Here is a 144,179-nt window from a genome sequence, read left to right as displayed (position 1 = left end):
CTGACCACCCGATCCCGTTAGTCGCCTTTTACGACAAGCATAGTCGCGTTTTACGGCAAGCATGGGTTGCTGAAGACCTATTCTACCCCGGATCTTCACGGGTCTCGAACAAAGGGATGGCGTGTGGTTAGTTTCATACAACGCTGGTAGCTCTACCTAAGACTAAGTCCTACTCCTAAAGTTAACCTTTGAGAGGTTAACATGACATGAAAGAATAGCAAATACGTGGTAATATTTACTCTCTTGCATGTCAATTTTCCAAATGATCTTTGTTTTGTGGAACATGACAACTAAATTCATATGAAATATAAGCCTGAAGATTGGGGATCAACGCCATCAATTGGTACGGTTCCAAACCCTGTTCAATAAGTCTTTGGTTCATTCCATTGCGTTCCGCTCCATTCCGCTGTGAAACTACTATTCAAAGTGACCTTTTACACCTTACACTGTAACTTTAGGAAATAAAAAAGCTATACTGTTTGTTTGTTTATCTATGCGTTGTTTAACGCCGCACTCAGCAATAATCTTGCTATATGACGGCGGTCTGTAAATAATCGAGTCTGGACCAGACAATCAAGTGATTAACATCATGAGCATCGATCTTCGCAATTGGGATACGATGACATGCTTCAAGCAAGTCAGCGAGCCTGACCACCCGATCCCGTTAGTCGCCTCTTACGACAAGCATAGTCGCCTTTGCGGCAAGCAGGGGTTGCTGAAGACCTATCCTACCCCGTACTTATTGTACTTTAAAGGATAGCTTAATTGTTCGCATTTTGACCACAGACTCAAATCAAATTACATGAACAAAGTAACACAAACGGACGCTGTAGTCTTTCTTTGTTGTTGTTTAAAAAGCAATATTCAAGCTATGGCAGCTACCTGTAAATATTTGAATCTGGACAACAAAATTCATTGATCGATATAGTGAGCAACGATCCACGCTGTCGTGGTTCGAAGCCACGCAAACAACAAGTCACTGAGCCTCAACACGGTCAATTAAGTCGCCACTGACACCCGGCGAAGGTTGCTGGGGATAATTCTTACCGGAATCCCCAGGGGAATGTTTCGATGGAATATGTCCTTAAATATTCTATATACACTGACACACATTGCTAACGTTATGGCATCTTCGATAACACAATATGTATGCACGCTGTGGTTTTATTGTTGAAGTATGTTTTTTCAGAATCCGTATTCAATAATTACCTTTTATTTGAAAGGAGCAATGACACTCTCTTAATTTCCAACATAAGGATGTCTGGTGCTACTGAGGTAAACATCTCCATATCGACCAGTTTTATAGCCACGGACAACGCCCCTTTCATGGTTCCTGTTGCAAAGAAGAGCATGTTTTTTGTTTAACGCCTCACTCCAGCTACATTTGTATATGGCGGTGACCATGTAAACAATCGAGTCTGGACAAGACAACCCAGTGATTTACATTATAAGCAACCTCGTCCCTTGCCGTCAGGGTAGGATGAGTGATCAACCAAGTCACCGAGCCTGACCCCCTGATCCATTTACTCGCCTCTTACGACAAGCATATGTTGCTGGGGACCAACCCGGAATGTTGGAAATCGATGTTTTAAAAGGTTGAAACCCACTCTGTAAAATCGTACATTCTAACAATATTTTGAGTATGCTGGAAAAAGAAATGAAGATTTTACCTTTAAGCCCCCAATTAGGGTTTCTGGAGGATCGCTGTGGGCTGTGGGCTGTGGGCTGTGGGATGGGTGCTGTATGCTGGGGGCTGTGGGCTGTGGGCTGTGGGATTGGTGCTGTATGCTTGGGGCTGGGGGCTGGGGGTTGACGGCTGTGGGCTGGTGGCTGTAGGCTGTGGGCTGTGGGCTGTGGGCTGTGGGCTGTGGGATGGGTGCTGTATGCTGGGGGCAGTGGGTTGTGGGCTGTGGGCTGTGGGATGGGTGCTGTATGCTGGGGGCTTTTGGGTTGTGGGCTTGGGGCTGGGGGCTGGGGGCTGGGGGCTGGGGGCTTGGGGCTGGGGCTGCATGCTGTATGCTGGAGGCTTGGGGCTGGGATTTTATCGGAACAAAATACATTGGGACAGAAAATTCTTGACTATCAAATGCTCGGCACCTTATGTACGATGTACTCTTTAAAAGTTATATGTCCGCGGTCTGTAAATAACCAAGTCTGGACCACACAATCCAGTGATAGACATCATGAACATCAATCCACGCAATTGGGATACGATGACATGCATCAACCAAGTCGGCGAGCCTGACCATCCGGTCCCATTAGTCGCCTTTTACGGCAAGCACTGGTTGCTGAAGACCTATTCTACCCCGGATCTTCACGGGTCCTCTTCAAAAGGTATGGCTTTAGTACGCATATATAAAAGTCAATTTGCAATATGTGACCCAAATATATGGAACCGATTTTCGCATCACTGTCATTGTTACGATTAAATGTCAACTTATTTTTAGTCCCGGCCATTTGCTGTGTATATGCTGTATATATGCTTATAACGAACAACGGTTATAACGAACTTAACTTAGTGGTCCCTTTGAGTTCGTTATGACTGTAGTTTACTGTATATGAAACCAAACGAACGTGTTTGGCATTCATATCTAGATGTGCTTACTACCTTGGAACACTTGTCCGTAAGTGCCTCTACCGATGTCGTCCATGACGACGAGGGACGCAGGTTTGATGTCCAGGTCCCTGGCCCCCACTGTTTGTTTAGGCGGTGAAAGACATTCTTGTAGACGGCAACACATGGATCCGTCACTTTCTGAAACCATATGTATTTACAATATCATTTGAGCAACATATTTTGGTAAACGTTGGTCTATTCCTTTCTTTTGGCGCATAAAAGAAGACCCGTGGAGATCCGGGGTAGAATGGGTCTTCGGCAACCCATGCTTGCAGTAAAAGGCGACTATGCTTGTCGTAAAAGGCGACTAACGGGATCGGGTGGTCAGGCTCGCTGACTTGGTTGATGCATGTCATCGCATCCCAATTGCGTGGATCGATGCTCAAAACGTCAATCACTGGATTGTGTGGTCCAGACTCGATTATTTAGAGACCGCCGTCATATAGCTAGAATATTGCTGAGTGCGGCGTTAAACAATAAAGAAACAAAACAAACAAAGCATGAAAGAACGTGATAAGAAATTAATCGAAATGTATCCTCTATAGATCTTTATTGATTGCGTGTAAAATCAGAGAACTATTCATTTTCGGCCGATAATCTCCACGGAACAGTGGGTTTAAAAAGGAAGACGTTGATTACTTTGTATCACTCGCTACCAGCATTATAGATGCTATAACCACCCAACACATCACTTCTCAATGTAGAGAGACCAGCAGTTTAGTCGCCACAAAACCCCAACACTGCTGCTGTCTTGGTTTACTGTATTTTGGTAACCCCGGATAATTCCAGGTAAAACATGCGCCGCCGATTACCTGTGTAATAATCCAGGAGCTGGGTGACGGACTTGAACGTTTTCTGCGGAGAAATGAACAGGGACTTGTCTCTGCCCTCTCGGATCTTATACCTCTTCACCACAGTCTCATCCCTTACTGCATCTGTGTGGCGGACGTCCAGGACGTACCCACCTGCCAAAATAAACATCCAGATCGTACACAGCTGCCAAAATAAACATCCAGGACGTACACAGCTGCCATAATAATCATCAAGAACGTACACAGCTGCCAAAATAATCATCAAGAACGTACACAGCTGTCACAATAATCATCCAGATCGCACACAGTAAACATCCAACTGCCAATATAATCATCCAGATCGTACAAAGCTGCAGAAATAAATATCAAGATTGTACACAGCTGACTAAATAAACATCCTGATCGTACACAGCTGCCAAAATAAACACCCAGATCGTACACAGCTGCCACAATAATCATTCAGATCGTACACAGCTGCCAAAATAAACATCCAGATCGTACACAGCTGCCAAAATAAACACCCAGATCGTACACAGTTGCCAAAATAAACACCCAGATCGTACACAGCTGATTAAATAAACATCCAGATCGCACACAGCTGCCAAAATAAACATCCAGATCGTACACAGCTGCCAAAATAAACATCCAGATCGTACACAGCTGACTAAATAAACATCCTGATCGTACACAGCTGCCACAATAATCATCCAGATTGTACACAGCTGCCACAATAAACATCCAGATCGTACACAGCTGCCAAAATAAATATCCAGATCGTACACAGCTGCCGAAATAAACATCCAGATCGTACACAGCTGCCACAGTAATCATCCAGATCGTACACAGCTGCCAAAATAAACATCCAGATCGTACACAGCTGACGAAATAAACATCCACATCGTACACAGCTGCCGAAATAAACATCCAGATCGTACGCAACTGCAAAATAAACATCCTGATCGTACACAGCTGCCGAAATAAACATCCAGATCGTACACAGCTGTCAAAATAAACATCCAGATCGTACACAGCTGACGAAATAAACATCCACATCGTACACAGCTGCCACAATAAACATCCAGATCGTACGCAACTGCAAAATAAACATCCTGATCGTACACAGCTGCCGAAATAAACATCCAGATCGTACACAGCTGCCACAATAAACACCAAGATCGTACACAGCTGCCAAAATAAACACCAAGATCGCACACAGCTGCGAAAATAAACATCCAGATCGTACACAGCTGACTAAATAATAACCAAGATCGTACACAGCTGCCGAAATAAACACCAAGATCGTACACAGCTGCCAAAATAAACATCCTGATCGTACACAGCTGCCGAAATAAACATCCATATCGTACACAGCTGCCAAAATAAACATCCGGATCTTACACAGCTGCCATAATAATCATCAAGAACATACACAGCTGTCACAATAATCATCCAGATCGTACACGGTAAACATCCAACTGCCAATATAATCATCCAGATCGTACAAAGCTGCCGAAATAAACATCAAGATTGTACACAGCTGACTAAATAAACATCCTGATCGTACACAGCTGCCAAAATAAACATCCAGATCGTACACAGCTGCCACAATAATCATTCAGATCGTACACAGCTGCCCAAATTCACATCCAGATCGTACACAGCTGCCGAAATAAACACCCACATCGTACACAGCTGATTAAATAAACATCCAGATCGCACACAGCTGCCAAATTAAACATCCAGATCGTACACAGCTGCCAAAATAAACATCCAGATCGTACACAGCTGACTAAATAAACATCCTGATCGTTCACAGCTGCCACAATAATCATCCAGATTGTACACAGCTGCCACAATAAACATCCAGATCGTACACAGCTGCCAAAATAAACATCCAAATCGTACACAGCTGCCGAAATAAACATCCAGATCGTACACAGCTGCCAAAATAAACACCCAGATCGTACACAGCTGCCACAATAATTATCCAGATCGTACACAGCTGCCAAAATGAACATCTCGATCGTACACAGCTGCCGAAATAAACATCCAGATCGTACACAGCTGTCAAAATAAACATCCAGATCGTACACAGCTGACGAAATAAACATCCAGATCGTACACAGCTGCCGAAATGAACATCCAGATCGTACACAGCTGACTTAATAAATATCCAGATCGTACACAGCTGATTAAATAAACATCCAGATCGTACACAGCTGCCGAAATAAACATCCAGATCGTACACAACTGACTAAATAAACATCCTGATCGTACACAGCTGCCGACATAAACATCCAGATCGTACACAGCTGCCACAATAAACACCAAGATCGTACACAGCTGCCAAAATAAACTCCAAGATCGTACACAGCTGCGAAAAAAAACATCCAGATCGTACACAGCTGCCAAAATAAACACCCAGATCGTACACAGCTGCTGAAATAAACACCAAGATCGTACACAGCTGCCAAAATAAACATCCTGATCGTACACAGCTGCCAAAATAAACATCCGGATCCTACACAGCTGCCATAATAATCATCAAGAACGTACACAGCTGTCACAATAATCATCCAGATCGTACACGGTAAACATCCAACTGCCAATATAATCATCCTGATCGTACAAAGCTGACTAAATAAACATCAAGATTGTACACAGCTGACTAAATAAACATCTAGATCGTACACAGCTGCCACAATAAACACCCAGATCGTACACAGCTGCCGAAATAAACATCAAGATCGTACACAGCAGCCAAGTTAAATACACAGAACGTACTCAGCTGCAAAATAAATACCCAGAACGTAGTCAGCTACGAAATAAATATCCAGAACGCACAAAGCTGCCAAAATAAACATCCAGATCGTACACAGCTGACTAAATAAACATCCTGATCGTACACAGCTGCCACAATAATCATCCAGATCGTACACAGCTGCCACAATAAACATCCAGATCGTACACAGCTGCCACAATAAACATCCGGATCGTACACAGCTGCCAAAATAATCATCAAGAACGTACACAGCTGTCACAATAATCATCCAGATCGTACACAGTGAACATCCAACTGACAATATAATCATCCTGATCGTACAAAGCTGACAAAATAAACATCAAGATTGTACACAGCTGATTAAATAAACATCCAGATCGTACACAGCTGCCACAATAAACACCCAGATCGTACACAGCTGCCAAAATAAACATCCTGATCGTACACAGCTGCCGAAATAAACATCAAGATCGTACACAGCAGCCAAATCAAATACACAAAACGTACTCAGCTACAAAATAAATACCCAAAACGTACTCAGCTGCGAAATAAATATCCAGAACGTACTCAGCTGCAAAATAAAAACCCAGAACGTACTCAGCTGCGAAATAAATATCCAGAACGTACTCAGCTGTGAAATAAATTCCCAGAACGTACTCAGCTGCGAAATAAATATCCAGAACGTACTCAGCGGCGAAATAAATATCCAGAACGTACCCAGCTACAAAAATAAACATCGAGGACGAACCAATCTTCCAAAATAAAATACACAGAACGTGCGCAGCCGGCAAAATAAACACCCAGAACATATATTCCAGATTATGTCACCCCAAGGTCTACAGATCCCTGATCACGTCACCCCAAGGCCTATAGATGCCAGATTACATCACCCCAAGGTCTACAGATGCCAGATTACGTCACCCCAAGGTCTACAGATACCAGGTTACATCACCCCAAGGTCTGCAGATCCCTGATCACGTCAACCCAAGGCCTATAGATGCCAGATTACATGACCCAAGGGCCTACAGATCCCTGATCACGTCACCCCAAGGCCTACAGATGCCAGATAACGTCACCCCAAGGCCTATAGATGCCAGATTACATCACCCCAAGGTCTACAGATGCCAGATCACGTCACTCCATGGTCTACATATGCCAGATTACGTCACCCTAAGGTCTACAGATGCCAGATTACGTCACCCCAAGGTCTACAGATGCCAGGTTACGTCACCCCAAGGTCTACAGATACCAGATCACGCCATGTGAAACGAGAGGTGGAATCTGATTGGTCCAAAGGAGAGGCATAGAAGGGACATAACTCGTAATAGCCACTGGTGGCGCTACGATCGAGCCAAGGAATTCCAGCCTGGTTCGGGAAGGGTTGAAACTGGACTGGAGTCAGATAACGCTCTTGTCTCGTAGAGATGCTTGAAGAGATGACACAATAAACACTGAAAATGTCAGAACATCGAGAACATCCTCAGCGAATAAACACCAAGAATGCACTCTGGTGACGACATGAACAGCGGGAGTGTCCAGATAACATTATGGGCAGCGTAAGGGCAAGTTCACAGGAACTTATATCAACAATCAAAGTATATTGTATATTATCTCCTTAGCCAGAGCTTGTCTGCCCTATGTGAAGTTCCGCTCCACTGAGATACTAATACCACGTGAATTATTAATTAAAGCATTGGAAATAATACTAATACTCTCCGCATTGTATTTTGTTTGTTGTTTAACGCCGCACGCAGCAATATTCAAGCTATATGACGGCGGTCTGTAAGTAATCAAGCCTGGACCAGACAATCCAGTGATTGACAACATGAGCATCGATCCACGCAATTGGGATCGATGATATACATCAACCAAGTCAGCAAGCCTGACCATCCGATTCCCTTAGTCGCCTCTTACGACAAGCATTGTCGCCTTTTACGGCAAGTATGGGTTGTTTAAGATCTATTCTACCCTGGATCTTCATAATTTGCTAAATAATATTATGCATCTTCTTACTTGACGCCTGTTTGATGATGTATGTTCCGTCCGATACACCCTCACTCAGCAACAGTCGTTCTCGTTCCAGCTTCCCCTTCGTCCTGTAGTAGCTACAAAGACAAAGTCTATGGAGATAACTCTCCATCTTCCATCTTCCCATCACGGATCCGATAGTCCCTCGCGTCTTCCTATTAAGTCAGTTTAACCCTGCGTGGCGTGGTCAAGGATGTCTGTGGTCCATAATCTTACAGTTATGTCTCCTTTCTTAATAGTGAGTGAGTATGGTTTCACGCCGCTTTTAGCTATATTCCAGTTATTTCACGGCAGGGGACACCAGAAATGGGCTTCACACATTGTACCCATATGTGGAATCGAACCCGGGTCTTCGGTGTGACTAGGGAACGCTTTAACCGTTAGGCTACCCCACCGCCTCTTTATTTCGTTATGACATACTTAATGTAATAATAATAATTAAAAATAACATATCTGTAATTATGAGTGAGAGAGTTGGGTTTTACATGGAATTTAGCGATATCACGACCGAGGGCACCAGAAATTGGCTTCACACATTGTACGATCGAATCCGGGCCTTCAACGTGACGTGCGAACGCTTTATCCATGAGGCAATTTGTAAACGTAAAAGTATAGTCAGTAAAATGATATATAAACAAATGGGAGAGAGAAGGGTCAGTTTCCTTCCGCAAGGAATCACTAACCATTTCAATCTATACAGTTTCGACCCGTGAAGATCCGAGGTAGAATAGGTCTTCAGCAACCTATGCTTGTAAAAGGCGACTATGCTTGTCGTAAGAGGTGTTATCGGGATCGGGTGGTCAGGCTCGCTGACTTGGTTGATGCATGTCATCGATCCTAACTGCGTGGATCGATGCTCATGATATTAATCACTGGATTGTCTGGTCCAGACGCGATTATTTACGGATCGCCGTAGTATAGCTGGAATATTGCTGAGTGCAGCGTTAACAACAAACCAACTATACAGTTTCATGGGATTATAAGCTGGTAGGAATGTTATCACTGTCTTATCAACAATAACATTACAATTGATAACCTAACGTTCGTTCAAAAGGTGGCACATACGGGCATGTATCTAACAGGAGGGGGGGGGGGGGGGGGGGGGGGGGGCATGTAGTGCTAAAACATGTATGGTTAAGTAGACTGTGTAATTCACAGATTGTAGACTGCTTGACAGTCAACTAATATTTGGGTCTCCGTTTCGGAGAACACCAACTCCTTCGAACCAAACATTGGCCTTGTGATATTGTCACGTGGCTTAGCAGATCTGAATTCATGTGTCTTTACCTTGGCACGGAATCCTCAGAGACGTAGTCACGTGGTACGAAGCCTCGATCTCGCCTATTGGAATGTGTCGCCAAAAGCCAATCATCTCGATCCCTGGAAAATATATTTCACTTAGAATTGAAATAGGAAGATATCAACATCAATCATATGAATATGATATGTATGTGTCAAGTTTCACATTCAGTATTGTTCTACCTGTAGGTTTTGTATGTTGTTAAAACATGGGAATACAAGTGTAAAATGTCCGAGTCCCGTAATGGGATTCGAACCACGGGCCTTCTGATCCGAGGTCGGACGCCTTGTCCACATGACCAAAGAGGTTAACCCCGTCAACAGATAGCACGTCCCGGGTCGCATAGTAGGGCACTGAGGCTTATTTTGCTCAAATGTAATATGAACGTGCTCAGGCCCACGTTGGGCGCCAATGTATGGTACCCGACGGGCGCCAATTGAGCGGCCATAAAATTGCCGAGTCCCGTGATGGGATTCGAACCACGGACCTTCTGATCCGAGGTCGGACGCTTTGTCCTCATGACCAAAGAGGTTAACCTCGTCAACATGCTGACAAGGTAAGGATGTGATCTGTCGGACGACTCCACGCCCTGCTACACAAGCAAGACCTACCGCAAAGAGCGGACGTGGTAGAAGTGATCCCCCTTCTTGAAGGCCAAGTCGCATTCATGATAGCCTTCGAAGTTGAATAGTGCTGTACAGTCTTTAATCTCTGAAATGATATGTAATTGCGCTTTCGGACTCAAAATGTTTTTCATAAAATGGAGAAACAGTTTACATGATCGCACACGATAGTTTAATGTATTGGTTTAATAGATTGCTTTGTGAGAAGTTCAGCAAAGAACAAAGATGTTTTCAGACACATGCAGTATTTTTGTATAGGCCTGGAGTAATTAAGGATTAACATAAAAGCAATGTCCCGCATGTATACCTAATCTCACGCATACCAAAGCCGTTTCACATATGTAACGAGATTCTAACGAGGGGTGAAAGAAACTATACCTCTCAGTTCATTTTATCATATGTTTGATTTTCAATTGAAAATATCTTAAGTTAGCGATATTATATCCAAAACATGAACTGTACTAGCATTGAGTCAGCACTCAAAGTATACTTCTAAATGTTAATTTAAAAAACCCATATATTTTGATCTCAAACTTTTAAAAATTTAAAAAAGACAATTCGCATAATACACAGCTGTTGATGGGTATTAGACATCTTGTCTTTGAAAACCAATCAATTTGATTTTTTCGGCTCAAATATACAACATTTCAACGTGGTTGCAACTTCATTTCTTACCCCTATCTTCAATGAACCAATATATTTTAAGCACAATTACCAAGACACAGATTATATTTTACAACCTGTTGCAGGGATGAGTGATGGTAAAATAGACATAATCAAATTTAACAACATTTCTCAATTTTCAATTACATAACAAATTCGGCATACTGCCCCTCTTTTGTACATATATTACATATACTACTGCTATATCACAAATGTATACAAGATTATACATATATAATATAATAATTTTTCATATCACATATGTAAACACGATTTAATACATACCTTAGCTGTACAATATATATTATCGGTATACTAGGACGTATACTAGTACGTTCGAACCGGGGTAGAATAGGTCTTCAGCAACCCATGCTTGTCGTAAAAGGCGACTATGCTTGTCTTAAGAGGCGACTAACGGGATCGGGTGGTCAGGCTCGCTGATATGAGTGATGCATGTCATCGTATCCCCATTGCGTAGATCGATATTTATGATGGAAATCACCTGATTTTCTGGTCCAGACTTGATTATTTACAGACCGTCGTCATATAGCTGGAATATTGCTGAGAGCGGCTTTAAACAACAAACAAACATAAACTAGTACGTTCCATACCATCGCCAATGTTGGGTTCAAGACTTCTGCGAGCTGCCTCCAGATCATGAGCTGAGGAACATTCCGAAGTAGGGTTCGATTTGACCTTTGACTTCCCTTTCTTTCTTGTAATTTTGTTGCCCATGATTCCTTTTACCTGAGATGTATGATACATGTTGATATGACATTACTGTTATATACAAGAACGTTTACAAAGATATTCGTGGAGATCCGGGGTAGAATAGGTCCTCAGCAACCCATGCTTGCTGTAAAAGGTGACTATGCTTGTCGTAAGAGGCGACTAACGGGATCAGGTGGTCAGGCTCGCTGACTTGATTGATGCATGTCATCGTACCCCAATTGCGTGGATCGATGCTCATGATGTCAATCACTGGATTGTCTGGTCCAGACTCGATTATTTACAGACCGCCGTCAAATAGCTGGACTAGTGCTGAGTGCGGCGTTAAACAACAAACAAACAAAGATATTTGATAGGATCACCGGAATATATAGATGATAGGTGAACGTATCCTGCTCCACGATATTTTTCACATATATATGTCAAGATGAAACACTTATCTCTACATCTTTGACGATAATTATAAATTGTGGATTTCAACTCGATATATTCCTATGCAATATTATTAAAATGCGACGCTTCAATCCAAAAGGTCAACCCAGTAGGTCAACCCTGAAGGTCAACCGAGTAGGTCAACCCAGTTGGTCAACCCTGAAGGTCAACCCAGTAGGTCAACCCTGAAGGTCAACCCAGTAGGTCAACCCAGTAGGTCAACCCTGAAGGTCAACCGAGTAGGTCAACCCAGTAGGTCAACCCTGAAGGTCAACCGAGTAGGTCAACCCAGTTGGTCAACCCTGAAGGTCAACCGAGTAGGTCAACCCAGTAGGTCAACCGAGTAGGTCAACCCCGAAGGTCAACCCTGAAGGTCAACCCAGTAGGTCAACCCAGTTGGTCAACCAAGTCTTAATTTTTACTACAGCTTCAAAATACGACTCAGAAATATATGAATTATTAATACTGTATCTGTTGGGCGTTTTTACGGTAACGATGTACAAACCTTCTGGTTTTCAACACCAGTTAAAGCAACCATGCCTTATGTCGGCACAATATATCTACAGGGAACAATGTAAGCCTGTGAAGAGTGGGATATAAGTGCAGGATTGAAATGAGAGACGGACATGTCCTCGAACATGATGCAGATATATTCACCACCATCGTCATGTTTTAGCCTTCAGTTCCTATCACCTAGATTGCGTACAATAAGCCAGACCCGAGAGCAAGCCAATCGCTGTTTGAATGATTATATAAGATAAGTACGCGTTAATCACAAAGAACAATGAAGAACGAAGCGTGTTTTTTTTCACGATAAAACACTGTTCTTTCATTACGTCATTTATGGAGATTTAACCCAAATTTAAAATGGACTAGTCCGACATTTCCGGTTCGGATTCAGTTAAGGAAGTCATCATTATTAAAATATGTAAAAATATTTTAAAAGCTTGTACATTTTATCAACATCCTTGAAGAGGCTGTACATAATGTTGACATCTCATATAAGAAATAAACGACCCGTGGTCGTTGTGTATCGTACAATAAAACACCGGGTGATTAAACCACGAGGAGCGCAGCAGTGTTTCATTGTTCGATAAAGAAGCACCACGATTCGTTTATTTCTTATATGTAAACGCGTGACTTTAAAGATGGCCCCGTTCTTTTCCATCATTGAACAATATATGTCAGTGAGATGACACTGTTCGTTACAACATGGCGTGTTCTATTACATGTACTCACCCTGCCTGACCCAGTCGCTATGTACAGCTACGAGGAAGGCTACTGCTGGCGTTCGTCCTGTGACCGGAACTGCCGTTATCTGACAGGGCAAACACCACGCTAGGCGCATGCGGTAACACTTAGGACCTCCGGTTAATATTACACTTACTTGTCAGATGGTCTGTTGTGTTGCAACTTCAGGCCTCATTAGTATATACAATACAAGTCATTAAGTTTTTATTTATAGAACATGTATATCAACCTCAGCTCTCATGAAGATGATGTATTGTTAAGTGTGTGATATATATGGTAACATCATTGGTAACACTATGCTATCTCGTTTTGATTTACTTTTCAGTACATACATTAGGTGAGGTGAAATGGGGTTTAACGTCGCGTAACGACGTGTGTGTGCGCGCGTGCGTGCGTGCGTGCGTGCGTGCGTGCGTGCGTGCGTGCGTTTGTGTCTGATTGTACTAGCCCAGGCGAGTGTCGATTTTATAGTGTTAGCCCACTAAGATACCACGGTGCAGTTTAATATGAATACCACACAGAAACGCAGAATACTGACTCCGAGGCGATCAGTCCCGGTTTTTAACCCCTTATATATCGAGCTTCAGGCAGGGTAACAACAAGTACCATGCTCTCGATTGATTCTGTGCCATCGTACCCCAACGACGTGAGATATTGCTCATGATATCAACAACTCGTTTGCCTGGTCCAAACTCGATTATTAAATTACGCCGTGGTATAGCTGGAATATTGATGACTGATGTCTGTAACAACAAAAAGCCTCCTTACTCTACTCAATATTACTTATTACAGGAACTAATAGGTATTATAAGGGAATTGGCAAGTTTCGTTTAAATTTGTATTTTAGAATAAGTTAATATTTTTATTTATCATAATTAACCTCCGATTTATTTCCAGTATTCAATATTGTTTATCATGAGTTATTTCCCGAGAACAAGAACCCAGTGTCAGTAGCTTACTCGTTTTGAGGACCAGATTGAACAATGGAGAGTTACGCCCCTTAGCCGTATCAGGATCTGGTTGTCGTGGTTTTGAGTCACATCTGTTAGGGTCCTTGATCTGCCAAGGTGGCACACATCTGTGACATACGTCATTATACTTCCCCCCATCATTATGCTAGTGCCCGTAATATGAGCAACATTAAATACAGCACCACTCACTCACTCTCTCTCACTCTCAACAGCGGCCATATTGGATTCTACTATTGGCTTCAGTTTCTCTTTAAGTATCTAGACAGTTTGATTTCTGCAACCGTTCCCAACAGTAAATCTGCATGATTCATGGTGTATGAATATGTGGTATTGGACTTTCCGTGTTCTTGGTAACGTTATGTGGCAATAGATAGTGTTGCAGGTAGTAATGAGGGGCGGTCGGGTAGCCTAGAGACTTAAACATTCGCTCGTCACGCCGAAGATCTGGGTTCGATTCCCAACATGGATACAATGTGTGAAGCCCATTTCTGGTGTCCCCCGCCGTGGTATTGCTGGAATATTGCTAAAGGCGGCGTAAAACCGTACTCACTCACTCACTCACCCACTGTTAGTAGCAGCAAATGAATTAAGTGGTCGTACAATACCTCCACTGGGAGTGTGCTTTAGTAAATTAGGATTACTTCATTTTCGTTGTTATTCGAAAGTTTTGGAATGGGAAATTTCTAAAAAGCATAGAAGGCCTGGAGGATTCGAGGCCTTACCGACCTGACATGCGTCTTATATACTTGCCCAGCGCGGATGGGATACCAATCTAACAAGAGTTTGCCACTAACGTGGCTATATCCCCCGCCCCTGTTGCAGAATTTATGACATAATCAAATCTAAACAAACCTCACATTTTTTTAACCGAGTTGGAATTTGTAATGGAGTTTGGAACCTAAGTCCATCTTGTTGCCATGGAAACGTAAAAAATATAAATTTCCAAAATTTCTAAATAGCAAAAGGCACCAGTTCAGCATGTACCTGACATACCTGCAAAGTATCATGAAAAAATACTGAGCGGTTTATGAGTTATGCTCAGAAAACGAACCCTACCCTCACAGAACCTAAGTCCACCTTGTTGCCATGGAAACGTACAAAATAAAAATTTCTAAAATTTCTAAATAGCAAAAGGCATCAGTTCAGCATGAACTTGACAGACCTGCAAAGTTTCATGAAAACATATTGAACGGTTTCTGAGTTATGCTCCGGAAACGAAACGTGACGGACTGACGGACGGAGCCCGTTTCTATATCCCCCGCCAACTTTGTTTTGACAAATTCTGGATATTCGTGAGTGCCCTTTGTTCATTGCTTCTGTCACTTATTCAGTCCATTGCATTGCCTTGTTTGTGATTGCAACCCTGAAACTGTGTTATCATAATAATCTGTTAATTTGTTGGCCTGGTTATTTGAAGCCAATTTCTGGTGTCGCCCGCCGTGACATTGCTGAAATATTGCTAAAAGTGGCGTCAAATCCATTCTTACTCACCCGCTCACTGATTCCACAATTTAGTTCTGTACGAATAGATTGATTTATTAACCTGCGTGCCCAAACGTTTGATATAGTGAGTGAGTGAGTGGGCTGGGTTTAACACCGCTTTTTACAGTATTCCAGTTATATCGCGGCGTGTCAGCTTAATGTGGGAGGAAAGCCTGAAGTGATGCAGGGCTCAGACTATTTCCACTTCGGTGAAGCCCATGAGCACGGGTATGGTGCTGACAAACCTAGAAACATAATCGGGGCGAACCGGGATTCGAACCCACAATCATAGCTTTCTGGCGTGCCCAAGGGACGCAACTCTGCACAGTGCATCGCGGCGCCTTATACGACTGTGCCACTCACACACACAAATGTCAGGCTAAGACATCCACTTATTGGAACTGTGTTTCAAAAGGTTCTCGTATTTGTCTTACAGTTTGTCCTTGTTCCTGCAATATCTATGTTATAAACTGTTCAACTCATAAGCTAATGCAGCGAATCAGTCTATTTCGCACCAGGAAAAGACAGAGACAGGTCCGGAAATGCTCTTTAGTTCCTGAAACAAGATATATGTGTTCAGTTTTCCTAAACCGGAAGTGACAGAATCCGAGTAGGGACGTCACCAACAGTGCGAGGGCCATGAGGATTTCTTGCTTTTCGCCCCTTCACGGTGTATGCGGTGCATGCGGTGCATGCGGTGTATGCGGTGTCTGAAATGGGACAGACGTTGTTTTGATGCATCAATACTGGAAAGTTTTTGTAAGACGTACGTATTTCAATAATAATATTATTATTGCAAAAACTACAAATTCCCATGGGAGATTGCTTGCTTGCTTGCTTGATTTGTTTGGCAATAAATATTGTATTTTGTATATTCTAACTGTATTTATAATGACCAGCTGACAGCAATTTGTGAATGCGATCATAGAATGACAAGTTCTGCTTGGCTTTGGTGATGCTCCCATGGCAACTCGTATACTGTTGTGTGGAGACCTAGATATACAGAGACCTCCCTAGGTCTTTTGTTTATACTTAAAACTTGACTTCGTCGCTACCCTTCCGGTATGAGTGAACGCCACTATTGTGTCGTCATTTCCGCAAATATGGCTACCTTCCAGTCTCTTCCATGGACAGTACCTTCTGCAACGCCCCCTGGGCCTATATAAGAGCAAGCCGAGGAAGACTCGAGACCTTCCTTCCACGACCTGACATCGGGGACAAGATAGCTATTGGAAAAGACATATTTTTCTGCCTGTTTCCGGCACTTCCTAGTTTCAAGTGGGACCTCGTGCCTCATCCAATCTATTCAAATTGTTTGATAGGCATTACTTAGAAGTTGACGGATGACAAGGTAGACACAATTTAATGGATAATAACTTCTTTAATACTGTGAAAAGCGACGTTTCGGTATAGATCCTACCCGTGAAGATTCCGGGGTAGAATAGGTCTTCAGCAACCCATGCTTGCCGTAAAAGGTGACTATGCTTGTCGTAAAAGGCGACTAACGGGATCGGGTGGTCAGGCTCGCTGACTTGGTTGAAACATGTCATTGATCCCAATTGCGTGGGTCGATGCTCATGATATCAATCACTGGATTGTCTGGTCCAGACTCGATTATTTACAGAGCGCCGTCATATAGCTGGAATATTGCTGAGTGCGGCGTTAAACAACAAACCAACCAACCAACCTTCCACGACCTGACATCTGGGACAAGATAGCTATTGAAAAAGACATGTTTCTGTCTGTTTCCGGCACTTCCTAGTTTCAAGTGGGACCTCGTGCCTCATCCAGTCTATTCAAGTGTGACAATTACTGGACATTCGTGCGTGCACTTAGTGACGAGGATTTATTATTGTACATTACTGCTGTCTGATATGTTTTGACCAGTGTATCATGTATCTCACCCATTGGCCTTACATGGTTGTAATCTTTATCCTGTGTATTTCAATAAATTTGTCAATCGTTCATTGATCTTGTGTAGTTATTTACTGATTTCACAATCTAGTTCTGTAAGTTCCTATTTCTGGGTTAAACTTCGAGTTTCAATTTGGGCATCAAAACGTAACAATGTAGAATGTGGTTGTTGAGTGCATTGAGAAATATGACTCGCATGACAAAGGGGAAACAATTAAAACAGAATTAATTGAGAACAACTTATTTGAACCTATTACTCAACTGCTCATCGAAAAACTGTCAAACATGACAAAGGTCAGTACCACCAGTTGCCAGTTATAGCTATGTACTTCGGAAGCCACATTTGATTCAAGATTGTAAGTTTGTATTTTAGTTTTTTTAGGGTACATATCCATACCAACCAACCAACCAACTCAAGTATGTGATCCCTCCTTTCGGTGAAAACTTTAGTTAAGAATAATCAGAATACGCCAACTTAATTTACTGATGGAGAACAGAGCATACTCTTACATAAAAATAATATTTCTCTGTAAATGAGAAGATGGAGAATTACTTTTGCGTTAAAAAACATATTAATTAATGTGTATTTGTTCGCCGTACAGAAATGTACGAATAGCCCCCTTCTCTGCCCTCACAGTGTTGTGGCAAAGTGAGTGAGATTGAATGAGTTGTGTTTAACGTCGCTTTTAACAGTATTCCAGTTATGTCACGGCGTGTCAGCTTTATGTGGGAGGAAAGCCCGAAGTGATGCAGGTCTCAGACGTTTACCACTTCGGTGAAACCCACGAGCACGGATATGGTGCTGACAAACCTAGAAACATAACCGGGGCGAATCGGGATTCGAACCCACAATCAAAGGTTTCTGGCGTGTCCAAGGGACGCAACTCTGCACAGCGATTCGCGTCGCCTTAGACGTCTGGGTCACCCGTGCCTCCGTTGTGGCAAAGCTCTTCTGCAGTGGGTGTATAATTTTGAAAACATGAAATTATCCTTGACCTCTGTGGTCTGTATTTGCGATCTGTGTTAGCTCAAATAGACAGTGTTTTATGTATGTACCCTGTGAATATCTAATAAACACTAAAATTATGGACTGATATGACTAACAATATAAACAAAATACTTACTTAACTTTGTTCTTTTCATTGGTTTGGCAGCTGTCTTGGAATAAGCTTTCTAACCGCTTAAAACTGAAAAGAGTAACTGTTAACTGGTTTAAAACACGTGTTTGTGTAGCTCCGATCCTCCGTAGCCTACAGAGGAGCTGAACGATGCTGTGATCCATATTTTATTGACGCTTCTATTGACACAATGATAAGAAGCATCAATAAATATGTGGATCATCCCTGGTAAATTACTGTCGGAAATGCTAGAAAAATGCTTTTTGACCGTTAAAACATGATAGACTTTTGCTATTGAAATATCGAGTAACTGCCGATCTACCTACCTGCGGTGTCAAGTATTTCAGTCACAAGGTGTCCCCTCGTCAATTTTACAGGAGAAAAAAACGAACAAAAACCGCAAGTTGATTTGGTTGATGCATGTCATCGATCCCAATTGCGTTGGTTGGTGCTCATGATGTCAATCACTGGATTGTCTGGTCCAGACTTGATTACTTACAGACCGCCGTCATATAGCTGGACTAGCGTGGAGTGCGGCATAAACAACAAACAAACAAATATATTTGATAGGATCAATAAAGAATAGAGAGATGTTAGGTGAACGTTCCCTGCTCCACATTGTTTTTCACATATATATGTCAAGATGAAACACTTCTCTCTACATTTTTGACGATAATTGTGAATTGTGGATTTCAACTTGACATATTCCTATTCTATATTATTAAAATGCGACGTTTCAATCCAAAAGGCCATCCCAGTAGGTCAACCATGTCCCATATCCCAATTGCGTGGACTATGCTCATGATGTCAATCACTGGATTGTCTGGCCCAGACTCGATTATTTACAGACCGCTGGAATATTGCTGAGTGCGGCGTTAAACAACAAAAATCGCATCACATCATACCAACAAGTCTGCTGTATGATAAATGAAACAGATGGTAGTGATCGTCTCTAAAATAAAAGCGGAACGTAAAAGGATGTAAGACAGCTTTAATAAGGGGTGATTAGGCGTCGAGGGTACAAGCTCTATGAGCAGAAGGTACTCCCGACTTGTAGTATTCGGGAGGAAATTATAGACACAATTAATGTTTCAGGACTACATTCATTATTGGTCTCCATTAGATTGGATTTCGATACATTGCACGAGGCGATGACCAAGCAGTTTTCAGGGGAAAATATCAAGATCATTTACCTTGATAAAACCTGGACGAATAAGAATCATTCAGACTACATGTGACTACCTTCAGATGGACGAAAAACAACCATGGAACCATAAGGTAAAGGCCATCGTGTCATTGTTTTCCACGCCGGGACCCTTGATCTGGGGCTTATTGGTGGACATGAGCTAGTTTTCAAGGCGTAAGGGAAAACTGGTGATTACCACTAGGATCTGAATAGTGATGTGTGCATTGACATGGTTGGAACGCCAGCTACTGCCTAATCTATACTACCCCAGAGTCACTGTCACCGCCCGGGAACCAGATACTGTCGCGCCAACCATGAGTAGACATTATTCCACTTACTTTCTCATGCAAATTGTGTGAGTGGCGGATGTTACCAATCTCATTAAATCTCATTCTTAATCTCATTCGCTACCGCTAACCAAAGATCTCAGGACATCCCATTACCGGTCACGCCAGAACGACCTTTCGCGAATTTTGATCGACCAATGAAATGACTGACAAGAAACCGACATTGGCCTATCAGAAGGCAGCTTTCTCGAGCTTTACCACACAAGTTTCAAACTAGCGACTACGCTTCGAAACATATTTTGGCGTATTCTCGATTAAAATTTTTAAAACTGATAAGAAGAACATTCTGCAATGGCTTATAGATGTCCTAGATTGTATGGATATAATCATAAAACCCGTAACTGTCGTCCGGAATACCCTGTGTTAATTATATCGTTGTTGCATGATTAGAAAACACATTCCGACTGTCACTTTCATGATCTGGTAAGCGACGCTCTGATTGGTTGGATGAAAGGTCGTTCTGACGTGACCCGTAATGTGATGTCCTCAGATCTTTGTTTAGCGAAAGCGAAAACTAAGATCTGATTTTAATGAGATTGTGGTGTTACCAGTTGAGCAGGACACACTTATCGTTTTCGCGAACACCTGGTGTCATCACTGCTTTTTAGTGATCCATTCATGTAAATTTCACCTCCAGTTTGCCTTTTACTTCGCAATAAGCACCCAGTCACCTCTCCAGTTCTGCACCCTTCATGGACTCCGTGAACTTCGGTATGCACGGTGGGGAAGCTGGTTAATGGTTACTATTAATTGCATGAAGACGTATTGTCAAGTGTTGAATATAGGTTTTTTTTAAATATGGAGTTGAATTCTTGATACTTGTTAGCTTTCATTGCATGGTCATTGTCGGAGAGATACACACACAAGTGCAGCGTCGTCTCTTTAATACTTTCAAGTGAATTACATTAGCTATATTTTTTCGGAAGGTCTTTCCCTGACAGTTATTTGTTACTATTACTTCCAATTAAAGAATAAATAATAGATTGTAATAAATAGAAGATTGTCACTTGAAAAAAGTTGGCAATTTCACTCGTGGGTGCGTCGCTAATGTAAATGTCAAGTGACGAGATTTAATGAAGTTTATGTTCATGAAATTAAAAATATCCTCTATTTAGTATGTTGTTAACCATTTGAAAATTGTAATCGACTGTTCACTCGACTTTATGCATTTATGTATGGCAAGCCATCATCATTGTTAATCTAAACGACTGACTAAATTGATTTGAACAATGTTTTATGAAACACTGGTATTCATTTAATACATAACATTTATAAGTATATAGATTAGATGACATGGCAACAGCTTACTTAAATGTCCATTCTTGCAAGGAATTTTTATTATTACCTTTAATTAATAAATATCTTTCAATACTTATTTTCTTGCGCATAAGATTTAATAGAGCTTTCATTTTAGGGTTCAATTTGTGTATTACATTTTGACGTATGAATGAAGTATATATATATCCAATTTAAAGGTTTGGATAAGTGATTAATTAGGGGAAGGCGCTGTTTATCGCCTATACAGTATGCAGAAAGTATAAGGTGAGTGTTTTTATCCTGCAAAGGGGGAGCGTTATGATCTTCAGGGGAGTGATTTGGTACTAGTATGAAATCAGTCTTACGTTACCCGAGGAGTGACCTGATCGTCCTACACCGGTATACCTCAGCATACGACAATGATATTATGATTTTTAGACTCAGATATATGAAAGAATCACATGTAATGTAACTGCATGTACTACTACCTGGAAATACAGGTCATTCATTCATTCATTCATTCATTCATTCATTCATGTTAATCTCGTGACCTCAAAACGTTGATATTTTCACTCGTGGCTGCTCGAGCCATTGACGATATCACTTTTGTCGGGGCAGTCGATGAGATAACCATGGATTTTAACCCGAAAACGAAAACTACCTCCTATAAACGAATGAAACTATTATCGTTTTTTCTAATGTGATTAACATGTTTTGTTGTCGTTAAACGCGAACATCAGAAGCACACTGTCAGCTGCAAACAATATGTACAATCTAGCCAGTTGACTGGCAACTGAACAGTAGAAACATTTTGCGGAATAGAAAACATTTATCAATTCTGTTGAAAAATGTAGAGAAATGTATTATTTTTTCAAAACACAACTATATGTACGTTTCCTAAAGCTTCAACTGAATCTTATATACCATCTAATAAAGGAGAGCAAGGAGAGAGATAATGATTTTAAGGAAATATTATGTCATCATAAGCAAAACACGCATGCTAAAGTTCATATTCCTACATGGGCGATCTTTTTCAATTGATCTTCCCTTCTCTAATCCCCTTGGTGCGCTGCTCCGGTCGGTTCAATTTTAAACTGATGTATGCGCGATATGAGCGGCACGTGCTACTATCACACCTCTAGACTGTTAACTAGTGTAGGCCTCACCTCTATCGTTCACGCTGGTGTATGGACAGTATATCTATTAGGGATGAACACGACTGCTTATATTGTACAGTTAGACACTTGGTAGTCGTTCGAAGCGATTGGTTGGTTTGTTGTTTTACGCCGAACTCAGCAATATTCAAGCTATATGACGGCGGTCTGTAAGTTATCGAGTCTGGACCAGACAATCCAGTGATTGACAACATGAACATCGATCCACGTAACTGGGATACGATGACATGCATCAACCAAGTCAGCGAGCCTGACCACCCGATCCCGCCAGTCGCTTCTTACGACAAGCATAGTCGCCTCTTACGGCAAGCATGTGTTGCTGAAGACCTATTCTAACCCAGATCTTCACGGGCTATGAAAATTAAAGTAACATTTAAAATCAGTTGTTTTATTCTGAACGTTATTTCTTGTTCAGTGATTAGTAAAGGCAAGGATGTACAATAACTCAAGATGTCATTTGTTACATATATTAAAAAAAGACATTTTACCCTTTGAAACAAAAAGATCGACCTTTTGGCAACACAGAGAGGAACATGTTTACAGATCCAAAAATGTCTTTTGAGATAAATTTTAAGAGCATTTAAGCACATTTTGAACAAAATGTGACTGAGTAATAGCCATACATAGTTTCTTCGCCCCATGATTCCGGGTTAAAATAGGTCTTCAGCAGCCCATGCTTGCCGCTAAAGGTGACTATGCTTGTCGTAAAATGCGACTAACGGGATCGGGTGGTCAGGCTCGCTGACTTGGTTGATACACGTCATCGATCCAAATTGCGTGGATCGATGCTCATGATATCAATCACTGGATTGTCTGGTCCAGTCTTATTTACAGACCGGCGTCATATAGCTGGAATATTGCTGAGTGTGGCTTTAAACAACAAACCAACCAACCAACATAGTTTCTTCAATGTGGCTGGCGGGGAGGCCTCATCAAAAGTTCGTATGCGAACAACTTGAACAAATGAAAGAGTCGTCATTGGTGAGAACAGACATGTGAAATTTAAGCTTCACTGGTCCAGTGGTTGCTTGGGAGATGGTGTTTGTTGTGCGAGGAAATATATTTTAAGAGAATTTAGTAGCATCTAAAGTGTAAAGGTAAAAAATTCCAAATTTAAAATATCGCGAAAAACGGAACATACGTGCTTTGCTATGCATCTTAAGTTTGAACTGCGTGTATCAATTATTTGGTCAATATCAATTCGTACTCATTTCTATCAATTAGTGAGTGAACGCATGAAGGATCTTTTGTCGTTCTTTTATACATGTTATATAATTTGAAGGGTTGATAATCAGCATAGGTTCTGAATCATGTTACGAACAATATGCTCCTACTCATGGATATCTTTCGCAAGGTGAACGGGGGCAAACATCTCAGTCTAAGCCAGTTGAAAACAAATAAACCTATTATTGATTCAAAGCATATTCACACAACCTCCCTAGGAATGTGATGAAACTTTGCAGGAGTCCAGTAAATGAACCGTGATAGTTGATTTCTCTTTTGATGTAGAGAACGACTCCGTTCTCAAAGCTATACACTTAAAGGCAAATCCCTTTCCATGATAATCTCTGCTGAAGCCATTGTACGATTCCGACTGTATCCTAATAATGTGTTAAACATTTGCTATCAGATAGGGATGATACCAGGTTTTCGCAAAAAGATGAACGTGTGCTGTCCCACAAGCGCTTAATAGAAAGAGCATGCTCGACTGTATCTCACAAGTTGGAGCTTTTTGAATATTGCTTTACATAAAGAGTGGACAATTGGAAAGGTGAAGTCAGTACTTACTGCTGAATTGGAGGCAATTCATCATGCACTCTAATGCATAGTTGAACTACCGGAAGCAAAGGCAGACGATCAGATTCGCTAAGTGCACCCTAAGCCATGAGCGGAAGAAACACTCGCTAAGTCCACCCTAAGCCTTGAGCGGAAGAAACACTCGCTAAGTGCACCCTAAGCCATGAGCAGAAGAAACACTCGCTAAGTGCACCCTAAGCCATGAGCGGAAGGAACACTCGCTAAGTGCACCCTAAGCCATGAGCGGAAGAAACACTCGCTAAGTGTACCCTAAGCCATGAGCGGAAGAAACACTCGCTAAGTGCACCTTAAGCCATGAGCGGAAGAAACGCTCGCTAAGTGCACCCTAAGCCATGAGCGGAAGAAACACTCGCTAAGTACACCCTAAGCCATGAGCGGAAGAAACACAAACTCCAGGCCAAACAAAGTCAATACTATTCCATACGAATATACAAGACTATCTAACCAAGAGCTACAGGTGGAGATATGTTGGATCCTGGCTCACATAGCTATTCATGGAAATGAAAGAGCAGACACACCGGCGAAATTAGCTCCAGATAAAGCAGAAATACAGCCTATTCCCTTTAGTAAACTAGAGATAAAAAGCAAAATCAAAGACTCCATATCCCAAAGATGTCAAGCCCAGTGGGACGAAAGTAAGATCGACAGATGGCTTTAAAAAAAGTCAACCCAAGATCCACCAAGAGCCATACTAATATTCAAATGAAAGAAAATTTGAAATAGCCATCTTACACCTCAGACTCGGTCACAAAAAGAACCATGACACTATCTGTTGTAGTTTTCTACAGCCAAAAGATGCCATAGCGAAGGCCAAACTAACTCTATTTCTGACAGCTGCTCGAACGAATATTAACAGAGCAGCCAAAGATAAAAATGAAATTTATCAATATACGAAAATAGAAATCATATCAATGCAAAAACAGAACTTTTATGAACACTAAAACTCGAAATAAATATGTTCACCCTACTCACACACATGAGTCCCAAAGAGGGACAGGTCAGCCGAGATTGCTAAGGCAGACTGTCTTACGTCGGAATGACGTCCTTCGTTCGGGAGAAAGTCGCATTCGAAGAACCAATCGTAGGTTTGTCACATCTGATTGCAGATCGTAAGAAAATAAATACTGTGTAATATACATATAGTTTGTTTCAATTGTAATTTTGAACCTTGATAATATTCTCTTTTCAACAGGAAGTGAGCCAAGAACAGCCTTTGACAGAAAGAGTTCCGGAAGATATGATTAGTCTCGCTCTCTCATTCATCTAATGAATTGTTTTTGTGTGCGATTGGTATTGATAGGTTATTGTGTTGGTATTTATAGAATATTTATTTCTCCTTTTGACAGTTGAAGTATCACACGAATCGTCCTCCTTTCAACTCACCCAAAGACGTTTTACGGACCCTGTTCCAGCAGTGAGTCAGATATTTCGATTGTAACGGAATTTCATTGTCAGGTACCCACTTGCACCAGGGGGTGATGCACATCGTGGAAGACAACTCTGATGTAACAAGGAGATGCAGATAGCATCAGCCTCCCACGACCAGACAACATATGGTAAGGCAAGCCAACAGGGTAAGGCAGAACATGCGTCCATAAGATCCCGATAAGCTTGATTTTGAGGTAAGCTATGACTATTTTCTATACGTTTAAAAGTTGACATTATATACCAGCATGGTATGTTGCATCTTTGTTTTCATTTTCTTTTTATTGGGTGGGGGCTTAATTGAAATACCAGACTTTCTGCTTTAACCGCTAATAGGTAAGCGTGTGTTTTCCATAACTGGACCCTCAAAATAGGCCTCTGTGTCAAACTGGGTGATCAAATATATGGAAGTAGCACTTGAAGCCCAAGATTGCTGCTTGAATCTATATTCACTACAGTTGTTCGAATATTGAATTGTTCTTCTGTTAATGATACATCTCTTTTTATCATCACAATCCCATACATCCATGACCTTGATGAGTTACAGTCGTCATTTACAGTGAGTAATGGATTCAGGAATGACACAAACATTATTAACAGACCGTGTGTTGTTGTTTTAAAAACAATGTTTATTACAAACAACGACCAATTTCTACATGCATACAGTGCCAATCCTTCAAAAGCCCTGCAATAGTAAGTGAGAAAGTTCTGAATAATAATTTGAAAAAGAGAAATATACACAAGCTCTTTGGATGGGTTTGGATACATGTGTTATCAGTGTCTGCAGGTCATAATGCTTAAAACATGACAAATTACACCAACGTGACCAATGGTAGAAAGTTTTTAAGAGTGAATAAATGTGTGTAGGGACTGGGTTAAACAAACCCGCTTTGTCACGGCGAGGTTGACGTGGGGCAGGTCTTTGCCATATAACCCTGAGGTGGTACCGATGAGCAAGGCATGCTCTTTTATGTGTAAACGTGTGAGGGGTTTAACACCTAGATTATTAAGTATTTCCGTTATTTTTGACAAAAACCTTAAGGTAAATGTTTACATTAATCGTTTTCTCAAGAAAAGAAAGTTAACGCGTATGTGATATTTACTTTCATTCATCAAAATGGTGCAACAAAGAAAGCAAAAGAACAGGTCAGAACAAAATGACGGTCAAAATGTGTGTGGGGGTGAGGGTGGTAAGGTGTCAGTTGTGTCAGCCACGACCAACTGAAGCACAACGGTACAACATTAGTATGAAGCAGTAGGCTGTAGCACAGTGATTTAATATACCCCAGGGTACCTCTCTAGTCCTATCGGCACCAACACAGTGCCAAGTGAGTGAGCCAGGTCAGGCCGCCCTGTGATGTAACGGCTGTCCAGGATTGCTTCATATGGCTACGTCATGTGTGGTAAAGGGTTACAAAAGGTTTCTCTACAACAGTAGCAATTCCTTGATTGCGATACACATGTACGACAGGCTCGTGCTGAACCACAGACACTGCAATAGATTGCACATGCACTACAGACCAGTGCACTAATTCCCCAACGTGTGGTCCATATTCTGAAACAATTTATGTTTAATAACTCATTTGAATATAGTTTTGGATATAAAAGTGTGTTGATGATCGGATAATGTTCACGTGAACAAGCTTACTGATGGAGTAAGCATATACTCCAAAACGTTGTGTTCCTCATAATAAAGAAGTTGACATCCGTATATTCTCTTCCTCATGTGTATCACTTCTTAATGCCTTTCAAAGACCTGATCTCATATCGTTCAGTAACAGTCAAATAGCCATTTCCCTTCCACTGATTTACCCACTGAACTAGCAACAAAAGAGACCAGAGACACCACCTCATCTGTTTCATGTTTAGATCCACTCACCGTTTCGCGAACACCTGGTGTCATCACTATTTGATAGCATTTCATTAGTACATACTATGATGTGGTAGGAATCGTACGCTGGGCAGTGATAGAGATTCTTATATTGGAAATGATTTTTGTCACGTTTGATGATTATTGAGATGTTTTTGTCGTTTCTAACTAAAAATGCTTGTTCTGACATTTCATCTGAAGCTCATATCAACTAAGATTATTGATGGTTTTGCCCTTGAAGTTAAAGAAGTGATCATCCAGTACATTTAATCTTAATTCTATGACTGTACATATGCTGGACCCATTGGTCACCATACATTTGTTTTGAATCTTGTAATAGACGCCCAATCATTTCACACTGTTCTCTTATGATTGAAACAATTGGTAAAACTGGAACCGAAAAATGTGCTTTGTGATAAGAGATCTAGAATTTAAGCTTGCGTTATCATTTCCGAAACGAAGCTGTGGTGGCAAACGGGTCCAGTTTGGAGATTTGATAACGTATAGAATTTTGGATACAGGTGTAGGAATAGGCCGTGCAACAAAGAGCGACAACAACCTATCGCAACGACATTGATCAGTACTTGAATATATGACCTTGATCAACTTAGTGTTTGCATTTTGCCATTTCACGAACACAGTAATACAAAAATGTGTAGATAAGAACTGTGAAAGTTTCAGGTAATTTTTCTGAAAACTCCTAAGGCCTGAGCAAAGTCACAAGGTCTACATTCATCTCTCAAATCAGAGAAAGTGTTTAGATATGTTTATAAGATACACATAAGAACACAAGCATTTATATCGTCCATATAATGTCTATAGGTATGTTGAATACCATGTTTCTCCATGACTTATTGAACATCTATTCATATACATATGGCCTGTATAACTTCATTGAACATATTAATAATCACAATCATATAAATAACATCGTTTGAGATTTTAATTTGATGTTGGATTGTATAAGTTCCAAATCTGACAAAATTCGGTAGTCACACGCCTCTCCTGCCCAGATCATACACATAACATATGGACACATATCGAAAAGAAGTAGGACAAACAGCCCTTTAACAAATTGTGCCGAAGTCCCAGTCAACTGCCGAGGAAGAAGCGGAAGTTTCCTGACCACTTCCTGTCTGACATTCTCCAGTCAGTCTGTTGAAGTTGAAGAACAGACAGTTGTGGAGTCTGTAACAGTTGATGCTGCACTCCACGAGACTTGAGGCATTACCACGTAGCATGGTGATAGAGGAGTCATCCAGTTTGTGGCCTTCTTTCACTTGTAACTTATTCCTCAAGCATCCACCTGTAATTATCAATTCGTATACAAATTTGTATATCTAATGACTCATTGTGCCATTCAGCACACTTCCAGCTCAGTCATGGAAATATGTTCACCAGGACATTCTGAACCAGTTTCTGAAGAACACTGATCGATGACACTCAAGCAGCCAGAAGCGTCCCATCCGGTGATACAAGTAGTATAAACAGCCACACCCTAGTTAATAGTATCCTTTATAGTTACCTAAATGTCACTGTGGTCAAACCTTTTTTTAGAATAACATTTATTTCTTCTTTTTTCATTGTCCCGATTTTGACAGTGAAATAAAATACATTTCGATTTTTGTAAAAGAAACATTTCGTCCTGTCTTAAGGGAAGTTTAAATTTCCCAGAGTGCCATTAATAAATGTCTCACCTATATTCTGTCCAAACACTTGCATCTCACACATCATCATGTGAGTAGAGGAGGAAACTTTTATATATCTGGCCATGACCTCCTGTTCACAAGGCACAGTCTTTGATGGACCTGAGAAATTGCCGAGTTGGTTGACGCAGACTTTCGGGGATGACAGAGGACAGAGTGTAGGATGCAGATCAAAGCCGACGATTTTAAAAAGATCTGGGCGACCTAAAACATCATATGATTCATACAACGGAGTGTTATCTAGAGCAAATAGTTTCATACGAATTCCTCCCTATGCGTCCAACTAATGTTTGGTCGTTATCTGATCAACTGACCAAAAGTATGCCCCATACAATTCCTTATTTTGAGTTGTACCATATGTTCCGATGCTTTTATAGGTGAAAATGGCCTTACCGTTGCGTGTCTTTGTGAGTGGTGACCTATTATCATGGTATCAGCATTATTTGATAGCAATTCATAAACACAGCCAGACAGATATATTTGTACGAAGGCCAATTGACCCATTGTCCATTGTAAATACATTATATATTTTTGTCTAAGAGTTACCTGATTCATACTTCTTTTTTTTAGAACACCTACATTAGAATGTTTAAAAGTTAATCATTGTATCATAATGATAACTGACAGAGTCTTTCTAAACAAAAATAATGAAGATTAACTGTTTATGGGATATACATTTCCCGCCGACTTGCAAAAGGAGGACAATTATATATTACATGAACTTCATCCTCAATTACATGACAGTGTTTACATAAGACGGCATCATCCGCAATATTGGCAAAACCCCTATGAAAAAGTTCAATACCAAGAGTATTTTGTCCATATCTAATTCACATGATCACCGAATAGTCGGAATTGTAAATGGACTTCTTATTTCAGAAGAGATTTCTTAAGATTATTGAAATGCTTTATTGCTTATATTTACTTTCATTTGCAAAAAATATTATTTATTTTTGCCCCCATTAATCCTTTCCGAAGACAAGTTGTACTAATTCCATGGAAGCTAAACTGTAATGTTTGCTAATCTTCCCAACTTACCCAGGAAATCTGTTCTCCTGAAAACAGTGATCCTCGAAATATTGTACACAAGAAGAAGATCCACCATCCACCAGTTGTTGCCAGCACGTGTGTGCATACACCGGTCAGTATGGTAGTTTCCTCCTGTTACACCATCAACAGCATAGGACGAGACAGCATTGTTGTGCGTGCTGGACTGAATGGTTGGTTTGCCTTGAGCTATATTTGTCTCAACGGGCACTGTAAAACATAGAATATATTTCGAGATACGTATATGACAATGTTTCGATTCAGTTTCTATGGAGGAACATGCGATGTGGTTAACTTACATTGGTTGCTTGGTTGGATGTTAAACGCCACACTCAGCAATATTCCAGCTATATGAAGGCGGTCTGTAAAACATCGACTCTGGGCCAGACAATCCAGTCATTGCTATCATGAGCATAGATCTACGCAGTTGGGATCGATGACATGCAAGTCATCCAAGTCAGCGAGCCTGACCACCCGACAAGCATAGTCACCTTTTACGACAAGCATGGGTTGCTGAAGACCTATTCTACCCCGGAATCTTCACGGGTCTGGTGAACTTACAATATGGCTCCCGATAGTGCGTACGCATGTGAGTAACCGCATTTTACAAATATAGTGTCATTCCCTGGGATATCAATGAATGAATAAATTTCTGGATAAGTATCATCTTTTTCTCAATTTCAAATCCTAAACAGCCCTGTGGCATTAGGATTGGTGATTTGGATTTATCATCAGTCATATATGAAGCATAATAAATATTCATCAGCAAGAACAGCTTCGATTCTTATACTATTTTAGTTTGAGAGGCATGGCAAAGACCCATGATAAGGTGATAGGTGTCTCCGAACCTATTTAGGATACATACTTAATGTGAGTTTGAAGATGAAAGAGCGGATCACAGTGGCAAAAACTGTATGTACTGCCATCTATTGACCTGACTTTTGCATTGTCCCTCTTGAAGAAATTCTTTATATTATATATTTGCTTAGTTACCCGCAATGTCAGTTTAATACCGCTGTATTTCTAGGGTTAAACAAGCTAAATCTTTGTGATCTGTCCTTCCCAATTTCGTTTTCAAGCAGTGATAATCATGCCATACTGTTACACGTAATCTTAAACTGCAACTCAGCCACTCGCTTGATAGCTTCACAGGTGTTAGCTGATCTTAACTAAATATAAAGCACAAATACAACCCACAAGACCTGTTGCCTGTGTTGCAGTTTCTTTACTTTTTTTTTCTTTACTGACAAGCAGCAGACTCTCTGCACTTGTACAGAACGTACGTTATTCAAAATTAACATACCTTTTTAAATTAGTTAAAATAAATTCAGTAAATGCGCCATCGTGTAACTTGATTTTCTGGTCCAACACTTATGAACTTATGAACAATATGTTCAGTAACGTATGGAGAAGCATACAGACATGTAGAAAATCACTCGACTGTCTGGTTTGTATACAAGTTGCCGTTGTATGGCAGTGCGAGTATTCCCGTGCGACTCCATGCAACAAACTTACTTTTTTTATGGAGATTCTAAGAGTGGTGGATGGAGATGATTCGGTACGGTATCTTTGTCAAGCAAGTGTGATTAATGAACTTGGTACATACACTATATGCTTGATACATTGCTGAGTACAACGTTAAACAACAAACAAACATATTATCCTGTGGTCTCATTACTGTATATCCTCCATTGTACTGTATATCATCCAAGAGTGAATAATAAACTTGGAACAGAATATATATATAAGATTGAACACAGTTTTAATAGGGTTGCGCTTTCAACTCGTACCACGTACGAGTCTCATCAGGCCATAACTGCATAACATGCTTCTAAATGTTCACTGAGTGGAATCGTGTGTTTGAAAGAAGAGTGAATCTTCACCGTTCACAAATAAAGCAGCCACACAACCGCACGATTCCACTGAGTGGACATTTAGAAGCATGTGGAAACGGCAACTTTTTAGTTTTCCCGCTATATCAGCTAAATTTTGATCATGAACCTACATTCTACCATGAATTTGGAATTTACTCGATTCTGATTGGTCAATCAGAGGCTATTAAATCACAATAAACCCCCTCTGATTGAAACAGCTGGTTTGACGACCGCATCACCGGGGAAGCTGATATTCACAGAATAGTACTTTTTTCAGTCATTGTCGGTAGGCATATTTAAATAATTATATCTACAATTACAGGTTACAAAATGCACAGGTGCGGTTACTACACTATTTAAAGGATGTGTGGCAATGCATTTCGTGCAGAAAACACGATAGAAATCTACAAAGGGAATGTATTTACGTTTTGGAGAGATCAGAGAGCTTGGAATTTTGGCGTTTTTCTATATACGACTGTGACGTCATAGATTTTGCGTCACAATGAGCGATATGACGTCATAATGGTGACGCGCGATGTAGAGCGACAGCCTTGCAAAGCTTGCTTTGTTTTCTTTACGGATGCCCACCTCATGTTAGCTTACCAAGTTGCCGTGCTTATATGCTTTCAATGCCTGTCATATGTTCGAGTGAAGTATTACGGTGTAAACAAACTGCTTGAGTATACACGGCGCCATATTTTGTTCGATGATTCCGTAATTCAGATCGATATCCCTCTCAAAACACTGGATTCAACCCATGCCGCTTCACTCAGTATATTTGCTAACACCAAAGAGTTCGCGTTTTATTTAGTCATGGTAGAATGGAGATAAACATACTGTGTTTTCAATGTAGATTTAACCCCGCTAAATTAAATTTGTAACCGAATGCGCAGCGTGAGGTTTCAAATGTTAGATTTAGCGCGGTTAAATCTACAGGTAACCTAGCTCTACATTGAAAACACAGTATGTTTATCTCCTAATTGTTGCAAAAAGAGCAACATTTCATTCATAAATACGCGCCTAAGTTAAATGAAAAGGCGTAAGTTATTTTTCCATTGTCACCTTGGTATCGTGACGTCATAGTTTTCCTAAATGTTATGACGTCACGTAACTATATGTTACTACTTCATGTCCGTTATTCAGATATGGCCTGATGAGACTCGTACGTAGTGGAGGATATATCATCTCCGCAATATGGTTGGATAGGTTGGTTGGTTGGTTTTGTTGTTTAAGGCTGTACTTAGCAATATTCCAGCTATATGGCGGCGCCCTGTAAATAATCGAGTCTGGACCAGACACCCCAATGATTTTTAACCCTCTTGGTGCCACGGGACCATATATGGTACCTCACTTTTCACACCCGCATAGTGCCAGGGGACCATATATGGTCCCGAGAAAATGCCCTTTTTAAACTGTGAATTTTGATATTTAACACTGAGTGCACACAGTCAAAACTATAACCATCATCACCCCAATCATCTTAGCTTTAACATCGTGTAACTCATACTTTATACAATGCTACGGATTGCGAAATATGGCGAGATTAGTAAAGTGGCTACCGCTCTTCTCGGCCTTTTTCTGCCATGTTTGAACACCAAGCGAATGACGGCAAATTTTGATAATGCACCCATGTCACATACACGTAAATATTTTCAGACAAAATCCTTGTTCATAAGAAATAAATATGACCTGAGTGGTCAGAAAGACATATTTTTCCCAACTGTATACTTATTCACGTAAATGCAATTCTGTTCACTCCTTTATGAACAAGTTTATTTACACGTTTTGTATATTTTTATCGACTATCGGTAATGGCGGAATGGTCGGTAGACATGAGAAAACGACAGTGTATATTTCCATTACATTTATGACGTTCATTGAATGAATTTATAACCATCATCACCCTAATCATCTCAACGTTAATATCGTGTAACTCATATGTTATGCAGTGCTACGGATTGCGAAATATGGCGAGATTAGTAATGTGGTTACCGCTCTTTTTCTACCATGTTGAACTTCATGCGAATGAAGGCAATTTTTTATTATGCACCCATGTCACATACACGTAACTATTATTATATCTGACAGCCAGTTTGAAAAAGAAATCTGATCGGACTGGTCAGAAAGATTTACTAGTCCTCACCGTACAGGTATTTGCGTAAGAGTACTAACGTTTAGTCGGCCACGGAAGTTTTTTGTTCAAGTATTGCATATGTTTATCGACTGTGTGTCATGGCGATTTAGCACGGCGCTACATACCAACCGACAGTGCAGATTGTCTTTTTGTTTATGATGCTGATTTACAGAAAATATTCAAATCAAAGATATGGAAAGATAGCTAAAATCGTTAATATTAAGTTGGTATAGTGTATATTTATGGGCAGGAGGTTCATGATCAAAACGTAAACATTGAATGGCCAAGCCCGAAGTGATCGACAGGGCACGTTCGCATCACATCTGTGCCGCGATTTCTTGTTTACCGGTTGTCCTACACACTCGCCCGTTCAGACAAATAACTGCTACCTTTTTCATATGAAATGACCAAGTGTCATGTTTGATTGCTCAAACTACCTGACTGTGTGAGTGACTTGCCCTAACTGTTTCACATTTTGTCGCAAATGGAGATTTCAAAAGTGTGGCCACAACATCTAACGTGAGTCGACGCCATATTGTAAACAAATAGGCTATTGTGTCAAGGTCGGTTCCACATGCGGTAGCTCGGCCCCCGTTTCTGTCGATGGTACACGCAATACAAACATAATGCAACTAATGAAAACATCAACATAACTTCTACAATAATGACATCAATACCTTTTTGTATTTGGATTAAACGCTTATGGATTCGCTGTGCTGTTAAGTTCGATTTCGATTTGTTTTTCCTTTCATTGAAACTGTGATAATGGCGCTGTGATTGGTTTGCTGAAATAGTATTTTCCATGAGTCTAATGTACATGGTACATGCTGTGATTATAGAAGATAATCGATAACTAATTGTGTATGCATATATATCATCAAATACACATCACTAATCTCTTCAGAAAATGGAATATATTATAGCTCGTTTTCAAACTTTCTGCCATGGATATTAAATATTAAATTTACAAATTATTTATGTACACTGTACTCTCGATTAACGTATGATGATCTATTGCAAGTGTTCAACTCCTATTTGATATGTCATCTGAAATGTCAGCAATGAGTAAAATTAATTGTATTTCGTTACAATCTGCAATTTTATTCATAGGCTAATAGACGGTCGGTGATTTCCCGCCGCTGTGAATTTGTCGTCTGGACAGGTGCGCATGATTTGACCTCGCGTGTTGTGACGTGGATGACGTCACATGAAACAGCTAATCTAATGTTGTGGTAGTATAATGGATACACGTGGTTTCATTTTCCAAATAACAATATTCTCTTTGACTGAACTAGAAAGCATATCTAGTACATCACGATTGGAAAATGTCTACGGCGACCGACGAGTGAATGAGACCGCTTATCATTTGACTAACAGTGTTAGAATATTTGGCGCAGTTTTCTAATTTTGGTATGTTGACATGTGCTTTTCATATCTGTTTGAAGGCTTGATATTCCAAAAATATAAAGTGCATTTAGTTGAGAGTGAGAAAGCTGTCAAAATGGATCCAATATTAAACAACCTAGATTTTTAATATTTTAGCTTCCTCTATTGGAATCTCGAAAGGTTCAATGTATAACATAAACAGTAAAAGTGATTACATTTACTCACAATATATAGATAATCAATTTCTGAAAGACAAAAAGTTTTCAGTGTAAATGTGATTTCTTTTTGATGTTTTATATAGTTCTATTTATGTCTTTTTTCACTTTGCATTATCTAAATTACCAAATACTTCGACCAGTGACATAGTAGTAATTAGATTCTACTTTGTTTTGTATCCTAAGTTTGAAATAGATTTTTTTTAAAATAAATATTTGTCTAAGAGCAAAATCAATGCATTCTTGTGGGTTTTTTTTCACCATTTTAATGTGTATGTCTTCCCTCCAAGCTGTAGTTTCGCTAGGCCAAAATTAAGAAAAAAAAGGAAAGACATAATAAACCATTTTTATAAAAGATTTTGCTGGTTACATTTTCGAAGTTCAATACCAAGAATATATTTTTCCTTTTATGACAAATAATTCCATTACTTTCATTGACCTACGATCATTATCTATTTCAAACTTTTCCTTTAGTGGAATGGGATGGAATGGGAAACTAGTGGAATAAACTATCACGTATGTCCTTAAATGTACATGTACATACCTAGCTAGGTGTAAATACACTTCTAAAGTCGTATTTATAAATCAAATGAATAAATGAAAGAAAAAGTGGTATTTTATGGACTGGCCATACAAGTATATTTTGAGCAAAGGTCTAAGTTAGGCAGCCAAGTGCGAAATACGAGCTGATACGAGGATGAATGTTTTCTGGTGGTCATTGTGAAACAATGACATTTGGCGCCCGAGTTGCGAGTGATCGAAAATAGGTTTGTTGAATAGATTTGCTGCCCATAAAAACGTTTCAACAATTTTGATTAATCTACATGTACTTACTCTTGGGTGGTATTACGTTAGTAAAATCTTGTTAATTATTAAGAAATGATAATGATGCCCGATATTGAGCGATGTCAATTTGAGTATTGTTAGGGCTGTTTAGCGATCTTTCACATTTTGTCCTTTGAAAATGTACGATGTCAATTACCCCGAAGTTGTTTTTATCACTAATAAAAGAGCACGGTCATTGAAACATACATGGACGTAACCGGGATTTCTTCAAGATATACATTCCAAACTGTCATTCGTTTTGTGACATAATCTTTGAAACAGTCTGCGTATGAATTAATCACGACCACTTTCGTCAATTTTGTTTTGACGTCAAAAACACGCACAATTTCATCGTGATTTTTTATCGGTAAATATAATTTAATTCTCAGTGAATGTGTACTTCAACATAAATATCATATGTCTATCACTGTTCGGACATGTACTTGCCAATGATATGAATTATTGGTCATTTAGATTTCAAAACAAGGGCGCTTACTTGACTTTGCTTGCCATATTCAGGTGCGTCCATATTACGATTAATGTGGAAAAGTAGGAAACTTATAATACCAGCACTTTTATCGATGGCTGGGCAGTGCATAGATCTTTTGGATTTGGTGACTTTAGATGCTGTTGGAAAGACTATAAACTCGAGTTGCATGTTATACAATTTGGTTACACTGTGTGAAGAAATAAAGACGTTGCAACACTTTTGATACAATGTAAACGTTTTTGTAACCACGACGTCAGCACAGTGCGGCACTAAGCGGTTTGCAGGCTGACTGACGTGCAGGCACCATGAGGGTTAATGTCATGAGCATCGATCCACGCAATTGGGATACGATTACATGAATCAATCAAGTCAGCGAGCCTGACGACCCCGATTCCGTTAGTCGCCTCTTACGACAAACAGAGTCGCCTTTTCCAAAAACAGGATAATAATAAGGATACATCATGTTGCTACAGTATTATCCTTAACGGGATAATAAGGATAATACTGTAACAACATGATGGACAGAGAACACCTGAGGATCCAATTAAACAGGATTTGAATACACAGGTGGGTGATTATTGCTTAATGAGTTGAAATAAAGAAGTTGTTATCCATAAATTGAGTCTACTTTGTCATCCGTCAACGAAATGCTAATCAAACAATACAGATATAAGAAGCCAAACTATCAATGTTTGACTTGATAACCCTGTATGCAATTAAATCCAAACGTGTTGAGTATAACAGGAACCTTTGGTCCGTAACATCATTCAAAGACTTAACACCTCAATGGTAATTATGTTACACTAATGATGGAAAAGATTACCCATAACAAGGAGAATGTTACTTTTTTATGTTGCTTGGGCAAAATCTCCGCCATAGCATGACGGCAGCAACAATGTTCTATTCTTTTAACAAAGGTTGTGTGTTTACGTTTCTATTTTGGGTGTAGTTAATTAGCTTGTGATCAGGTTCGTCTTCATTAAAATGATATGATTCAAGTGTTACATTGGTGTTTGAAGACATGAAAGATCTTATGGATTACAACATTGCTTCTTTATCCATAAAAAAGTTCACGTTAGCATGTTTTTTTCTGTATGTCAATCAAATATGAATTGTCAATGCAAGAATAACCAGTCAAGATTATCTGCCGAAACAGATTATATTGGGCGTAAAATCCAAAATACTGATGCAATTATATCAAAGGATCACTGACAATAATTTATTAGTGATGATACACGCTGTTAGCGACAAGGATACACATGCCTGTTCTACTGGTAGCACCTGCCATTGACACAGGTTTAACAAGAGGACAAAGTCATCGATATCCCCCAAATCCCAAATTATCAAAAGGTACCAGTTCAACACCAGACCCATTTATGTGCCAAGTTTGGTGAAGAAATATTGTACGGTTCCAAACTCTGCCCCTGAAGTGGGACCTACTGTCATTTCCAGCCAAAGTCAAAGTTGCTGCAATTGAAACTGGAAATTATATTTTGTACAACCAAACTACCAAAAGGCACCGTTTCCAGCGTCAAAGTTGCTGCCTACGGTACCGCTGAAGGGCCATGAATTGGAGCAAAAAGTATTTACATATAGTGCGCCCGAGATACTAAAGTGTGCGCACGATGTAGTATCATGTTCACACGCAATACCATACCGTGCGCACGAAATGAACTGACATTATTGGGACAAATACATTATATCGTGCGTACAAAGTATTTTACCGTGTACACGCTTTAACAATGCCTCGTATTCTGCTAATGCTAGACATAAAGTTACGTTACAAGTAGTCCTTGTAAGTGGCTGGCAAAGTCTACGTAAAAGTTTGTCGCCCAGTGCGTCGCCGTGTTGCTGTCTACAAACTCCACTTAAACACTTCTTGTCGTAAGATGCGACAAATGGGATCGGGTGGTCAGGCTCGCTGACTTGGTTGATGCATGTCATCGTATGCCAATTGCGTGGATTGATGCTCACGATATCAATCACAGGATTGTTTGGTCCTGACACGATAATTTACAGCCCCCTTCATATTGCTGGAGTGTTGCTGAGTGCAGCGTTAAACAACAAACAAACAAAGCACCGCTAAGACGCTATTATAGAGGGTTTTTGGTTCGCGATCGGAATATGTTTTCGCCAATGCATACATGAACTGATGGTCGTCAGGCTGTGATTATGAATAAATGTTATCTGCATACATTGTGTACATTTCCTGTTAATTGTCAAATCTGAAGACCAACAACACTACATACTTGCATTGGCGTCATGTCCAAAAGGAAATGCCATGCTTCAAGTGGGTAAAACAGATATTGCTCTATACTCATTAATTAAAAGGAATAAGCGCATTGGTCACAGCGGGTAAGAGGTGTATATACCAACGGAAAAAAACGTAACTGTGCTTCATATAACGTCAATAAGATGCAAAAGAGTAGATGATTTTTTGTGTTGATGTGAACCTACATGAAAATACTCATGAAAAATGTCTAGCAATGAAAGTAAGTGATTTATGTGGCAAGAACATTTCCGAAAAAATAAAGCTCCCAAACTCAACCTTGTAACAGTCATGAAGCACGTGTCCTCGTACATCACGTGCAAGGGATGGTATGCCAGATTTGCCTCGGTTGTGAGAAGACGTATATTGTCTTATTAAAAGCAAACGCCCAAAGATACTTTACTAAACTGATTTAATCCTTGGCTCGCAGATGTTGATGATGCATGTCATCGTATCCCAATTGCGAGGTGTGCGGGCTCAGCCAATGTCAGCGCTTACAGATTATGGATGGTTGCTAAGCCTCGGTTCCACACAGCTTAAGGGGCGGTCGGGTAGCCTAGTGGTGAAAGCGTTCGCTCGTCACGCCGAAGACCCGGGTTCGATTCCCGACATGGCTACAATTTCTGATGTCCCCAGCCGTGATATTGCTGGAATATTGCTAAAAGCGGCGTAAAACCATACTCACTCACTCCACATAGCTTATAAATACATTCCATGCTTAAAGCACCATAGAGACGTCACAACCCCTGTCACAGGAAGTGACAGTTCCTATACAAACATGTAATTCTTTCATATACTTTACATGACCTCATTTGCCAATGTATCAAAATAATACCAAAATATAACCCATTCATACACTGTATAGGCAGTGAGAACATGTTGGTTGAAGTGATCTCAAAATGTTCTCTCACAGGGTAAAGTCATTCACAAAAGTACGGGTTTTATCTATCTCATGAAGAGGAGGGACTAATTTCCACGTTTCGGGCAATCACTGATCATTAAGCTTACCAAATCCAACTAAAATAGGAGAAGCTACAACTGTAAACATGTTTTAATTTGATAAATGACATTCCCCAGATTCCTCCTCGAAGTGAACAAGAAGGAAAATAAATAAATCTTGCACCTTACTGATACCATCAAATTCCACTTACAGATATGTTACTTTAGGTCAGTTCAATACCATCTGTTTTAATTTGTCTTGACTGATATGTCATTTGAGGGTCTAATCTATCGGGGTCTAAACTGATGGTTTACGGGTTGTGGTGTTTGACATTTGGTTCCTTCTGTCTTAAGCTGTCTGGACACGGTTTGTCAATGTTACACACTGAACAGACATTTGCGCTTAAATAAATCAGAACTTAAATCTCAAATATTTATTGATTCATTAGTTATGATTAGGAACAGTGAACCTTCACAGCACCGGAAGTAGTCACGTGACCTTAGTCAGTAAAATGATTGGTTCAGACTTATCGTTTGCGTTAGGTAGCAGATTATCATTGTTACTGTTAGGGATTATTCCTTTTGGATTATACCTTGGGTATTGCATTTTTATGCTCAATCAGGGCTAAATTGTGTGTTGCATCTGTTGTTGTCTTGGCACCTACTTGGAATACCATGTATTTTACTCACTGTTTATCGTCATCATGCTACTGCCAACACCACTGGAAATGTGTCAAGGTATGAACATATTGGAAATTCTGACCACTCTAAAACTAATGAATTCTCAAGTGGAAAATATCAAGAGTACCTCTGTACCATGTGAGCTAGTGTGTGCATTATTATTATTATTGAAATGTAGAACTTTAAAACCTTAATGGTATTTGTTTCTTGTGAATGTATGAACATTTATTACCTACGAGGGCAAGCATATCGAGGTTAATAAAAATAATATGTGCCCTAGGATCAAATCACGTCATGAGACAACAGTGTTTTGTTTCTGTCATCCGGACGGCATTGCTGACGTCATTCGAATCATATTGTGACCTGAGGTCGGAATGACGTCACACCAGAAACGACGTCATAGCTGAAGACGTCATTCGACAAATTGTGGTTCAGCTGCTGTTGCGACATGCTGCCCTTGTAGGTAAACACTAAAATTCGTCTCTGTGTGTAGACATCATCTTCTAAGTATAACAATATATCAGTGTTCATGTCATACTATGTTTAGACACTCGTGTCGTGAACGCCCTAATCATACATTTTATAAACATTATCACTCAGGTGAAAAAGCATTAATATTTAGTCAATACATTTCGTCACATGGAACACCAATAAAACAAAGTGTTGTTTTAGAAAATCCTCTGTCTGTCCAGTTGACAGAGACTAGATAGTTATCCTGTCGTCTGCAGGCAAACTATCTTTGATGTATGTAGGTCGCACTTGAGAAAGAGGCTTGTTTTTTACGGGAAAAGATATCAATTACACAATTGAAGCTAAACTCGCACATTGGTAGGTCGATGCCAATGATGTTGTTCACTGGATTTTCTGGTCCAGCCTCGATTATTTAAGACCGCTGTAATATAGCTGGAATTTTGCGGAGTGCAGCGTTAAGCAACAAACCATCCATGAACATAGAGGTTACGTTGGAGCTTTATAAAACCTCTAATTTCTGAGTAACGTTACATATTCAACTTGAGCGCAAAAACATAGCCTATACTTACCTGTTACCTCCAAGGCTTCCAAAAGGAAACACACGATGGTGTACAGTAGGTTTGTCAAGGATGTCATGTCTGCGTTGATTCTGCGTTGTCGCTGATCTGGGAGCACCTCCTCATTAGGGACAGATATCAAATGTTCGGTCGATCACTTTGTTACACTTCTTTCAGCAGATACCTTATATAGAATAGAATAATTCAGAAAGTTGTAAGCTGTGTGATGAAAGCACTTACGTTCAGAATAGTAAATAGGGCATTTGCTATTAGAATGGATGCTTTTTATCACCAATCAATGGTAGGACTGACCCGTGAAGTAACCTATTCATGTCATAATACGTGGCCAAATGGATCGGTGTGTGACACTCGATGGTTTGGCTGATTGTGCGTCATCGTACCCGAGTCACTGAGTCACTGACTACCTGTTCCATCACAATCAAAGTAGGTTGCTGGGGACCAATGCTATAAGCGGAATACCCATTGGTTATGACATAGTATATAAGTAGCAAGCTTATAAGAAAAACAGCAGAGACACGAACGCTCATAAATGCCCCATTAACAGATGTTACAGGAGGCTGAACTCCAACTTAGGGCCCAGGGACATTGGAGAAGACCGCATGTGAGGGTCTGTCTGACATATTCCTACAACCATGTTGTAGTTCAAAAACACTACGGTGGCGTATGTTGAAGCATTCGATGGTGCACTTTAAGATTGGAGGCAGTACCGCGGGAGGGAGGAGCTATCTAACTTGTGAACATTGCGTACATGGACGTCTTTCCCCGGGCATTAAGGAATGAATGAGTTTGGTATATCGCCGACTTGAACAGTTTCAAAGCTAGCCTGTTTAATCGAAATGGTGCAGGTCTTACACTTTTACTGCTTTTGTAAATTTGACCGTTTGTTGTTGAACGCCATACTCAAGCTAAATGACGTTGGTCTGAAAATATTCAAGTCAGTGGTTGCCATAATGATCACCCATCCACGCTATAGGGATACGATCACATGCAATCAACCAATTCAACGAGACTGGCCACCTGATCCATTAGGTACAAGGTCACTTTGGTGACCTCGCTGCCCTCGAATATTTGAGCAGAGGTACGACGAACATGGTGACCTCGAATAATTCAGTAGAGCTATGACGTACCAGAATATGACATTGATAACACAAATGGTATTGGGAGTTGGACTTTTGTAAAACACAACTGAGCATTATTTAGCAATCTTTCAATTACGAACCACATTAATTCAAACTCTGGTGCATACGGTCTCTGTAAACAAAGTAAACGTCATGGACATTTTTCTTGGGCAGATGATGAAAGCGTTCGCTAGTCACGTCGAAGACCCTGGTTCGATTCCCCACATGGAACACACACCGTGATATTGCGGCAATGTGCGGGCGTGACTCACGATAACAAATCCAACTTAGAAAAGCTTCCGTAATGATGATAATGAATATTTGTAACTCACCATGTATTGGAGACCATGTGATTATATAAAATATACTCTTCAAAAAAAGAAACTTAACAAAGATGTAAAACCACTTTTTGCCAAATAATTACATTAAATGAGAACCAAATAAGTCAAACAGAAAGATGATGTGTCTATAATTCGCGAAAACGCATGCAAAGCATATAAACGTAGCGTTTGGGGATAAAAAACGTGCAGCACAGTATCCTGCATTTAGGCATGCTGAATGGGTATAAAAATCCACATCAACGGCTGTTCATACAGTCCTTATAACGGCAGTAGAGGCGGTGACAGAATTCCAAGACTGAATGCAGCTCAACGGAACAACGCCATTGGGAGATTACAAGCTGGAGCAACTCAGCAAGAAGTGGCCAGGCACTTTGGCTTATCCTGACAGACAATCTCCGCACTGTGGACCCGATACAACAACACCAACAGAGTTGACGACAGACCAAGGTCAGGAAGACCAAGGGTGACAACCTAAGCACAAGATCGATACATCCGGCTGCGACACCCCCGAGACCGCACTACCACAGCCACGTCTACAACCACACAGATCCCTGGGGTACGCAGAATATCAGATCAAACGGTACGCAACAGACTGAGGGAGGCTGGACTTTTTGTACGAAGACCTGTTCGACGTCATGTATTGATCCCACGTCATCTGGCGGACCGTCTGCTTTGGTGCCAACAGAGGGTTAGATGGGCACGTGCAAGGTGGAGAAATGTACTGTTTACTGACGAGTCCCGTTTCCTACATACACGTGCTGATGGGCGCGCACGTGTCTACAGACGTCGGGGTGAACGTTACGCCCCCAACTGTGTGCAGCAGGTTGTCCCATCAAGTCCATGGTGTGGGCCGGAATTCATCACGGTGGTAGGACGCCTCTCGTACATGTGGCAGGTGCGCGTTACAGAGACTTGATCCTACAGCCTTACGTCTTTCCTCACGTCAACGTTCATGGCGGACAGTTCAATCAGGACAACGCTCCACCGCATATTGCACGTGTTTGTCAGGACTTCTTACAGCACAACAACATCCAGACATTACCTTGGCCAGCCCGGTCACCAGATTTGTCCCCGATTGAGCGTCTGTGGGACGAGTTGAAACGACGCGTTCGCAGAAGGAATCCACCGCCCGAAACACTTCCGGCGCTTCTTGATGCACTTCAGCATGAATGACAGCACATCCAACAGCGTGTTATTGACAACTTGATTGCATCTATGGGTCGTCGGTGTCAAGCGGTGATTGATGCACGTGGTGGGCACAACCGGTACTGACATTTTCTGTACCCCTGAGACATTAACTGTATCGTTCACGTGTGTCTGTCTAGGTGACACGATTAATGTTTTGAACATTGTGTACATTGATCTTCAAACAATGTCTCAATTATGGTTTCTGTGTCCTATTTTGAAACAACCGCATTACATTACATTTTGAAAGTCAGTGTCAAGTTTCTTTTTTTGAAGAGTATATATTAGCTTGAATGAAATTCTTATTGTTTACTTTAAAAAAATCAAATTACAAAGCATTTCTGACCGAGTGTCTTGTTTAGGTGATTGACTTGCATTTGCATGCGTTTGTGACAGGTTTCTATTTGTCCACTACATACATTCCGTTTCTGCTGCCTGACCAACGTCTGTAGCTCACAGATCATCATGCTGACAAGGAAGAAAACATCATGGGGATGTACGACCTCTTGTTCACACGCCAATTGTTGGAGGACCGTTGAAAGCTGTTAATACGGATCTCATGGGACGCTGTTGAACAGTACAGTGGAGAAGCGGAAAGATCCTTCAAATGCAAGAAATAACACGGTAACGAAACGTCATAGATAATTAATTTGAGTCTGGTAAAACGCAATACCGTGATTATCGCATGGATGCCTCAGAAATGCAATTCAAAATAACCGCACCCAATCCATCTCGTTAATTTCTGCTTCTGACAACAATGACACTGATTGGCATTGTTGATCGATGCTAACGTCATTAAAACAGTTCAATGTGTTACACGATGCCTATCTACACTCCTTCATGAACACTCTTGTAAGAAGTGAGTTTTGTTAGAAATGAAAACTTACAAACAAGAATTAATTTAATAGCATGATCTAATCTATTAGATCGTAACAAAATGGATTGTTCGAAACAGTGGCATGAAGAACAATAAAAATAACTTAATAAAGGCAACAGAATGTAATTGTATTGAACCTATTGAACCTATTTAACTACGCGAATTATTAATTTGGTTCTTATGAGTGGGTACAATCATTGTCTTTGACGTCGTGTGTATTTGGTAGCGATGGTTCCCGAGTTCACGAGAATGAACTTCGTAATTGTATTTGTGTGGATAACCAACCCTTGATGCAAAGATTTAGCTGTGTTAGATTAATTTAGATTTAGATTTAGATTAATTGTTTAGACATGATCACAGGTTTCTCCATCAGTTGGCACATTATAATATACCACGAGAATGAGTGGGTGCGTGATTGCGGACGTATGTAACAAAGTATTGTGTATCGAATTACTCATCGTATATTATACTGATACATTCTCAAATGTGGAGCAAATAAAATCGACAAAATCCTTTCCATATACACATAGAAGGCAGAGTCGATTGTACTATTCCAACTACATCACGAGCATGTGTTTATGAATCATATGTCTATTCTATGAAACAACTTTTACAATTGATGCAAGAAGCACGTAAAGATTAAGGAAACATTAAGACATTAAAGTGTAATTAAAGGTAGCAATATTTTCCGAAGACGGACAAAAACGTACTTGAAAGTAAGGTCACACACACTGGACATTTTACAAGCAGCATATACTCAAACTTTCAAGTAAAAATACAGGAGCTTGATTTTGGAGTAAGGAGCAAGGAGTACTTGCTACATTTGAACATATTCATAATATCATTAACTGTATGTAACTCATCAATACCATCAGGCAATTATTCTCCGGATTTTGAAACTGTATTGATGTCCACCATTGATCAGGTGTTTACAGTGTTCCAGTCAACCGCCGTGGTAAAGCTGGAATATTGATGACAGCAGGGAAAACCAAGCTGAACAAATTAGGCAATATCAAGCAACTATATAATGGCGACCAGTAAATAATCAAGTCTGCATCAGGTAAACCTGACTGAAAAGGTCAAACACAAATGCCCGTAGCATGACCTCTACAATACTGAAAACAAACGTATTTCACCTTGGCTGACATAACTTGTTTCCAATAAAGCCCACCGCAGCGGTAGTGATTAGTAAGTATATACACGATACCGAACGACTCAATGAATAGATTTTTATTATGCCATGAAGCAAACACCTTGAAAACAACACGACAATTAAGTCATCAGAAGATAATAAATACACACTAAAACAAAAGTCCAGAAAATAACCAGTCTCAATGTTATGTGGAAAGATTCCATTGAGCGTAAAAGGGAATTATGTCTGAAAAACATAAATGTCACCAGGTTTTCACGAAGATCGTACGCATGTCCTGCCCTACCGGTAGCACCCGCCACTCAATCACACAATTTGCACAAAAAAGTGTCTTAGTGTTGCCTGACGCAGCACTGAAGGATTCATTGATGCGACGACGATCTGTAAACAAACTGAACAATCGAGTAATCAATAATTTCTATATGTCTGTATGTTTCCATAAGTATTAAAACACATATGTCCTTAATTGAACATGATAACAATCACTTTCATATAGATAACTCTGATTAATGTGTTTGGGATTTCACATTTAGACGTGTGATGTCTAGTTAGAGATGTTCCAAATCTGAGAAAGTTCCGTTGTCACAGGCCTCTCCTGCCCAAAACATACATATTAAATAAGGACACAGTTTACATCTATGAAACGTATCCACCAGAGACAGGACAAACAGACCTTTAACAAATTGTGCAGAAGTCCCAATCAGTGGCCGAAGAAGAAGCGGAAGTTTCCTGACCACTTCCTGTCTGACATTCTCCAGTCACTCTGTTGTAGTTGAAGAACAGACAGCTGTCGTGTCTGTAACAGTTGATGCTGCACTCCACACGACTTGAAGCATCACCGCGTAGCATGGTGATAGAGGAGTCATCCAGTTTGTGGCCTTCTTGCACTTGTACCTTATTCCTCAAGCATCCACCTGTAATTATCAATTCGTATACAAACATGTGTATCTAATGACACAGCTTTTGATTTAGTGTTATTTAACGTCAGTCAGCAACATTCCAGCTCAGTATTCAAAATAATTTAACCAAGACCTTACACATCAGTATGCTGATCGGGTACGATGACGACATCGTCCCACCCGTTCCATAACTTAGCATGAGGAAATTTGGACTTATACTCCTTTTCTGTTCAAGTGATACATGTAGTGTTAACGGCTACCAACAGTTAAAAGCTGCCGATATGCTGCAGTGGTCGAATCCCACACTGACTACCATTTATTCTGACGATGCTGTTTTTCATATCTCGATCACGTGTCATTGTGTCAAGAACATTCGATAATTTAACTTTTCCTTCATCACCTGATTCGGTCTTCATTACGGTTAGGGAAGTTGGAACACCCATTAATAAATAAATGCCTCACCTACGCCCTGTCCAAACACTTGTATCTCACACACGGTCATGTAGGTAGTTGAGGAAACTCTCACATATCTGGCCATGACCTCTTGTTCACACGCCACAATCTTGGATGGACCTGTGAAACTGCCGAGCTGGTTGACGCAGACTTTCGGGGAGGATGCAGGACAAAGTGTAGGATGTTGAGCAAATCCCTCTATCTTAGCTTGCTCTGCATGACCTGGAACATAACATGGCAATCCTGCATATGCCGCAATCATTCTCTCACAGCTATGGTAGATGTGCATATGTCATTTGCTGATATTACCAAGGTCACTCTAATTCAAGCAAGTGAACATTTGTTTCTTTTCCTTGTTGTTGTCAATGCCACATCCGACAATATTTCTGCTACATGACGGTCTAGACGGTAGGTACCAAATGAAGTCTCACCCGGATAGTCTGTTCTCCTGAACACATTGACGGTTGATATATTGTAGACATGAAGCAGGTCCACCATCCACCAGACGTTGCCCCCTTGTGTAAGCATACAGTGGTCAGTATAGAAGTTCCCCCCTGTTCTTCCGTCCACAGCATAGGAAGAGTTGCCGCCTGGGTACGTGCTAGACTGAATGGTTGGTTTACCCAAAGCTACATTTGTCACAATACGTGCTGAAATAAAGTAGAAAGTTCGACCAATCCTTATATCGTTATAACAAAATATGTTTCAGAGAAAGATTACGTTGTAAGTAATTTCAAACGCTGGAACGTATTTCTTTCTTCACATTTATGTTATTGAATATTGTATATCTGTCGTCGTCGTCGTCGTCGTCGTCGTCGTCGTAGTAGTAGTAGTAGTAGTAGTAGTAGTAGTAGTAGTAGGTGAGGTGAAATGGGGTTTAACGTCGCGTCAAAGATTATTGCACTTATATAGCGACGTGCATGCACGTGTGTAGCAGTAGTAGTAGTAGTAGTAGTAGTAGTAGTTTGTTCGTTTGTTTGTTCGATGTCGAGTTACGCCTCTTGCATCACCTTTGTGTTGCTGTAATCTATGATGCCCTATCCAGCTGACACACCATGAGTTGAGCGAAGTACTAATAAATGTTAAACGCAAGACATATATCATGTTGTATATAAACACGCAATGTGCGAATTCATAAGAACATCAAACATGAACCAAAGATGCTAAAGATTGAAAAGAAAGGTTTTAAACCAATACTATGCTCTATATTTAGGTAGTTTTGAATTTTATATCAGGATGTCAGGAGTCAACTTCATGTTGGAGAAAACACTACCTTTTTGCAAATATCTGTCATTTAACATTTTTTGAGAAATAAGTAATCAATGTTGATTTGACCTTGAATAAGAGCCTGGTGGAATGTAGGGAATGGAAAGATGGAGAAATGACTTAACTTATCTGTTGGATATGCTCCAGGAAGGAAACATACGATACTATACAGCATACATGTCAAAGGCGCCATACCACAGCTACGCTGATACTGATCAAGCATCTGAGTGAACATGATTTAATTGCCAATGAAGACCAAGACAGAAATAACTGATGATTAAATATGTAATATTTATGTGGATATGGATTTAACAGGATGAGGGATCACATTGTTATTTACCATCTTAATGGAGGTCGGGACTGTATGAAGGCGAAACTCATATTGGATGATATTCATTAAACTATACATTGTGCTCACAGTGAAATCTTGATAATGTGATAGTGAAACTAATTCATGAAACTGTAAGACATACTATAAGACTGGGACATAGTTAGTGGTTTTTAATGCCCGGAGGCAATTTCACGACTCCCTTAGACATAATACTTAGTATGTACACGCCAATACCGTGTGTACGTGTGTGATCTTTTGTTTGTATGCGTGTGTGTGATCACAAATGTGTGTGTGCGTGCTTACGTACGTACGTGCGTGCGTGCTTCCGTGATCTTGTTTGTCTATGTGTGTGTTGGGTGTGGGGGATGTCAAATGGATTTGCCCAAATGGAATTTTCTTTTAACATCAAACATTTAATCAGACGACACCTTTGGCTCCTCTTGTAGATGTTGTCTAACTGTAGATATTTTCCACTCACAATCACATCTCTGTCTGTGCCAATCTCGCCGACAAGCAATAGCCACGTTTTTAACACTGCATTTTAGATTATGATAAGTAAATAAGACCATAAGCATGAAAGCCGTGATCAGAAGCTTGGAACAAATTTGAATTAAATTTGAACCAACATTCAGTGGCTCCTGGCACTCTTAACGTCGAGTATCGACACCTTTCACCATTGGGCGATCAGTGGCCTTTTAAACATGGGTGAGGAAACCAGCTATGCTTAGTTTGGGTGATTATGATTATTTGCTCACTTCCAAATAGGTAACATTGCAACCAGGAATTCCAAGAGCTCGTGGAACTAGGAAGAGAAAAACAGATGCATGTGTATGTAAAAACATAATTACTGGAACGTAGGATTTCACTATAACTTCGCATCATGTGAACATTTCCTAACATTTGAATATTTTTAAGTTGTAGCTTTACATCTGAGCTCTTAAATACATACACTCTTCTGTATAGATTCTCTGTATTTCATGCTTCTAGGTTTGTCAGCACCATACCCATGCTCGTGGGTTTCACCGAAGTGGTAAACGTCTGAGACCTGCATCACTTCAGGCTTTTCTCCCACATTCAGCTGACACGCCGCGATATAACTGGAATAATGTTGAAAGCGGCGTTAAACCCAACTCACTCACTCACTCTGTATATCATTTAATGCAAGTGAAATCAAATAACTGTGTCCCTGTGTCCATATGCTATCCGGGGACCAACAGGGACAGCGTTGACCTCGTCGTTATTTGGTTTCTCTTGCATGAAAAATAAGATAGTATTTATAGTTAATCGGGGCATCCGTGCAGAAGAGTGTACGTATTTACGAACGCAGCAATGAAATCCTGTTCACTCAAATGCTAGGTAAGTAATAGCGTGGCTGTGGTAAGGCGTCTCTGACATGTATGTTGTATAGCATCTTATGTTTCCGTCCCAGATGTTTCCACATCCCACATTTTCCTTGGCTCTTTTTCATGGTCAAATCAGCATTGATTGCTAATTTCACAAAAATGTGAAATGACTGAGATCTGCAAAAAGGTAGTGTTATCTCCAGCATGAAGTTGACACAACTTGATATAAACTCAACCAAGTCAATGAGCATGATCATCCAAATATTTGCTTTTTACAGCAAGCATTGGTTGCTGAAGACCTGGATCGGGGGCACTGGTGGCCCAGTCGTCTTAGGCGCCACGATTCCCTGTGCAGAGTTGCGTCCCTCGGGCACGCCAGAAACCTATGATTGTGGGTTCGAATTCCGGCATCAGATATTGCCCACAATATGAACTACATGTTTGTCTGGTCCAGGCTGTCATGTAGCAGGAATATTGTCGAGTGCGGCATTAACATAAGGAAAAGAAACAAGCGTTCGCTTGCTTGTATTAGAGTGACCTTGATATCAGCAAATGACATAGACCTTAGCTGTGAGAGAGTTTTTGCGGCAGACATGTAGGTCAATTCCAGGTCGTGCAGAGCAAGTTAAGATAGAGGGCTTTGTTCAGCATCCCACACTTTGTCCTGCATACCCCCAAAAATCTGCGACCAGTTTCACAGATCCATCCAAGACTGTGGCGTGTGGACAGGTAGTCATGGCCAGATATGTGAGATTGTCTTCACTATCTACACTACTGCCTAGAAGTTCATTCCCCTTACACCCACGAGCAACGCGTTACGCAACACGTGTGCACCCCGTTGGTCACTCGTGTGGAACCCGTCCGCCACGCGTGTGATACCCGTGTGCAACGCGTGACACACTCATTACAGGGGGAACAAACTTTTGACCAAAGGTTGGTTGGTTGGTTGATTTGTTGTTTAATGCCGCACTCAGCATTATTACAGCTATATGACGGCGGTCTGTATATAATCTAGTCTGGACCAGACAATCCAGTAATTGATATCATGAGCATCGATCCACGCAATTGGGATCGATGGCATGCATCAACCAAGTCAGCGAGCCTGCGACTATTGCGAAAAAAACATTAATTATGACCTTGCTAGTTTTCAGCTGGCTCATATCTACACTTTAGGTGCCAGTTTGCACAAGAATTGGGAAATTGTAAATCCTTTCTGGAAAGATACCCTTATAGCCTGGAGTGACTTTATGCATTCATATGACTTTGAAGACTTAGAAAAAGCAGAAATTGCTTCCCAACCCATATGGTTAAACCATTATTTTAGAGAACCAGTATTAATTTTTAATGACTGGTTTAAAAAAGCTATAGTTACGATAAAAGACTTGTATGATGAAAACGGATGGATCCCTTTCCCACGTTTACAACAACTTTATGATCTTAAAGGAACTTTTCTCGACTATAACCGTATGTTTTTTAATATTCCAAGAAGTTGGAGACAAAATATTGATAAAAATCTGCATTCCTCTTGTAATCTCACAGTATCTCCTTGGATTTATGATCTTACACGTTCTATTAAAGGAACAAAAGTGTTTAATAATAAACTGATAGGGAATTCTCTCCCTCTCCCTAAATCTTGTTCGAAATGGGAAAATCAGCTGGGATGTTCTTTTCCATGGAATCAAATATGCAGTGTATATTGCCATGGGTTAAGGGACACAAAACTCAGGGATTTCCAGTTTAGATTTATTCATAAAGTAATATTTACTAAACGTGAGTTATTAAGAATGAAACTTATTAATAACGATGAGTGTTCTTTGTGTCATACTCACAAAGAAAATGTTTTTCATGTTTATATTGAATGTCATGTTGTTAAGAATTTCTGGTCAGATTTCTGTATTTACTTGACTCATATCTTGCATAGAAAAATCCTTATAACTGACAACGAGCTCCTCTGTGGTACCTCTGATGTATTAATTAACCATTTGATTGTAGCTGCTAAAAGATTTATCTTTGTCCAGTGTATTAAGATTGAAAAGGTTGACTTTGTTGCTTTTAAGAACACAATAAGAAGTATCTATGACGTTGAATATCATATTGCACGTAGAAATAACGACTTCTCTGCCTTTAATAGAAAATGGGCTTTGTTTACTCAAACTGTAAAATAACTTATTCACTTGATGTTTGCAACATAATTTGATGTACCATAAATACCGCATCTTCTTAATTGTATAAATAAATATGCCTTCATCCGTACCATGATGTGGATTATGCCTTAGGCCTCCTCTGTACCATATCCTTTTGAGAAGTACCTGTATTCATATAGCTGTATTGCTTTCCGAGTGCATATGTATCCTGTGTATATGACTGAATAAAAATTTATAAAAGAAAAAAGTCAGCGAGCCTGACCACCCGATCCCGTTAGTTGCCTTTTACGACAAGCATAGTCACCTTTTACGGCAAGCATGGGTTGCTGAAGACCTATTCTACCCCGGAATCTTCACGGGTCCTTTGACCAAAGGAGGACCCGTGTTAAGCTGAACAAGGAGATATATTTTTTTTATTTCCTGACGAAAAATGTTAACACACATTTAATTATATGTACTTGCAATTGCTGATGTCTCGTTTTTAGATGTGATTTTGTTGGACAATATGAGTACTTTTGTGGCTTCTACATGATGTTTTCGATATTGTCAAGAGAATACATGATCCTGGTAAATGTTATTGCTATTCAAATGCTTTTTGTGATTTGACATTTAACGTCTGTAGTATGACTTTCAGTGATCATGTTTATTAGGTTTGGCAGAGCGTTGTTTTTATTGGACCCTAATTACTTTATGATGGTTTGATCTCTTTTTCTCAGCTCCAAAGCCGTGACGCTGGGAATGGGCAGCATTTAATTAATGAGAGTAGGTTATATCATGGAGGATACACTCGATGGAGAGGGTTCTACTAATTACCGTACCACAGAAAGATACCTGTAGACGTGAGCGCGGGGTTATATGATGGTCGTTGCATAATGGATGCCAGGAGGGCTAAACATTGAGTGTTGTTTTCACGGGTTTGTTGAATATAATCCCAGCGCTACAGTCAATATGTCTTCTTCTTCATCCTGGATACATCATTTTGGCATTTACAATATATATTTTTCAACTTACATTAATGGTTTACTAGTCATGTCTATTAGAGTATTTGTCAATGGTATTGAGCTACCAAGCAATAATTGTAATTTGTGGTGACATGTCAAATTAAAACATGAAGTCTCATTTAAAACATGAAGTAATTACTATAGTAAATAATGATATTCAAATCGCATTAAAATACAATGATACCGATGTAACCATAAAGTCTGTATTCCACATTCAGAGCCAGGAGGGAAAATTATTAAACAAAGTTAAGAAGCTTGCCCTTACTTATATGTAGAGACATTATCTGAATATGACTATATATGTAAATGTTACGATACTGTACCTATCTTCACGAATTATTAAATAATGGGCATAAGGTTCATGGAGACGAAAGCTATAGATACAATACCATATTCGATTTCTTAGATGCTAAAGTACATTATTTGATAATAAATTCAGTTATTGATATCTAAAAACCGATTTGCTGTATTAATAAACATTTCATGATAAAAAACTAATTAAATTTGAGATATGAATTCATTCTTTGGTATCCATAAATGTATTATTGATATCAAATAATGAATAAATAGTAAAAAGACGCCCTATGTATTGTTCCATGTGGATTGTATTAAGTAACGCGAATGCATCACGGTTATAGTGTTAATTGCTAGTCTTTTTTCTGCAACATCATTTCTTTCATCTTGTGAAAAACTGTTTAAAAAATGGCAACTTATAATTAACCAAGGTAATAATACTTACCCGACCTGCGTTTATTTATCTCTCTGTCATTATTATCGTTAACATGTGTCTACTTTTAAGTGATTATATTTATGCCATACATCGTCCTGATTAAGGAATGACACATCATCTTAAGATATATGCACTCCATATACATGCAGCACAACGGGACTTTGACTCTATAGCACAGAAAACCGTTACCCCGAATTACTGTGTTACGGTTCACCTATTGTTTGCAGACGTGTCAATCAGACAAATAAGTCAGGTGTGACAGTTATCAAAATCTCACCGGTTATGAGGGAGGTCGGGTAGCCTCGTGGTTAAAGCGTTCGCTCGTCACGCCGAAGACCCGCGTTCGATTCCCGATATGGGTACAATGTGTGAAGCCCATTTCTGGTGTCCCCCGCCGTGATATTGCTGGAATATTGCTAAAAGCGGCGTAAACCCAAACTCACTCACCGGTTATGAAGATTTGATACATGCCGGCTGACAATCTTGATGGGTCAGTGATTAAGACAACAGATCAATACACACGCTTCCTATTTACTTAAGTGAACTTGGAAAGTGGTGATCAATTTTGATGTTCATATTATTATAATCTGTCAAACTGTACATAAATGTGTGTGTTAAATCATAAAATTCAAAGGGACTGTTCCCTACACCCATCAATATCTTAATGCATGAACAAAGTTTATTGTATGGATAATATAAAGATCTCACTGGGTATATGTTTTGCATGCATGACAGATTAAGCGAGAAAGGAAATATTTTCCTGAACGTTTCCAATAACTAGTGGAGGAAATTGGAAATGGCTGAACCTGTAGATAGCATCAATTCCGTGATAGATTTGACAGATCTCAGAAAGTAACTTTCAACAGGCTCATCACCTTGTGACCATGTTAACGTTTTTTCTTAACAGTTGAAAAAAAGGGAAGAAAGTTAAAGTAAACTGCATTGCAAAATGACAGAAGAAATTAATAGTCAATGTTTTTATCATTAAAATCTCTGTTCAGTAAACAACAGTTGTTATTGAAGTACTTTCAAGAGGAACCCCAAACCTTCCCTTACTTTGTTATGATATATAGTATGTCAAAGTGAAAACAAAAAGTCGTTAACGTGCAACAAAACATTATCCATGGACTTGTTCATTTGCTTATTGTTGATATGTCTGTATGTCGAGGCTGACGAGCCATCCCTAAAACATTGTCGCATTAAATTGTCTTTACAATATATCTCGAAATTACTTTCTAATAACGCGAATCCAGCATATGACTGTGTTTTTAATCCCCTTAACGAAAATCTCTGCAATAAAAAATCATCTCTTATCCCACCACTTGGAATAAGAATACAATCTCATATTTCTGCTGCTAAAATAAATCTTGAAAATACAGCCCCCACTCAGCTTTTGTCTTCTCCACCATGACAGTTAGTGAAACCAGAGGTGGACCTCACCTTAACTAAACTAAAGAAATCTGAAACAAACCAGCTGATTTATCAACAACAATATACTGAATTAAGTAACTCATATGATAATTACAAATCAATCTTTACATATGGATCTAAGGATGGTGAAGCTGTTGCCAGCGCCACTGTCACTGGATCCAGGACTACCTCATCCAGATTACCTGATAATTGTTCTATTTTTACAGCTGAAGCCAATGCCATTCTAGTAGCTCTCAAACGTATCAGTAAACAGTCAAAATATCAGAAGTTTATCATTTTTTCTGATTCTCTTTCGTGCCTGCAGGCTATTCATAACATGTCATATAAACATCCACTTTTAATCGAAATAATTGAATTGTTTAATGCTCTTGCTACTGGACAATACGACATCGTTTTTTGTTGGTTACCCAGCCATGTTGGAATAACTGGTAACACAATGGCTGATGCAGCTGCAAAAGCAGCGCTCAACAAATCTGTGACACCATTCAAGGTATACTAATGAATATATATTGAAAGGTGAGGATCCTCCATTCTGTATCCCTTGTGATGAAAGAATCACAGTCAAGCATGTACTGCTTGACTGTATTGATTTTTCTATCACAAGGGATAAATATTTCAGTGCAACATCAATTATGGATCTTTTTAACAATGTTGCGCCTCATTTAAAAGAAATTGAACTGTTTGATAAATTTTGAATATGTGTACATAGTTCATATTTTACAGTATCAGTAGTGTTTAACTTGTAAATGAGATTGTTAGAGGCTATATCCTCAAAGGGGGTTAAAGTACTGTAAAATAAATTTCCCACGAGAGTGTATGTATGACCACATCATTCGAAGTAAGTTTATTCCTACAACCGTTTTAGTCGTAGCATACTTGTTTGTTTTAATTTGGCTAAACTTGATGATACTTGCCAGCGGCTAAGGGATGGAGTAAATCCTGCTGGGGAACCGTGCAGGTAGCAGAAGTATTGTAAGTCCCCACAGTTCCTCGTATGGTGGCCTACCTTTAATTGCTGGCGATCCCTAGCCCCGTTTTTATACTGTATTGTTATTTATGTTGATATCTTTTTTATGGTTCAATACTAGTTTTAAAATCTACATCTGTGATAATCTATTTCTTTTATTGTCCTTTGACGACAGGTTTTATAATAACATTGTATGTATTATTACTGTCTAACTTGATTTAGTCACGATATGGCTGAAATATTGCCGATGTGACTATAAATATTCACTCACTCACTCACTATTGTTGATATACATGTGTTAAGATTAATTAAAACATATACTATATCAACTATACATTTCTTCCGTGTGTAAAACATGCATATTTGCTCCCCAGGTCTCATAATGCTTTATATGAAATCAAAATCGTGTGTATAATTAACCTCTTCTCTCATGCCAGTGACTGATTTCAAACCGCATGTCTTCGTGTTACACAGTCAGTGTCGCAACTCTCGTGTATCTACTTTAATGTTTCGCCCTCGCGATCCAACGTTATAACATTTCAGGTCATAGAAGATGGTGCGTTCTGGACATATTATCTTTCAGCTCCATAGTGTGTACTATCTTAAAATTGACTTTATTAGTCTTCGGATGTTACGCCTAGTACACACAAACAGGACCGTTCCGCCAATATAAGGAATGTAGCAGGCAGTGGATCTGCCACTTGGCTGACTTACTGTTTGTAATATCCGTTTTCATTTAGCAAATGGAGATAGTAACAAAAAATTACGATATACAACGAATATTTGCCCAACTATCACAAAACCATTCGACGCTGACACCGCATCAAACCCCGCGGTGGACTGGACACAGTTATGTGCGCATCGATTACATAACCCCTACCGACACGGTGGGGATGGTGGTTCAAAGTGAAACTGACAACCCTGTTTGTTGTCTAATAAATGCTTGGTGGCGCCGTTGATCTTGCCTCTAACCATGCATGTAGTAGGAGTAAACGATGATCAGGATGGCCTGGAAATAAACAATATTATTTCTTTTTGAATATCAAGGAACCAATACATCGGTCACAGGGTTTCGTTATGTACTAGAAACTAGAACGGTTCATATCTACGAAAATGTATATGCGTCAGTTTGGTTTATCAACACACAACGCTTATTCACGCTTGGTGTGTCAGACTGAAATAGAACATTATGATAGCGTCAGCAGGGATAATAGAGCTTATAAGACACAACTTTATTTGCTTTTCTGCCCGTGGCATATGAAATACATGTTTAAGTTACATAGGCAGCAGGTTAGATTGTTTACGGCAATACAGATCAAATTTTGTGTTCAATGAAAGAAAACGTTGATACATCTTTAACAACCTTATCTTTATACTATTAAACAAACGGTGGGCTTAAAAGGCAGTTTCGCTCATTGTCATAACATCAAGGTAAAACATCATATCTCTCTCTGACATCCACGAGCATAGTTGCTGTCAAACATAAGAACATAATAAGGGCGGCCAGTTTTGACTTGTCGTGTGCCTTAAAGTGAGTTTAAACATGTCAAAAGCGATTGACCCTACAATTTTGGGTCATTTACTCCAATAACTGTCAATCGTCTTAAAAAGCACCATAACTTTGCTTACATAACGACTCCCTGTCTCTGTGTCTTAATTTGTCAATTGGTAACTGCGGTCCAAATTTTTCAACTTGTTCATCTATTGTTGCAAACTTGACTTAGCTCAACGGGTTGCACACGCGCTGTACATCCGTTGCACACGCGTGTTCAACGGGTGCTCAACCCGTGTGCAACCCGTTGAGCACCCGTGTCACATCCATGTTACGCGCGTTCTCTACGCGTGTTAGGGGATAGAACTTTTAGGCAGTAGTGTTCATCACCGTTTGTGAGATACAAGTGTTTGGTCAGAACGTAGGTAAGGCATTTATTCACAAGTAGATGATCCAACTCTCCAGTCATGAAGACCAAACCAAAGGACTTTTTTCTAACTGTGAACACATATCTTTTGATGTGGATAATTTGATCATGATGTCAAGACATGTACCCAAAACATTAAGTGCTTACATTGCAAAGGCGACCACATGGCATCTTCAACTGACTGTTGTGTGTGAAAATATGAGCCCACTGTGCAAAAGATTAAATGTGAGAAAAGATTCAGTTACTCTGATGCTAGAAAAGAAGCTTGTTTACTTCAACTTGTGAACGCCACAAGCCCATCCTATTCTTCTGGCGTAGAGAAGGTGACTGCATCAATTCTTTGTCAAACGTAACTAACTTGGATAACAACAGAACACCCAAAGCCACTTTCTGAAGTAGAACCTACTGCAAAAGCAATTCCAATTTACCTCATACGTCACTGAAGCAAGGAGAAACAGCTTCAGCACAAACAGAGCCATATATCGATCAAACATAATTATATGATAATGATACATTAAGATCTAAAAAGGAAATTGCTAATAAGCTGGCGGAAACGATTGGCACCAATTCATCATCTGCCAACTATGATCCCAAATTCCAAAAGTTTTAAAATTTGTAGTGAAAGAAAACTCTGAATTTTCACTCTGATAATGAACCATTTTCCAAGTGAGGCTTTGATCAAGGCTCATGATACAACATCAGGGCCAGATCATATTCATTTGCAGCTATTGGAGGATCTTCTGGAATCTTCTCTTTTAGCCCTGTAATTTATATTTAACAATATTTGGGAACCGGGTAATTTTACTCCGTCCTAACATGAAGCTACTATCATTCCTAGCCTTAAACCAGGTAAGGATCAAACACATCCTTCTAATTATCGTCCAATAGCATTAACTAAAGGTGTCTGCAAAACTATGGAACGAATGATCAATTGCCACCTTGTATGGTACCTAGAATCAAATAATCTGATAACGGATATTCAATCTGGTTTTAGACATCAAAGGAGCACTATTGTTCATCTCGTGAGATTGGAATCATTTGTCCTCAATGGTTATATTTATATGTTGTATCAATCTTTCTTTACTTGGAGAAAGCCTATGGTATACGTACGACATGGAAGCATGGTATTATGAAAGATCTGCACAACATGGGCCTTCGTGGCCTCATGCCTGATTTCATTGCACGATTTTCAAAAGACAGGAAGTTTAAAGTCAGAGTGGGATCCACATTGTCCGATGTATATGATCAGGAAATGGGAGTCCTTCAATGTTACTCTTTTTAGTGTTAAAATAAATAGCCTTGCAAAGGTTTTGACTGAAAATATTGATGGGTCATTGTTTGTAGATGATTTTAATATAGTCTTCAAAAAAAGAAAAGCAAAGCCAGATTTAAATTTGTGTGAAAAATACATTTATACGAGGACCCATAAAAGGTTTTGAGCCAAATTGTTGTGGAGAGAACACTTGGTGATTGTAGTCATCTCAGTTATCGGTACATAGGAAAAGTCCAAGGTGAAGGTCAGGTACCATCAATAATGCGTATGTTCCCCCATTTGATAGCAGCCTGACATCTCCTGCCCATGGAAGAGACGAGTATGCGAATCACATCCTGGGGAATGATAGCCCATTCAGCCTGCAACAAAAAAGCCAACTACTGCAACGTCTGGGCTTGTGGTTGACGTCGGCGTAGCCGTCTATCCAATCCATCCCACAGGTGCTCTGTTGGGTTCAAAACCGGGGATCTGGAGGGCCAGGGGAGAACATCAACAGGCTCTTGTGATCCGTGCTTTTTGCGGTCGAGCATTGTCCTGCTTGAATACACCCAGGACGTCTTGCTCGTAGACCTGCTGCTCTTAAACGATTTCGTAGGTCTGGTCGGAGATTCTGCGCAGTCCGGGTATTTGGGATGTGGTTGGGGTGGCTGTGGTCGTCCTTTCACGTAGGTGGTGCAATCCTGGGCGGGTGTGTTCCTCTTGGTCGTCCCGACCTTGGCCGATCACGTATGGACCAATGCAGTTGAAACCGACCCCATAGCCTTGTGATGGTGCTGGGCACAACATTGAAAACACTGGCTACAGATGATCGGGATTCCCCTGCCTGCAAGCGGCCTATGACGTTGTTTCTTTGCACTTCTGTTAATTTTGGCATGTTGCTGAACTGTCACTGTTTGATTGACGCAGATGCCAGGCAATCCAAAACCCTGCACTTTAATATCGTTCAATATGCTGTTGCACGTTTAGAACGTGCAGCTCCATGGGACGTTTGTTAATGCACTGGGTGCGTTTTTCCGAATTGTACATGTTTCCCGACAAATGGTTTGCGAATCCTTTTTGTGATCATTTTGATCCGGGAAATTTGTCACTGACACTATCACACATTAAACCACTTCATGTACGCTTATTTTGCTTTTATGGCAAAACATATCCGTTTTGCATTGTTGAAAGACATTTACAACTTTGCCTGAACAAAATTTACATGTGGCCATTGGAAAATGGTTTTTAATTTTTCCAAAGCCAAACATTGTTGTGTTCATTTTTGCAATAAACGCAAAATACATCATGAGCGAGTGTTATTCTTATACTAATTCCAATCCGAGTGGACCAAATTTTAAGGAATAACCTATGACAATAACTTATCTTTCATTCATCATATTAAAAATCTCAAAGTTAAATGCTTAAAAACTCTTGATATACTTACCAATTACTAAATGGGTTGGACACCAACAAATTCTATTGCATCTCTATAGGACATTGATTCCATCTAAACTTCATTATGGCTGTTTTATTTATGGTTCAGCCATCGTCCATTGTACAATCAAGCAGTTAACACCATTTACCATTAAGGTCTTAGATTGTGTCTGGGTGCATTTCGAACTTCCCCTGTTGAAAGTTTATATGTTGAGACTGATGAGCCTTGTCTTGATATCAAAGGATAAAACTGGCACTGCAATACGTTACAAAAGTCCATTTCAATCCATCCAATCCAGCATCTAAATTCATTTCAGACTTTGTATGCTAAGAAACCTAGCTCAATTCCTACACTTGGTATCCGTATTCACAACATATAACAGACGCAAATCCAACTATTTCTTCAATTGCAACTTATAAACTACCTGAAGTGCTACTGTGCCAGTCAATACAGCCTGACGTCAATTTGGAAGTAACGAAATTGAAAAAGGTAGATACTAACTACTTATCATATCATTAAGCCTTCCTGGTTATTTAACAACAATATACAGGGCATACAAGCATATACACTATTTACCATTAGCCATGCAACTTATTTAACGTTCAAAGGAGAGCAGTTTTATTATTTTTTCTGATAGTTTATCCTGCTTACAATCAACAACCGCAAAACTGACCATGCCTTTTAAAAGTTGAAATTTTGCAATATCATTTGAATTTCTCTGTGGCTAACAATGACATCATCTTTTGCTAGCTTCCCGGTCATGATGGCATCAAAAGAAATTCTAAAGCAGATGCTGCAGCTACAGCTGCTCTTGGGAAATATGTATTGGTGCTTTTCCATACACTGACCTAAAAACATGTTATTTGCCATTATGTTGGAAACATGTGACAGTAAATTAAGGTGGAATAAACAAGTATTAAATAACCTTCATGCCATACAGCCCTTGATTGGAAATCATGCCCTTACTGGATTAAGACGTCAGGATGAAGTTGTAATCCGAAGGTGTCGTATTGGACACAGTCATTATCATTTGACTCATTCCTTTTTATTGAAGGGAGAGGATCCCCTCAATGTATTCCTTGCCATAGTCCTTTGACTATCAAGCACCTTTGGATGAAATGGATTTTGCACTTATTCGGCAACGTTTTTATACATTTCAAACTATTTCAGAACTTTTCAATACCGTTTCTACCCCCTTAGTTTTAGCCTATTTGAAAGAAATTAAACTGTGTGAAATGATATAGATTTTAAATTTCGAATGTCAGTTTTTGAAAATTACTATGATAATGGACTCAAGTTTTAGCGATCTTGTTATCATTTTTATACAATGCTCATGTCTAAAGGAAACTGATTTTGTTTTTCTAGCCACGAATAGCTGGAATATTGCAGATGCAGCTATCAGCTACATGTACTCACTCATTCACTTAGTGATAGAGATCTTGAAATGGCGTCATTTCCGAAAAGACGCTATGATTGCAAACAGGTCGATAATGGAGATTTGATACAATGTAGAATTTAGGATGTAGTTATAGTAATGACAACTGATTATGGAGAACGTCATCAAGGAGTACTTCGGTGCTTACTTGCAACATTTGAACATATTCCAAATATCAATTATTATGAGAGTTTTGAAACTGTATCGATGTCCACCATTGATCCAGTGTTTACCGCATAAAAGTCAACTGCTGGGATATAGCTGGAATATTGATGACAGCAGGGCAAGAAGAAGCGGAACAAACAAGGCAATATCTGGCAACTATATAATGACAAGCAGTAAATATTCAAGTCTGGGTGAGTGAGTGAGTGAGTGAGTTAGTTAAAATTTAAAGTCACAGCGGCATTATTTCAGCCATATCGTGACTTGAGCAAGTTATGTATTTATATAATATATTAAGACCTGTCGTCGAAGGAGAGTACAACAACTAGCAAAATATCACATATTATAATTGTAAAACTAGTTATAGAATAATAAAATAATCAGATTATAACAGACGACACAATAAAAAAAGGGGCTGTAGATCGCCAGCAACCAAAATTAGGCCACCATACTAGGGACCATGGGGACTTACGGTACTTCTGCTACCTACATGGTACCCCAGCAGGATTTACACCATCCCTCTGGCCACTGGCGATGATCAGAAAGATTAACCAAAGAGGTAAAATCAACAAAAATACTACGATTAAAATCACAGAGAAATGAAATGATACGTTGAAGGATACCGGACTTACGTACCTTCCCAGGGGGACAATTGTTTTACGATACTTCAACCCCCTGTGAAGATACAGCCACTAACAATCTCAGTTATGATTTCATTACACCAAATTAAAAATCATTTACTTTATACTGTACATATTATAATCAAAATTTATCTATTAATTCTATTTCTTATAAAAAACCGATGATTAAAGGAGCACTGATTTGATTAAAAAGATCCTTTATGGATGTAATTTTGAAATATTTATCCCTTGTGATGGAAAAATCAATGCAGTCAAGCATGCTTGACCGTGATTCTCTCATCACAAGGGATACAAAATGGAGGATCTTCACCTTTCAACAAATATTCGTTATCAGGTAAATCTGACCAAAGGGGTCAAAGACACATGCTCTCACAACATGACCTTTACAATACTGAAAGCAAAGTTATATCACCTTAGCTGACGTAACTTGTTCTCAATGAATACCATCGCAGCGGCAGTGATCAGTAAGTAAATACATGGTACTCGACAGGTAAAAAATCAGAGATACCAAATACACAATAAATCATAAACTCCATCGAAACAGATTTCATTGGGCGTAAAAGTGAAACAATGTATGTATAAAATGACATGAATAGATAACTGAAAATCAGAAAGGACACCAGGTTTTGGCGAAGAGGGTATGCATGTCCGATATCCTGCCCTACCGGTAGAACCCGCCACTCACTCACACAATTTGCACAAAAATTATGTGTTTTAGTGTTGCCTGATGCAGCAAAGCAACATTCCTTAATGCGACGGGGGCCTGTAAAACAGACCAGACAATCGAGTGACAAATTATTTTTTGCATCTCTGTATGTTTCTCTTTTGGTTATTGATTATACGCTCTGGACCCGTGATGATCCGTCGTAGAATAAGTCTTCATCAATCCATGCTTGGCATTAAAGGCGACTATGCTTGTCTTAAGAGGCGACTAACGGGATCGGGTGGTCAGGCTCGTTGACTTGGTTGATGCATGTCATCGATCCCAATTGCGATGATCGATGCTCATGATGTCATTCACTGGATTGTCTGGTGCAGACTCGATTATTTAAAAACCGCTGTCATACAGCTGGAATATTGCTGAGTGCGGCGTTAAACAACAAATAAACAAACAAAAAACAAAGATAGCTCTGATTTATGTGTTTCGGATTTCACATGTGATGTCACGGTAGATATGTCTCAAATCTGTGAAAGTTCCGTAGTCACAGGCCTCTCCTGCCCAGAACATACATTTTAAATAAGGACACAGTTTACATCTATGAAACGTATCCACCAGAGACAGGACAAACAACCCTCTAACAAATTGTGCAGAAGTCCCAGTCAGTGGCCGAGGAAGAATCGGAAGTTTCCTGGCCACTTCCTGTCTGACATTCTCCAGTCACTCTGTTGTAGTTGAAGAACAGACAGTTGTTGAGTCTGTAACAGTTGATGCTGCACTCCACACGACTTGAAGCATCACCACGTTGCATGGTGATAGAGGAGTTATCCAGTTTGTGGCCTTCTTTCACTTGCACCTTATTCCTCAAGCATCCACCTGTAATTATCAATTCGTATACAAACATGTATGTCTAATGACCCAGGGGCGGTCGGGTAGCCTAGTGGTTAAAGCGTTCGCTCGTCACGCTGAAGACCCAGGTTCGATTCCCGACATGGGTACAATGTGTAAAGCCCATTTCTGGTGGCCCCCGACATGATATTGCTGGAATATTGCTAAATGCGGCTTAAAACCATACTCACTCACTCACTCACTCACTCACTCTAATGACCCAGCTGGTGATACAGTGTTATTAAACGTCAGTCACCAACATTTCAGCTCAGTTTTAAGCATAAGTAAACCAGGTCCTTGCACATCCGTCACAAGTATACTGATCGGGAACGGTGACATCGTTCCATATCTTAGCATGAGGTGTTCTGGACTTACGCTCCTTTTCTGTTCAAACGATTCATGTAGAGTTAACAGACATCCACAGTTAAAAGCTAGCGAAATGCTTTATAGTGGTCGAATCCCATACTACCATTCAATCTGATGATGACGTTTTTCATTGTCTCGACCAGGGATCATTGTAAGAACATTCTAAACTGCAACTTTCTAATAGAAACAAAACATTGGGTTCGGTCTACAGAACTGTTAGGAAAGTTGAAACATCAGAGAGCACCATCCATAAATATATGCCTCACCTACGCCCTGTCCAAACACTTGTATCTCACACATGGCCGTGTAGGTAGTGGATGAAACTCTCACATATCTGGCCATGACCTCTTGTTCGCACGCCACAGTCTTGGATGGACCTGTGAAACTGCCGAGCTGGTTGAAGCAAACTTTCGGGGAGGATGCAGGACAAAGTGTAGGATGTTGAACAAAGCCCTCGGTCTTAACTTGCTCTGCACGACCTGGAACATAATATGACCATCCTGCATGTGCCGCAATGACTCTCTCACATCTAAGATCAATGTGCACAATATGCAATTTGCTGATATTGTCAAGGTCACTCTAATTCATGTCAGCGAACGTTTGCTGTGTTAATGCCGCATTCGACAACATTCTTGCTACATGACGGTCTAGACCAGACAAACATTTGGTTAATATTATGGGCAACATCCAATACTGCCGGGGCCTAGCAATTGTGTTGCTTCTTAATTACGATTAGCTTGGGTTACAGGAGCATCAATTAGTGCCTGATGTAGTTATTGTTTTCTACCCGTGAAGATTCGAGTTAGAATAGGTCTTCAGCAACCCATTATTCCTGTTAATAGCAAGATGCAACTAACGAGATTGGGTGGTCAGTCTCGCTGCCTTGGTTGATGCATGTCATCGTATCAAAATTGCGTAGATCAATGCCCATGACATCCATCGCTGGAATGCCTGTCCACATTCAATTATTTACAGACCGCTATCATATGGTTGGAGACTTGCTGAATGCTGCGTTGAACAACAAACTTTCTGCTCATTTCAAAACGAAAGTGACTTTATTTTTGCGCAGCGTTTTGCCCTATTCCAACCTGTATACCCTTTCATGGAAACTAACCTAGTTCTTCTAGATGAGAAGACAGGGCTTTGAATGGTTGTATCACCGATCCTACATTCCTGTTAAATGTAGGTTCCAAATGAAGTCTCACCCGGAAGGTCTGTTCTCCTGAATACAGTGACTGTTGAAATATTGTAGATATGAAGCAGATCCACCAACCACCAAGTGTTGCTATCACGTGTATGCATACAGCGGTCAGTATAGAAGTTCCCCCCTGTTCTTCCGTCCACGGCATAGGATGAGTTGCCGCCTGGGTACGTGCTAGACTGAATAGTAGGTTTACCCAAAGCTACATTTGTCTCAATAGGTGCTGAAATAAAGTAGAAAGTTCGACCAATCCTTATATCATTACAGCAAAAATGTTTTAGAGAAAGATTAAGTCGAAGTACTTTCTAAGCTGAGTATTTATTTCTATTCACATGTTTATCATTGTGAAAAAGAGGTTCGAAGGTTGTATTTCAGTCGTCGTCATCGTAGTCGTCATCGTCGTCGTCTTAGTAGTAGTTAGTGTGTTTGAGTAGGAGTTAAAGTAGTTTTGTGCAAGAATGGGTAACTAAACTGTCACTTTGTGCCCTCGTTGTCATCGTGTACTTGTCACAGCGTTACGTCCGTTCGTTAACCCATGTGTATCACCTTTGTAAAACTGTGATCTATCATGCTCTCTTCAGCTGACACACCATGGGTGGAACGGATTGTTATGAAATGCGGTGAAAAACTTCAAGTCACTTGTCTGTTTCGAACTGACAAAGCCACACAAGTAACACAAGACATATTTCATGTTGTATATAAACATGCAATGTTTTTAGGAACATCAAACATGAACCAAAGATGCTAAAGATTATAACAATAGTTTTAAACTAATAATATACTCAATATACATCTCCAGTATTTGTTTCAAAAATTCATTTCAGGTGTAGTTTTGGAGTTTATATCACAATATGTCAACTTCATGTTGGAGAAAACCCTACCTTTTTGCAGATCTCGGTCATCTCATATATTTGTGAAATAACCAATCACTGCTGATTTGACCATGAAAAAGAGCCGGGGGAATCTGGGATATGGAAACATGAAACATGACTTAACTTACCTGTTTGATATGCTCCAGGAAGGAAACATGCGATGCTATACAGCATACATGTCAGAGACGCCATACCACAGCCACGCTGATACTGATCTAGCACTTGGGTGTCCGTCATTACATTGCCATTGAAGACCAAGACAGAAATAACTAATGATGCAATATGGCTATCAACGCACAACCGAGTAACTGGATGAGTGATCACGATGTTATTTACCATCTTAATGGCGGTAGTCACTTAATCAAGGATGAAATGCCAAAATCGTATTGGATGATAATCAATAAACTATACAGTGTACATTCATTAAAATCTGGACAATGTGATAGTGAAACTAATCCATGAAACTGATGCGAAAAAAAAATATATTATGAGACTGGGAACAGTGTTCGTGGATTTAAGATGCCATTTCTCGACTCACTGAGATCTTCCTGGTCACATAACGCATAACAGCAAGTTACAATGACATAATACTTTGTATGTTCACGCCAATACTGTGTCTAGATGTTTGTTTGTGTGCTTGTGTGTGTTTGTGAGTGTGCGTGCGTGCTTGCGTGCGTCTGTGATCGTGTTTGTCTATGTGTGTCTTGGGGGTGGGGAATGTTGGATCGAATTGCGGAATAGAATTTTCTTCTCATTGAACATTCAATCAGATGTTTACCATGACACCTTTTACTAGTCTTGTAGATATTGGCCACTCATAATCATATATCTACCGGTGACAATCTCGCCGACAAGCAATAGCCACGTCTTTAACACTGCATGATGGATGACGTAAGTTAATACGACTATATGCATGGAACCCGTGATCCAAAGCTTGGAACTGATATGCAACCGATCATCGTCTTGGCATATTTTGAATTCGAACCCATGTTCAGTGGCTCCTAGCACATCCAGTATCGGCACCTTTCACCATTGGGTCATTAGTACCTTTTTAAACATGGGTAAAGATAACAGCTATGCTCAGTTTGTGTAGTTATGATTATTTGCTTATTCTTCCAAATGGGTAACATTGCAACCAGGAATTCCAAGAGCTTGTGGAACTAGGAAGAGAAAAGCACATGCATGTGTATGTAAAAACATAATTACTGGAACGTACGTTTTCACTATAACTTCACATCATGTAAACATTTACTGAAATTTGAATATGTTTAAGTTGTAGCTTTACATCTGACACTCTTCAACACGGATTCCCTGATTAATTATCTATACAATATTTCATTTCATGCAAGAGAAACCAAATAACTGTGTCCTTATGTCCATATGCTATCCGGGGTCCCAAGAGGGACACGGCGTTGACTCGCAGCTATTTGGTTTCTCTTGCATTAAATGTAACATAGTATTGATAGTTAATCGGGGGATCCGTGCAGAAGAGTGTAAATATTTAAATGCTCGGTTGTGCATTGATATCCATAGCACAAAAGTTATTGCATCATTAGTTATTTCTGTCTTGGACTTCATTGGCAATGAAATCATGTTCACTCAAATGCTAGATCATTAACAGCATTTCCATATCGTGGTGATGCCGCTTCTTCCTCCGCAGCTGCCTGGAACTTCTGCTTGTTAAAAGTTTTTTTGTCCTGTCTCTGCTGGATTCGTTTCATAGATGAAAACTGTGTCTATTTTAAATATGTATGTTCTGGGCAGGAGAGGCTTGTTATTACGGAACTCTCTCAGATTTGGAACATATCAAACTCGACATCACATATCTGAATGTGAAATCTCGAACACCTAAATCAGAGTCATCTAAATAATTGTGATTGTCATGTTCAACGAATTCATGTAGGCCACTGTTTTTTAACAATATGTTCAATAACATATGGAGAAATATACATAAAGGCATTATTGATTACTCGATTGAATACTGCTGTGCTGCGTCAGGCAACACACAAACACTTACTTTCTTGTGCAAATTGTATGAGTGAGTTGTGGGTTCTACCAGGGGGGCATGCGCACAACATGCGTACCATCTTCGCGAAAACCTGGTGTTTTTATCGATTTGCAGTGATGTTTTCATATCATTTTAAACATATTTCCCTTTTACACCCGATGGAATCTGTTTCGGCAGAAAATCCAGACTTAATTATTAAATGGTCGTCATTATACAGTTGCTAGATATTGCCTTATTTGTTCCGCTTGTTTTGCCCTGCTGTCATCAATATTTCACCTTTACCGCAGCGGCTGACTGGAACACTGTAAACCCCTGATCAATGGTGGACATCAATAGAGTTGGTAGTGATGAGTTACATAAACTTAATGACATAATCCATAATCAGTTGTCATACCTGGAGCATGGCAAGTTACACAAATATCTTGGGAAGCAGTGTAGCGGCGATATTGAAGTCATTGTTATCGGTATGGTCGTTATGATTTATAGACCATTTATATCCATCCAGGAGATGAAACCTCCTTCTGATTGTTTACCTGCCAACATTTCAGATCAGTGAAAAAACTACTTTATATGAACTTTATTAATTTACTGCTATAACGTCATCGTAAATTCTACATTGTATCAAATTTTCATTCTGGACCTGTTTGCCACCATGGCATCGTTTTGGAAATGACTCCATTTCAAGATCTCTCATTACTAAGCACAGAATTCTCACGTTTACGAGCTTCTAATGACTCTGATCAATGGTGGGCATCAATACAGCTTCAAAATCCTGAGAATAATTGCCTGATGGTATTGATGAGATACATACAGTTAAAGATATTGGGAATATGTTCAAATGTAGCAAGTACTCCTTGGTGACGTTCTCCATAATCAGTTGTCATGCCAAGAGCATGACAAGTTACACTAATATCTCGGGAAGCAGTGAAGCGGTGTCATTGAAGTCACTGTAATCGTTTTGGTCTTAATGACTTATAGAATAGATGCCATCAGGATACTGTTAACCCTCCCACATTTCACATCAGTGGTGTGCCAAATGAAAAACTGCTTGATATCATCACTATATATAAACTATAACTTCATCCCTAAATTCTACGTTGTATCAAATCTCCATTCTGGACCTGTTTGCCATCATAGTATCGTTTCGGAAATAACGTTATTTCTTAATCTCTTATCACGAAGCACAGAATTATTCACGTTTACGAGCTTTACTCTTATGACTCTCTGTGGGAATCGTGTGTCGTCATTTTCAGTGACCTGTCCATGTATCTTTACCGCTATTTGCCTTTTAAAGCCAATGGATCATGTTTCGGCAGATAATCGAGACGGAATATTCTCTAACGTTGACGTTCTATATTTGTTCAAAGCTGCGCTAAGCATTATTCCTGATTTATGAAGACGGCCTGTGACCAGTCAATCCAGTGACTGATATAAGGAAAGAGTCACCCTGTCGGAGTACTCTGACATGCAATCAACCAAGTCAATTCCCACCGGACGGACGTATGCTATCCGGGGTCCCAACAGGGACAAAGCGTTGACTTCGTAGTTATTTGGTTCATGTTGCATGAAATGTAAGTTATTATAGTTAAAATCGTGGATTTTGTGCCAAAGATTGTACTTGTGACTAATTTATGCCTTTAGATACGATTACAAATATAACCTATGCTTGAACTATGTGTAAAAGCATGACTAAGCTGTCTTATGATAGTAGTATAATCATCATGGTAGATTATCAGTTATTACAAGAATTTAGATTGAAAACCCCTAAACTTGATTTATGCCTCTTTCTTAGAACAGATTTGTGTTATAAACATGACGTCAGATTATTATCAGGTTGTAAGGAAATGGTTCTTCATCAGAAGCCTATGATGGCATAATTTATTTTGGGTAACCAGTACCTACCTGCCATATGCATTTAACGCATGCGCAGACATACTGTATTAAAACAGGAATGCGAAAACATTTGTTCATCTTATCTATTGGATTCGTTTGCTTCAGGTGAGGAATCAATACATAGATACACATTCCCCTTGTCCCACAAATCATATAGATCATGTTGTATGTTTTTATGTATGTATCAACACACAGTAAGTCTGGAATTTAAGTTTTAGAAGCCAGCAAGCCCGTCATCGGCAAAACGTCTGTTCGTTGCCGCCATAGTTGTCAGTTGTAGATCGATGTTTCCGAAAATGTTGTTATAGCATGCTAGTTTAGACATGAGATGGAGAAGAAATAGTTCTTTGATAGTTTTCGCATTGAATACAGTGTCGTTGATTCCTTAGTACAAATGAATTGTGTCAGAATGGTAATTTAGCGGGCTATGTAAGTGTTTTAGCGGAACGCGGAGTGAGTCTATGTAGGGAATTACGTCCCTTGGCTGTCGGCCACAGCGGAAGTAAACAAACTCGACGTCCCGATCAATGTAGTTGGTTGGTTGGTTGGTTTGTTGTTTAACGCCGCACTCAGCAATATTCCAGCTATATGACAGCGGTCTGTAAATTATCGAGTGTGGACCAGACAATCCAGTGATTAATATCATGAGCATCGATCCACGCAATTGGGATCGATGACATGCATCAACCAAGTAAGCGAGCCTGACCACCCGATCCCGTTAGTCGCCTGTTATGACACACATAGTCACCTTTTACGGCAAGCATGGGTTGCTGAAGACCTATTCTACCCCGGAATCTTCACGGGTCCCTTTCAATGTAAGTTAACTGAAGGTTAAGACTTGATCAATAGCAACTACTAAGTGTATAATTCCTACAATTTATGCCTAACTATGGTACAATTAGTTTGATCAGGATATTCTTGTAGAGTTATGCGTTTTGCATTATGAAGTGAATAAGAAAGTTTTCCCACCTTTACGCACATGAAAGTATTTATTTATCCAATGTTGACAAATATGTTTGTGCAGTAGTCTCTTTGTAAATACATGTACATGTATAAGGGCTACAGCATCGTTAGAGAATAATTGTGAGGTTAAGAAATAATTATCTTTGCACAGGAATAACAGTTGCATTCCAATTAAGGGGAGATAATTCTGTGTTGTCTCTAAACAATCAGCTGTCAGTTGAAGATGTTCTTTCAGTTTGTGTTCAAACAAGCACAGGGTTCTGTATCTTGTGTATGATAGTGTTATTTGATATCAAGTTTGATAAAACATTTTGAGAATTTGTATGCATTTTATCATGTAAAGGGGGATAACTCATCAGTGATTATTGTTAGTTGTCAGACATGGAGTTCAGTCAAGGATAGCCATTTATTGGTGCAGTTTTATGGAAATGACATGCATCAACCAAGTCAGCAAGCCTGACCATCTTGGTTGATATTTCCAGGAAATTAGTTGTCCATTCCAGTTGTGAATTATTATTTAGATGGTCTTGCCAGTTCTGATAGGTACTAGTAACAACACTATGATGTATTAAGTACTGTATCATGTGCTCATGAGAAGTATTGTTTATATTGTTCAGAAGTATTATGAGTTAAAGTCCAAAGTACCACATAAGTTAACATGATTCCAGCATACCAGTCCTTGATGATGTCAGATGGAAGTCCTGTCCAACTGTTTGTAGAAATTGTTGATATAAGCGTTTGATTATGTAAAACGCATGCGCAGACATACTGTATTAAAACAGGAATGTGAAAACATTTGTTCATCTTATCTATTGGATTCGTTTGCTTCAGGGGAATCAGTGGTTGGAAGGGAAGGGGGGGGTCCTTGCGGCAGGGGGCACCTGATGGCATCAAACCTGTTACATATGAGGTTATTTTTATGCACCGATGATCAGTCACGGTGTTTTGTTGACTGTGTGCTATCACACAGGTAAGTTATACGATGATAACAAAAAAAGGACACCGTTAACCGACAGCATGGAACAGTGTTTAAGTAATAACCTCTTATTTAGATGGTCCAGTTTTTTTGGATGGCCATGATATCTACAGCATACTCTTAATGGGAAAATGTGTTCGCCACAATGAATTTTTAACATGGTGGTACAAGATTCCGAAACCACTTTGGGGTGGTATAACCCAAATGGGTATTATAGCGCCTAGATTCACATTCACATACATTTAACTAATTCCACACTTTAGTTCAGCTGTTCCTATATATATACAATGTATTTCGAGATCGATGTAGCCATGGATGGGGACAGTCTCATCTCATTGTGGCATCAGTCTTCTGATCCTCATGTAGAAGGTCCTGTATTTTTACTGGAAATTTTGAGTATATGCTGCTTGTAAAATGTCCAGTGTGTGTGACCTTACTTTCAAGTACGTTTGTGTCCGTCATTAGAAAATATTGCTACCTTTAGTTACACTTAAATATCTTAATGTTTCCGTAATCTTTACATGCTTCTTGCATAAATTGTAACGGTTGTTTCGTAAAATAGACATATGATTCATAAACACATGCTCGTGATGTAGTTGCTTTGGCAGAGATTTCGTGTGAATATGGAAAGGGTTTTGTCGATATTTTCTCCACATTTGAGAATGTATCAGTACAATATACGACGAGTAATTCGATACACAATTCATTGTCACATACGCCTGCAAACACGCACCCACTCATTCTCGTGGTATATTATAATGTGCCAACTGAAGGAGAAACCTGTGATCACCTCTGAACAATTAATGACCTAAATCTTTGCATCAAGGGTTATCGACACAAATACAATTACGAAGTTGCTCTCCTGATCCTTGGGAACCATCGCTACCAAATACACACGACGTCAAAGACAATAATTGTACCCACTCACAAGAACCAAATTAATAATTCGTGTAGTTAAATAGGTTCAATACAATTACATTCTGAAGAGGTCGTGCATCCCCATGATGTTTTCTCCCCTGTCACCATGATGATCACTGAGCTACAGACGTTGGTCAGGCAGTAGGAACGGAATGTATGTAGTGGACTAAAAGAAACCTGTCAGAAGCGCATGCAAATGCAAGTCAATCGTTCACCTAAACACGAAACCCGGTCAGAAATGCTTTGTAATTTGATTTATTTAAAGTAAACAATAAGAATTTCATTCAGCTATGTTATTTTTACATAATCACTTGGTCTCCAATACATGGCGAGTTGTAAATAGTCATTATCATCATTACAGAAGCTTTTCAAAGTTGGTTTTGGTTTCGTGAGTCACGCCCGCATATTGCCGCCACATCACAATGTGTGTTCCATGTGGAGAATCAAGCCAGGGTCTTTGTCGTGCCTAGCGAATGCTTTCATCATCTGCCCTAGAATAATGGCCATGACGTACACTTTGTTCACAGAATCCCTATGCATCAGAGTTTGAATTAATTTTTGAACTACAACAATGTGCCAGGAGTGTGCCAGACAGACCCTCACTTTCTGACGTCCCCGGGCCCCCTAAGTTAATGTGTCATTACAAAGTGATATTTCGGTTAGCATTGGTCCACAGCTGTGTTGATCATAAGGGGAGACATAATGATTCAGATAGTCAGGCTCAGGGAATCGCATGATAGCATCCTACGATGACGCACAGTCAGCCAAGCCATCGACATCCACTATCCACATTGGCCGCATCTCCTGGCATGAATATCTTCCATCACGGCTCTTCAAGGGAGTATTTAATCACATAATGTGAATATCTACGGAAGCTATTTATTTCGTCACCAAAATACCAAATACCCTCAAACAGTTCATTGTTTGCAAATAATCGTATTCAAAACACTCATATCTCAAATGCACCACACACATACTGAAAAATGAGTGTAACATAACAATTCAGAAATACAAAAAACGTATTGCTTCCAAAATTAATGTTGCTCACTCAGGGAGAAATTTCAGATGCGAAACTTATTCCTCTGCTAATTATTTTAGGGTTCATTTGGTCCGAAGGAAGGATCGGTCCTACTATTGATTGATGATAAAATGCATCCATTCGAATAGTATGGATCTGTTTACTTCTGTGAACGTAACTGCTTTCCTCACGTAGCGAACCTCCTATTTATTCTATATTTTTTCTACAGAAACAGAGAGTGTGTGAATTAAAATGTAATGTCGCATCGGCATTATTTCAGCCATATAGCGATCAGAAACAAATACATCTGCTGAAACATATATAAGGTATCGGTCCTAATGAGGTGCTCCCAGATTAGTGACAACGCAGAATCGACGCAGACATGACATCCTTGACAAACCTGCTGTATACCATCGTGTGTTTCCACCTTTCCTCCTTGGAGGTAACAGGTACGCAATAGGCTACGTTTTAGCTCTTAAGTTGAATATGTAACGTTACTCAGAAATTAGAGGTTTTATAAAGCTTCAACGTAACCTCTATGCTGATGGATGGTTTGTTGCTTAACGCCGCACTCCGCAATATTCCAGCTATATTACAGCGGTCTTAAGTAATCAAGGCTGGACCAGAAAATCCAGTGAACAACATCATTCGCATCGACCTACCAGTGTGCGAGTTTAGCCTCAATTTTGTTATTGATAGATTTTCCCGTAAAGAATAAGCCTCTTTCTCAAGTGCGACCTACATGCATCAAAGAGAGCTTGCTAATAGACGACAAACTACACCTATATTTGTTTTATGATTGTTCCATGTGACGAAATGTATTTACTGAATAGTAATGTGGGTTTTTTTCTTCTGAGTGATATGGTTTATTAATTTCATGATCAGGACCATCTTTGGTAAATTTTCCAATCGTAGCTACCTGACAGGGTCTGCATGGGCTAGCGCAATGAAAAGAGTGAGTGAGTTGGATTTAACGCCGATTTTAACAGAACTCCAGTTATACCTTGACAGATTTCCAGTTGTGTCATTTGGAAGTCATGATGACGATAAACAGTGAGTATGGTATTACAAGTAGGTGTCAAGACAATAGCAGTTGGAACACACAATTTATCCCTGATTGAGCATAAGGTAGAATCCAAATGGAATAATCCACAAAAGTACCAATGACATTCTGCTACATTTTGAGCCAATAGTTTACTGATAGAGGCCACGTGACTAAAAATCTTGACTACTTCCGATGCTGTGAAGGGTTACTATTCCTAATCATAACTAACAAACCAATAAATATTTGAGATTTGAGATGTATGTTCAGTGTGATAACATTGCCAAACTGTTTCCATACAGCTTAAGACGGAAGGAACCAAATGTCACACCCCTAAACCTGTAAATCATCTATTTAGACCCCCACACATTAGACCCTCAATGACATATCAGTCAAGACAAATTGAAACAAATGGTGTTGAACTCACCTAAAGTAACATATCTGTTAGTGGAATGTGATGCTATCAGTAAGGTGCCAGAATTATTTATTTTCCTGGACATTCTGTGTGGGACTTCTTGGTCACTTCGAGGGGGAATCTTGGGATGTCATTTATCCAAATAAAACATGTTTACAGTTGTAGCTCCACCTATTTTCAGATGGATTTAGGAAGCTGAATTATCAATGATTGCAGGAAACGTGGTAATTAGTCCCTCCTCTTCATGAGACATATGAAACCCGTACTTTTGTGAATGACTTTTACCCTATAAGAGAACATTTTGATGTCACGTGACTTCAACAAACATGTTTTCAATCTATACAGTGTATGGATGGGTTTTATGTTGGTATTATGTTCATACATTGACATATGTGGACATGTGAAATATATGAATGCATAACATGTTTGTATAGGAATTGTAATGAAAAGAGGTAGGATACAGCCCAGAATTTGTGGCTTCCTGTGACAGGGATTGTGACGTCTCTATGGGGCTTACTTTTAGCATGGAATATATTTATATGTTGTGTGGAATCGAGGCTTAGTGTCCATCTGTAAGCGCTAACATTGGCTGAGCTCGCACACCAGGCAATAGGGATACAATGACAGACTTCAACCAAATATGCGAGCCAAGGATTAAATGAGATTAATGAAGCGTCTTTGAGCGTTTGTTTTTAATAAAACAATATGCGTCACAACCGAGGCAAATCTGGCATACCAACCCTTTCACGTGCTGTACGTGCTTCATGACTGTTATAAGGTTGCATTTGGGAGCTTCATTTTTTTCGGAAATGTTCTTGCCACATAAATCACCTACTTTCATTGACAGACATTGGAGTATTTTCATGGTTTTACATTAGCACAAAATATCCTCTACTCGTTTGCATGTTATTGACCTCTATATGGAGCTTTTGTTGAGTTTGTAGACAACAATGTACGGCGACGCACTGGGCGACAAACTTTAAAGTAGACTTTGCCAGCCACTTACAAGGACTACATGTAACGTAACTTTATGTGTAGCATGAGCAGAATACAATTGAGGTCGAGGCATTGTTATCGTGCTTGCACACTTTGTGCACGGTAAAATACTTTGTACACATGATATAATGCATTTGTCCCAATGATGTCAGTTCATTTTGTGCGCACGGTATGGTATTGCGTTTGAACATGATACTACATCGTGCGCACACGTATCTCGGGGGCACGATATGTAAATACTTTTTGCTCCTATTCATGGCCCTTCAGCGCTTCCGAAGGCAACAGCTTTGACAGGCGGGAAATGGCGCTTTTTGGTACAAAATATGATTTCCAGTTTCAATTGCTGCAACTTTGACTTTGGCTGGAAATGGCAATAGTTCTGGAGCAGAGTTTGAAACCGCACAATATATCTTCACCAGACCTCGCAATCAGATAGATGTAGTGGTAAACTGTGTCTTTTTGATAGCTTTGGATTTTCCCAACAGATATATTTCGCGTTTTGACGCCAACATCTTTGACTTAGGCTGGAAATGGCGGTATGCCTTGAAGTGTACAATACTTCTTCACCAAACTTGACATGCACTGGTAATGAACTGGTGCCTTTTCATAGTTTGGGATTTTTCAAAAATAAAATAAAAATTACCAGTTTCAATCTTTGTCCTCTTGTACTTGTGTCAATGGCAGGTGCTACCCGTAGAACAGGCATGCTTACAACTTGTCGCTAACATCTTTTGTCATCACTGATTGTCAGTGATCCTTTCATATAATTTCATCAGTATTTTGGATTTGACGTCCAATATAATCTGTTTCGGCAGATAATCTTGACTGGTTATTCTCTTGCAGTGACAATTCATATTTGATAGACATTCAGAAAAAAACATGCTCACGTGAACTTTTTATGGATAAGAAGCAATGTTGTAATCAAACCTTACACCAATGTAACACTTGAATCATATCCTTTTAATGAAGACGAACATGATCACATACTACACCCACAATAGTTACGTAGTCTGCCCACCTTGTTTAAGAATATAATATGAAAAGAATATAACATTGTTGTTACCGTCGATATATGGCGGAGATTTTGCAACATTCACATTCTCCATATTATCAGCAATTGTTCCCATCATTAGTCAAACATGATCACGACTGACATGTTAAGTCTTTGAATGATGTTAGGGATCGAAGGTTTCCGTTATACTCTGACAAGTTTGGATTTAATTGCATTCAGGTTTACGTAAAAGGTGATTATGCTTGTCGCAAAAGACGACCAACAGGATCGGGTGGTCAGGCTCGCTGACTTCGTTGATGCATGTCATCGATCCCGATGCTCATGATATCAATCACTGGATTGTCTGGTCCAGACTCGATTATCTTCAGACCGCTGTCATATAGCTGGAATGTTGCTGAGTGCTGCGTTAAACAACAAACCAACCAACCGAATCTAAAGGCAAACTTGGATAGTTTGGCTTCTTATATCAGTATTGTTTGGAGGGGATGACAAAGTGGACACAATTTATGAACAACAACTGCCTTATTTTAACTCATTCAGCAATAATCAACCACCAATGGATTTTAATCCTGTTTGATTCGCTTCCTGTCTCATTGCTTTCCTCATCATGTGTTGTCTGTCCATCCTGGTATCCTGGTCATCCTGGTAATCTTATTCCCAGCTGAAGTAAATATAAAACCTCAATGCCAGACACTAACCAGTTTCGATTATCCACCAAAACGGGATGACATTGGGCGTATAAAGTAAAAGAAGGGGTAAGAATTAAAGGAATGAAACACTGAAAATCATTGACACCAGGTGGTCGCGAAAAGGGTAAGCATGACCTGCTGTATCGGTGAGTACCCGCCACTCTCAGAATCTTCATACAAATAACGTTTAGTTTTTTTGCTTGGCGTCACACGGCAGTACTCGCACTGCCATCCAACGTCGGCTTGTAAACAAACCAGACAATCAAGTGATTCACCAGAAAACCCAGTGACACGATTTAAACTAAACTTTAAACTAGACTTTTTTTAAAACTAAAACGATATGTTAATATTGAATAACGAACGCTCAGTACAAGTGCAGAGAGTCTGCGGCTTGTCAGGAAAGAAAAATATTTAAGAACTGCAACACAGGCAACAGGTCTTGTGGATTGTATTTGTGCTTTATATTTAGTTACGATCAGCTAACACCTGTGAAGCTATCAAGCGAGTGGCTGAGTTGCAGTTTAAGGTTACGTGTAACAGTGTGGCATGCATATCACTGCTTGAAAACGAAATTGGGAAGGACGGATCACAAAGATTTAGTTTTTTAATCCTAGAAATACAACGGTATTAAACTGACATTGTGGTTAACTAAGCAAATATATAATATAAAGAATTTATTCAATAGGGACAATGGAAACGTCAGGTCAAGAGATGACTGCAATTAAAGGTTTTGCCACGGTGATTCGTCCTTTCATCTTTAATGTATGTGTCCTAAATAGATTTTGAAACAGTTAGATATGGAGACACCTATCACTAGTATCATGGGTCTTGGCCATGCCTTTAAAACTGAAATAGTATTTAAATCGAAGCTGTTCCAGCTGATGAATATTGATTGTGCTTAATATATGACGGATGATCTATCCAAATCACCATTCCAAATGGCACAGGGCTTTTTAGAATTTGGGATTGAAGAAAAAGGTGATACTTATCCAAAAACGTATTCATTTATTGATATCCCAGCGAATGACAATATATTTGTAAAACAATACGGTTAGTCACATACGTTAGCACTATCGGAAGCCATATTGAAACTTTTCATTGTCATGTACGTTTTATTTCGAAATATATTCTATGTTTTACAGTGCCCGTTGAGACAAATATAGCTCAAGGCAAACCAACCATTCAGTCCAGCACGCATCACAATGCTGTCTCGTCCTATGCTGTTGATGGTGTAACAGGAGGAAACTTCCATACTGACCGTTGTATGCACACACGTGCTGGCAACGATTGGTGGATGGTGGATCTTCTTCATGTGTACAATATTTCGAGGATCACTGTTTTCAAGAGAACAGACGTCCTGGGTAAGTTGGGAAGATTGGCATACATTACAGTCTAGCTTCCTTGAATTAGTACAACTTATCTCCAGAAAGGTTGAATGGGTGGCAAAGATAAATAATATTTTGTGCATATAAAAGTTAATATAAGCAATAAAACATTTCCATAATTTTAAGAAATCTCGTCTGAAAGAAGAAGTCCATTTACGATTCCGACTATTCCGTGATCGTGTGAATTAGAAATGGACAAAATACTCTTGGTATTGAACTTTTTCGTAGGGTGTTGCCAATATTGAGGATGATGCCGTCTTATGTAAACACTGTCTTGTAATTGAGGATGATATTCATGTAGTATATAACTGTCCTCCTTATGCAAGTCGGCGGGAAATGTTTATCTCAAAGACAGTTAATCTTCATTATTTTTGTTTAGAAAGACCCTGTCAGTTATCCAACAATGATACAATGATTAACTTTCCAAAATTTTAATGTAAGCGTTCTCAAACAAGAGTCGTCAGAAAGATGACATATCCCCCCGGCAGCTTGTCTGTAAAGTAACCACAAGTAAAATGTTCAATTCTGTATGTAATGAGTCAAGAGTTGAATGTTCTTGAAGAAACATACATTGTTTACCCACAAAAGATCCACCATGGTCGCATCCATATGAAATGGAAAGTAAAACAAGTGTGTTTCTCTCTGTGTTTTTTTTTAATGCAAACAAAGGACAAATTACAAGACACAATAACTTTGGTTTGTTTGTTGTTTAACGCAGCAATATTTCAGCTATATGACGGCGGTCTGTAAATAATCGAATCTGGACCAGACAATCCAGTGATTGATATGATGAGCATCGATCTACGCAATTGGGACCGATGACATGTATCAACCAAGTCAGTGAGCCTGACCACCCGATCCCGTTAGTCGCCTTTTACGGCAAGCATAGTCACCTTTTACGGCAAGCATGGGTTGCTGAAGACCTATTCTACCCCGGAATCTTCTCGGGTACACATTAACTAAACAAGCTTATAGTCAATGAAGTCATCTATATCCCCCGCCCATTTTAACACGTTATGGTCCCCCGCCCATTTAAACACGTTGTGGTCCCAACCCAGGTAACTTACCCAACATTTCTCTTGGCCCATGTCAAAATAGCTGCAATTGAAATTCTAAAATAAACATTTCTAAAACTCCTTAATATCAAATGGCACCAGTTCAATATATACCTTATGTATAGACATGCAATGTTTGGCAAGGAAATATTTAACAGTTTATTTGTTATACTCAATCAGTGAATCCAACCTATATTAGAACTTAATTCCAACTTTATGCCATGGAAACGAAAAAAATATGAAAATATAAAATTCCTAAATAGCAAAAGGCACCAGTTCAGTACACCACCCTTATAGAACCCAAGTCCAACTTGTTGCCATGTAAACGTACAAAATAAAAATTTCTTAAATTCCTAAATAGCAAAAGGCACCAGTTCAGCAAGAGTCTGATAGACATGCAAAGTTTTGTAAGGAAGTTTTGAATAGGTTTTGAGTTATGCTCCGGAAACGAACTCTACCCTACAGAACCTAAGTCCAACTTGTTGCCATGGAAACGTAAAAAATAAAATAAATAAAAATTACTAAATAGCAAAAGGCACCAGTTCAGTATGTGCCTGGTAGATATGCAAAGTTTTGTAAGAAAGTATTTAACGGTTTTCGAGTTACGCTCCGGAAATGAACACCACCCTTATAGAAGCTAAGTCCAACTTGTTGCCATGGAAACATAAAAAATTCTAAAATTCCTAAATAGCAAAAGGCACAACTTCACCGCTTGTGTAATATAAATGCAAAGGTTGATGAAGAAATTTTTAACAGTTTCGGATTTCTGCTCCGGAAACAAAAATCAGTCACAAAGTTAGCCTATGTCCAGCATGCTTTCAAGAAAATTGGAAAACAAAATTGGAAAAATTCCAAAATAGCAAAAGGCACAACCACACCATTTAAGTGATATAAATGCCGAATTTGATGAAGAAATATTCAACTGTTTAACTGTTTAACTGTTGCCCATAGCTATATCCCCCCGCATTATGTGCCATTAATGTATTCACAATGTAAAATTGGTCAATTGGCCTTTATACAAATATATCTGTCTGTCTGTATGTGTTTATGGACCCGTGAAGATTCCGGGGTAGAATAGGTCTACATCAACCCATACTTGGCGTAAAAGGCGACTATGCTTGTAGTAAAAGGCGACTAACGGGATCGGGTGGTCAGGCTCTCTGACTTGGTTGATGCATGTCATCGTACCCCAATTGCGTGAATCGATGCTCATGATGTCAATCACTGGATTGTCTGGTCCAGACTCTTTTATTGTACAGACCACCGTCATATATAGCTGGACTATTGCTGACTGCGGCGTTAAACAACAAACAAACAAGCATGTGTTTATGAATTGCTATCAAATAATGCTGATACCATGATACTAGGTCACCCCTAACAAACACACGCAACGGTAAGGCTATTTTCACCTATAATAGCATGGGAACATATGGTAGCACTCAAAATAGGGAATTGCATCGGACATACAATTACTTTTGGTCACAGGTCAGTATTCAGATAACGACCTACAATCGGGAGGAATTCAGGTGAAACTATGTGCTCTAGATACACTCCGTAGTATTGCTGTATGATTGATATGGTGTTTTAGGTCGCACAGATCTTTTTAAAATCGTCGGCTTTGATCTGCATCCTACACTCTGTCCTCTATCATCCCCGAAAGTCTGCGTCAACCAACTCGGCAATTTCACAGGTCAATCCAAGACTGTGCCTTGTGAACAGGAGGTCATTGCCAGATATGTAAAAGTTTCCTCCTCTGCTAACATGATGATGTGTGAGATGCAGGTGTTTGGACAGAAAATAGGTGAGGCATATATTAATGGCACTCTGGGATATTTAAACTTCCCTTGAGACAGGACGAAATGTTTCTTTCACAAAATCGAAAAGTATTTTATTTCACTGTCAGGATCGTGACAATGAAAAAATGTAATATCAGAATAAATGTTATTCTTAAAAACGGTTTGACCACAGTGAAATTTAGGTAACTATTAATGATACTATTACCTGGGGTGTAGCTGTTTATACTACTTGTATCACATCAACGTTAACTAACAAGTAACATAAGTCGCAATAGAATAATGCTAAGATTGGGACCGGATGGGACGCTTCTGGCTGCATGAGTGTCATCGGTCAGTGTTCTTCAGAAACTGGTTCAGAATGTCCTGGTGAACATATTTCCATGACTGAGCCGGAAGTTTGCTGAATGGCACAATGAGTCATTAGATACACAAGTTTGTATACGAATTGATAATTACAGGTGGATGCTTGAGGAATAAGGTACAGGTGAAAGAAGGCCACAAACTGGATGACTCCTCTATCACCATGTTACGTGGTAATGCCTCAAGTCTCGTGGAGTGCAGCATCAACTGTTACAGACTCCACAACTGTCTGTTCTTCAACTTCAACAGACTGACTGGAGAATGTCAGACAGGAAGTGGACAGGAAACTTCCGCTTCTTCCTCGGCAGCTGGCTGGGACTTCGGCACATTTTGTTAAAGGGCTGTTTATCCTGTCTCTGCTGAATATGTTTCATATATGCCAACTGTGTATATATTTAATATGTTTTTATCTAGTCAGGATAGGCCTGTGACTACGGAATTTTGTCAGGTTTGGGACTTACTTAATCCAACATCACAAGCCTAAATGTGAAATCTCAAACATATAGATGTTATTTCTATGATTGTGTTAATATGCTCAATGACGTTATGCAAGCCATATGTTTATGAACAGATGTTGAATAAGTCATGGGGAAACATAGTATTCAATATACAGTGAGTGAGTGAGTGCGTTTATGTTTTACGTCACATTGGCAATATTTCAGCCCATCGTTTTAAATATACAGATCTGTATAATTTCTCTATATTGACGAAATATATGCTTGTGTTCTTATGTGTACCTTGTAAACATATCTAAACACTTTCACTGATTTGAAAGATGAATGTAGACTTTGTGACTTTGCTGAGGCCTTAGGATGTTTCAGAAAAATAAGCGGGAACTTTCACAGCTCGTATCTACACATTTTTGTATTACGGTGTTCGTGTAATGGCAAAATAAAATTACTAAACCTATCACGGTCGTGGATTCAAGTACTGATAAATATTGCTGCGATGGGTTGTTCGTTTCACGGCCTATTCCTACACCTGTATCCAAAATTCTATACGTTATCAAATCTCAAAACTGGACCCGTTTGCCACCACAGCTTCGTTTCGGAAATGATGACGCCGGACTCAATTCAAGATCTCTTATCACAAAGCACATTTTTCGGTTCCAGTCGATTTGTATGTTTATCTCTGAATATGTGGCCGTCACTGAATATCATTTATATACCAGAAGCTTGTTCACGTGAATATTATCTGATCATCAATACACCTTTATATGTAAATCTATATATAAATGAGATTAAAAAATAAGTGTTTCAAAGTATGGCTACGCGTTAACTTTGTTTTCTTGAGAAAACGATTAATGTAAACATTTACCTCAAAGCTTTTGTGAAAAAAACCCCGGAAATACTTAATAATCCAGGTGATAAACTCCTCACACGTTTATACATAAAGCACCATACCTTGCTCGTCGGTTCAACCTAAGAGCTAAATGGCAAAGAGCTGCTCGAACATTCCTCGCACATCAACCTCACCGTGACACAAGTGGGTTTGTTTAAACCACCACCTCACACATTTACTTACTCTAATATACCTGCTACCATTGGTCACGTTGGTGTAATGTATCATGTTTATATCTTTGTGTCCTGCAGCCTTGAATAATACATTTATCTAAACCGATTCAAACAGCTTGTGTATATTTGTCTTTTTCAAATTATTGTTTAAAACAACTATAATTCACTGACTATTGCAAAGGCTTTCGAAGGATTGACACTAAAGGGTTGTTTTGCCTGTCTCTGGTAGATACGTTTCATAGATGTCAATTGTGTCAATATTTCATATGTATGTTCTGGGCAGGATAAGCCTGTGATAAATCTTTTTCACAGATTTGGGACATATCTGGCTCGACATCACACGTCTGAATGTGAACTCAAGCATATACATCAGAGTTGTCTATATAATTATGATAGTTATTATGTTCAATGACGGTATGTAGGCAATCGGTTTCAGAACAATATGTTCATTAAATAATGGACAAACATACAGACATATAGAAATTATTGATCACTCGATTGTAAGCTTTGTTTACAGACTGTCGTCGCATCAAGGAATCTTGCAGTAGTGCTGCGTCAGGCAACACACATACACTTACTTTCTGTGCAAATTGTGTGAGTGAGTGGCGGGTTCTACCGGGAGGGCAGGAAATGCTTTCCATTTTCGGGAAAACCTGGTGACATTTATGTTTTTGAGACATATTTCGCTTTTACGCTCAATGGAATCTTTTCAGCAGAAAATCAAGACAGGTTATTTTCTGGACTTTTTGTTTTATTGTGTATTTATTATCTTCTGATAACTTAATTGTCATGTTGTTTTCCAGGTATTTGTTTAATGGCATAATAAAAATCTATTACTCAATGAGCTGTTTGTCGTATTTACTTATATTGCCTTATTTGTACTGCTTGTTTTGCCCTGCTGTCATCAATATTCCAGCTTTACCACGGGGGTTGACTAGAACCCTTTAAAGACCTGATCAATGGTGGACATCAATACAGTTTCAAAATCGTAAGAATAATTGCCTGATGGTATTGATGAGTTACATACAGTTAAAGATATTGGGGATATGTTCAACTGTAGCAATTACTCCTTGATGACGTTCTCCATAATCTGTTGTCATGCCAAAAGCATAACAAGTTACACTAATATCTCGGGAAGCAGTGTAGCGGTGATATTGAAGTCACTGTAATCGTTTTGGTCTTAATGACATAGAATAGACGCCATCTGGGATATTGTTAACCTGCCCACATTTCACGTCAGTGGTGTGACAAATAAAAAACTGCTTGGTATCATCACTATATATTATTACTATAACTACATCCTAAATTCTACATTGTTTCAAATCTCCATTCTGGAACTGTTTGCCATCATAGCATCACTTCAGAAATGTCATTTCTTAATCTTTTATCACAAAGCACAGAACTATTCACGTTTACGAGCTTTACTCTTATGACTCTCTGTTGGAATCGCGTGTCGTCATTTTCAGTGACCGATCCATATATGTTTAATCCCTATTTTGCCTTTTAAAGCCAATGGATCATGTTTCGGCACATAATCAAGACAGAACATTCTCAAGCGATGACGTTCTCTATTTGTTCAAAGCTGCACTAAGCATTACTCCTGCTTTAAGAAGACGGCCTGTGACCAGTCAATCCAGTGACTGATATAAGGAAAGATTCACTCCGTCAGAGTACACTGACATGCAATCAACCAAGTCAATTCCCACCGGACGGACGTGTGCTACAAAGTGTTGACTTCGTAGTTATTTGGTTCATGTTGCATGAAATGTTAGTTATTATAGTTAAAACCGTGGATTTCGTGCCAAAGATTGTACTTGTGACTAATTTGTGCCATAAGAGAACCTATGCTTGTACTACAAGGTTAATTTTATGCATCGATAGTCAGTCACAGTGATTTTGTTGACTGTGTGCCATCACACAGGTAACTTACACAATAATAACAAAAAAGGACAACTGACAGCATGGAACAGTGTTTAAGTAATAACCACAGATTTAGATGGTCCAGTATTTTTAGATGTCCATGAAATCTAAAGCATACCTTTAATGGGAAAATGTGTTCGCCACAATGAATTTTTAACAAGGTAGTACAAGATTACGAAACCTCTTTGGGGTGGTATAACCCCAATGGGTATTATAATCCCCAGATGCACATTCACATACATTTAACTAATTCCACACTTTAGTACTGCTGCACCTACATATATAATGTGGTTCGAGATCGATGTAGCCATGGATGGGGACAGTTTCCTCTCATTGAGTCATCAGTCTTCTGATCCTCATGTGGAAGATCCTGTATTTTTACTGGAAATTTCCAGTGTGTGTGACCTTACTTTCAAGTACGTTTCTGTCCATCTTCAGAAAATATTGTTACCTTTAGTTACACTTAAATATCTTAATGTTTCCTTAATCTTTTGGCATAAATTGCAAAGGTTGTTTCGTAAAATAGACATATGATTCATAAACACATGCTCGTGATATAGTTGAATCGTGCAATCGACTCTGCTTTTGGCAGAAATTTCGTGTGAATATGGAAAGCGTTTTGTCGATATTTGCTCCTCATTTGAGAATGTATCAGTACATTATACGACGAGTAATTCACAACACAATACAATGTTACATACGCACGCAAACACGCACCCACTATTATATACTGGTATATTATAATGTGCCAACCTGGTAGGGAAACTTGTGATCACGTATGAACAATTAATGAGTTAAAATGTTTGCATCAGGGGTTATCCACACAAATACAATTACTAAGTTGCTCCTCGTGATCTCGGGAACCATTGCTACGAAATACACACGACGTCAAAGACAATGATTTGACCCACTCACAAGAACCAAATTAATAATTCGTGTAGTTAAATAGGTTCAATACAATTACATTCTGCTGCCTTTACTAAGTTATCTTTATTGTTCTTCATGCCATTGTTTCGAAGAATCCACTTTGTTACAATCTAATCGATTAGACCATGCTATTAAAATATTTCTTGTTTGTACAGTTTTCATTTGGCATTGCATTTTGTAGGCATCCATGCGATAAACAGTATGCGATAAATTTGTCCAGATACCACAAGTAAAGTGTGCTTTACGTGTTGCTGCAGTTCCCCTGCCCTATAAATTATGAAATTCAAGTTTCGGACACGTGGTTGCATTTTGCTCCTGTGTGAGATTCCCCTTCCCATAGAGGTTGAAAATCAGCCATGGTGAGGAGAAAGTTAACGCTGAAAGATTGCAATTGATAGGCATGAAAAATGCTGGCATATCATGCAGGGCCATTGCAAGACATATGGGTCGTCATCACAGTGTTATCACTCGTTTGATTTTTCAAACATGGTCAAACCAATGATGCCAATGACAGGCATAGGTCTGGTATGCCAAGAAAGACCTCTAACAGAGAGGATAGACGTCTTTTCAGGATAGTCAGACGAAATCCATTTGCCACTTCAACAGATTTAAGACTGCAGTGGATTACCCATCAGAGACTCTCGACCATGACCGTAAGGCGTAGCCTCAGAGCGGCTGGTTATAACGCCAGAAGACCAGTAAAACGTCCTCAACTGACTGAGAGGCACACGCAGAATCGTCTCATATGGTGTCGTGCCCGTAGTCGATGGAACTTGGCCAACTGGAGAAGGATCCATTGGTCTGACGAGTGTCGAATGCTGCTACGAACTGTTGATGGTCGAATACGTGTTTGGAGGCAACGTAACACTCGTATTGCACCAAGGAACATCCAGAAGACCTTAGCATGTGGCGGGGGGTCTGTCATGATATGGGGTTGTGTTTCCTTCGGCCACAAACTTCCGCTGGTTACAATTCGTGGAAAACTGAATGGCCAACAATACCAGGATGCCGTTCTTCGTCCAGTGGTAGTCCCTCATTTTGACAAACATCCTCTTCAGACAAGACCTGTTTACATGGACGACAGTGCTAGACCACACAGATCTCTGGCAGTTTTGGCTTATTTGTGTCAAGAAGCTATTGCCACTGTTCCTTGGCCGGCCTGTAGTCTGGATCTTAATCCGATTGAGCATCTCTGGGACATTCTTGGCCAGAAGATCAGACATCGTGATCCCCCAGTTCAAAATCTCACTGGACTTGAAGCCGCACTTCATGAAGAATGGATCCGTTTGCCTCAGCTATGGTCAATGTCCATGGATCATACACACGTTTCTGACGTTTCTGTCTTGCAATAGACTCTGCACTCCCTAGGGTGTCTATGTGACACCTGATATGGTCTGCTGATATCATGAGTTACATGACAAAAAAACTTTTTCAATGTTTTCTAATCCTTCAATTTCTGGTCTTTCGGTAAAATTCCTTTCTGCTCATATTCTTTTGGAACACAAGATAAACTTGCATTGGGACAACTTTTGCATCACATGAGGTTTACATATACGGCTTATAACAATCGTACATCTCGTTATAATAGTCATCATTAAGTGCCAAAAGTAACTGCTCACAAATATGGTGGGTGGCGCTTAACTTTTGTGCATGTGTATATGATGTTTCGATACCCTGTCACTTCTTGCATTCGAAGGATCTGTCCGCCTACCACTGTGCTGTTCAACAGCGTCCCATGAGATTTGTATTAACAGCTTTAAACGGTCCTTCCAACAATGGGCGTGTGAACAAGAGGTCGTGCATCCCCATGATGTTTTCTCCCGTCACCATGATGATCAGTGAGCTACAGTAGGAACGGAATGTATGTAGTGGACAAATAGAAACCTGTCAGAAGCGCATGCAAATGCAAGTCAATCGTTCACCTAAACACGACACTCGGGTCAGAAATGCTTTGTAATTTGATTTATTTATAGTAAACAATAAGAATTTCATTCAGCTATTTTATTTTACATAATCACTTGGTCTCCAATACATGGTGAGTTGTAAATAGTCATTATCATCATTACAGAAGCTTTTCAAAGTTGGTTTTGGATAAGTGAGTCACGCCCGCATATTGCCACCATATCACAATGTGTATTCCATGTGGAGAATCCAGCCAGGGTCTTTGTCGTGACTAGCGAACACTTTCATCATCTGCACAAGAAAAATTGCCATGACGTACACTTTGTTTACAGAAACCCTATGCAGCAGAGTTTGAATTAATATGGTTCATAATTGAAAGATTGCCCAATAATGCTTAGTTGTGTTTTACAAAAGTCCCACTCCCAATACCACGTGTGTTATCAATGTCATATTACATGTACGTCATAGCTCCACTGAATTATTGGAGGTCACCATGTTCGTCATACCTCTACTCATATATTCGAGATCACAGAAGTGACCTTGGACCTAATGGATCAGGTGGCCAGTTTCGTTGAATTGGTTGATTGCATGAGATTGTTATCCCTATAGCGTGGATCGATGACGATTATGTCAACCACTGACTTGAATATTTACAGGCCAACGTCTTATAGATTGAGTACAGCGTTCAAAAAGAAACTATCAAACTTACAAAAGCAGTAAAATTCGGGTAAACTGACTAGCCTTGAAACTGTTCAAATCGGTGATAAATCAAACTCGTTCATTCCATAATGCCTGATCATGAGGAAGAACGTGCAGGTTCGCAATGTTCACAAGTTAGATAGCTCCTGCCTCCCGTGGTACTGCCTCCAGTCTTTATAGAGTGCTACTACAACAATGTGCCAGGAGCGTGCCAGACAGACCCTCACTTTCTAACGTCCCCGGGCCCCCTTAGTTAATGTGTATTAATGAGCGTTCGGGTCTGTGCTGTTTTTCTTATAGGCTCGCTTCCATTGGTCAAGAGGATGTACTTTGTCAGAACAAAGTGATATTTTGGTTAGCATTGGTCCACAGCTGTGTTGATCGTAAGGGGAGACATAATGGATCAGATAGTCAGGCTCAGTGAATCGCTTGATTGCATCCTACACCGTCAGGTACGATGACGCACAATCAGCCAAGCCATCGACATCGCATTCCACTATCTGATCCATTTGGCCACGTCTCACGGCATGTTTATCTTCCACCACGGGTCTTCAAGGGAGTATTAAATCAGAAAATGTGAATATCTAGCTATTTATTTCGTCACCAAAATATCAAATACCTTCTGACAGTTCATTATTTGCAAAACAATCATATTAAAAACATTAATATATCAAATGCACCACACACATACTGAAAAATGAGTGTAACATAACAATTCAGAAATACAAAAAACGTATTGCTTAAAAAATCACTGTTGCTCAATCGGCGTGAAATTTCAGAAGTGTCATGCAATACTTATTCCTCTGCTAATTATTTTAGAGTTTGTTTCGGTCCAAAGGAAGGATCGGTTCTACTATTGATTGATGATAAAAAGCATCCATTCTAATAGTATGGATCTGTTTACAACTCTTAACGTAATTGCTTTCCTCACATAGCTTACATCCTGATTATTCTATATTTTTCTACAGAAACAGAGAGTGTGTGGATTAAAATTTGCCGTCGCATTATTTCAGCCATATAGCGATCAGAAACAAATACATCTGCTGAATGAGGTGCTCCCAGATCAGTGACAACGCAGAATCGACGCAGACATGACATCCTTGACAAACCTGCTGTATACCATCGTGTGTTTCCACCTTTCCTCCTTGGAGGTAACAGGTACGCAATAGGCTATGTCTTTGCTCTCAAGTTGAATATGTAACGTTACTCAGAAATTAGAGGTTTTATAAAGCCTCAACGTAACCTCTATGTTGATGGATGGTTTGTTGCTTAACGCCGCACTCCGCAATATTACAGCGGTCTTAGATAATAGGGGTGACTATTGAGGCATTTTTGACTATTGCGATACTATTGCGATAGTTAAAACAACTATTGCGATACTATTGCAGTACTATTGCGGTACTATTGTTTTCACTTTTCACTTGCAATTATAGCAGGCTTTAGCAGCATATATTTCAGCATTTTGACTGACACCATCAAAATAATTATAACTTTCTGATACTATTTGTAAAGAAAACAAGAAATGAAAAGAAAACAAGTTCAAATTGACCCCTCAAAAACATTTTAATACAACTATCTGGGTGCCGTCTTGTCAAGTGGTCGGTCAGATTAGTAGTATTTCCTGAATACTTTAGAATTATCCGACAGATTCTACAACTTTCTTTTTGCTAATAGACGACAAATTCACTCTCTAGTCTCTGCCAACTGGATAGACAGACGTCTTTTCACTACACTGTTATATTTGTTTTATTATTGTTCCATGGTACGAAATATATTCACTGAATAGTAATGGATTTTTTTCTTCTGAGTGATATGGTTTATTAATGTCATGATTAGGACCATCTTTGGTAAATTTTCCAATCGTAGTTACCTGACAGGGTCTGCATGGGCTAGCACAATGAAAAGAGTGAGTGAGTTAGGTTTGACGCCGATTTTAACAGTACTCCAGTTATACCTTGACAAATTTCCAGTTGTGTCATTTGGAAGTCGCATGATGACGATAAACACCGAGTTTGGTATTCCAAGTAGGTGCCAAGACAATAGCACTTGGAACACACAGTTTATCCCTGATTGAGCATACGGTAGATTCCAAATGGAATAATCCACAAAAGTAGCAATGACATTCTGCTACAGTTTGAGCCAATAGTTTACTGATAGAGGCCACGTGACTAAAACTCTTGACTACTTCCGATGCTGTGAAGGGTTCCTATTCCTAATCATAACTAACAAACCAATAAAGATTTGAGATGTATGCTCAGTGTGATAACATTGCCAAACTGTGTCCATACAGCTTAAGACAGAAGGAACCAAATGTCACACCCCTAAACCTGTAAATCATCTATTTAGACCCCCACACATTAGACCCTCAATGACATATCAGTCAAGACAAATTGAAACAAATGGTGTTGAACTGACCTAAAGTAACACATCTGTTAGTGGAATGTGATGCTATCAGTAAGGTGCCAGAATTATTTATTTTCCTGGACATTCTGTGTGGGACTTCTTGGTCACTTCGAGGGGGAATCTTGGGATGTCATTTATCCAAATAAAACATGTTTACAGTTGTAGCTCCACCTATTTTCAGATGGATTTAGGAAGCTGAATTATCAATGATTGCAGGAAACGTGGTAATTAGTCCCTCCTCTTCATGAGACATATGAAACCCGTACTTTTGTGAATGACTTTTACCCTATAAGAGAACATTTTGATGTCACGTGACTTCAACAAACATGTTTTCAATCTATACAGTGTATGGATGGGTTTTATGTTGGTATTATGTTCATACATTGACATATGTGGACATGTGAAATATATGAATGCATAACATGTTTGTATAGGAATTGTAATAAAAAGAGGTAGGATACAGCCCAGGATTTGTCACTTCCTGTGACAGGGATTGTGACGTCTCTATGGGGCTTACTTTTAGCATGGAATATATTTATATGTTGTGTGGAATCGAGGCTTAGTGTCCATCTGTAAGCGCTAACATTGGCTGAGCTCGCACACCAGGCAATAGGGATACAATGACATACATCAACCAAATATGCGAGCCAAGGATTAAATGAGATTAATGAAGCGTCTTTGAGCGTTTGCTTTTAATAAAACAATATGCGTCACAACCGAGGCAAATCTGGCATACCAACCCTTGCACGTGCTGTACGTGCTTCATGATTGTTATAAGGTTGCATTTGGGAGCTTCATTTTTTTCGGAAATGTTCTTGCCACTTAAATCACCTACTTTCATTGACAGACATTGGAGTATTTTCATGGTTTTACATTAGCACAAAATATCCTCTACTCGTTTGCATGTTATTGACCTCTATATGGAGCTTTTGTTGAGTTTTAGACAACAATGTACGGCGACGCACTGGGCGACAAACTTTAAAGTAGACTTTGCCAGCCACTTACAAGGACTACATGTAACGTAACTTTATGTGTAGCATGAGCAGAATACAATTGAGGTCGAAGCATTGTTATCGTGCTTGCACACTTTGTGCACGGTAAAATACTTTGTACACATGATATAATGCATTTGTCCCAATGATGTCAGTTCATTTTGTGCGCACGGTATGGTATTGCGTTTGAACATGATACTACATCGTGCGCACACGTATCTCGGGGGCACGATATGTAAATACTTTTTGCTCCTATTCATGGCCCTTCAGCGCTTCCGAAGGCAACAGCTTTGACAGGCGGGAAATGGCGCCTTTTGGTACAAAATATAATTTCCAGTTTCAATTGCTGCAACTTTGACTTTGGCTAGAAATGGCAATAGTTCTAGAGCAGAGTTTGAAACCGCACAATATTTCTTCACCAGACCTCGCAATCAGATAGATGTAGTGGTAAACTGTGTCTTTTTGATAGCTTTGGATTTTCCCAACAGATATATTTCGCGTATTGACGCCAACATCTTTGACTTAGGCTGGAAATGGCGGTATTCCTTGAAGTGTACTATACTTCTTCACCAAACTTGGCATGCACTGGTGATGAACTGGTGCCTTTTCATAGTTTGGGATTTTTCAAAAATAAAATAAAAATTACCAGTTTCAATCTTTGTCCTCTTGTACTTGTGTCAATGGCAGGTGCTACCCGTAGAACAGGCATGCTTACACTTGTCGCTAACATCTTTTGTCATCACTGATTGTCAGTGATCCTTTCATATAATTTGATCAGTATTTTGGATTTAACGTCCAATATAATCTGTTTCGGCAGATAATCTTGACTGGTTATTCTCTTGCAGTGACAATTCATATTTGATAGACATTCAGAAAAAACATGCTCACGTGAACTTTTTATGGATAAGAAGCAATGTTGTAATCAAACCTTACACCAATGTAACACTTGAATCATATCATTTTAATGAAGACGAACATGATCATAAGCTTACTACACCTACAATAGTAACATAATCTGCCCACCTTGTTTAAGAATATAATATGAAAAGAATATAACATTGTTGTTACCGTCGATATATGGCGGAGATTTTGCAACATTCACATTCTCCATGTTATCAGCAATCGTTCCCATCATTAGTCAAACATGATCACGACTGACATGTTAAGTCTTTGAATGATGTTACGGATCGAAGGTTTCCGTTATACTCTGACAAGTTTGGATTTAATTGCATTCAGGTTTACGTAAAAGGTGACTATGCTTGTCGCAAAAGGCGACTAACGGGATCGGGTGGTCAGGCTCGCTGACTTTGTTGATGCATGTCATCGATCCCAATTGCATGGATCGATGCTCATGATATCAATCACTGGATTGTCTGGTCCAGACTCGATTATCTACAGACCGCCGTCATATAGCAGGAATATTGCTGAGTGCTGCGTTAAACAACAAACCAACCAACCAAATCTAAAGGCAAACTTGGATAGTTTGGCTTCTTATATCAGTATTGTTTGGAGGGGATGACAAAGTGGACACAATTTATGAACAACAACTGCTTTATTTCAACTCATTTAGCAATAATCAACCACCAATGTATTTTAATCCTGTTTGATTCGCTTCCTGTCTCATTGCTTTCCTCATCATGTGTTGTCTGTCCATCCTGGTATCCTGGTCATCCTGGTAATCTTATTCCCAGCTGAAGTAAATATAAAACCTCAATGCCAGACACTAACCAGTTTCGATTATCCACCAAAACGGGATGACATTGGGCGTATAAAGTAAAAGAAGGGGTAAGAATTAAAGGAATGAAACACTGAAAATCATTGACACCAGGTGGTCGCGAAAAGGGTAAGCATGACCTGCTGTATCGGTGAGTACCCGCCACTCTCAGAATCTTCATACAAATAACGTCGTTTTTTTTTGCTTGGCGTCACACGGCTGTACTCGCACTGCCGTACAACGTCGGCTTGTAAACAAACCAGACAATCAAGTGATTCACCAGAAAACCCAGTGACACGATTTAAACTAAACTTTAAACTAGACTTTTTTAAAACTAAAACGATATGTTAATTTTGAATAACGAACGCTCAGTACAAGTGCAGAGAGTCTGCTGCTTGTCAGGAAAGAAAAATATTTAAGAACTGCAACACAGGCAACAGGTCTTGTGGATTGTATTTGTGCTTTATATTTAGTTAAGATCAGCTAACACCTGTGAAGCTATCAAGCGAGTGGCTGAGTTGCAGTTTAAGGTTACGTGTAACAGTGTGGCATGCATATCACTGCTTGAAAACGAAATTGGGAAGGACGGATCACAAAGACTAAGTTTTTTAATCCTAGAAATACAACGGTATTAAACTGACATTGTGGTTAACTAAGCAAATATATAATATAAAGAATTTATTCAATAGGGACAATGGAAACGTCAGGTCAAGAGATGACTGCAATTAGAGGTTTTGCCACGGTGATTCGTCCTTTCATCTTTAATGTATGTATCCTAAATAGATTTTGAAACAGTTAGATATGGAGACACCTATCACTAGTATCATGGGTCTTGGCCATGCCTTTAAAACTGAAATAGTATTTAAATCGAAGCTGTTCCAGCTGATGAATATTGATTGTGCTTATTATATGACTGATGATCTATCCAAATCACCATTCCAAATGGCACAGGGCTTTTTAGAATTTGGGATTGAAGAAAAAGGTGATACTTATCCAGAAACGTATTCATTCATTGATATCCCAGCGAATGACAATATATTTGTAAAACAATACGGTTAGTCACATACGTTAGCACTATCGGAAGCCATATTGAAACTTTTCATTGTCATGTACGTTTTATTTGGAAATGTATTCTATATTTTACAGTGCCCGTTCAGACAAATATAGCTCAAGGCAAACCAACCATTCAGTCCAGCACGTACCACAATGCTGTCTCGTCCTATGCTGTGGATGGTGTAACAGGAGGAAACTACCATACTGACCGTTGTATGCACACAAGTGCTGGCAACGACTGGTGGATGGTGGATCTTCTTCATGTGTACAATATTTCGAGGATCACTGTTTTCAAGAGAACAGACGTCCTGGGTAAGTTGGGAAGATTAGCATACATTACAGTCTAGCCTCCTTGAATTAGTACAACTTATCTCCAGAAAGGTTGAAAGGGGGCAAATATAAATAATATTTTGTGCATATAAAAGTAAATATAAGCAATAAAACATTTCCATAATTTTAAGAAATCTCTTCTGAAAGAAGAAGTCCATTTACGACTATTCCGTGATCGTGTGAATTAGAAATGGACAAAATACCCTTGGTATTGAACTTTTTCGTAGGGTGTTGCCAATATTGAGGATGATGCCGTCTTATGTAAACACTGTCTTGTAATTGAGGATGAACTTCATGTAGTATAGAACCGTCCTCCTTATGCAAGTCGGCGGGAAATGTTTATCCCAAAGACAGTTAATCTTCATTATTTTTGTTTAGAAAGACTCTGTCAGTTATCCAACAATGATACAATGATTAACTTTCCAAAATTTTAATGTAAGCTTTCTCAAACAAGAGTCGTCAGAAAGATGACATATCCCCCGGCAGCTGTCTGTAAAGTAACCACAAGTAAAAAGTGCAATTCTGTATGTAATGAGTCAAGAGTTGAATGTTCTTGAAGAAGCATACATTGTTTACCCACAAAAGATCCACCATGGTCGCATCCATATGAAATGGAAAGTAAAACAAGTGTGTTTCTTTCTGTGTTTTTTTTTTATGCATACAAATGACAAATTACAAAACACAATAACTTTGGTTTGTTTGTTTGTTTGTTTGTTGTTTAACGCAGCACTCAGCAATATTTCAGCTATATGACGGCGGTCTGTAAATAATCGAGTCTGGACCAGACAATCCAGTGATTGATATCATGAGCATCGATCTATGCAATTGGGACCGATGACATGTATCAACCAAGTCAGCGAGCCTGACCACCCGATCCCGTTAGGCGCCTTTTACGGCAAGCATGGGTTGCTGAAGACCTATTCTACCCCAGAATCTTCTCGGGTACACATTAACTAAACAAGCTTATAGTCAATGAAGTCATCTATATCCCCCGCCCATTTTAACACGTTATAGTCCCCCGCCCATTTAAACACGTTGTGGTCCCAACCCAGGTAACTTACCAAACATTTCTCTTGGCCCATGTCAAAATAGCTGCAATTGAAATTCTAAAATAAACATTTCTAAAACTCCTTAATATCAAATGGCACCAGTTCAGTATATACCTTATGTATAGACATGCAATGTTTGGCAAGGAAATATTTAACAGTTTATTTGTTATACTCAATCAGTGAATCCAACCTAAATTAGAACTTAAATCCAACTTTATGCCATGGAAACGAAAAAAATATGAAAATATAAAATTCCTAAATAGCAACAGGCACCAGTTCAGTATGTGCCTGGTAGACATGCAAAGTTTTGTAAGAAAGTATTTGACAGTTTTTGAGTTACGCTCCGGAAACGAACACCACCCTTATAGAACCCAAGTCCAACTTGTTACCATGTAAACGTACAAAATAAACATTTCTTAAATTCCTAAATAGCAAAAGGCACCAGTTCAGCAAGAGTCTGATAGACATGCAAAGCTTTGTAAGAAAGTTTTGAATAGGTTTTGAGTTATGCTCCGGAAACGAACTCTACCCTACAGAACCTAAGTCCAACTTGTTGCCATGGAAACGTAAAAAAATAAAATGAATAAAAATTCCTAAATATTAAAAGGCACCAGTTCAGTATGTGCCTGGTAGATATGCAAAGTTTTGTAAGAAAGTATTTAACGGTTTTCGAGTTATGCTCCGGAAATGAACACCACCCTTATAGAAGCTAAGTCCAACTTGTTGCCATGGAAACATAAAAAATTCTAAAATTCCTAAATAGCAAAAGGCACGACTTCACCGCTTGTGTGATATAAATGCAAAGTTTGATGAAGAAATTTTTAACAGTTTCGGATTTCTGCTCCGGAAACAAAAATCAGTCACAAAGTTAGCTTATGTCCAGCATGCTTTCATGAAAATTGGAAAACAAAACAATTGGAAAAATTCCAAAATAGGAAAAGTCACAACTACACCATTTAAGTGATATAAATGCCGAATTTGATGAAGAAATATTCAACTGTTTAACTGTTGCCCATAGCTATAACTCTTAGACAAAAATATATAATGTATTCACTATGTAAAATTGGTCAGTTGGCCTTTATACAAATATATCTGTCTGTCTGTATGTTAATGGACCTGTGAAGATTCCGGGGTAGAATATGTCTTCATCAACCCATCGACTATGCTTGTCGTAAAAGGCGACTAACGGGATCGGGTGGTCAGGCTCTCTGACTTGGTTGATGCATGTCATCGTACCCCAATTGCGTGGATCGATGCTCATGATGTCAATCACTGGATTGTCTGGTCCAGACTCTTTTCTTGTACAGACCATCGTCATATATAGCTGGACTATTGCTGACTGCGGCGTTAAACAACAAACAAACAAGCATGTGTTTATGAATTGCTATCAAATAATGCTGATACCATGATACTAGGTCACCCCTCACAAACACACGCAACGGTAAGGCTATTTTCAGCTATAATAGCATGGGAACGTATGGTACCACTCAAAATAGGGAATTGCATCGGACATACATGTACTTTTGGTCACAGGTCAGTATTCAGATAACGACCTACAATCGGGAGGAATTCAGGTGAAACTATGTGCTCTAGATACACTCCGTAGTATTGCTGTATGATTGATATGGTGTTTTAGGTCGCACAGATCTTTTTAAAATCGTCGGCTTTGATCTGCATCCTACACTCTGTCCTCTATCATCCCCGAAAGTCTGCGTCAACCAACTCGGCAATTTCACAGGTCAATCCAAGACTGTGCCTTGTGAACAGGAGGTCATTGCCAGATATGTAAAAGTTTCCTCCTCTGCTAACATGATGATGTGTGAGATGCAGGTGTTTGGACAGAAAATAGGTGAGGCATATATTAATGGCACTCTCGGATATTTAAACTTCCCTTGAGACAGGACGAAATGTTTCTTTCACAAAATCGAAAGGTATTTTATTTCACTGTCAGGATCGAGACAATGAAAAAATGTAACATCAGAATAAATGTTATTCTTAAAAAAAGTTTGACCACAGTGAAATTTAGGTAACTATTAAGGATACTATTACCTGGGGTGTTCATACTACTTGTATCACATCAACGTTAACTAACAAGTAACATAAGTCCCAATAAAATAATGCTATGATTGGGAACGGGTGGGACGCTCCTGGCTGTGTGTCCTGAGTGTCATCGATCAGTGTTCTTCAGAAACTGGTTCAGAATGTCCTGGTGAACATATTTCCATGACTGAGCTGGAAGTTTGCTGAATGGCACAATGAGTCATTAGATATACAAGCTTGTATACGAATTGATAATTACAGGTGGATGCTTGAGGAGTAAGGTACAAGTGAAAGAAGGCCACAAACTGAATGACTCCTCTATCACCATGCTACGTGGTAATGCCTCAAGTCTCGTGGAGTGCAGCATCAACTGTTACAGACTCCACAACTGTCTGTTCTTCAACTTCAACAGACTGACTGGAGAATGTCAGACAGGAAGTGGACAGGAAACTTCCGCTTCTTCCACGGCAGCTGGCTGGGACTTCGGCACATTTTGTTAAAGGGCTGTTTATCCTGTCTCTGCTGATTATGTTTCATAAATGCCAACTTTGTATATATTTAATATGATTTATCTAGTCAGGATAGGCCTGTGACTACGGAATTTTGTCAGGTTTGGGACTTACTTAATCCAACATCACACACCTAAATGTGAAATCTCAAACATATCGATGTTATTTCTATGATTGTGTTAATATGCTCAATGACGTTATGCAAGCCATATGTTTATGAACAGATGTTGAATAAGTCATGGGGAAACATGGTATTCAATATACAATAATTTTTTAATTTGAAGTTTACACGATATACGGCTTTTCCATTGGACGAGAGGTCGGTCACCTGACCGCGAAATTGACGTTCATAAGTGTATGAACAACACACTTTGACGTTCATACGTTTTTCACGAGACCGTGTTCTTGAAATGACGTAACACTAACGGACTACTTCCACATTCCTGGGGAAACCCCTGGGAATTCCCTACCACGAAAACATACATACGTTCTTTCTGATCATTTAGAACCTTTATTCTTGGTCTCAGCGTTTCAGTATACGTTGAGAAATGTCAGAGAAGGTGACTGCATGATTGTTCACGAATATCCTCGCTGCGGCCTATCCTAATGAACAAACGAAGAAATGCACATCTAAACTATCGTAGTATCGACTTGATCCGTGTCTAGGCTGACATTGACCGTCTCCAGCAATCTATGAATTTACCTTAGTGTTTGTTTGACGCATCTTTATTCACCTTTCAATGATCGGCCAGTTGACCAATGATGACTAACACATATAACCGTCACAGGTTCATTAACAACTTCGGAAATGTCTGCCATTTTGACGTCTTGTACTTGATGTAAATATATTACGACGCGCTGTCATTGTGACTGACTTACTGAGGCAGTTCTTTACAGACCTTTCTCATCTAATGAGGATATGATTTGAATACATGTGCTGCGTAAGATGTTTCTGAACAGCATGTTGTGTATCCATACGCCCATGTCACCTCTCTTTTTGAGGAACTATTTTACTGGGCAATGTAGCTGGTTGTTGTATGGCTGTCCGTGTAAACATGAAGTCACATGTACTAAATAAAATTGTGTTTAGATCTTGGCCTACATCCTATGGGGTAAGAAATTGTGATAAAAAATTACAAGAATTGACCTTCACTTTGTGTGAATTCATTGGAGTATGAACCTTCATAGAGTGAGGGCCAAACATTGTATGAACGTTGTCGCAAGCTCCGACGTTCATACAGTTTGGCCCTCACTCTATGAAGGTTCATACTCCAATGAACTCACACAAAGTGAAGGTCAATTCTTAAGTGAGTGAGTGAGTGCGTTTATGCTTTACGTCACATCGGCAATATTTCAGCCCATCGTTTTAAATATACAGATCTGTATAATTTCTCTATATTGACGAAATATATGCTTGTGTTCTTATGTGTACCTTGTAAACATATCTAAACACTTTCGCTGATTTGAAAGATGAATGTAGACTTTGTGACTTTGCTGAGGCCTTAGGATGTGTCAGAAAAATAAGCGGGAACTTTCAAAGCTCGTATCTACACATTTTTGTATTACCGTGTTCGTGTAATGGCAAAATACAATTACTAAACTGATCACGGTCGTGAATTCAAGTACTGATCAATATTGCTGTTGGGTTGTTCGTTTCACGGCCTATTCCAAAATTCTATACGTTATCAAATCTCAAAACTGGACCCGTTTGCCACCACTGCTTCGTTTCGGAAATGATGACGCCGGACTCAATTCTAGATCTCTTATCGTGAAGCACATTTTTCAGTTCCAGTTGTACTTCCAAAAGTCAAGTAGATTTGTATGTTCATCTCTCTGAATATTTGACCGTCACTGAAGATCATTTATATATCAGAAGCTTGTTCACGTGAACATTATCTGATCATCGATACACCTTTATATGTAAATCTATATATAAATGAGATTAAAAAATAAGTGTTTCAAAGTAATGCTGCGCATTAACTTTCTTTTCTTGAGAAAACGATTAATGTAAACGTTTACCTCAAAGCTTTTGTGAAAAAATCCCGGAAATACTTATTAAATCAGGTGTACTCCTCACATATTAATACATAAAGCACCATACCTTGCTCGTCGGTTTCACCTAAGAGTTTTAAATGGTAAAGAGCTGCTCGAACATTCCTCCCACATCAACCTCGCCGTGACACAAGTGGGTTTGTTTAAACCTCCACCTCACACATTTACTTACTCTCATAAACCTGCTACCATTGATCACGTTGGTGTAATGTATCATGTTTATATCTTTGTGTCCTGCAGCCATGAATAACACATTTATCTAAACCGATTCAAACAGCTTGTGTATATTTGTCTTTTTCAAATTATTGTTTAAAACAACTATATCTCACTGACTATTGCAAAGGCTTTTGAAGGATTGACACTAGAGGGTTGTTTTACCTGTCTCTGGTAGATACGTTTCATAGATGTCAACTTTGTCAATATTTCATATGTATGTTCTGGGCAGGATAAGCCTGGGATAAATATTTTTCACAGATTTGGGACATATCTGGCTCGACATCACACGTCTGAATGTGAACTCAAGCATATACATCAGAGTTGTCTATATAATTATGATAGTTATAATGTTCAATGACGTTATGTAGGCCATCGGTTTAAGAACAATATGTTCATTAAATTATGGACAAACATACAGACATATAGAAATTATTGATCACTCGATTGTACGCTTTGTTTACAGACTGTCGTCGCATCAAGGAATCTTGCAGTAGTGCTGCGTCAGGCAACACACATACACTTACTTTCTGTGCAAATTGTGTGAGTGAGTGGCGGGTTCTACCGTGAGGGCAGGATATGCTTTCCATCTTCGCGAAAACCTGGTGACATTTATGTTTTTGAGACATATTTCCCTTTTACGCTCAATGGAATCTTTTTGGCAGAAAATCGAGACTGGTTATTTTCTGGACTTTTTTGTTTTATTGTGTATTTATTATCTTCTGATAACTTAATTGTCATGTTGTTTTCCAGGTATTTTTTTAATGGCATAATAAAAATCTATTACTCAATGAGCTGGTTGGTATCGTATATTTACTAATATTGCCTTATTTGTTCTGCTTGTTTTGCCCTGCTGTCATCAATATTCCAGCTTTAGCACGGCGGTGACTGGAACACTGTAAACACCTGATCAATGGTGGACATCAATACAGTTTCAAAATACTAAGAATAATTGCCTGATGGTATTGATGAGTTACATACAGTTAAAGATATTGGGGATATGTTCAACTGTAGCAAGTATTCCTTGATGACGTTCTCCATAATATGTTGGTTACACTAATATCTTGGGAAGCAGTGTAGCGGTGATATTGAAGTCACTGTGATCGTTTTGGTCTTAATGCTATAGAATAGACGCCATCTGGGATATTGTTAACCTGCCCACATTTCACATTTCAGTGGTGTGACAAATAAAAAGTGAGTGAGTGAGTATGGTTTTACGCCGCTTTTAGCAATATTCCAGCAATATCACGGCGGGGGACACCACAAATGGGCTTCACACATTGTACCCATGTCGGGAATCGAACCCGGGTCTTCGGCGTGACGAGCGAACGCTTGACAAATAAAAAACTGCTTGGTATCATCACTATATATTATTACCATAACTTCATCCTAAATTCTACATTGTTTCAAATCTCCATTCTGGAATTGTTTGCCATCATAGCATCGCTTCAGAAATGTCATTTCTTAATCTCTTATCACAAAGCAAAGAAATATTCACGTTTACTAGCTTTACTCTTATGACTCTCTGTGGGAATCGCGTGTCGTCATTTTCAGTGACCTATTCATATATGTTTAATCCCTATTTTGCCTTTTAAAGCCAATGGATCATGTTTTGGCAGATAATCAAGACAGAACATTCTCTAGCGATGACGTTCTCTATTTGTTCAAAGCTGCACTAAGCATTACTCCTGCTTTAAGAAGACGGCCTGTGACCAGTCAATCCAGTGACTGATATAAGGAAAGAGTCACCCTGTCGGAGTACTCTGACATGCAATCAACCAAGTCAATTCCCACCGGACGGACGTATGCTATCCGGGGTCCCAACAGGGAGAAAGCGTTGACTTCATAGTTATTTGGTTCATGTTGCATGAAATGTTAGTTATTATAGTTAACATCGTGGATTTCGTGCCAAAGATTGTACTTGTGACTAATTTGTGCCATAAGAGAACCTATGCTTGTACTACAAGGTTAATTTTATGCATCGATGGTCAGTCACAGTGATTTTGTTGACTGTGTGCCATCACACAGGTAACTTATACAATGATAACAAAAAAGGACAACCGGCAGCATGGAACAGTGTTTAAGTAATAACCACAGATTTAGATGGTCCAGCATGTTTAGATGGCCATGAAATCTAGATCTAAAGCATACCTTTAATGGGAAATGTGTTCGCCACAATGAATTTTTAATAAGGTGGTACAAGATTACAAAACCTCTTTGGGGTGGTATAACCCCAATGGGTATTATAACCCCCAGATGCACATTCACATACATTTAACTAATTCCACACTTTAGTACTGCTGCTCCTACATATACAATGTGGTTCGAGATCAATGTAGCCATGGATGGGGACAGTCTCCTCTCATTGAGTCATCAGTCTTCTGATCCTCATGTGGATGATCCTGTATTTTTACTGGAAATTTCCAGTGTGTGTGACCTTACTTTCAAGTACGTTTCTGTCCATCTTACACTTAAATATCTTAATGTTTCCTTAATCTTTTGGCATAAATTGTAAAGGTTGTTTTGTAAAATAGACATATGATTCATAAACACATGCTCGTGATATAGTTGTGTTCACGTATGAACAATTAATGAGTTAAAATGTTTGCATCAGGGGTTATCCACACAAATACAATTACTAAGTTGCTCCTCGTGATCTCGGGAACCATTGCTACGAAATACACACGACGTCAAAGACAATGATTTGACCCACTCACAAGAACCAAATTAATAATTCGTGTAGTTAAATAGGTTCAATACAATTACATTCTGCTGCCTTTATTAAGTTATCTTTATTGTTCTTCATGCCATTGTTTCGAAGAATCCACTTTGTTACAATCTAATCGATTAGACCATGCTATTAAAATAATTCTTGTTTGTACAGTTTTCATTTGGCATTGCATTTTGTAGGCATCAATGTGATAAACAATATGCGATAAATTTGTCCAGTTACCTCAAGTAAAGTGTGCTTTACATGTTGCTGCAGTTCCCCTACCCTATAAATAGTGAAATTCAAGTTTCGGACACGTGGCTGCATTTTGCTCCTGTGTGAGATTCCCCTTCCCATAGAGGTTGAAAATCAGCCATGGTGAGGAGAAAGTTAACGCTGAAAGATTGCAATTGATAGGCATGAAAAATGCTGGCATATCATGCAGGGCCATTGCAAGACATTTGGGTCGTTATCACTCGTCAAACATGGTCAAACCAGTGATGTCAATGACAGGCATAGGTCTGGTAGGCCAAGAGAGGCCTCTAACAGAGAGGATAGACGTCTTTTCAGGATAGTCAGACGAAATCCATTTGCCACTTCAACAGATTTAAGACTGCAGTGGATTACCCATCAGAGACTCTCGACCATGACCGTAAGGCGTAGCCTCAGAGCGGCTGGTTATAACGCCAGAAGACCAGTTAAACGTCCTCAACTGACTGAGAGGCACACGCAGAATCGTCTGATATGGTGTCGTGCCTGTAGTCGATGGAACTTGGCCAACTGGAGAAGGATCCATTGGTCTGACGAGTGTCGAATGCTGCTACGAACTGTTGATGGTCGAATACGTGTTTGGAGGCAACGTAACACTCGTTTTGCACCAAGGAACATCCAGAAGACCTTAGCATGTGGCGGGGGGTCTGTAATGATTTCGGGTTGTGTTTCCTTCGGCTGCAAACTTCCGCTGGTTACAATTCGTGGAAACCTGAATGGCCAACAATACCAAGATGCCGTTCTTCGTCCAGTGGTAGTCCCTCATTTTGACAAACATCCTCTTCCGACAAGACCTGTTTACATTGACGACAGTGCTAGACCACACAGATCTCGGGTAGTTTTGGCCTATTTTTCATCAAGAAGCTATTGCCACTGTTCCTTGGCCGGCCTGTAGTCCGGATCTTAATCCGATTGAGCATCTCTGGGACATTCTTGGCCGGAAGATCAGACATCGTGATCCCCCAGTTCAAAATCTCACTGGACTTGAAGCCGCACTTCATGAAGAATGGATCCGTTTGCCTCAGCTGTGGTCAATGTCCGTGGATCATACACACGTTTCTGACGTTCCTGTCTTGCAAAAAGACTCTGCACTCCCTAGGGTGTCTATGTGACACCTGATATGGTCTGCTGATATCATGACAGTTACATGACAAAAAAAGTTTTTCAATGTTTTATAATCCTTCAATTTCTGGTCTTCGGTAAAGTTCCTTTCTGCTCATATTCTTTTGAAACACAAGATAAACTTGCTTTGGGACAACTTTTGCATCACATGAGGTTTACATATACGGCGTATAACAATCGTACATCTCGTTATAATAGTCATCATTAAGTGCCAAAAGTAACAGCTCACAAATATGGTGGGTGGCGTTTAACTTTTGTGCATGTGTATATGATGTTTCGATACCCTGTCACTTCTTGCATTCGAAGGATCTGTCCGCCTACCACTGTGCTGTTCAACAGTATCCCATGAGATCCGTATTAACAGCTTTTAACGGTCCTTCCAACAATTGGTGTGTGAACAAGAGGTCGTGTATCCCCATGATGTTTTCTCCCCTGTCACCATGATGATCAGTGAGCTACAGACGTTGGTCAGGCAGTAGGAACGGAATGTATGTAGTGGACAAATAGAAACCTGTCAGAAGCGCATGCAAATGCAAGTCAATTGTTCACCTAAACACGACAATCGGTCAGAAATGCTTTGTAATTTGATTTATTTAAACCAATAAGAATTTCATTCAGCTATTTTATTTTACATAATCACTTGGTCTCCAATACATGGTGAGTTGTAAATAGTCATTATCATCATTACAGAAGCTTTTCAAAGTTGGTTTTGGTTTCGTTAGTCACGCCCGCATATTGCCGCCATATCACAATGTGTGTTCGATGTGGAGAATGTTGTTCTGACTAGCCAACACTTTCATCATCTGCACAAGAAAAATGGCCATGACGTACACTTTGTTTACAGAAACCCTATGCACCAGAGTTTGAATTAATGTGGTTCATAATTGAAAGATTGCCCAATAATGCTTAGTTGTGTTTTACAAAAGTCCCACTCCCAATACCATGTGTGTTATCAATGTCATTTTACATGTACCTCACAGCTCCACTGAATTATTGGAGGTCACCATGTTCGTCATACCTCTACTCAAATATTCGAGATCACAAAGTGACCTTGGAGCTAATGGATCAGGTGGCCAGTCTCGCTGAATTGGTTGATTGCATGTGATCGTATCCCTATAGCGTGGATCGATGACCATTATGTTAACCACTGACTTGAATATTTACAGGCCAACGTCTTATAGATTGAGTACGGCGTTCAACAAGAAACTATCAAACTTACAAAAGCAGTAAAATTTGGGTAAACTGACTAGCCTTGAAACTGTTCAAATCGGTGATAAACCAAACTCGTTCATTCCATAATGCCTGATCATGAGGAAGAACGTGCAGGTTCGCAATGTTCACACGTTAGATAGCTCCTGCCTCCCGTGGTACTGCCTCCAGTCTTTATAGAGTGCTACTACAACAATGTGACAGGAGTGTGCCAGACGGACCCTCACTTTCTGACGTCCCCGGGCCCCCCAAGTTAATGTGGCATTTATGAGCGTTCGGGTCTGTGCTGTTTTTCTTATAGGCTCGCTTCCATTGGTCAAGAGGATGTACTTTGTCAGAAGAAATTGATATTTCGGTTAGCATTGGTCCACAGCTGTGTTGATCATAAAGGGAGACATAATGGATCAGATAGTCAGGCTCAGGGAATCGCTTGATTGCATCCTACACCGTCAGCTACGATGACGCACAATCAGCCAAGCCATCGACATCTCCATCCACTATCTGATCCATTTGGCCACGTCTCACCGCATGTTTATTTTCCACTACGGGTCTTCAAGGGAGTATTAAATCACATAATGTGAATATTTAGCTATTTATTTCGTCACCAAAATATCAAATACCCTCAAACAGTCATTATTTGCAAACAATCATATTAAAAACACTAATATCTCAAATGCACCACACACATACTGAAAAATGAGTGTAATATAACAATTCAGAAATACAAAAAACGTATTGCTTAAAAAATCGCTGTTGCTCATTCGGGGGGAAATTTCAGAAGTGTCATGCGATACTTATTCCTCTGCTAATTATTTTAGGGTTCGTCTTGGTCCAAAGGAAGGATCTGTCCTACTATTGATTGATGATAAAAAGCATCCATTCTAATAGTATGGATCTGTTTACAACTCTTAACGTAATTGCTTTCCCCACATAGCTTACTTCCTGATTATTCTATATTTTTCTACAGAAACAGAGAGTGTGTCGATTAAAATTTACCGTCGCATTATTTCAGCCATATAGCGATCTGAAACAAATACATCTGCTGAATGAGGTGCTCCCAGATCAGTGACAACGCAGAATCGACGCAGACATGACATCCTTGACAAACCTGCTGTATACCATCGTGTGTTTCCACCTTTCCTCCTTGGAGGTAACAGGTACGCAATGTTTTTGCTCTCAAGTTGAATATGTAATGTTACTCAGAAATTAGAGGTTTTATAAAGCTTCAACGTAACCTCTATGTTGATGGATGGTTTGTTGCGTAACGCCGCACTCTGCAATAATCCAGCTATATTACAGCGGTCTTAAATAATCAAGGCTGGACCAGAAAATCCAGTGAACAACATCATTCGCATCGACCTACCAATGTGCGAGTTTAGCCTCAATTTTGTCATTGATATATTTTCCCGTAAAGAACAAGCCTCTTTCTCAAGTGCCACCTTCATACATCTAAGAGAGCTTGCTAATAGACGACAGATTCACTCTCTAGTCTCTGCCAACTGGATCGACAGAGGTCTTTTAAAAAACTACACTGTTATATTTGTTTTTGATTGTTCCATGGTACGAAATATATTCACTGAATAGTAATGGTTTTTCTTCTTCTGAGTAATATGGTTTATTAATTTCATGATTAGGACCATCTTTGGTAAATTTTCCAGTCGTAGTTACCTGACAGGGTCTGCATGGGCTAGCACAATGAAAAGAGTGAGTGAGTTGGGTTTAACGCCGATTTTAACAGTACTCCAGTTATACATTGACAAATTTCCAGTGGTGTCATTTGGAAGTCGCATGATGACAATAAACAGTGAGTATGGTATTCCAAGTAGGTGCCAAGACAATAGCAGTTGGAACACACAATTTATCCCTGATTGAGCATAAGGTAGAATCCAAATGGAATAATCCACAAAAGTAGCAATGACATTCTGCTACAGTTTGCGCCAATAGTTTACTGATAGAGGCCACGTGACTAAAACTCTTGACTACTTCCGATGCCGTGAAGGGTTACTATTCCTAATCATAACTAACAAACCAATAAATATTTTAGATTTGAGATGTATGCTCAGTGTGATAACATTGCCAAACTGTGTCCATACAGCTTAAGACAGAAGGAAATAAATGTCACACCCCTAAACCTGTACACCATCTATTTAGACCCCCACACATTAGACCCTCAATGACATATCAGTAAAGACAAATTGAAACAAATGGTGTTGAACTGACCTAAAGTAACATATCTGTTAGTTTACAGTTGTAGCTCCATCTATTTTCCGATGTATTTAGGAAGCTTTATGATCAATGATTGCAGGAAACGTGGTAATTAGTCCCTCCTCTTCATGAGACAGATGAAACCCGTACTTTTGTGAATGACTTTTACCCCGGAAGAGAACATTTTGATGTCACGTGACTTCAACAAACATGTTCTCAATCTATGCAGTGTATGGATGGGTTTTATGTTGGTATTATGTTCACACATTGACATATGTGGACATATGAAATATATGAATGCATAACATGTTTGTATAGGAATTGTAATATAAAGAGGTAGGATACAGCCCAGGATTTGTGGCTTCCTGTGACAGGGATTGTGACGTCACTATGGGCTTGCTTTTAGCATGGAATATATTTATAAGCTGTGTGGAATCGAGGCTTATTTTCCATCTGTAAGCGCTAACATTGGCTGATTGAGGTCGGGAGACCTTGACGGCCAGTCCATGACGTTGACTCCCGCATTCTTAAGGAAATTCCTTGTCAAAATTACTATGGAACGTGCATTGCCACAGAAAGCACCCCACACCATGACTTTTCCGCCTCGAAATCTGTCAACTTCCTGTACACAACACTGGGCGTAACGTTCATGACGGCGCCTCCACACCCTCGCCCTACCATCAGCAAATCGGGATTCATCACTGAAGACGACTTGATTCCAATTCCTCTGAGTCCATCGTAAGTTTCGCTGTGCCAACAATTGCCGTTGACGTCTGTGTAATTGAGTCAGAATCGGCCCACAGTATGGCCGTCGTGCTTGAAGGTGAGCAGTTCTCAGACGGTTTCGAACAGTTTGCGCACTCAGTCTACCCCTACACAGTTCATTTCTGGTTGATGTAGCCGTCAAAAATCGGTTACGGAGGTGACGTAAGACAATCTGACGATCCTCGGCATGTGACGTCACACGTGGTCAACCTGGCCGAGGGCGATCAGCGGTGGTACCCGTTTGCTGTAGGCGCGTCTGTAAATCATATACAGTCCGTCGACTACAACCTTTCGTCCTTGCGACTTCAGCTACGGACGTTCCCGTCTGCAACTTGCCGATGGCACGTTCACGTTGCACATTTGAAAGGCGTGGCATGACAAATGGCCGTAAAATCTTTTGTGTTTTTCTTTTTTTTGTTAATGACTGCTAACAAGTATGGCTGAAAACACGTGCGGTATTATGGCCACGTGACCAGTTGCAAGTGAAAAAACACTTTTGCCAATATAGTGCTGGGCACATGATTTTGATCGATTCACCTGCACACAAACGGGTGTTATCTGAAGACAATACGTGGCCATTACTGTTTAAATACACAATAAGGGCCCACAATGATAACTGGTCAAAATGTTAAAATTTTAGGATTGTGAAGTTTTTAATTTGGTTCAGTATATTTGTAAAACAATACGGTTAGTCACATGCGTACGCACTATCGGAAGCCTTATTGTAAGTTTTCATTGTCATTTACGTATTTCGAAATATATTTTATGTTTTACAGTGCCCGTTCAGACAAATATAGCTCAAGGCAAACCAACCATTCAGTCCAGCACGTACTACAATGCTGTCTCGTCCTATGCTGTGGATGGTGTAACAGGAGGAAACTACCATACTGACCGTTGTACAAAAACATATGGTGGCAACGTCTGGTGGATGGTGGATCTTCTTCATGTGTACAATATTTCGAGGATCACTGTTTTCAAGAGAACAGACTTCCAGGGTAAGTTGTTAAGATTAGCATACATTACAGTTTAGCTTCCATTGGATTTGTACAACTTATCTTCAGAAAGGTTGAATGGGGGCAAAAATAAATAATATTTTGTGCATATAAAAGTAAATATAAGCAATGAAATATTTCCATAATCTTAAGAAATGTCTTCTGAAAAGAAGTCCATTTACGATTCCGACTATTCCGTGATCATGTGAATTAGAAATGGACAAAATACTCTTGGTATTGAACTTTTTCGTAGAGTGTTGCCAATATTGAGGATGATGCCGTCTTATGTTAACACTGTCATGTAATTTAGGATGAACTTCAATTAATATACAATTGTCCTCCTCTTGCAAGTGGGCGGAAAATGTACATCCCAAAGACAGTTGATCATCATTATTTTTGCTTCGAAAGACTCTGGTTCAATTGGCCTTTATACAAATATATATCTGTCTGTCTGTATGACATGTGTTTATGGACCCGTGAAAATTCCGGGGTAGAATAGGTCTTCATCAACCCATACTTGCCGTAGAGGGCGACTATGCTTGTCGTAAAAGGCTACTAGCGGGATCAGGTGGTCAGGCTCGCTCGACTTGATGGATGCATGTCATCGTATCCCAATTGCGTGGATCGATGCTCATGAAGGCAATCACTGGACTATTGCTGACTGTGGTGTTAAACAACAAACAAACAAGCATATGTTTATGAATTGCTATCAAATAATGCTGATACAACGATACTAGTTCACCCCTCACAAACACACGCAACAGTAAGGCCATTTTCACCTATAAAAGCATGGAAACATATGGTACAACTCAAAATAGAGAATTGCATCGGACATACATGTACTTTTGGTCACTGTTTTGGTCAGTATTCAGATAATGACCAAACATCGGGAGGAATTCAGGTGAAACTATGCTCCAGATACATACTATGGTTGTATGAATCACATGGTGTTTTAGGTCGCCCGGATCTTTATAAAATCATCGGATTTGATCTGCATCCTACACTCTGTGCTCTATCATCCCCGAAAGTCTGCGTCAACCAACTTGGCAATTTCACAGGTCCATCAAAGACTTTGTCTTGTGAACAGGAGGTCATGGCCAGATATGTAAAAGTTTCCTCCTCTACTAACATAATGATGTGTGAGATGCAGGTGTTTGGACAGAAAATAGGTGAGGCATTTATTAATGGCACTCTGGGATATTTAAACTTCCCTTAAGACAGGACGAAATGTTTCTTTTACAAAATCGAAAGGTATTTTATTTCACTGTCAGGATCGAGACAATGAAAAATTTTAATATCAGAATATATGTTATTTTTAAAAAAGGTTTGACCACAGTGACATTTAGGTAACTATAAAGGATACGATTAACTAGGCTGTAGCTGTTCATACTACTTGTATCACATCAACGTTAACTAACAAGTAGCATAAGTCCCAATAAAATAATGCTTAGATTGGGATCGGGTGGGACGCTCCTGGCTGTATTTCCTGAGTGTCATCGATCAGTGTTCTTCAGAAACTGGTTCAGAATGTCCTGGTGAACATATTTCCATGACTGAGCTGGAAGTTTGCTGAATGGCACACTGCGTCATTAGATACACAAGTTTGTATACGAATTGATAATTACAGGTGGTTGCTTGAGGAATAAGGTACAAGTTCAAGAAGGCCACAAACTGGATGACCCCTCTATCACCATGCTACGTGGCAATGCCTCAAGTCGCGTGGAGTGCAGCATCAACTGTTACAGACTCCACAACTGTCTGTTCTTCAACTTCAACAGACTGACTGGAGAATGTCAGACAGGAAGTGGACAGGAATCTTCCGCTTCTTCCTCGGCTGCTGACTGGGACTTTGGCACAATTTGTTAAAGGGCTGTTTGTCCTGTCTCTGCTGAATACGTTTTATATATGCCGACTGTGTATATATTTAATATGTTTTTATCTTGGCAGGATAGGTCCGTGACTTCGGAATTTTGTCAGATTTGGGACTTACTTAATCCAACATCACACGCCTAAATGTGAAATCTCAAACATATCGATGTTATTTCTATGATTGTGTTAATATGCTCAATGACGTCATGCAAGCCATATGTTTATGAACAGATGTTCAGTAAGTCATGGAGTAACATGGTATTCAATATACAGATCTATAGAATTTCTCTATATGGACAAAATATATGCGTGTGTTCTTATGTGTACCTTGTAAACATATCTAAACACTTTCTCTGATTTGAAAGATGAATGTAGACTTTGTGACTTTGCTCAGTCAGGCCTTAGGAAGTTTCAGAAAAATAAGCTGGAACTTTCACATCTACACATTTTTGTATTACCGTGTTCATGTAATGGCAAAATACAAACACTAAGTTGATCAAGGTCGAAAATTCAAGTATTGATCGATATTGCTGCGATGGGTTGTCGCTCTTTGTTTCACATGTGTCCAAAATTGTATACGTTATCAAATCTCAAAACTGGACCCGTTTGCCACCACAGCTTCGTTTTGAAAATGATAACGCCAGCTTCAATTCTAGATCTCTTATCACGAAGCAGATTTTTCGGTTCCAGTTGTACTTGCAAAATTCAAGTCGATTTGTATGTTTATCTCTCTGAATATTTGACAGTCACTGAAGATCATTTATGTACCAGAAGCTTGTTCACGTGAACATTATCTGATCATCGATACACCTTTATATGTAAATCTATATGTAAATGAGATTTAAAAAATAAGTGTTTCAAAGTACAATGTATGGCTACGCGTTAACTTTCTTTTCTTGATAAAACGATTAATGTAAACGTTTACCTCAAAACTTTTGTGAAAAACAAACAAACGCGGAAATACTTAATAATACATAAAGCACCATTCCTTGCTGGTCGGTTTCACCTAAGAGTTTTAAATGGCAAAGAGCTGCTCGAACATTCCTCCCACATCAACCTCGCCGTGACACAAGTGGGTTTGCTTAAACCTCCACCTCACACATTTACTTACTCTCATAAACCTGCTACCATTGGTCACGTTGGTGTAATGTATCATGTTTATAGCTTTGTGTCCTGCCGCCATGAATAACACATTTAACTCAACCGATTCAAACAGCTTGTGTATATTTGTCTTTTTCAAATTATTGTTTAAAACATCTATATCTCACTGACTATTGCAAAGGCTTTTGAAGGATTGACACTAGAGGGTTGTTTTACCTGTCTCTGGTAGATACGTTTCATAGATGTCAACTTTGTCAATATTTCATATGTATGTTCTGGGCAGGATAAGCCTGGGATAAATATTTTTCACAGATTTGGGACATATCTGGCTCGACATCACACGTCTGAACTCAAGCATATACATCAGAGTTGTCTATATAATTATGATAGTTATAATGTTCAATGACGTTATGTAGGCCATCGGTTTAAGAACAATCTGTTCATTAAATTATGGACAAACATACAGACATATAGAAATTATTGATCACTCGATTGTACGCTTTGTTTACAGACTGTCATCGCATCAAGGAATCCTGCAGTAGTGCTGCGTCAGGCAACACAAAATACCCTTACTTCATTGGTCACGTTGGTGTAATGTATCATGTTTATAGCTTTGTGTCCTGCATCTAAACCGATTCAAACAGATTGTGTATATTTGTCTTTTTCAAATTATTGTTTAAAACAACTTTATCTCACTGACTGTTGCAAAGGCTTTTGAAGGATTGACACTCTATGCCTGTACAAATTGGTCGGTTTTGTAATAAACATTGTTTTTAAAACAACAATACACAGTCTGTTAATAATGTTTGTCATGGCGACTGTATCTCATCGAGGTCATGGATGTATGGGATTGGTGTTGATAAAAAGAGATATATCATTAACAGAAGAACGACTCAATATGCGAACATTTGTAGTAAATATAGCTTCAAGCAGCAATCTTGGACTTCAAGTGCTACTTCCATTTCTCACACACCTGTGGATGAGAAACCCATTTCAGATAACTGGTATCAAACATGTGTGAGATCGAATTCAAGGCCCGTGATTGGCTAATCCATGGTGATGACCTGAGGTCAGATGATGACGGACTACTTTCCTGAGTGTAAGTCATTCATAAGTTGCTCGTGCTTCAGTCGAATGTTCACCTACGTCTGTATTGAACCACAGGACCGTGTAATTAATAATAATAATAATAATAATCAAACTCGTTATCGTCTGCGAGTTTGTTTGTTATTACCATTAGTTATATTATCTGTTTTGTCAACGTTATCGTTTTTTAGAGTGTAAACCCCCTAGATGCCACAGCGACACATATGTCCCTTCTCTTCAGCACTCACTTCGAAGTCGAATAAAATTTAAAATACATCATGCAAACTAATACACATCACAGTTTTGAATTCCCCCTTCTGTTTATTATTTACTGTCATACTGCAAATTTACTGAAAGTGACTTCTGAAAATTAGGTACATCGTAAATCTCGCCAAATCTCAATTCACAGCGTTATTTACTGTGTGTTTAGAAATTTAAATATCGGATATTTACTCCCAAAAAATAAAGTAGAAAAATAACATATTAGTGATGATGGGTATCAAATCATAAATGTTAATTCTGAAACGTCGCTGATAGCCTAGAACTGTTGAGAATGTTTTGGAAAATACGCATACACGAACGCCGAAGTGTACGTTCCGCCATATTGGATTGTGTTTACAAAATGCTGGTTATTTCAAACTCAACTGCTATACATGCATCCCTGAATTCCTCATACATTTTAGAAACATATGACAAATGGGCTTTGTCACCAATGCAAGTTATCTAGATGAAATCATGCGAAATAAATTAGGTGTGGAAACGAACACTGTGCATTGTAACTGTACTTGCTGAAATGTAAACACAGCTTTTACACTGTGTAGCATTTAGAGGTACTTTCGTCTAATTGTTGTATACATTGGCTCGATCACGCGTTTGAGAATATTCATGGGAAAAGTATCCTTGCACTTATTATCGAATTTCAAATATATGCATTACAATGATGTTCTAAATTCTAAAAGTTTCCTTCCTGTCTGACGCCATGACTGACGCTAAATCACGCACAACGACGACGGTAGTTTTCTGCATTTCTGACTAATTCTCTTTGTTGCATTGGACAAACCAATAACAGTACGCAGATTTTCAGAATGTATCTGATTACTTACGTGACACATTTATTTGTACACAATCTCTCAATCAACGAAAACCTTCCTCTGGAAATCCTGCGTACTGTTGTCAGTGAACACGCCATTTTGTAAAAGTCGGTCACCGGTAGTGATGTCTTACGGATGCAAACATTGTTTCATTTCAGGAATGACGCCATGGTGGCAAACAGGTCCAGAATGGAGATTAGACACAATGTATTATTTAGGATGACGTTATAGTAATAAAGTAATAAAGTTCATAGGAAGTAGTTTTTCCACTGATTTGAAATGTTGGCAGGTTAACAATCAGAAGGAGGTTTCATCTCAAGGATGGATAGCGTCTCTTCTATAAGTCATTAAGACCTTCCGACTTCAGTGACTTCAATATCACCGCTATACTGCTTCCTAAGATATTTGTGTAACTTGTCATACTCTTGGTACATGAATGACAACTGATTATGGAGAACGTCATCAAGGAATACGTGATACGTAGAATTTAGGATGACGTTATTGTTATTATGTGTAGTGATCATGCCAAGCAGTTTTTTAATTGTCACACCACTGACGTGAAATGTGGGCAGGTTAACAATATCCCAGATGGCGTCTATTCTAGAAGTCATAAAGACCAAAACGATTACAGTGACTTCAATGTCACCGCTACACCGCTTCTCGGGATATTCGTGTGATTTTGGAGTAAGGAGCAAGGAGTACTTGCTACATTTGAACAGATTCCCAATATAATTAACTGTATGTAACTCATCAATACCATCACTCAATTATTATAAGGATTTTGAAACTGAATTGATATTGATGTCTACCATTGATCAGGTGTTTACAGTGTTCCAATCAACCGCCGTGGTAAAGCTGGAATATTGATGATAGCACGGCAAACCGAGCTGAACAAATTAGGCAATATCAAGCAACTATATAATGGCGATCAGTAAATAATTAATTCACCTTGGCTGTTTTCAATGAAGCCCATCGCAACGGTAGTGATCAGTAAGTAAATACATGATACCGACCGGCTCAATGAATAGATTTTTATTATGCCTTTAAGCAAACACACAACACGACAGGTAAGTCATCTGAACATAACAAGTACACAATAAAACAAAAAGTCCAGAAAATAACCAGCCTCCATTTTCCACGGAAAAAGATTCCACTGAGCGTAAAAAGTAATTATGTATAAAGTTGACACCAGGTTTTTAGGGAGAGTGTACGCATGTCCTGTCCTGCCGAAAGCACCCGCCCCTCACTCACACAATATGTACAAAAAGGTAAATATATGATTGTTGCCTGGCGCCGCACAGCAGTATTCGTTGATGCGACGATGGCCCGTAAACAAACCAGGCAATCGAGTGACAAAATAATTTTTGTATGTCTGTATGTTTCTCCATAAGTAATTGAACATAAAACCTATGGCCTACATAAATTTGATGAACATAATAACAATCACCTTTATATAGATACCTCTGATGTGTGTGTTTGGGATTTCACATTCAGACGTGTGATGTCGAGTTAGATATGTTCCAAATCTATGAAAGTTCCAAAGTCACAAGCCTCTCCTGCCCAAAACATACATGTTAAATATAGAAACAGTTGACATCTATGAAACGTATCAGGAGACAGGACAAAACATCCCTTTAACAAATTGTGCCGAAGTCCCAGCCTGCTGCCGAGGAAGAAGCGGAAGTTTCCTGACCACTTCCTGTCTGACATTCTCCAGTCAGTCTGTTGAAGTTGAAGAACAGACAGTTGTGGAGTCTGTAACAGTTGATGCTGCACTCCACACGATTTGAAGCATCACCGTGTAGCATGGTGATAGAGGAGTCATCCAGTTTGTGGCCTTCTTGAACTTGTACCGTATTCCTCAAGCATCCTCCTGTAATTATCAGTTCGTATACAAACATGTGTATCTAATGACACAGCTTGTGATTTAGTGTTATTTAACGTCACCAACATTCCAGCTCAGTCTTGAATATAAGTAAACCAGGTCCTTGCACATAAGTCACTGAAGTATACTGATCGGGTACGATGACATCGTCCAATCCGTTCCATATCTTAGCATAAGGGAATTGGGACTTATGCTCCTTTTCTGTTCAAGTGATACATTTAGTGTTAACAGCTACCCACAGTTAAAAGCTGCCGAAATGCTGCAGTGGTCGAATCCCATATAGACTGTCATTTGTTCTGATGATAATGTTTTACATTGTCTCGATCATGTATTATTGTAAGAATATTGTTACATTGTAACTTTCTAATAGAAACAAATCCTTTGGTTCGGTCTTCATAACGTTAAGGGAAGTTGGAACACCCAAGAGCCCCTTAATAAATAAATTCCTCACCTACGTTCTGTCCAAACACTTGTATCTCACACAGGGTCATGTAGGTAGTGGAGGCAACTCTCACATATCTGGCCATGACCTCTTGTTCACACGCCACAGTCTTGGATGGACCTGTGAAACTGCCGAGCTGGTTGACGCAGACTTTAGGGGAGGATGCAGGACAAAGTCTAGGATACTGAACAAACCCCTCGATCTTAACTTCCTCTGCACGACCTGGAACATGATTTGACCATCCTGCATAAGCCGCAATCACTCTCTCACAGCTAAGGTCGATGGGCATATGTTATTTGCTGGTATTACCAAGGTCACTCTAATTCAAGCGAAGATCGGTGCCGCCGGGGCCTGGCCATTGAGCTACTTCATAATAACGACTAGCATGAGTTACAGTTGAATAGGAGGCATATGAGGCCACAAGGCGACTGATGGGATCGGGTGGTCAAGTTGGCTGACTTGGTTGATGCATGTCATCGTATCCCAATAACGTGGGACCCGTGAAGATCCGGGGTAGAATAGGTCTTCAGCAACCCATGCTTGCCGTAAAAGGTGACCATGCTTGTCGTAAAAGGCGACTAGTGGAGGAAACCGATCGGGTGGTCAGGCTCGCTGACTTTCGTGGATCGATGATCATGATATTAATCACTGGATTGTCTGTTCTAGTCTCGATTATTTACAGGCCGCCGTCATTTGGCTGGAATATAGCTGAGTGCGGCGTAAAACAACAAACCAACCAACCCAATTACGTGGATCGATGATCATGATATCAATCACTGAATTGACTGGTCCATACTCAATTATTTACAGACCGCCGTAATATAGATGGAATATTGCTGAGTGCGGCGTTAAACAACAAATAAAACAACCAATCCAACCATATGTAGGAGATGAGGAAACTAGGAATGACATTCCCACATTCATTTAAATTAACTAAGTTCGTCTCGGTGAGAAGACAGGGGTTTGAATGGTTGTATCACCGATCCTACATTCAAGTGAAATGTAGGTACCAAATGAAATCTCACCCGGAAAGTCTGTTCTCCTGAATACAATGACGGTTGATATATTGTAGACATGAAGCAGATCCACCATCCACCAGACATTGCCATCTGGTGTAAGCATGCAGCGGTCAGAAAAGAAGTTCCCCCCTGTTCTTCCGTCCACAGCATAGGAAGAGTTGCCGCCTGGGTACGTGCTAGACTGAATGGTAGGTTTACCCAAAGCTATATTTGTCACAATACTTGCTGAAATAAAATAGAAAGTACGATCAATCCTTAGATCGTTACAACAAAATCTTTTGGAGAAAGATGAAGTTGTAAGTAATTTCAAACGCTGGTAGGTATTTTCCTCTATTTCACATGTATATCCTTGTGCAATAAAGGTTTGAAGGTTGTATTTCTGTCGTCGTCATTGTAGTCGTCGTCGTCGTCGTCGCAGTAGTTTGTTTCTTTAAGTAGTTTAGTTCCAGAATGGAAAACTAAACTGTTTATTTGCACCCCGTTGTCATCGTGTAAATCAACAGAGCTAATCAGACCCATGAAGATCCGGGGTAGAATAGGTCTTCAGCAACCCAAGCTTGCCGTAAAAGGCGACTATGCTTGTCGTAAAAGGCGACAAACGGGATCAGGTGGTCAGGCTCGCTGACTTGGTTGATGCATGTCATCGATCCCAATTGCGTGGATCGATGATCATGATATTAATCACTGGATTGTCTGGTCCATACTCGATTATTTACAGACCGCCGTCATATAGATGGAATATTGCTGAGTGCGGCGTTAAACAACAAACCAACCAACCCTTCGTTGACCCATGCGTATCACCTTTGTGTTACTATGATCAATCATGCCCTGTACTACTGACACACCATGAGTTGAACGGAGAATTATAAAATGTCACTTGCTATTTCGAACTGACAAGACCACACAAGTAACACAGAACATATTTCATGTTGTTTATAAACACGCAATATTCAAGTTTGAAACCAATTACCTGATTCATATGCAGTAATTGTTTCAAAATTTCATTTCAGAAGTAGTTTTGGAGTATATATCACGATGAGTCTACTTCATGTTGGAAAAACCCTACCTTTTTGTAGGTCTCGGTCATTTAATTTTTTTGTGTGAAATAAGCAGTCAATTCTGATTTGACAATGAATAAGAGCCAGGGGGAATCTAGGATATTGAAACATGAAACATGGCTTTACTTACCTATTGGATGTGCCCCAGGAAGGAAACATACGATGCTATACAGCATACATGTCAGAGACGCCATGCCACAGCCACGCTGATACTGATCTAGCATCTGAGTGAACATGATTTGATTGACAATGAAGACCAAGACAGAAATAACTGATGATGCGATATATTTTGTAATATGGATGTCAACATACAACCGAGGAACAGGATTAATGGTCACATTGTTATTTACCATCCTAATGGCGGTAGGGACTGTATCAGGGACGAAAGGCAAAACTCGTATTAGATGATAATCAATAACATACATTGTACTTTCATTAAAATCTGGATAATGTGATTATAGTTCGTTTCAAATACAGGGAGGAAACTTCACGACTCACTAAGATCACCCTGGTCACATGACTATTAAAAGGAAGTTACAATGACACAAGTAGAGATTGCTCCAGTGCATCAATTGTTCCCCGCCACTTATTGTCATGCGCAGAGGAAGGAAGGTTAATTACTTATTGGTTGTTATTAATCCATTTATCTTTAGAAAGCACAATAAAAGGAACAGTGTATTTAAATGGTAAACACAAGGAAAACCAAGGCAAGAAAACACTGGAAATAACTGGAACTGTCAGGCAGAACTTAGTATATACAAACTATTAGTACCAATAATATAAAAACAAATCTGTTGAAAATGTAGGCTAGATTAAACAAAACAGACTTTTGAAATAGTAAATACAAATGAATGTAATGAAGAAGAAAAAGAAGATGATTATTCTGTATCAAAGGCCGCATGCCCAAGAGTACAATACATGAGATAAATCTTTGCACACGGACAGGTGGGACAACTGTTTTACTGTCTCAATACATTATGATACATTATACAGGCAGATTTCTTTTCAAATATATAGCAATATTGTTAATTAGCTTAACATTTTTTGTTGCTATTAGTAGATTAAATCTTGCTCGTGATGGATACTGGTTATAGTAGCTTGGGATGTAGAGCTTTCTGTTTTCCATATGATTACATTTCTTGCACTTAAGTTAATCAGTACTGACTTTGTCATTGGAACGAAAGTGTTGAATACCCAACTTATGCCTCAAACATCGGAATTTAAATATACTACTCAAAAGAAGTTAAGGATCAACCGATTCTTTCATAATTGTAAAGTTAATCTGTCATGACATGAGAGATTAATTATAGTAATATAAAAGAATCAGGTGATCCTTAACTTCTTTTGAGTAGTATAATATGTGGATGAGATCTTTGTTTGGACATAACTCCATATTATATTTCTCTGGTCCGAGTACAGACATGTGTCCTAACATCTTTGCTTGAAACACTGTAAAAAATGATATGCTGCCAATAAATGTAATGAATCCACTACTGTAGATAAACTTCGGTCGAAATGTAAAAATATGTTCACACATTCATTAAGGGATTCGGGGACACGGGTGGCCCACTCATCTTAGGCGCCGCGATACTGTGCAGAGTTGCGTCCCTTGGGCACGCCAGAAACCTATGATTGTGGGTTCGGATCCGGGTTCGCCCCGATTATATTGTCAGCACTTTACCCATGCTCGTGGGTTTCACCAAAGTAGTGAACGTCTCAGACCTGCATTACTTTGGGGTTTTCTCCCACTTCAAGCTGACACGCCGTGATGTAAGTGGAATACAATTCAAAGCGGCGTTAAACCCAACTCACTCACTCACTCATTACTGTTGTGTACGGTTCTGTTTGGTTAACTGGGTTTGTGTCGTGGTTACGTCCGGTTTAGATTTGAAGTATGTTTAGAAGAATGTTACTATGTTCAACCCTAACATCGTGAAATATATCAAGGTCAGTGCGGATAAATATCTATTCTACACCTGTAGCTAAAGGAGATAAGTGCTCAATGCGCAATAGTTTATTCTTTAAAAATTCAAACCGGTTAACTTTAGGGAAAGGAGATATATTTCCCCTACACATTTTTAGCTCTTTTGAAAACAAAATGAACAAATTGCAAGGATTATCTTCATTACGAAACGCGAAAGTCTCAGAATGTGACAGACGATTGGTTTAAAACATGACCAGATTAAGTCACTCTTCGTTTATTTTAAAAACTCCAAATCTTTAAGAGAAACCAAAATGGCGCTCTCCTTCAGTCAAAAATAAACTAACTCTTATACTGGGTATATACACACCACTACCATGTGACCCGTGAAGATTCGGGGGTAGAATAGGTCTTCCGGGCCCCTGTCCACAAAGCCTTCGTAGCGCTACGAACATCGTAAAACCCGTCGTAACTTTATGACAAAAATCTTAAGCGATCCACAAAGCTATCTTAGTGAAAATATCTCGTAAAGTTAAGAGAAAAAATATGGTGGTCAGTACCTATCGTAAATCAAACATTTCTGTCGTAACTTTAGTATCAAGATGGCGGCATATATTTTGCTTGGCTTATTAGAAGAAAAGGCAACACGATCCCGACCAAGGGTGTTTCGAGACCGAAATCGAGTACTTGACACGCTCTATGATGACAACATAATCCGGCGCTACCGGCTACCACGTCATACCATTTTTGAACTGATAGACTTACTGAAGCCATATCTTGCTTCCCAAACAGAGCCTTCCCATGCATTGTCCCCGGAAACACAGGTTTTGATTGCCCTCAGATTTTATAGTAAGGGGTCGTTCTTCACTGAACTAGCAGACTTGCATGGGGTATCCCAGTCCACTTTGTCACGGGTGTTTATCGTACAAATGAAGCCATTGTCAAACAACTAAAACTGATTTCGTTCCCAAAGGCAACATCCGACCAACGTGTCACGAAGGAAGCATTTTATAACATTAGCAGATTTCCAAAAGTGCTTTGTTGTATAGATAGCACCCTCATACCTATCATGCGAGCCACCGGGGATGAAGAAGCGGTTTACGTTTGCAGGAAGGGCTTCCATGCCGTAAACGTTCAAGCTGTGTGTGACGCAGAACTAAGGTACATCACACTTCACAGACGTTAACAACAACACCCAGCCCAGCAACATCCTTATTTAACAAATGATAGGGTCAGTATGAATCAATCATTCGTATACAGACGTAATAACAACATTATTCAGGGAAACATCAAAGGATACACACCTTGTTTACTCTCTTTAATGACCTTGACAATGACTAGTGGTGCCACCTACTCATTTTGTTGACCAATCATTACGTAAGGCCCAACATGGGTTTTGTCATGAGGTCCAATACAGGTTTCTATTACCGTGCGTAATTACCATTGTGATAAAGGACGATTGTTTTAGTACTTAAAGCAATGCTCACTGCTGAATAAATAAAGAATAAAGAAAACTAAACAGCCAGTTGGACTATCACACACACACTCACACACACACACACACACACACACACACACACACACACACACAGAGGGACTTGAGAAAATAACTTTAATATCGATTTATGAATGCATGGCTGATGGAAGAATTATAAATATGTATATATAATCAAAAGGTTTACAAGTGTGGTTTCCAAGTGGCCTGGTTCAACTCATGATTCGTTCATGCTACAAAACAGCAAGATTGGGCAGTATATGGAGACTGCTGGGAATGACGGATGGCTGCTAGGCGATTCAGGGTAACAGCAAATCATTTGTGTAAACATAAGTTGTATTGTAACCACTACAGAGATATGAAAACATATAAACAAGAAGTTGATATTTTGTAACTTGGCACACAGATGACCATACTGTAATCATAATGTGATTTTCAGATTCCAATGTTTATTTCATTTTAGTCACTTTAAAATATATTGATCATAAATTGAAAGCAGCGACCATAAAATCTAGCTTTGAGTGAAAGTGATTTCCCCTTGTACTTAAACCCAAATTTCACAATGTAAACTGACACCAATAAAATTGTCACGAAATGAAATAACATTTGAAGTGAAATATATAAGCTGGTATTTTAAGTTGTCTTTCAATATTTAATGGTATGGTCAGTATGTTTAACAGAATTACAATTTTTCCATCATATATGCATGTCGCTCATGGCTGCTTACGCCAATAGTGAACCCTACAACACCGTCTGAGGAATATTATATATGTTACAACACTGCACACTGCAGAACACGCAACACTGTGGAGAGGGCTTTTGGAATCCTTAAATCCAGTTTCAGGCATGTATATGTTCATCCCTTATTCTACTCAATCATATATATCATTTTTCAATATTTGAGACATTAGTATGGCATACATTTGTGCTAATGACAGATTAAGATGTTATGCTTTAAGATAATACTCATACTTTAAAGTAAATCAGAGATATGGTCTTTTTAGAATATTTCAAGTTTAACACATAATAATGCGACTAGTCTATCTTATCTGCATTCTGAACAAAGGGTCCCCCCCCCCCCCCCCCCCGCCCCCAAAAAAAATGCCATCAAGTTGTGTATGCAACCTGTCAGCTGCATAACTTCTGCATCAGCCTAAGATTGCCAGCTCCTTCTACACAAGAAGACCTGATCCAAGAAGATGGGATAGCTTACCTGGGACCTCTCAATGACGGCCTAGAAGTCCGACAAGCTGTCGTCAATAACTGTTTCTCTAAATGATAGTATGATTAATATAAACGACTTTTTGTAACCGATGATAAATGACAACAGAAGCTACATTATCAGTATGAATTTTAATATTTGGGAAAATTAATCAAAGTTTAAAGGAACTGAATAACTGGTGATACATTCAGTTGGCCAGAGTGGCCAGCTTCCAGAGAAATGATGTAGGCCAATTTCTGTTCTTCAACATGTAATCTCTTTTTTTCCACCTCAAGAAGCTCTTTCAGCACATTCAGTTTCTCCCTCTCAATGTTCAGAATGTTATCTTTGTCTGAAAAAAAAATTCATTTTACATAACACAAGTCTCACAGCAACAGTTATGTCTGGTACATCTGTATACAAACTTTATCAAAACAAAAATCAGGGTTTCTTGAGTAAATTACATTTTTTCTCTTTCTATCATTTCAAATTTGATGTATTGCTGTACATACCACTGACAGTCTTTGTGGCCTTAACATGTGAAACTGCATCAACTGTATTAAAGAAACAAATCATTTAACTGAGACATATGAAGGTTGTATTTAAAACATATCCACAGGAATATTAAGTAAACACCTCTCTCCCTATAATATATAATACATAAACACATACAGAGATTGGAGTTTCAGGCATACAATTAATACATAAACACATACATACAATTAAAATCCATGAACTGTATTTCTAAGACCTGTGATGTTGTATACATGATTTCATCTTATATTGTGGTAGGTATACCTGCAATAAACTATCACAGTTGCAAATCTCTCCCCACCCAGAACACTTAAAAGTTGTATTAAATTTATTGTGCATTATTTCCATTATGTATATGGTAATACCTTGAGGAACATCATCTGCCGACATCACACTCTCTGAGTACATGTATGTTGGTGGTACAAAGGCCCCATCATAAGGCAAATCCTGCAGGGCTTGAAGAGTCTCTCGAAAAACTGGAGTTGCTGGAGTAGTGTCTGTAAGTAAGAAGATAGATGTAGTTCCAATTTACCAATTTTTCTGCAATGAAAAAAGGCAAAATCTGCAAAAAGTATGGTTATTAATGGAACTTTTAATCAAATTTCAAAATCAACTTTAAGTTCATACTTCATCTTTTATCTTACATGATCACAATTACCTTTACTGCATGAGATAATCTGTAATATGTCTGACATATGGTCATTAACATAAACTATGAGACCGGTTAAGTAAACAACTGCACATACAGCCATTCACACAACCGATTACGCAACTTACTTTCATATTCTTCACTTTCAAAGCCACCCTCACAACCTTGAATCGAGCAGGGAGGTATGACTGATACAACCTGAAATCAATATTTCTTTCAATGCATGTTACAATGTTAATGTTCTCTGTAATAAGGAATGAAGTACTTTACCTAATAACTTATTGGTCAAAAGATGACCTGTTTGTTATAATCACAATCTAACTGCTCCTTTAAGAGCTTTTCATATAAATTGTAAAATTACAATTCAACATCAACTACATTCATTTGTACTTGTTGAGTACTCAATATGCCCACATATAAAAAAAAAACACCCAATGATATAGCATTTATGAAATTCAAGATTGAAAAAGAAACTGTAGGCTCACCCGCTGTTCCATTTCAGTGAGGCTGGATGGTGGAGGCCCCCCACCAGTTCTCGTTGCCTCCCTCCTTCTTTCAGCTTCTTTTTTCCTTGTTTGACTCCTGATGGAACAAAATATATAAATGAGCAAACACACCTCGTATTATCTAAAAAAAGTACCAGTATAAACAATTTTAATATATATTTAATAACAGCTAAATATGAATGTTTCACTGAACATGTATGTCAGGACAAGCACATGTTTTATACCATGCAATGAGTATTTGTTTACATACAATAATATTATGTTCTAAATTGTTCTGTGTGTGTACACATACTTGTAGTCCATCCACTTCTTTTTAACATCTTTGGTCAGTCTCTTGACACCACTGTTTGCACTGATGCTGAAACAAGATCAGTGAACTTTAATAAATTGTCAAGAAAAAAGTAATAGAGTGAAGGGTGAGAACTCCAAAATCCCTGCAACAAATTGTATCGAGAGAATGTCTCGTCTAAAATACGGATAGAGTGGTTTCCCTTTCTAAGTGACAAACTGGCTGCTCGTGACACTGCAGCGCTAGTTCCAGCTTATGTATATCCTTTGCATCAATTTATTACCAAAGACGGGTTGTTGAAGTGTTGACAGGCTGGTGAGATAGCCTACATATATTTACTGTCAGAATGCTTTCCTCGCCCTGCAATATTCAACATAAAACATCGATGTGTCCTCCCATGCTTTCTTCTTCATTCTGTTAGTCAAATTGTTGGTAAACGACGAAAACAACTCGTTTTTCTTCGACTGTACACCCTCTATTAGAAGGGCTAACTCACTGTTAGTCCAGTTCTTACTCCTTTGGCGTTTCAATGTCAATGGTTGACTAGAATCCCTGTAAATTAATGACGTCATTGGGGAAATCCCCCTATATTCTTACGTCGACAATCTTAATTTACGACAATGATCGTAAGACGATGAATTTACGAACGGATTAAGGACGCTTTGTGGATCGGTCGTAAATATTGGTAAAATTATCTTAATTTCAATCGTAAACTCTTACGATATGTGTAAGTTACGAAGGCTTTGTGGATCGGGGCCCAGCAACCCATGCTTGCCGTAAAAGGTGACAATGCTTTTCGTAAAAGGCGAATAACGGGATCGGGTTGTCAGGCTCGATGACTTGATTAATGCATGTCATCGATCCCAAATGCGTGGGTCAATGCTCATGATATTAATCACTGGATTGTCTGGTCCAGGCTCGATTATTTACAGACCGCCGTCATATAGCTGGAATATTGCTGAGTGCGGCGTTAAACAACAAACAAATCACTACCATGTGTATGTGTTTGTGGGTGTTTGCCTCTGTGTGTGTTTGGGGTGGGGAATGCTGGATTAAGGACGTTTTTGAACATAGAACTTTAATCAGATGTTTACCACGACACCTTTAACTCGTCTTGTAGATGTGGGTTATTGTAGATATTGGCCACTTACAGTAATATCTCAGCCTGTGACTATCTCGCCGACAAGCAAACCAACGTCTTTAACACTGCATGATTGATGACGAAAGTTAATATGACGATATCCATGAACTAGCGTTTGAAAGCTTGGAACTAATGTGCAAGCGATTATCGCCTTGGCAACCTTTGGATTCGAACCCACATTCAGTGGCTCCTGACGCTCTAAATGTCGAGTATCGAAACCTTTTACCATTGGTGCATCCGTTGCATTTTAAACATGAGCTAAGATACCAGCTATGCTTAGTTTGTGTGTGAGTGTGATTATTTGCTTATTCTACCAAATGGGTAACATTGCAACTCGGATTCCAAGAGGCCGTGGAACTAAGAAGGAAAACGAATACATGTATATGTAACAAGAGTGCTCTGAGAGCACAACATCCTCCGCATGAATTTTTTTAACAAGTTTATATTTTCTTTGTATTTTATGAAATAACAACAGTAGATGGCGCTGCATTTGAAACAAATTGTGCAGAATATTTTGTTGGGAGTAATCCAGTCTGAATGCTGATGCCAAAAGGATGTAGCTCACCCACAAAAGCCTTATACAAGGAAACTAACTATAGTTATAGTTATAGTTAGATATTGTGATATTCTCTGGAAACTGGAGGAGGAGTAGATTTCGTGAAGCAGGGGAAGTAACTCTGTCAAAATTTGTCGAAATGAAACAGGACTGCGATATGCGTATCATCAACATGTCGACATCGTGTGTGTAGAGTGTCAGGGATATTCTCTAAAAGCTGGAGGAGGAGTTGATTTCACAAGCTTAGTACTCTCTCTCACAATTAGGCAAATGAAGCTCCGTAAAACAGGGGCATAAACTCTGTCAAAATTAGTCGAAATGAAACGGAACTGCGATATGCGTATCATCAACATGTCTACATCTTGTGTGTAGAGTTTCAGGGATATTCTTTGGAAACTGTAGGAGTTGATTTCACAAGCTTAGTACCCTCTGTGGGACGGACATAATCCCCCTTCGGCCATTCTGGCCCGGCGGGGGATAAAAACATAATTACAAGAACGTATGTTTTCACTATATGTTCGCATCATATAAACATTTCCTAACACTTGAATATTTTAAAGTTGTAGCTTAATATCTGAGCTCTTAATACGTAGTTTACAAATACGGTCACATTTTTTTCTCACACCAAGCCCAGGCAAGTTCGATGGGCCGTTAATATTTCTATTTGATGGTGATTCATAGACACATGCTCATGATATAGTCACAAAGTTGAAAGCACCAATTACAAACACATGCAAAGGGAAGGCAATTATTCACTTACAAAAGCATGGGGACATATGGTACAAGTCCAAACACCGAAGTAATCCCTCTTGTGATCCAATCTTGTGGAGAGGTTTTTGTCACTTTATGCATAGATCCAAATTTGAAAAAAAGATGAGTCCCCACATGTCTCTTTTATTTCAAGATCATGAGGGTACGGTGGATGAAAGGAAGCTCATTAGTGAGCAACTCGTGTTATTCCGGGACAAGCCGAATAGCGACTCGTGCCCCTCTCGTGGCCATTTTTGCGACCGGGTTCCGTCTTAGCGCAAACAGGCATACCTAAAACAATTGTCATTTCGTTGCGTAATGGTTCACATATATTTCCCCATATATTATATATAGTTCAGATGCAATTAAAAGCACATCGGGACGTGCGGAATTATACAGTATGGCTGAACACATTTAACTGTGTCTTGGGTATATTTTTAGATGCAAGACATATGTAAAATCAAAAATTATTTCTGAGGGATTCTTTGACGAAGTACTTGAAATCATACGCGCATTCTGTTTGGTTTGTCGTATTTTCGCACATAACATTCATCGATAGGGGGACGAGTCTTCTTGCAGGTTACGGAAAGGGGCGAGTGGTGACGAATGAACGGAAGCTATTTGACCATTTCTGAACGATGTCTGATCATCGATATACCAGAGGCTCAAGTTAAACATCTTGGTCGAATTGCGTTGACTGCCAACCCGGGCTGAAATAAATATTCCTATGCATAAGGTAACATCTCAGCTATAGAGGGAGCACAATTGGTGCCCATGGGGATGCCTACTTCTTGCCTAAATGTCTTACTCCCAACTTTTACCTAGATGTTATCAATGTCCAGCATTTCACATTTTGTTTTCTCATGATCAGTACTTCGGATTTCATTTGATTTCGTGTTTAACAAATTGTCCCGATTGGGCGAGTGAGTTGTGTTTAACGCCGCTTTGAACAATATTCCAGTTATATCACGGCGTGTCAGCTTAATGTGGGAGGTAAGCCCGAAGTGATGCAGGTCTCAGTCGTTTACGACATCGGTGAAACCCCCGATCACGGGTATGGTGCTGACAAACCTAGAAACATAATCGGGGCGAACCGGGATTCGAACCAACAATCAAAGGTGTCTGGCCCTCACACCGAATTGCAGCGGCTTAGACGACTGGTTGGTTGGTTTATTGTTTCACGCCGCACTCAACAGTATTCCAGGATTGTCTGGTCCATACTCAATTATTTACAGCCCGCCGTCATATAGCCAGAATGGTGCGGCTTTAAATAACAAACAAACAAACAAACAAACAAACAAAACACAAATGGGAAGTCACTGATCATCTCTTGAAGCAAGTCTTTCCCATCAACCATGTCATTTGCCGATATGTTATCTTCACCACAGGTATGACGACAAACGTTCCCGTTGCTTCCGGGAAGTGGTTGATTGGTTGGTTGTTTGGTTGGTTGGTTTGTTGTTTAACACCGCACTCAGCAATATTCCAGCTATATGACGGCGGTCTGTAAATAATCGAGTCTGGACCACACAATCGAGCCATTAATATCATATCATCATTTAGAATCGATCCACGCATTTGGGATCGATGACATGCATCAACCCAGCGAGCCTGACCACCCGATCCCGTTAGTTGCCTTTTACGACAAGCATAGTCGCCTTTTACGGCAAGTGTGGGTTCTACCCCGGATCTTCACGGGTCTTCTGGGAAGTGCATCAGCCAACTGTGACAGCTTGAACCCCTTTTATTTGCTACACCATCACCTCGCAATTACTGACTGTGAAACATTGTGGATACAACCCATATACGGCAAGATTATTTTGTGATCAGTGTTGAAGCCTGTCATTACTGTTTGACCACAGTTTTCCTACTCATTAAAAGGGAAATATTCGAGGTGTATGTTTTACAATGGCTGAATAAGAGCTTATTATCAGTGAACCTTCAGTATCTAAAAATACAATATCTTGATGCGTTGAGAAATGTGTGTATGTGATTCATTTAAATGAATTAAATTACTTCAATTGAAGTTTGAAAGAAACATACAAATGTCATGGTATTTTGGTGACCTGGGTTCCAATTGTAGATACCATGTGAATATAAAACGAGTGAGTGAGTGAGTGAGTGAGTGTTTATGCCGCTTTTCGCAATATTCCAGCAATATCACGGCGGGGGACACCAGAGATATATGTACAAAAATAATTATATGTATTTTAGGTGGCGCTTGTGACTACCGGTTGGGATCGAGAGTGAGTGAATGAGTTTGGTTTTACGCCGTCTTTAGCAATATCCCAGCAAAATCACGACGGGGGACACCAGAAATGGGCTTCACACATTGTACACATGTCGGGAATTGAACCCGGGTCTTCGGCGTGACGAGCGAACGCTTTAACCACTAGGCTACCCGACCGCCCCGTTGGGATCGAGAAGACATGGCATCTGATATTGAGGAGCTCGAGATTGAGGGAGCCTACTGTGGTCAGAATAATATTTCTATAGTATAAAGAATATTTGAGAACAAACACAAAAATTATAAGTATTCCAGACGTAGTTCCTGCATTTGGAAAAGTGCAACATGACGACCCATTCGAGACTTTGCATGCTGTTTTCACTCAAACAAACATTAAATCTTAACATTATATCAGCTACACAATGTGTGAAGCCCATTTCTGGTGTCCCCCGCCGTGATCTGGCTGGAATATTGCTAAAATCGGCGTAAAACCGTATGCACTCACTCACTTATATCAGCTACAAGTAAATACCCTTTAGAATATCATCAGAATCATTTAACGAATAAACATTAAGTACTATCGAACTCTATGATTGCGAATCTTAAATACTAATGACTGGTTATGGCGATTTCTAACAAACTGTTGATGTGAAGTGGCAGTGAACATTGAATTTTGTATATTGTAACAGTATTTGCGATGAATAGGATAGATTGAAGCGCCTGTAAAATATTTTGAACTTGTGTGTGCCTTTGACATTACGTTACTTCTCTCGTTCTGTTTATAATTCAAAACTTCATCCAGCGCTTGATTTCTTCGCTACCCTTCCGCCACTGTGAGGATATCTAGTCACTGTGTCGTCACTTCCGGAAATATGGCTACCTTTCAGTCACTTCTCGGAGGCGTACCTTCTGGAACGCCAACCGTGTCTACATGTTGATTGTTTGTTTATTGTTTAACCCCGCACTCATTTATATTCCAGCTATATGACGGCGGTCTGTAAAATAATCGAGTCTGGACCAGACAATCCAGTGATTGATATCATGAGCACGCAATTGGGATCGATGACAAATATCAACCAAGTCAGCGAGCCTGACCACCCGATCCCGTTAGTCGGCTTTTACAAAAAGCATAGTGGCTTTTTACGGCAAGTATTGGTTGCTGAAGACCTATTCTACCCCGGAATCTTCACGGGTCAATTGATTGATATCTTGAGCATTGATCCACGCAATTTGGATACGATGACACGCAACAACCAAATCAGCGAGCCTGACTAACCAATCCCGTTAGTCGCCTTTAACGACAAGCATAGTCACCTTTTACGGCAAGGGAGTGACAGGAAAATTACCCACGTGACCTTACTGAAGTTCACAATGTACACACCAGGCCCGTAGGTTGGAAAATCATGACTGGTCGCAACAACTGTTTAGTATCAAGTAAAGATACGGGACGCCCCATGAAGCATACATTCTTAACGCAGTGCGACATTATGTAAAGAAATGATATTCACAATAAGTAGATATGACTTGTTGCATTAGATTTAACTGCCCAATATTCAATATAAAGGCATTTCCCGATCTACAGTGGATCCCTTTGTATTCTTATTACAATACAATCTTCAATTTGTGTCATAGGTTGGGATACCCGTGAAAATTCCGGGGTAAAATAGGTCTTCAGCAACCTGTGCTTGCCGTAAAAGGTGTGACTATGCTTGTCGTAAAAGGCGACTAACGGGATCGGGTGGTCAGGCTCGCTGACATGGTTGATGCATGTCATCGATCCCAGTTGCGTGGATCGATGTACATGATATTAATCACTGTATCGTCTGGTCCAGACTCGATTATTTACAGATCGCCGTCATATAGCTGGAATGTTGCTGAGTGCGGCGTTAAATAACACACCAACCAACCAATCATAGGTTGGGAAATGGGTGACCCGTCTAATGTATCGTAATTCACTATGAAGAGGTGTGTCTCTTGGGCGTGCCTGAAACTCATGATCGTGGTTTCGAATCGCTGCAAAAAAAAAAGCGACAAAACCTTTTCCATCAAAATCAGAAAGTTCACTTTACGATTCCGACTATTTCATTGGGATATGTTCATGAATCACTATCAATCCGTGATGATACCAGGTGTTCGAGGAAAGGTGTGCCTCATTTGCCAAGTCAAGTTTTCACCTGAAAAAAACACGGGAAAATATGGTACAAGTCAAAGTCATAATAGTGATGAATGTTGTAACCCTATTAAAAAATTACCTTTGAGCAAGAGTCGTCACAAAAAAAAAAACCATTTGAAAAAAATAGATAATCATTTATTTATCAAATTCCCCATCGGCCTACGACGTTTGCTTGCAGGCATCACTGACCACCCATGGTTAGTTGGTTGATTGATATTATGATATAATATATCACCATATATCACACAACCCAGTGGGAATTGCGGCAGGATAGGCCCCGAGCATCCAGTGTTTGACATAAGACCCCCAACCGCATCCGTGGTCTAGTACATGCAGTGTCTGCCCTGAGAGCGGAAGGCTTGTTTGTTGTTTAACGCCGCACTAAGCAATATTCCTGCTATATGACGGCGGTCTGTATGTAATCGAGTCCGAACCCGTGAAGATTCGGGGTAGAATATATAGGTCTTTAGCAACCCATGCTTGCCGTAAAAGGCGACTAACGGGATTGGGAGGTCAGGCTCGCTGACTTGGTTGATGCATGTCATCGATCCCAATTGCGTGGATCGATGTTCGTGATGTCAATAAATGGATTGTCTGGTCCAGACTCGATTATTTACAGACTGCCGTCATATAGCTGGAATATTGCTGAGTGCGGCGTAAAACAACAAACCAAACCGGACCAGACAACCCAGTGATTGACATTTTTGACAGAGCCCGATACTTGTCACATGTCAGTACGCAGACGATTTACAGAGCATTTATTTTGTATATTTACAGGCAATCAACTAAGTCAGCGAGTCTGGCCATCCAATCCACAAAGTCGCCCGTACAAGCAATAAAAACCTGTGTCCACCTGCACATAACAATCTTAAATTAGCGCTACAATTATTGTAAATCTTGACCATCGAGATCTCAGGCTTCGGCTACAATCGCCATCCTCTTGCACAAAGCGATTGTGGACCCGTGAAGATTCCGGGGTAGAATAGGTCTTCAGCAACCCATGCTTGCCGTAAAAGGTGACTCTGCTTGTCGTAAAAGGCGACTAACGGGATCGGGTGGTCAGGCTCGCTGACTTGGTTGATGCATGTCATCGATCCCAATTGCGTGGATCGATGCTCATGATATCAATCACTGGATTGTCTGGTCCAGATTCGATTATTTACAGACTGCCGTCATATAGCTGGAATATTGCTGAATGCGGCGTTAAATAACAAACCACACCAACGTTTGCTTGCAGGCATCACACATGGTTAGTTGGTTGATTGATATTATGATATAATATGATATAATATATCACCATATATCACACAACCCAGTGGGAATTGCGGCAGGATAGGCCCCGAGCATCCAGTGTTTGACATAAGACCCCCTACCGCATCCGTGGTCTAGTACATGCGGTGTCTGCCCTGAGAGCGGAAGGTTTGTTTGTTGCTTAACGCCGCACCTAGCAATATTCACTTCAACAACACGAAGAACGCACCACAGATCTAACGTCAGAAATATCGTTAATTGCGATAATGAACCGAGTCGATAGTTTAAAGTACTATTCCAACCCAACTCAATGTTGAAAGAAGTGTAACAACAAACCTTTTCTCTAATGAAGGGATGGATAAAAACCTAAGTTGTCTGCAAGCGATTGATAACGTCCGCGACCTTTTCGACAATTCAAGGGAAGCGAATCTTAGTTTATACTCTGGGAGTCGTTTCCCTTTGTATTGACACGTAGAGTTACATTCTACCTTGCCCAGTGTATTAAAGTTGCAGAATCACTGAGCTCCTACTGTTTTCTTTTGGATCACATTCTTACATTCTACCTTGCCCAGTGTATTAATGTTGTAGAATCACTGAGCTCCCACTGTTTTCTTTTGGATCACATTCTTACATTCTACCTTGCCCAGTGTATTAATGTTGTAGAATCACTCAGCTCCCACTGTTTTCTTTTCGATCACATTCTTACATTCAACCTTGCCCAGTGTATTAATGTTGTAGAATCACTGAGCTCCCACTGTTTTCTTTTGAATCACATTCTTACATTCTACATTGGCCAGTGTATTAATTAATGTTGCAGAATCACTGAGCTCCCACTGTTTTCTTTTGGATCACATTCTTACATTCTACCTTGCCCAGTGTATTAATGTTGTAGAATCACTGAGCTCCCACTGTTTTCTTTTGGATCACATTCTTACATTCTACCTTGCCCAGTGTATTAATGTTGTAGAATCACTGAGCTCCCACTGTTTTCTTTTGGATCACATTCTTACATTCTACCTTGCCCAGTGTATTAATGTTGTAGAATCACTGAGCTCCCACTGTTTTCTTTTGGATCACATTCTTACATTCAACCTTGCCCAGTGTATTAATGTTGTAGAATCACTGAGCTCCCACTGTTTTATTGGATCACATTCTTACATTCTACCTTGCCCAGTGTATTAATGTTGTAGAATCACTGAGCTCCCACTGTTTTATTGGATCACATTCTTACATTCTACCTTGCCCAGTGTATTAATGTTGTAGAATCACTGAGCTCACACTGTTTTCTTTTGGATCACATTCTTACATTCTACCTTGCCCAGTGTATTAATGTTGTAGAATCACTGAGCTCCCACTGTTTTCTTTTGGATCACATTCTTACATTCTACCTTGCCCAGTGTATTAATGTTGTAGAATCACTCAGATCCCACTGTTTTATTGGATCACATTCTTACATTCTACCTTGCCCAGTGTATTAATGTTGTAGAATCACTGAGCTCACACTGTTTTCTTTTGGATCACATTCTTACATTCTACCTTGCCCAGTGTATTAATGTTGTAGAATCACTGAGCTCCCACTGTTTTCTTTTGGATCACATTCTTACATTCTACCTTGCCCAGTGTATTAATGTTGTAGAATCACTCAGCTCCCACTGTTTTATTGGATCACATTCTTACATTCTACCTTGCCCAGTAAATTAATGTTGTAGAATCACTGAGCTCCCACTGTTTTATTGGATCACATTCTTACATTCTACCTTGCCCAGTGTATTAATGTTGTAGAATCACTGAGCTCCCACTGTTTTCTTTTGGATCACATTCTTACATTCTACCTCGCCCAGTGTATTAATGTTGTAGAATCACTGAGCTCATACTGTTTTCTTTTGGATCACATTCTTACATTCTACCTTGCCCAGTGTATTAATTAATGTTGTAGAATCACTGAGCTCCCACTGTTTTCTTTTGGATCACATTCTTACATTCTACCTTGCCCAGTGTATTAATGTTGTAGAATCACTGAGCTCCCACTGTTTTATTGGATCACATTCTTACATTCTACCTTGCCCAGTAAATTAATGTTGTAGAATCACTGAGCTCCCACTGTTTTATTGGATCACATTCTTACATTCTACCTTGCCCAGTGTATTAATGTTGTAGAATCACTGAGCTCCCACTGTTTTCTTTTGGATCACATTCTTACATTCTACCTTGCCCAGTGTATTAATGTTGTAGAATCACTGAGCTCCCACTGTTTTATTGGATCACATTCTTACATTCTACCTTGCCCAGTGTATTAATGTTGTAGAATCACTGAGCTCCCACTGTTTTATTGGATCACATTCTTACATTCTACCTTGCCCAGTGTATTAATGTTGTAGAATCACTGAGCTCCCACTGTTTTCTTTTGGATCACATTCTTACATTCTACCTTGCCCAGTGTATTAATGTTGTAGAATCACTGAGCTCCCATTGTTTTCTTTTGGATTACATTCTTACATTCTACCTTGCCCAGTGTATTAATTAATGTTGCAGAATCACTGAGCTCACACTGTTTTCTTTTGGATCACATTCTTACATTCTACCTTGCCCAGTGTATTAATTAATGTTGTAGAATCACTGAGCTCACACTGTTTTCTTTTGGATCACATTCTTACATTCTACCTTGCCCAGTGTATTAATGTTGTAGAATCACTGAGCTCCCACTGTTTTATTGGATCACATTCTTACATTCTACCTTGCCCAGTGTATTAATGTTGTAGAATCACTGAGCTCCCACTGTTTTCTTTTGGATCACATTCTTACATTCTACCTTGCCCAGTGTATTAATGTTGTAGAATCACTGAGCTCCCACTGTTTTCTTTTGGATCACAATCTTACATTCTACCTTGCCCAGTGTATTAATTAATGTTGCAGAATCACTGAGCACACACTGTTTTCTTTTGGATCACATTCTAACATTCTACCTTGCCCAGTGTATTAATTAATGTTGCAGAATCACTGAGCTCCCACTGTTTTCTTTTGGATCACATTCTTACATTCTACCTTGCCCAGTGTATTAATTAATGTTGTAGAATCACTGAGCTCCCACTGTTTTATTGGATCACATTCTTACATTCTACCTTGCCCAGTGTATTAATGTTGTAGAGTCACTGAGCTCCCACTGTTTTCTTTTGGATCACATTCTTACATTCTACCTTGCCCAGTGTATTAATTAGTGTTGTAGAATCACTGAGCTCACACTGTTTTCTTTTGGATCACATTCTTACATTCTACCTTGCCCAGTGTATTAATGTTGTAGAATCACTGAGCTCCCACTGTTTTATTGGATCACATTCTTACATTCTACCTTGCCCAGTGTATTAATGTTGTAGAATCACTGAGCTCCCACTGTTTTCTTTTGGATCACAATCTTACATTCTACCTTGCCCAGTGTATTAATTAATGTTGCAGAATCACTGAGCTCACACTGTTTTCTTTTGGATCACATTCTAACATTCTACCTTGCCCAGTGTATTAATTAATGTTGCAGAATCACTGAGCTCCCACTGTTTTCTTTTGGATCACATTCTTACATTCTACCTTGCCCAGTGTATTAATTAATGTTGTAGAATCACTGAGCTCCCACTGTTTTATTGGATCACATTCTTACATTCTACCTTGCCCAGTGTATTAATGTTGTAGAGTCACTGAGCTCCCACTGTTTTCTTTTGGATCACATTCTTACATTCTACCTTGCCCAGTGTATTAATTAGTGTTGTAGAATCACTGAGCTCACACTGTTTTCTTTTGGATCACATTCTTACATTCTACCTTGCCCAGTGTATTAATGTTGTAGAATCACTGAGCTCCCACTGTTTTATTGGATCACATTCTTACATTCTACCTTGCCCAGTGTATTAATGTTGTAGAATCACTGAGCTCCCACTGTTTTCTTTTGGATCACAATCTTACATTCTACCTTGCCCAGTGTATTAATTAATGTTGCAGAATCACTGAGCTCACACTGTTTTCTTTTGGATCACATTCTTACATTCTATCTTGCCCAGTGTATTAATTAATGTTGCAGAATCACTGAGCTCCCACTGTTTTCTTTTGGATCACATTCTTACATTCTACCTTGCCCAGTGTATTAATTAATGTTGCAGAATCACTGAGCTCCCATTGTTTTCTTTTGGATCACATTCTTACATTCTACCTTGCCCAGTGTATTAATGTTGTAGAATCACTCAGATCCCACTGTTTTATTGGATCACATTCTTACATTCTACCTTGCCCAGTGTATTAATGTTGTAGAATCACTCAGATCCCACTGTTTTATTGGATCACATTCTTACATTCTACCTTGCCCAGTGTATTAATGTTGTAGAATCACTGAGCTCCCACTGTTTTATTGGATCACATTCTTACATTCTACCTTGCCCAGTGTATTAATGTTGTAGAATCACTGAGCTCCCACTGTTTTATTGGATCACATTCTTACATTCTACCTTGCCCAGTGTATTAATGTTGTAGAATCACTGAGCTCATACTGTTTTCTTTTGGATCACATTCTTACATTCTACCTTGCCCAGTGTATTAATTAATGTTGTAGAATCACTGAGCTCACACTGTTTTCTTTTGGATCACATTCTTACATTCTACCTTGCCCAGTGTATTAATGTTGTAGAATCACTGAGCTCCCACTGTTTTATTGGATCACATTCTTACATTCTACCTTGCCCAGTGTATTAATGTTGTAGAATCACTGAGCTCCCACTGTTTTCTTTTGGATCACAATCTTACATTCTACCTTGCCCAGTGTATTAATTAATGTTGCAGAATCACTGAGCTCACACTGTTTTCTTTTGGATCACATTCTTACATTCTACCTTGCCCAGTGTATTAATTAATGTTGCAGAATCACTGAGCTCCCACTGTTTTCTTTTGGATCACATTCTTACATTCTACCTTGCCCAGTGTATTAATTAATGTTGCAGAATCACTGAGCTCCCATTGTATTCTTTTGGATCACATTCTTACATTCTACCTTGCCCAGTGTATTAATTAATGTTGCAGAATCACTGAGCTCCCATTGTTTTCTTTTGGATCACATTCTTACATTCTACCTTGCCCAGTGTATTAATGTTGTAGAATCACTCAGATCCCACTGTTTTATTGGATCACATTCTTACATTCTACCTTGCCCAGTGTATTAATGTTGTAGAATCACTGAGCTCCCACTGTTTTATTGGATCACATTCTTACATTCTACCTTGCCCAGTGTATTAATGTTGTAGAATCACTGAGCTCCCACTGTTTTATTGGATTACATTCTTACATTCTACCTTGCCCAGTGTATTAATGTTGTAGAATCACTGAGCTCCCACTGTTTTATTGGATCACATTCTTACATTCTACCTTGCCCAGTGTATTAATGTTGTAGAATCACTGAGCTCACACTGTTTTCTTTTGGATCACATTCTTACATTCTACCTTGCCCAGTGTATTAATTAATGTTGCAGAATCACTGAGCTCCCACTGTTTTCTTTTGGATCACATTCTTACATTCTACCTTGCCCAGTGTATTAATTAATGTTGCAGAATCACTGAGCTCCCATTGTTTTCTTTTGGATCACATTCTTACATTCTACCTTGCCCAGTGTATTAATGTTGTAGAATCACTCAGATCCCACTGTTTTATTGGATCACATTCTTACATTCTACCTTGCCCAGTGTATTAATGTTGTAGAATCACTGAGCTCCCACTGTTTTATTGGATCACATTCTTACATTCTACCTTGCCCAGTGTATTAATGTTGTAGAATCACTGAGCTCCCACTGTTTTATTGGATCACATTCTTACATTCTACCTTGCCCAGTGTATTAATGTTGTAGAATCACTGAGCTCACACTGTTTTCTTTTGGATCACATTCTTACATTCTACCTTGCCCAGTGTATTAATGTTGTAGAATCACTGAGCTCCCACTGTTTTCTTTTGGATCACATTCTTACATTCTACCTTGCCCAGTGTATTAATGTTGTAGAATCACTGAGCTCCCACTGTTTTATTGGATCACATTCTTACATTCTACCTTGCCCAGTGTATTAATGTTGTAGAATCACTGAGCTCCCACTGTTTTCTTTTGGATCACAATCTTACATTCTACCTTGCCCAGTGTATTAATTAATGTTGCAGAATCACTGAGCTCCCACTGTTTTCTTTTGGATCACATTCTTACATTCTACCTTGCCCAGTGTATTAATGTTGTAGAATCACTGAGCTCACACTGTTTTCTTTTGGATCACATTCTTACATTCTACCTTGCCCAGTGTATTAATGTTGTAGAATCACTCAGATC

General features: G+C 39.5%; 7 protein-coding genes across 7 annotated transcripts in view; 3 read left to right on the top strand and 4 right to left on the bottom strand.

Moving 5' to 3' along the window:
• LOC139479955 (tyrosine-protein kinase Lyn-like) overlaps nt 1-13,292 on the bottom strand; it is a 17,439-nt gene extending 4,147 nt beyond the window's left edge. The window contains exons 1-8 of the mRNA XM_071262902.1: nt 13,226-13,292; nt 11,437-11,572; nt 10,151-10,250; nt 9,527-9,619; nt 8,225-8,316; nt 3,430-3,582; nt 2,609-2,755; nt 1,210-1,333 (exon numbers count right to left, since the gene is read on the bottom strand). Coding sequence (XP_071119003.1) covers nt 1,210-1,333; nt 2,609-2,755; nt 3,430-3,582; nt 8,225-8,316; nt 9,527-9,619; nt 10,151-10,250; nt 11,437-11,560 — 833 coding nt within the window. The 5' untranslated portion in view covers nt 11,561-11,572; nt 13,226-13,292. The remainder of the gene's footprint in view (nt 1-1,209; nt 1,334-2,608; nt 2,756-3,429; nt 3,583-8,224; nt 8,317-9,526; nt 9,620-10,150; nt 10,251-11,436; nt 11,573-13,225) is intronic.
• Nucleotides 13,293-28,867: 15,575 nt separating this feature from the next.
• Nucleotides 28,868-68,672, bottom strand: LOC139479531 (uncharacterized). The gene is made up of 10 exons (XM_071262376.1): nt 68,609-68,672; nt 67,613-67,831; nt 66,674-66,886; nt 65,796-66,029; nt 48,870-49,088; nt 48,448-48,660; nt 47,767-48,000; nt 30,545-30,763; nt 29,498-29,710; nt 28,868-29,106 (listed from the first exon to the last, which is right to left on the bottom strand). Exons 1-10 carry the CDS (start codon nt 68,670-68,672, stop codon nt 28,868-28,870), a joined length of 2,067 nt encoding a protein of 688 aa, XP_071118477.1.
• A 7,966-nt stretch (nt 68,673-76,638) lies between these two features.
• On the top strand, nt 76,639-85,343 carry LOC139479065 (fucolectin-4-like). Its single transcript, XM_071261818.1, has 4 exons — nt 76,639-76,705; nt 81,553-81,771; nt 84,439-84,651; nt 85,105-85,343. The coding sequence occupies exons 1-4, from the start codon at nt 76,639-76,641 to the stop codon at nt 85,341-85,343; spliced, it is 738 nt and encodes a 245-aa protein (XP_071117919.1).
• Nucleotides 85,344-93,059: 7,716 nt separating this feature from the next.
• On the top strand, nt 93,060-102,180 carry LOC139480424 (fucolectin-like). Its single transcript, XM_071263491.1, has 4 exons — nt 93,060-93,126; nt 98,224-98,442; nt 101,146-101,358; nt 101,811-102,180. Exons 1-4 carry the CDS (start codon nt 93,060-93,062, stop codon nt 102,047-102,049), a joined length of 738 nt encoding a protein of 245 aa, XP_071119592.1. The 3' UTR covers nt 102,050-102,180.
• An 8,544-nt stretch (nt 102,181-110,724) lies between these two features.
• On the top strand, nt 110,725-115,462 carry LOC139480425 (fucolectin-like). Its single transcript, XM_071263492.1, has 4 exons — nt 110,725-110,791; nt 113,381-113,599; nt 114,553-114,765; nt 115,224-115,462. The coding sequence occupies exons 1-4, from the start codon at nt 110,725-110,727 to the stop codon at nt 115,460-115,462; spliced, it is 738 nt and encodes a 245-aa protein (XP_071119593.1).
• Nucleotides 115,463-120,291: 4,829 nt separating this feature from the next.
• Nucleotides 120,292-123,383, bottom strand: LOC139480368 (fucolectin-like). Its single transcript, XM_071263430.1, has 4 exons — nt 123,278-123,383; nt 122,096-122,314; nt 121,080-121,292; nt 120,292-120,616 (listed from the first exon to the last, which is right to left on the bottom strand). Exons 1-4 carry the CDS (start codon nt 123,381-123,383, stop codon nt 120,378-120,380), a joined length of 777 nt encoding a protein of 258 aa, XP_071119531.1. The 3' UTR covers nt 120,292-120,377.
• A 4,560-nt stretch (nt 123,384-127,943) lies between these two features.
• LOC139479530 (myb/SANT-like DNA-binding domain-containing protein 4) lies at nt 127,944-130,314 on the bottom strand. The gene is made up of 7 exons (XM_071262375.1): nt 130,124-130,314; nt 129,746-129,811; nt 129,433-129,529; nt 129,076-129,145; nt 128,664-128,795; nt 128,277-128,318; nt 127,944-128,116 (listed from the first exon to the last, which is right to left on the bottom strand). Exons 1-7 carry the CDS (start codon nt 130,312-130,314, stop codon nt 127,944-127,946), a joined length of 771 nt encoding a protein of 256 aa, XP_071118476.1.
• Nucleotides 130,315-144,179: the final 13,865 nt, after the last annotated feature.

This window comes from Haliotis cracherodii, unplaced genomic scaffold (assembly GCF_022045235.1).
Source record: "Haliotis cracherodii isolate W230 unplaced genomic scaffold, xgHalCrac1.p SCAF_4, whole genome shotgun sequence".
Classification (NCBI taxonomy): Eukaryota; Metazoa; Mollusca; class Gastropoda; order Lepetellida; family Haliotidae; genus Haliotis; species Haliotis cracherodii.
The sequence above is the reverse complement of the archived record's forward strand: the minus strand, read 5'-3'. Positions and strand labels throughout refer to the sequence as shown.

Coding starts and splice junctions, on each gene's coding strand:
- LOC139480368 (XM_071263430.1), bottom strand. CDS start 123,383: ATGTTCACTCAGATGCTAGATCAGTATCAGCGTGGCTGTGGCATGGCG. Junction 121,293..122,095: donor CAGGAGAACAGACTTTCCGG/GTGAGATTTCAT, acceptor ATCATGTTCCAG/GTCGTGCAGAGGAAGTTAAG. Junction 120,617..121,079: donor AGTGTTTGGACAGAACGTAG/GTGAGGAATTTA, acceptor TGATAATTACAG/GAGGATGCTTGAGGAATACG.
- LOC139479530 (XM_071262375.1), bottom strand. CDS start 130,314: ATGACGTCATTAATTTACAGGGATTCTAGTCAACCATTGACATTGAAA. Junction 129,530..129,745: donor AAGAAGTGGATGGACTACAA/GTATGTGTACAC, acceptor TTGTTCCATCAG/GAGTCAAACAAGGAAAAAAG. Junction 128,319..128,663: donor GGCAGATGATGTTCCTCAAG/GTATTACCATAT, acceptor TCTTTAATACAG/TTGATGCAGTTTCACATGTT.
- LOC139480424 (XM_071263491.1), top strand. CDS start 93,060: ATGACATCCTTGACAAACCTGCTGTATACCATCGTGTGTTTCCACCTT. Junction 93,127..98,223: donor TTCCTCCTTGGAGGTAACAG/GTACGCAATAGG, acceptor TATATTTTACAG/TGCCCGTTCAGACAAATATA. Junction 101,359..101,810: donor GGTGTTTGGACAGAAAATAG/GTGAGGCATATA, acceptor TGATAATTACAG/GTGGATGCTTGAGGAGTAAG.
- LOC139479065 (XM_071261818.1), top strand. CDS start 76,639: ATGACATCCTTGACAAACCTGCTGTATACCATCGTGTGTTTCCACCTT. Junction 76,706..81,552: donor TTCCTCCTTGGAGGTAACAG/GTACGCAATAGG, acceptor TATGTTTTACAG/TGCCCGTTGAGACAAATATA. Junction 84,652..85,104: donor GGTGTTTGGACAGAAAATAG/GTGAGGCATATA, acceptor TGATAATTACAG/GTGGATGCTTGAGGAATAAG.
- LOC139479531 (XM_071262376.1), bottom strand. CDS start 68,672: ATGGCGTCTCTGACATGTATGCTGTATAGCATCGCATGTTTCCTTCCT. Junction 48,001..48,447: donor AGTGTTTGGACAGGGCGTAG/GTGAGGCATTTA, acceptor TGATAATTACAG/GTGGATGCTTGAGGAATAAG. Junction 29,107..29,497: donor AGTGTTTGGACAGAATATAG/GTGAGACATTTA, acceptor TGATAATTACAG/GTGGATGCTTGAGGAATAAG.
- LOC139480425 (XM_071263492.1), top strand. CDS start 110,725: ATGACATCCTTGACAAACCTGCTGTATACCATCGTGTGTTTCCACCTT. Junction 113,600..114,552: donor CAAGAGAACAGACTTCCAGG/GTAAGTTGTTAA, acceptor ATGGTGTTTTAG/GTCGCCCGGATCTTTATAAA. Junction 114,766..115,223: donor GGTGTTTGGACAGAAAATAG/GTGAGGCATTTA, acceptor TGATAATTACAG/GTGGTTGCTTGAGGAATAAG.